This window comes from Cyprinodon tularosa, unplaced genomic scaffold, assembly GCF_016077235.1.
Source record: "Cyprinodon tularosa strain WSP-4 unplaced genomic scaffold, ASM1607723v1 ctg699, whole genome shotgun sequence".
Classification (NCBI taxonomy): Eukaryota; Metazoa; Chordata; class Actinopteri; order Cyprinodontiformes; family Cyprinodontidae; genus Cyprinodon; species Cyprinodon tularosa.
This window is the reverse complement of record NW_024039450.1, coordinates 209626-353186: the sequence shown is the minus strand read 5'-3', so window position 1 is coordinate 353186 and position 143561 is coordinate 209626. Positions and strand designations below refer to the sequence as shown.

The 143561-nt window shown below is 38.9% G+C and overlaps 8 protein-coding genes across 13 annotated transcripts; 1 reads left to right on the top strand and 7 right to left on the bottom strand.

Annotated features, from left to right (window-relative positions):
• Positions 1-23748: 23748 nt before the first annotated feature.
• On the bottom strand, positions 23749-29315 carry si:dkeyp-69e1.8 (uncharacterized protein LOC100001340 homolog). The gene is made up of 3 exons (XM_038268233.1): positions 29213-29315; positions 28671-28810; positions 23749-25721 (listed from the first exon to the last, which is right to left on the bottom strand). The coding sequence occupies exons 1-3, from the start codon at positions 29235-29237 to the stop codon at positions 24876-24878; spliced, it is 1011 nt and encodes a 336-aa protein (XP_038124161.1). The 5' UTR covers positions 29238-29315; the 3' UTR covers positions 23749-24875.
• Positions 29316-33028: 3713 nt separating this feature from the next.
• Positions 33029-57545, bottom strand: hmgxb4a (HMG box domain containing 4a). Its single transcript, XM_038268219.1, has 13 exons — positions 57439-57545; positions 56889-56977; positions 56379-56509; positions 56220-56295; positions 54314-54910; positions 54015-54218; positions 42230-42405; positions 42048-42132; positions 41901-41965; positions 41503-41599; positions 37271-37434; positions 37068-37190; positions 33029-33670 (listed from the first exon to the last, which is right to left on the bottom strand). Exons 2-13 carry the CDS (start codon positions 56908-56910, stop codon positions 33626-33628), a joined length of 1785 nt encoding a protein of 594 aa, XP_038124147.1. The 5' UTR covers positions 56911-56977; positions 57439-57545; the 3' UTR covers positions 33029-33625.
• A 150-nt stretch (positions 57546-57695) lies between these two features.
• Positions 57696-64206, bottom strand: ankrd54 (ankyrin repeat domain 54). Its single transcript, XM_038268223.1, has 8 exons — positions 63535-64206; positions 61978-62025; positions 61791-61889; positions 61612-61683; positions 61387-61434; positions 59561-59685; positions 59343-59450; positions 57696-59193 (listed from the first exon to the last, which is right to left on the bottom strand). Exons 1-8 carry the CDS (start codon positions 63932-63934, stop codon positions 59119-59121), a joined length of 975 nt encoding a protein of 324 aa, XP_038124151.1. The 5' UTR covers positions 63935-64206; the 3' UTR covers positions 57696-59118.
• Positions 64207-65854: 1648 nt separating this feature from the next.
• Positions 65855-83618, bottom strand: foxred2 (FAD-dependent oxidoreductase domain containing 2). The gene is made up of 10 exons (XM_038268222.1): positions 83461-83618; positions 80031-80248; positions 79643-79948; positions 71061-71312; positions 70666-70968; positions 70412-70578; positions 70132-70297; positions 67194-67420; positions 66932-67102; positions 65855-66469 (listed from the first exon to the last, which is right to left on the bottom strand). The coding sequence occupies exons 1-10, from the start codon at positions 83467-83469 to the stop codon at positions 66243-66245; spliced, it is 2046 nt and encodes a 681-aa protein (XP_038124150.1). The 5' UTR covers positions 83470-83618; the 3' UTR covers positions 65855-66242.
• A 5080-nt stretch (positions 83619-88698) lies between these two features.
• On the top strand, positions 88699-93938 carry hmox1a (heme oxygenase 1a). The gene is made up of 6 exons (XM_038268221.1): positions 88699-88830; positions 88905-88954; positions 89054-89165; positions 89263-89478; positions 93044-93316; positions 93478-93938. Exons 2-6 carry the CDS (start codon positions 88905-88907, stop codon positions 93637-93639), a joined length of 813 nt encoding a protein of 270 aa, XP_038124149.1. The 5' UTR covers positions 88699-88830; the 3' UTR covers positions 93640-93938.
• A 438-nt stretch (positions 93939-94376) lies between these two features.
• On the bottom strand, positions 94377-103697 carry mcm5 (minichromosome maintenance complex component 5). Its single transcript, XM_038268220.1, has 15 exons — positions 103396-103697; positions 102566-102692; positions 102347-102475; positions 101736-101908; positions 100840-100995; positions 100584-100756; positions 99414-99585; positions 99227-99338; positions 98938-99147; positions 98667-98843; positions 98263-98375; positions 98050-98178; positions 97831-97973; positions 97601-97728; positions 94377-94684 (listed from the first exon to the last, which is right to left on the bottom strand). Exons 1-15 carry the CDS (start codon positions 103566-103568, stop codon positions 94583-94585), a joined length of 2217 nt encoding a protein of 738 aa, XP_038124148.1. The 5' UTR covers positions 103569-103697; the 3' UTR covers positions 94377-94582.
• Positions 103698-105748: 2051 nt separating this feature from the next.
• Positions 105749-116449, bottom strand: gcat (glycine C-acetyltransferase). Its single transcript, XM_038268234.1, has 9 exons — positions 116171-116449; positions 111795-111925; positions 110111-110212; positions 109878-110024; positions 109624-109778; positions 107836-107918; positions 106417-106588; positions 106184-106305; positions 105749-106101 (listed from the first exon to the last, which is right to left on the bottom strand). Exons 1-9 carry the CDS (start codon positions 116388-116390, stop codon positions 105950-105952), a joined length of 1284 nt encoding a protein of 427 aa, XP_038124162.1. The 5' UTR covers positions 116391-116449; the 3' UTR covers positions 105749-105949.
• Positions 116450-118222: 1773 nt separating this feature from the next.
• On the bottom strand, positions 118223-137260 carry tom1 (target of myb1 membrane trafficking protein). Of its 6 annotated transcripts, none has more exons than XM_038268229.1 (16): positions 137076-137259; positions 132256-132340; positions 132101-132179; positions 131857-132006; positions 131631-131765; positions 131394-131528; positions 129137-129253; positions 128794-128924; positions 128682-128724; positions 128469-128598; positions 125665-125728; positions 124038-124101; positions 123678-123746; positions 123244-123306; positions 119685-119724; positions 118223-118744 (listed from the first exon to the last, which is right to left on the bottom strand). In XM_038268229.1, the coding sequence occupies exons 1-16, from the start codon at positions 137125-137127 to the stop codon at positions 118650-118652; spliced, it is 1452 nt and encodes a 483-aa protein (XP_038124157.1). In that variant the 5' UTR covers positions 137128-137259; the 3' UTR covers positions 118223-118649. The 6 variants fall into 6 exon arrangements, with proteins under 6 accessions (XP_038124157.1, XP_038124154.1, XP_038124156.1 ...); XM_038268226.1 differs by having other exon boundaries at positions 128794-128927; positions 137076-137257; XM_038268228.1 differs by having other exon boundaries at positions 123678-123743; positions 128794-128927; positions 137076-137257.
• Positions 137261-143561: the final 6301 nt, after the last annotated feature.

Genomic DNA, 143561 nt, shown 5'->3' with positions numbered 1-143561 from the left:
CAGCTCAGTGTTTCAGGATTTCAATCTGACACCATCTAACACACGACCTGGCTGGACTTCAGCCGTCTTAGCTTCCTAGTTAAATAAATATGACAACCTCCACGGATAATTACAGCACTGTGACCGAGCTGAGTCATAGCATCCGTTAATTATTAGGTGGGCCACGCTTATTCAAAGGCCGGCTGCCTGTGCGTGCCTTCAGTCGGCCGTATTGCAGTGAGTGATGGTGTATTCAGATGTTGGCTGTGACTGGGGTCTGGCGTTGTGCTAAAACATGAAGTAATCTTGGAATTTAGATTGAAAAAACATTGATGTTGCTCCATATCTGCCTGATCTGTTTTGCACAACACAACTGTTAGTTTTTGGGTTTTTTTTGCACCCCTTCTCAAAGCCAGGGATTTTTATGCAGGGATAAACTTCTCAAAGAGAATATAGATGTGCATTTGGGAGCACGATGAAAAGATTTAGAAAGGTATAAAGTACAAGAAAACAGGATTCTTGCAGCTTTGCCTAGACTTGAGATTCCAGACGGAATTTAGATTCTTGTCTGTTTCAAGTGATCTCTTAAAAATAGAGCTGTTCTCTTCAAATGTTTGGCAGCTACTTGTACAGTGAATGGACTGAATGCTGAAGACGCAAAAAAGAGAAAATAAAGTGGATGGACAAATGGGTGGAGATCCTGGGAAAAGGAATAAAAATAAAAAATAGAAATGTTTTGTTCTGTGCTGTTTTTATTAAAATACTTACATCAAAAATCCAAACTTACTTCCTAGACTGCTTAGAAAACTCCAGTGGCATCCTGGCACTGGACAGAAAATCTTATCTGAAGCTAAATTAATACAAATAGCTAAATAGTTGCAGGTTAGCACTACAGGTGCTGGTCATAAAATTAGAATATCATGAAAAAGTAGATTGATTTCAGTAATTCCATTTAAAAAGTGAAACTTGTATATTATATTCATACATTACATACAAACTCATATATTTCAGATGTTTATTTTGTTTAATTTTGATGATTACAAATGACAACAAATGAAAATCTCAAATTCATCATATCAGAAAATTAGAATATTACTGAAGACCAATAAAAACAAAGGATTTATAGAAATGTTGGCCAACTGAAAAGTATGAACATGAAAAGTATGAGCATGTACAGCACTCAGTATTTAGTTGGGCCTCCTTTGGCCTGTATTACTGCAGCAATGCGGCGTGGCATGGAGTCGATCAGTCTGTGGCACTGCTCAGGTGTTATGATAGCCCAGGTTGCTCTAATAGTGGCTTTTAGCTCTTCTGAATTGTTGGGTCTGGTGTATTGCATCTTCTTCTTCACAATACCCCATAGATTTTCTATGGGGTTAAGGTCAGGAGAGTTTGCTGGCCAATTAAGAACAGGGATACCATGGTCCTTCAACCAGGTACTGGTAGCTTTGGCACTGTGTGCAGGTGCCAAGTCCTGTTGGAAAATGAAATCTGCATCTCCAAAAAGTTGGTCAGCTGCAGGAAGCATGAAGTGCTCTAAAACTTCCTGGTATGTGGCTGCGTTGACCCTGGACCTCAGAAAACACAATGGACCAACACCAGCAGATGACATGGCACCCCAAACCATCACTGACTGTGGAAACTTTACACTGGACTTCAAGCAATGTGGATGAAGTGCCTCTCTTCTTTTCCTCCAGACTCTGGGACCTTGATTTCCAAAGGAAATGCAAAATTTACTTTCATCAGAGAACATGACTTTGGACCACTCACCAGCAGTCCAGTCCTGTTTCTCTTTAGCCCAGGCAAGACGCTTCTGACGCTGTCTGTGGTTCAAGAGTGGCTTGACACAAGGAATGCGACAGCAGAAACCCATGTCTTTCATACGTCTGTGTGTGGTGGTTCTTGAAGCACTCACTCCAGCTGCAGTCCACTCTTTGTGAATCTCCCCCACATTTTTGAATGGGTTTTGTTTCACAATCCTCTCCAGGGTGCGGTTATCTCTCTTGCTTGTACACTTTTTTCGACCACATCTTTTCCTACACCTTCGCCTCTCTATTAATGTGCTTGGACACTGAGCTCTGTGAACAGCCAGCCTCTTTAGCGATGACCTTTTGTGTCTTGCCCTCCTTGTGCAAGGTGTCGATGGTCGTCTTTTGGACAACTGTCAAGTCAGCAGTCTTCCCCATGATTGTGTAGCCTATAGAACTAGACTGAAAGACCATTTAAAGGCTTTTGCAGGTGGTTTGAGTTAATTAGCTGATTAGAGTGTGGCACCAGGGGCCATCAATTTTGAACCTTTTCACAATATTCTAATTTTCTGATATGATGAATTTGAGATTTTCATTTGTTGTCATTTGTAATCATCAAAATTAAACAAAATAAACATCTGAAATATATGAGTTTGTATGTAATGTATGAATATAATATACAAGTTTCACTTTTTAAATGGAATTACTGAAATCAATCTACTTTTTCATGATATTCTAATTTTATGACCAGCACCTGTAAGAAGGAATTCCCCTGTTCAGTTACTTGCCAATTATTGGCCCCCCTACCAGGTGGACATACTTCACAAGCAGTTCCACTCTAAAGCAAAGTGACAGATACACTAATTAATTTTACATTTTAATTGTCTGTATATTAACAACAACAAACACAGTAGTTAATTACTAACATAAACACAGTAATGTTAGTATTACTTTATTGATTATGTGTGAGTCTGTTGAACCCTGGCAAAACCTGCCTGTTGGGTGTCAGAGATAATGTTTTCCCAAGTAGTTCATCTCATTGGGACAGTTCCTCTGTCGGGATAAAAAGTCATCTTCATTATGCACATGGCAAAGATTTGTGATTGGAATGAGAGCAGTGTCCTTGATCTAAGAACAAAGTATAATAATTTGATAAGGCTGGAGCCGTGGATGTCTCCTCATTTACAAACATGTATGATGTAATGATGTGATGATGTGGCAGACTGGAGATGTATAAAATGTTTCTCTAACTGTGAATTCTGGCTACTTCACCATATGTGACCCCGGTTGGTAAGCGCTACCTTCTCTAACTCAAATCAACTTCTCTCATCTGAGTAAGATTGCAATTTCTGTAACAAATCTGTTGTCGTGTCTCATGGTAATTTAAAAATAGATATTATGAAGTGTTATTTTTGTTTGTCCCGACTGATCTCTTTTCAGGAAAGAACCGGAGAGAAGAAGCTTAAAGGTATAAACACAGAGCTTTCCTTTAACGCTAACATTAAAGATGATAAATTTAGAAATTATGCTCTTTTCAGAACTAGTTTTGGAATAGGAGTTTTTGTCTTTGTAATTGTAGATAAATAACAACTCCATTTAATGCATGTATAAGTATATGTATGTAGGTAGAGGTATTAGTAATGAATGTATTTTGTATTCTTCTGTCAGCTAGTAGTATATAGAGAATGTTTAGTTCTACATATTAATGTATAATATTTACATATATATTGTTATAATTACTGACTGTTATAATTGATAACTGTATATTGTATTATTCTGATATATTGAAGAGAATATTTATAAGTATGTAAAGGAATGTATGGTGTTGTTGTGGTTACCAAAGGAGTATGGTGTTTTTGTTGCAATACAGTGATTATTAACGTAATATAAAGCATTTCTTTATGTGATTGTAAAGACTTTGTATTTGTCTTTCTTTGTTTTGGGTTTAGGATATTGTGTACACATTTTGTATTAAAGTGCATGAGGTGCTAGGATTTGGATAAGCAGTACTTTTGCATCCCTTCCCTTCCTTGCAAGGAGTTTGAATGGGAGTTTTATCACCAGCATTTTTCATGCAAGTCTGTAACAAATATAAAAATGAAATTAAATGTATATATTGATATTATGTAGAACAATTGTTAATAAAGTATAGTGGATGATTTATCCATTAATGTGGTGAAGAAACGCCGACATTTTTTTTGCATAACTGCGAATGCACTAGACCATTTTACCTGCTTTTCCGCCATCAAATGAAAGAATCTCTCAGATACTGGTCTTTAATCCTCATAAACCTGTACGCTTCTTTCAACCCCCCCCCCATTTTTTAAGTATACAGTGTAGCTAAAACCCAACACAAGCCAACTGGATACATAAACAGTAGAAGTGCACATGCACAGCAAGAGCAGGCCAATAGATAAGATGTTCCCCACGGCACTCAAAGCCAAACGAGTGTTCATTAGTAGTGTATAGAATTTCCTGAAAGCGCGCGCCTGCGAGTTCACGACGCTACGGAAACTGCGGCAGACCAAACCAGATGAAAGTGCGCAGGTGCGCGTTTAGGAAATCCTATACACTACTGTTTATGCTCTAAATGACTTCGTTTCGAGTAAATTATGGACGCTACCCACTCAGGACACTTGGAATACATTGGACGAGCGGTATGGAGGAATATTGACACGTTTTTTGTGGACTTTTATGGACCTTTCTGTCTCGGGCGCCATAGACCTCCATTATTTGAATGTCAGCAGACAGCAAGAAGCCTCCCAGATCTCCAGATGCATTTGAGATATCAAAAAAGTACTCCAGAGTGTTGTTCAGCATGGGGGTGAGTAGAAAATGAAGGCTAATCATGTTTTGGGTGTACTATTCCTTTAAGCCACTGCCGAGGTTAGAAATGTTGGGTCAAAAACAATCTTTTGAGTTATTGGTGAGGAATGACATCAACCTAAATAAAGATATTTCCAACATGACAGGTGGTGATGCAGAAGGATGTGAGGCTGAATCAGAGAACATGGGTTAGGAATCTCTGAATTATGCCTATTTTCCCAACGCAGCTGTGCGTACTTTTGATGGAGGGAGTCATCATTACAGCGCTAAGTGACGGGCTGTCAGCACTCACCCGAAGACACCCGTCTTCTAATATCCAAGTCACACACAGAGCCAAAGTCCTCAAAAAAAAAAACGTGAGCGAAGACTTGGACATGTGGGGAACACATTGGTGTTGCAGTCCCTCCCCTGAGACGAGGAGAACACAGCGAGGTTTAGATGTGGTGTGGGCTGGTTTGTATCCCTTTAAAGGCGTGTCAGTTGTCTCCTCTGCTTCAGGGGTTATTTAAGAGAGGAAAAAAGGAGAGAAAAAAATCTTTCTGCTTCATCACTCCTCTTGATTGACGTACCGACTCTATGCAACACAAGCATGGTTGTATGCAAGCCCCTTTCCTGCAATGGCACGCTCCAACCCTTTCTCGCACACACTTTTACTGTGGTCGTTTGTGCAGAACTTCTGCCTTTTTTCCCCCTTTTTTTCTTGTATCTGTTTTGAGGATAGAGCTATGAGGGCAGTTCAAAACCACCGCAATCTGTCTGTTTCTCTCAGGATTTGTCTCTCACACACTCCCCTCACTCTGGCCCATGCTTGTGGACAAACTTAAACACAACAATGTGAGAGCAAGGTTTAGATTGGGCTTTGATCAGAGACTAAAAAAAATCCTTCCAAAGAGAAACACAACTGATTCATTTTCTTGCCATTGATGTCCTTACATACAGCTTCTACCAAAAATTACTCATACCTCCTTGAAGGTTTTGATATTTTGTCAAGTTACAACCACATACTTCAATGTTTTTCATTGGGAGGTTATTCGATAGAGCAACATCAAATGAAAGGAAAAAGCATGGTTTTCTACTCCTTTTCTAAATACAAATATGAATGTGAATGCATTCTGATACTGCAAAATAAAACCCTTCTGTTAAGGCCTCAAAGGTTTCTTAGTCATTTTTAGCGAACAGGATGTAGTTGACAAAAAACACACCAGGTTTTGGAATTCAATTCAACTTTGTTTATTTATATAGCACCAATTCACTCATAATTCAACCAGATACTGTGAAATTCATTCACAGTTTTCTATCTAAGGAAAACCAGTTGATTGCATCGAGTCATTGACTCAAATGCAATCCCTCACACTAAGCATGCTTGTAGCGACAGTGGAGAGGAGAAACTCCCTTTTAACAAGAAGAAACCTCCAGCAGAACCAGGCTCAGTGTGAGCGGCCATCTGCAGAGGCCCACTGGGGTTTAAGGAGACAGAAGCAGAGATACAAAAAGCAGCTGCAAAAGGCGGTTCGGTCCAGGAAACACTCAGCCAGACAGACGAGCTCCAAGCCAGCTCCCATGTAAGAGGATGAAGAGATCACATACAGCCAATGAGAGTGACGTTCTCTCTGAAAAAAATGAGTGACACACACAGCTCACGTTCACATTCAATTGATAATGACACTTTTCATTAGATAACATCAGGCAAACAGCATGACAGACCAGACTTTCTACTGTTAGTACTAGTCTGCGCAATTTAGACTCATCTACTGGTATGTCTGATGCCAGTTTTGCAGAGTGCCTGGCAGAGGTTTATGAACAAACAAAGGAAGAATTGGACAGAAAACAGATTTTTGTGTAAACTTGCCCATAACAGAGAAATCCATACATCAGCTATGTTAACTTCAAATTTAAAGCTACACATCAAGTTAAAGCATCCAAGCTATATTGAGAAATATCTGCTACCAAATGAGAAACGTAAGAAATAATTTTTGATACAGATCTTATCGGCAAAACCTAAATGTACCTGTATGTTTCTGAAGTTCTCTATAATTTGGCTAAATAAAGGCTTCACTGCACATCCAATATACCTTGACTGCATCAAGTATTTTCCATTTTTTATATATATGTTATATGACACAATTAAAGGGTGAAATATGAAGTTCTCTTGTTTAGGCTTGTGGCTTTATTTACCAAATTAACTAGTTGATTTATAGGTTTGTGAACTTTGTTCATTTTTTAAAACGTAAATTATGAACATCAATTAGTTCATTTTCAGCTGTGTGAACTTAACTTTCAGCTCAATCTTTTTAATTATGAATTGGCATAACATTGGTGGTGGTGACATCATGCTGAGAAACAATGTGCCACAGCAAGAGAGTTAATTCAGAAGTCTAGAGCTCACTGTTTTTTAAAATTTTTAGTTATAAACTATTTCAAAATCATATATCATCTCCCTTTGAAATATACACCACTTTGTGTCGCTTTATCTCTTAAAAACACTCCAGAGCACAGACCTCAAAGAAACTTAGATTTTTCCTTCATTCCAAACATTCCACATTGGCCATTTCAACTTTTTTTGTGCAAATAAAAGGTGTCACCAGGGTTACAGATTATTTCATGAAGTATTTCCCCTGGTGGGAATGCAGCTGATTCTTCGCAAACCAAGACACTCCAACGTCCATGCCTAACCGAAGCACAAACTTTATCTACTTTAACTGATTTTTCTCATGATAAAATATAGAAAATATACCTACATCTTTAGTCACATATAAGCAGAAGAAAACTGCTATTTTTGTGTAGGTCAGTAATCCGACAGTAGAATAAAATTCACGTAGTGTGTAATCATATAATTACAGTAGATGGTGGTTCTAAAATGTACTCCACACTTTTTAGTATATTATTTGTAAAAAAAAAAAAAAAAAAAAAGTTCACAATCCTTGCATCTGTCACATAAAATCCCAATAGAAACACATTAAGATGTATTTGTAATGAAACACAATGTCCAAACTAGCTAGGAATACAAAATACTATTTAGTTATTTGGGAAATGAACCCACTGCCCTCTCTGGGAAGAATCTATGCCACAGCACATTTTAGGCCTAATCTTGTTTGCCTTTATTCTACCAGTGCATGGTGGATGTTTTCCTCTACTTTTCTGCAGGTTGCATGAGTTTACTGAATAAATCAGAGGCCTTTCCTTGCAAAATGATGGCCTTTATTCCCATTTCAGATAGAGATTGAAGGGGATGTCTACCCCTGAGGCGTCAGTGAAAGCCTGGTAGCACCCAGCATTCCTGCGTTTCCAATGCGTGGGAGCTGGACCTTGAGGTGTACCAAAAACTGAACCCACTGCGAGTTCCTTCGCCTCATGATCGGCTCCCTGGTGGGCGCAGTCATTGGAAAGTATTGCCTGCACCCCCTGTTTGCTCAAGGTTTTGTGTGAGTGGAGAGAGTGTTTTGGGTTTGGCGTCGCTTGAAAAGATACTACAATAACAGGCCCTTGAGCAGGAGTTATTATGTGCTTGGGTGAGAGTGGGAGCTCGTGTTGCAGGAATGGTGGTTGGATGCTTCCCAGCGTTGTTTTGGGTTTGTTAGTCACCGCTTACTGTAAAGAGTTTCCTAAGTCGCTCCTATTTAGAAACTGCTTTGTGCACCACAACTTAGAAGTGGTGTCACGGGTCAGCTCCGCCAGCTCTCCTGGCAGAAGATGTGTCAACACAGTGGATCTGTGAAAACAAGCGAGCAGCACTAGATCAGTTCCAGGTTGACTGCTCACAAGCCCACTGTATCTGTGCAAGATGTGGCTCCAATCTTCCTGCATGTCTGTCTCCGCCTCTGGTCTGTACAGGCCTCTATTATAAGCTTCTTCAGCTTTCATATGACACACCGATCTCCATCAGAAGCTGGGTGACAGCATATGGACCTGAGTGACATCTGATGTATATGGCAGCAGCGAGTGGAACTCCTCTTTGTGTCTCTCATTCATGTGGTGAGGGAAGGATTAAGACTTGATCCAACCAAGCAGGAGCGGAGGAGCAGGACCCGGGTCAGATCTGCCTTGAATTAAGCCCGTGTTGCAGCAGGAATAATACAGTCACCTCCCCCAAAACCCCATGAAACTACCGAGGGTGGTGTGTCTGCATTTGTGTGTGTTTGTTTGTGTCGAGGCTGAAACCAAACCGCCGTCTGATGTCCTTTTCAGAGATACAGGGTCTCTGCTGATGGTTCAAACACAGCTCAGGGCCCCAGCTTCAAAAGGACCCCCAATCATCGCACCCACTTACAGCCAGCGGCGCATGTCACTTAATGTGGACTACGCTATTCATCAATTATGGTGAGCTCAGGGGCCATCCAGCAGCCGCACCGCAGCTCCACAAGGAGAGAGTTGTCTCCTGCTCTGACTGAAGCCCCCTCCCAGAGACCTCAAAGCCCATCTGTTGCAGGAGCTGCACCGTGAGGTTGCTAACTCCTCAGAGCTGTCATGCTGATAGAAATCCAGCTCTCCCTGCTTCTTTCATGCTGGGTTATCTCACCACAACTCAGAGAGGGCCTCCTTTTAAATATAGTCTCCTACAGAGAGCATTAAGCAGCATAATAATACATTTTATCCCTCCTAATGTGATTGTCCTCTCCTATACACATCATGCACATCCCTATATTTTTCCATGCCAAAGCCTTAAAAGATCCCTTGTTTGTAAATTATAATCTACCTCTTGAAGGGATTTTCTCAATTCACAAACTTCAATGTATTTAAATGAGAGTGAATGAGAAATATTTTTATTTCTATTTCTATAGTTTTGAAAAACATGGATGTGGCTGCGTAATGCTGTGGGGAATTTGGTCTGATTTAATGGATAGATATATTTGCATGATTAAAAAGATAATTGCCTAGATGTGCACTTTTCAAATGGGTTGTTTGTAATTTATTTTACTCTCTATAAAGCACTTTAGTAGATCTAGAGCTGGGGTCACTGACCTTTTTAAGGCTGTGGGCTACTTCAGGGGTACTGAGTCATATATATAAACTCTTCCTCACCCACCGCGGGCGGTCTCCCCTTTTTTCCTCCAAGCTCGGGTCCTCTACCAGAGGCCTGGGAGCTTGAGGGTTCTGCGCAGAATCTTTGCAGTTCCACAGATAGATAGATAGATAGATAGATAGATAGATAGATAGATAGATAGATAGATAGATAGATAGATAGATAGATGGATGGACGGACGGACGGACGGACGGACGGACGGACGGACGGACGGACGGACGGACGGACGGACGGACGGACGGACGGACGGACGGACGGACGGACGGACGGACGGACGGACGGACGGACGGACGGACGGACGGACGGACGGACGGACGGACGGACAGACAGACAGACAGACAGACAGACAGACAGACAGATAGAAAGATAGATAGATAGATAGATAGATAGATAGATAGATAGATAGATAGATAGATAGATAGATAGATAGATAGATAGATAGATAGATAGATAGATAGATAGATAAATAGATAGATAGATAGATAGAGTAGCAAAGTACAAAATGCAGTTTTTAGTTACTTAATTTTTTTTTTACAGGGAAAACTATCAAAAACCTAAAGCGAAAGTGCATCAGATGTCACTATATCACCAGGAAAGTAGAATCCGAGTGGTGCTGCTAGTAAGGAAGGCGGTAAGATGAGGAACCAGTATGCTTTCCATTAACAGTTCATTTAGCATAGAGAGGTCCTAATGTTTCGCTCTGACACTTAGGAGCTACATAATTTTCCACAATCCTTTGCATGAGAGGATGCATAGACACAGCCCACTTATTACTTCACATGTAATCTGTTTAACATATCAAAATTTATACAGCTCCATATGTTTCGAGTTTTGTAATGGAGAGCTTCAGCAGTTCGCTATATTTGTGTACCTTTCGTTTTTTTTGTCCCAGATTTGACTGGCAGTAACCATGGTGTAATGACTTCTTTAAGGCTGTAGGCTGTCCGGATTCAGCACAACAGTATAAAGTGCATTTCCTGCCCTCAATTGTGTTTTATACCGTTGACCTCAGGAAGGGTGAAGGAAAAGGAGTAGGAAAAAGGAACTAGTAAGAGGAGGTAGGAGCTACAGTTTAGATGATTTCGATTAGGGGCAAGTAAATTTCCAGCTGTATCTCCAACAGAACCTCACAAACACTGTTGAAGATGCCTTAGAGATAGAGAGAAGAGCTCAGTGTAGAGCCGCTTCCCCTTAACATCAAAAGGAGACAGCTGAGGTGGCTCAGGCATCTGTTCAGACACCTCCCTCAGGAGGTGTTTCAGGCAATATCCCACCCTGAGAAGGCCTTGGACACCCTGGTGGGACTATGTCTCTCGGCTGATGGTCACCTGAGAGCAGCGTAGCGATGGACATGTATCTATTGACACCAGTGGTCTCACATTGACCTGCCCTAAAGCTTTTTCCTCTTGTCGTGAACAGGAGAACAGAGTTGCTAGAATGCCATGTGTTCATGGGATTGAAAGTTGCAAGTCAGATTTTATTTTTTAAAGAGCAAGTAGAGGGAAAGAACATACCTCTTGATCGTCTAATGAACGTTTAGGTTACCGTCACTGGGACTTAAATTCATACTTTAAAAACAATGTTTCTAACAACAAAAGCAGGATTTTATTCAAAATGATTAAAAAACAAGATGAGAAATCAGTCTAAAAATGTTTGAGACCCCAGAGTACCACAATGGAAAAATTGGCAACAAATAGAGAAAACATTGTAAACCTTCCCTGCAGTGGCCGGCCTACCAAAATTAATTAATTAGAGTGCAATAATGACTAATAAGGACCACAGGAGAAACCAGACTAATATTTAAGCACTGCTAGTCTGATTTAATAATAAGAAATCCTGACCGAAAACGTACCACCATAAGCCGAATTTCAAGGCTCAACTGTACAGAGGGGCAATGATCTAACAGAAAGCCAACAAAGTAAACTAAATTCCAATTATGACTGGCCTATGCAAAGTATAAACCTAAATCTGATTAAAATCCTGTTGCATGACCTTAAACAGGTCGTTCATACTGAAAATCTAACCCCACCTCTAACTGGCTGAATGGAAACAGTTCCACCTCTTCACTGATGTAACAGAATCAGGTCAGTTATTGCTAAATGCTTGATGACAGATGTTTCATGTCATGATCTCAGCACTGATGTCTGGTCTGATTACTCATTTCACACACCTGTTCTCATTACCTGCTTATCTGATCCAACTGTACTAGTCTCTATTTAACCAGCCTTCTGACCAGTCATCAGTGCCAGATAATTTTTGAGCTGTTGGTTAGAATTATTCTAGCATACCTGTATTCTAATTACTTTATCCTGACCTTTTCTGCCTCTCGACCTCTGAGTTTGCCTGTCCCGGTCTGATCTGTTTGCTTGATCTGTCTTCTGACTAGAGGTGTAAATAATAATCGTTTTGTATCGATGCATCGATCCAAAAGCCGACGATCGGATGCATCGACACGTCCGCAAGATAATCGATTCATGTTTTTTTTTCCTCCGGTCTATTTTTATCCATTTGCTCCTGGGCGTAATTCTCCCTCCCGTGCTGCGGTGCCGCTAAACCTATTTTGCCATCCTACCGCGCTTCCTGGTTATACTCTTACAGCAGTTTGTTGCAGCAAGCTTCACACAGACATTTTTAAATTATGCTCAGTATTGAAGCGTGGTCTGGGCTACACGCTGTGGGTCTAGATACGGCCGAGGCGATGAGGAAGTGGGGGCGAGTTTAGTCCGACGACGGAGGGACAATGGGGCAAAAAGAGCGGAGATTCAGCTGGAAAAAGGGTCCCAGCGGTCTCGCGCACCTCGCTCTTCTAGCGGGTCAAACTTCACGAGTTTTTTTCCGCAATTTCGGTCATAAAAACAAAACAAGCCGGCCTCCTGTCTGGTGCACTGTTTTCGGTCAGCTACAATCTGGGAGAGGTGCAGCGGAGCGTCTCTCAAGGGGGCGGTGACGCAACACTCTGGAGCCTTCTTCTTCTTCTTTTTTTTAATGGCGGTTGGCAAACAACTTATAGGTGCATTACCGCCACCTTCCAGAATGGAGTATGGACCAGACAAACTATTATATTCTCCCTAAAATACCCGTTCTTCTTAGAAAATTAAAAATACTACCAAAAACTACATCCCCAGATGACCTTTGAAACAATTCCCTTATATCTAGTTTATTTTTATTCCTGTCTAACTCTCTACGCAACATCTCTCTTTCCTGAGTATATTTATTACATTCTAAAAAAATATGTTGGACAGTTTCTCTGGAGCCGAGGTATTGCATTGAACTCATTGCACTGATTATCTGCAGTATTTTTGCAGTATTTTTTGATGCAACTTTTCTACTTCTGTTATTTGCTGTTGTTTCTAAAGAAAATGCATAATGATATTACAGCTTTGATTGATTTATTTCAAACTTGAAACTTTGTTTAGCCTGGAAGGTGTAAAAAAAAAAAAAATAATAAAAAAAAAAAATTAACCGATTAATCGATTAATCGAATCGAATCGTGGTGTATTCTTGAGTATCGAAAATAATCGAATCGTTGGGTCAGGAAATCGATACTGAATCGAATCGCCATGATGGATGTGATTTACACCCCTACTTCTGACTGCTGCCAGATCTCTGCCTGTCTGTGTACCATACCTCGATCTGACTCTGCCTGGATTCTCCCTCGGCACCTCACTGGATCTCTGACCTCCTGGCTCTGACTACCGTGCACGCTGCCGTCATCGGCTTTGGCTTCCGCCTCTTGATTATCTTACCTACATCCGCCTGCGGTTCTTCAAAATATTTTCTTTTATTTCAACATCTTGTATTTACGGGTTTTATTCTGATTTTAAAGCATGTTCTGGATTTAAGTGCAGCAATAAAAAACAAAAGAATTTCTAAAACGAAAAATCAAAACACATTTTCACTGCACAGTATAACTAATAAACCTAATTCTCCTTTTTTAAAGTTGGAGTTCACTTAGTTATATTCAATTTTGAAATGTTGCCCTGATTTATTCTTAAAGCCCAAGACGCAAAGTGGCAGAATGCCTGCTATAGCTGTTCGGGGTAAGATGAATGACAAAAAATATGTTGGCCATATTAGATCTTTCCTTTCTTTTTGAACAGCAACATGTACAAACAACCAGGTAACACAGCATAATTTAACCATCTATAGTATGTGCACCATCACATCTGCAGGGGCCTCAGGCACAAGAGGGTGGTGGTCAGTGCTTCAGTCAGGCCTCTCCCACTTCTTCAGTTACTGTTACATAAGATGCATTGTTTATGAGTTCATGAAAGCTCTGAACACAGCAGCTGTGTGTGATATCAAATCCATATTGTCTCCTTCCTATTTATGTTTACACCTCACACAAGTCAATGGAGAGGAGCCCCTGCTCCCCATCTGAGTGATTAGGCGAAGATTAGGCATCTGTCAATACAAAGTCCCAGCCTGATGCTTTATTTTTATCATATCTATTTACAGACTGAGTCAGTAGCTTTGAAGCTCCAGTGTGCAATAACTCCAGGGAGTTGCTGACAGAAATATCAGATACATAAGTAGCAATGTTATTTATTATCATCTACAAACTCAAAATCTCATTCTTTTTGTTTGAATTGACTTAGAAATGGCTATTTGTAATTACATACAGGAGCAGGTCTCACTTTTATGGAGGAAGGCATCTTTGCACTATGGCAGAGCAGAGCGGACAAACTAGTGACTGTAGAGATCAGCATAATGCTCCAATGGGACTGCAGCAAGTATAGAGTAATAACAATAACTTTACTACACAGAAGAAGTAGCAGTGAGTATTAGAATGTGTGTTGCGATACGATACATGTCACAATACATGAAGTTTGATACATTATCTTAAAGCCTGATTTAAAACACTGGGTTGGGCCGTTGTTAATCTTACACCGTGTAGTGCCGGCATATTACCCCCCTCCCCCCACCCAATTTCCCCCGTTTTATTTCAAAAAGAAATACCACTTTTCCAGGCAGTCTTAGTAAAGTCGTAATTTTTCAGGAGATGCTACCGCTAATGTAGTAAGCTAATATGGCTGCCTTGTGTGCTTCAAAGAGGGGCTGTGAACAGTTCTGACCCCACTCTGATCAGCTACTGTATTGTTAGCTCGGAGGTAGCGAGAAGTAATATGCCGACACTACACGGTGTAAGATTAACAACGGCCCAAACCAGTGTTTTAAATCAGGCTTTAAGATAATGTTTCAAACTTCATGCGCAAAATAAAATATACTACAGAAATATGAAAGCATTAAACTCACCGTTGGGTTTCAGTTCGCCTCCATGGTTGCCAGCCTGGGTGATACTGGTACTTCTTCAATATGACGGTTGTGTCACGTGATTAGGTGGATGTTGGAATCGGACATCCATTGCTAATGTCTGTGACCTGAAGTAACCTTGGCCATTTTTACAGCGAATTTTTAGACGCTGAATTTGAGACAGTGAATTTGAGCAAGTTGAATTGGAGGACAACGAAAATATTGCATTTGAATTTTGAAAAGTTGAATTTTTATATGCTGAATTTTTTAACACTGAAAATTTAAACTGTGAAAAATATGTATATTGAAAATTTGATCACTTTGAAATAGGAATGTGAATTTTTTTAATAACTGAAAATTGCAACCATGTAAAAAAAATTACACTGAATTTTTTTTTAATGTAGAAATAATAACATTGAATTTTTTTTAGGTTAAAAATATATTCTGAATTTATTTTAATACTGAAAAAGTAAGCACTAATATACAACATTCAAATTTCAGAGGTATTTTTTATTCAAATTCTGATGGCACATATTTACTTCCATAATTATCGCTATATTGCAATGCCACTATATAAAATTGCGATATTTTACCCAGCTATCAAAATAAAATGTATAGATAAAATAGAAGCAAGTTCTGTATATGTACATCAGAACATATTGATAATTCAGTTATTTTGGTATCCATGTTGTTTGGGGTTTGACTCAGTGCACATCTTCTACTGTGACTCCCTCAACTGCAGAAATGGAGCTGCAGCACGCAGAAAAAAGGGCTCCACAGTGCTATGTACCAGAGTGGCGATGCAGAGGTAGCCCATTTTTCGTCTTTGTCTTTAGGTTAAAGTTAAATGAAAATTTTAAGTCGCTATTAAAAACTGAAAGATCGATATTATGTTGGGCAGCCGAAAATCAAATATACCCTAAAACTGATTTTTTTCCTCACACTACCAGTCAGAGCTGTCACTAAAACATGTTAAAAAAGGAGCTTTTCACTATCTCTAAGGATCATTTATCATTTAAGGATCAATCTTTTCGCCTCCTTCCTGGCCCTCTTTGTCTAATAACCCCCATGCCACAGTCAAAACTTAGTTACCACCATGGTGGAAACTAATCGGGATCCGATTAAATAAAACATGAATATGCTTCTAACCAATGCAAGCTCATCTCTTTCATGACTTTTGACATGAAAACCAGCTTAGAGCTCGTCTGGTTACTGTTTATTTCCCAGACAGAGCCACCTATGGAGCTAATTTATAGGTAGCCTCCTACATAGAAAGTATTTATTGATGGGTGGATTGATTTATTGATTTATTGATGATATTCATCTTATATGTCCTATTCTGTCTCCTTGTAACATTAGTCGGTCTTGGCAGAGGGCTTATGTGGGTTCTTCCTGTTAAAAGGCGTTTTTTTTTGTCTTTCCACTGTCGCTGCATGCATGCTCTGTGAGAGATATTCCTGTAGATTCGTCAAATCAATGCAAGCGAATATCTACCTTCACCTCCTGCTCATCCAGGAGAAATTAATTCTGCAAAGTCAATGACTGGATGCCATCAGCTGGTTTTCATTTGGTAGAACATTTTTAACCAATCTGACTTGAGATTAAATGTTTTGTAAGTTGGTGAGTTAAAACTAAATTGAATTGAAATAACTCTTATCTAAGTTTTCATTTGATTGAGGTAAACAGGTTTGTGTCCTAGGCTGCACAGTGGAGCAGTGGGTAGCACTGTTGCCTTGCAGCATACCTGGCCCGGGGTGTTTCTGCATGGTGTTTGCATGTTCTCCCTGTGCATATGTGGGTTCTCTCCAGGTACTTCAGCTTCCTCCCACAAAAACATGACTGTTAGATTAATTGGCTAGACTATATTCTCCTTAGGTGTGCATGAATGGTTGTTTGTCTCTGTGTTGCCCTACAATAGACTGGCAATCTGTCCAGGGTGTACCCTGCCTCTCCCCAATGACCGCTGGAGATAGGCACCAGCACCCCTCATGACCCCGGCGGGGATAAGCGTGATAGAAAATGGATGTAAGGATGGATGAAGGTTATTGTCCTTCAATATAGAGAGTGAACAGTATCTTTCCTAGTAAAGTATTTAATTAAAAAAAGACTATGAAAATAAGCACTATTAACTGGGAAATACAGTTAAACAAGTAAATAAGGACTGAATTACAAAATAACAACACTGCACAAATTGATGAAAATTATTCATTTGAGGAAGTCATAAAATAAGATGTATTATGGAAACCATTCACATCACGAGGTTCAGGCAGAAAATGTGAAATAAATATGGTTTCAGTTAGACCAAAATTTAGCACATAATATTTAGATCCACTTTGCACGCCTTTTTTGTGCTGTAAATGCTCACATGAAAGCAGAATCCAAAAAAACTCTCAGATGTTGGACTTTATTTTATGTCACATCCTGTGTAAATTTGCTGCAAAGCCTGAGCTGGATATACACAGGATGGGAAAGAGGGCTGCTTCATAAACAACGCCGTCCACCAACACACACAGGCTCTCATGCTGGGAGGCCGCTTAAAAACAGCACTACCGGTAATAGGAAAAAGATGAGAGGGATCGCAGGGAGCGGTCCAGAGGAGCAGACGGAGGAGAGCACTGCCGGCGCACACCAACAGCTCCTGGATCAGATAAAGAAAGACGTTTTCCTCAGGAAGGTCTGCCGTCATCATTGGGCTTCATTTGGGTTCTTTTATACCACAACATTTGTTGTTTTCTAAGTATTTACTCTCAGTGCACTGCAAGAGCAGTTATTGTCTTAATCTTATGTGGATTTTATGCAAAACATAAAAGGTATTTGTGAAGAACACATGGTTCTATAAACAATTTATAAATCATCTAAAAATCTGTGGCACACATTTGTATTCGTGCACAATGTGTAAATGACTTATTTAACCACATAGCTGCAAGTCCTCCAGGTTCTCTCTACATCTGTTGCACAAAAAGGGACTAAAATAGTCTGGGATTTTTGTTTGTGAACAGAACGTCTGTTCTTCAGGGTTGCCACATTTTTTTTTTTTTTTTTTTATTTGTTTGTTCTGAATAAGTTTGCTCTATTATTGCTCTGGCTGAAGGTGGACCTACCCATCCATTTATAGTATTTTTCCAGCTTGTCCCTGCTGAAACAATTAACCCCCACAGCATGATGCTGCCATCATTATGTTTAACCGTGGGGATGAGGTCATGTAGTGATGCACAATATGTTGGCATTGTAGTATTTTTCCCAGTTGTTTGAACACAAAAGCTGGAACTTAAAGGAATAGTGAAGGATGTTTTTTTTTTCAGGTTGGATCATCAAAATAAGTTGTCCTCCTAAATGTCAATCATTCTGGTGATATGTTTACGTAAGGCCTTCCAAGATGCTCATCCCCATTTTCACTTACCTGTGGTGAGTCTGACATAGTGGAAACATTGCAAATCTTCTTTTGGAAAGTTAGCTTGTAGTGATGCAAACAGCAACTTTTAAACAGAGCAGGAGGAGAAATGGGCTCATGCATGCTCTCACACGCGTTTAATGGACGTTCTGTCTCAGGAGCGGGTACAGGGTTGTGCATGTGCATATTATTTTTTTCAAAGTGGAGAGGGTGGGTCTTTTCAAAAATTCGCGAAAATCCTCCACTATATTTAACGCACAATGATGCAACATTTCATTACAAACACAATTCCTGCTCTCTTATCTAGATATAGCTCTAAAACTCTTTTTTTTTTTTTTTTTTTATTGTTTCAAAATACTGCACACAATTGTCATCCGTTTAGTACAATTTTTAAGTGGAAACACCATTCAAAATTCAAAAAGCTATTTGTAGGACTTTACTTGACTCACCACATGCACTATAAAAATGACATATTAAATTTGCTTCATTAAGTTATGGCATGTGGGTCCTCTTATCTTAGTTGATTAAATGCAAAGTTTATTATATATTTGCTTTTAACATAATTATTAAAGTAAAGACAAACTAATTCAGATCACTAAAACCAGTACTGTTGATTTAAGTTTGTACAACTTAATGCTGTGAAGTTAAATTTAACAGATGCTTATAAGGGCAATTATGCAAATTTTGTTTAATTTAACTAATATTAGGGAGATTTTATTTATTTTACTGGATTTCCTTGATGGAATTTTGTAGCGAAGCTGCAGTTTAACAATGGATTAATGGAACCTGCTGCAACATCTACATTTTTTTTTAGTTTCCTTTTATTAAATATATCAGAATTTACCAACTCATCCTGGAAAATATCAGGAAGTCAACGTTCTTGTGAATGGCTAAAAAAGTTACCCAATTTATTGGAAAGCTTATTGAAAAATAAAGCATTTGTGCATGGAGTCACGTCAGATGAGAACAATCCATACACGAATGCAGTAAGTTCAAAGACCACTGGTATATTATAAATCAAAATATAATTGTGTATGCATCACAAATACTTTTGTAAATCTTGTCATGTGAATGTATACATTTCATTTGTGCATGTTTGATTTATTATGTGCATGTGTGGATTTTCTCCTGTACTTATGTGGATCACAAATGTGAGTTTGTGGAAATATCTGAAGTACTGTGTAAGATTATAATAGAAATATGTTATCAACATACTAATGTAACAGGGTCTGGGTGTCAATTTTAAAAGCTCAAGTAAATATGAAGCATCTAATTTTAATTTTACTGGAATGTCTTTTGTGACACATTTCTAACCAGTTGTAGACAGAGGCTTTAAAAGAAAGATGACATAAAAACCAGGTTTATAATGTCTGAAATGTCTGCTAGGGGAGACGGGAGAGGAGAAATTCACAGCCGAGCCTTTTCAAAAGTCACAATGATGTTTTTGCTCCTTAAGACTCTGAAAATGACCAGATTTACAGCCCTGCTTTCTTGCATTTTCGATCCATCATTATATGTGACAAGATATTTGAGTTTCATATATGTCATCACTTTTGAGTTAAAAGAAAAGTTAATGTTTGTTTTTTATATGAAATAAATTAGAGTGATATTATAGCAACAGAGCAGCATGTTTTATGTAAATAAGTTTCGGTCATGTAGCTGCAATTGCTGCTGATGTGACCATCAAGAAAAATTTTATTTGAATATTTTTGTTAGTCTATCACAGATCATTTTTAAGATATTCAAACAAACATGCATACATGTATGTGTTGATCTTTCAGTGCATTTGTGATGCAGAAACATTTCTGTGGAAACCAGCTGTGAGAGAGAGAGCAAACTGCCTGGTCCGCCTCAGGAAAAAGTGTGTCATCTTGTTTATTTTCCTTTGGTTTGCTGTCTTTTTCCAGCCCATAGGGTGCGATAATAATAAAAAAAATACTGCGGCGTCCAACATCTCCCGCCGGACTAGCCCACATAAAATCCTGTAGGGACCACAAGGCCCTTAACAGCAACCTTTCTACTGTGAGGAGGAGGAAGAGGAGGAAGCTATATGGTGTGTGTTAATGCTCCCTCCCTCATGTGTTTGTGCAGATTTTGGCTCAGATTATGTACACAAACACAAATTAAGTCATACCCTCATCCCTGGTGGGTTCCTGTGTCCCAGAGGTGCCACTGGCAGTCGGTTCTGGCAACCCGCCTTCAATTCTGCTACTTTCCACCTCACATCCCTGCAAACTTTCCCCTTGTCTTTTTCTCCATGGTCCCCAATCTATCCTCTCTCTGTTTTTCTCCATCTTCTGCCTGATGTGCCTCTACTAAGACTGAATAATATTTGGACAGGTGTTCTCTCATATACATTCACTTCAAGGGGTTCTGGTGTGCTGTTTCTCTGGCGTTCCTTGCAGAGAAAACAAAGCAGCAGATCCTGGCGGCTGGACTACATGCACTGCAGTCCATGGTGGATTTGTAATCCCCAACAATAAAAAACTGTTTAGCACCAATTTTCCTTTACTTTTAAGACCTTCTCCCCCCCCCCCCCCCCCCCCCCCCCCCCCCACTGTTTGAGACAAGAGGAGGCCACATCTGGAAGACAGATGTATTCCCATTCACTCTCTCTCTCTCTCTCCTTTCCCTCCCTTCACTCTCTTTCTGGGGGAAACATGAGAGCTGAGCTAATTCTCTCCCTCCCGCCCGGGCTGGACCACCCACATTCGGAAACGCCTAGCTGTTCCTGAGGCAGAGGCCGCCCGGCAGCTCGCAGAGGCCCAGAGCGAACAACAGAGATGTAAGGATGGGTTGTGACGGACGGTTTTAGCAGAGTATCAATTACGTCAGTGTCAAGGCTGTAAGTCATCCCTATGGAAGCAGGGGGGAGGGGGGGGGGTCTGGGAGGCAGCAGGGATACATTTGTTCACTTTATTCTAAAGCATGAAAGAGTTTATGGGTTTTTAAAAAAAATGACCTTTATTCTGGGCTTAATGCTCAGAGTAAAAAAAGGACAGAGAAAACTGACAAGATGTTGATACAACTGCTGTTTTTATTTGCTTGGTAAGCAGGAAACAATTAACAGTGAACTCCTACAAAAAGATCAACATTGCCACCTTGTGGATCTTAAAGTATATCTTAAAGTGTCTTGAGGGAGTTTTCATTCACACGCCTATAACTATGATTTTCACACATCACAAACACAAATTGCAGCAAAGCTGTAGTGTGGAAGAGGAAGGGATGCATGCCTTCTGAACGTGTTGGACTAATAAAATCTGGAAAATGTTGCGTGTGTTTTGACCACATTTGGAAGAATGTCGTCCAGGTAATTTAGGGGAGAACTTGCAGGTGTGTAAGCAGATCATTGGTGCAAATGCGCTGTAGTCCAGCAGCTCTGCCCAAATCATGATACACCTCCCATAGAAACAGAAAAGCGATGCTCAGTTAAGGAGTAAATTTTGTTCCTTTGTTATTGGAAGCCAATAACACATTTTTTTTAACGGATAATGGATTTTTCGTTCATTCTATAAAGCCTCGAACAACGCTATTCCTGACATTTTGACTTGAAAAAGCTTCCTGGATGGGAAGCGAAACATCTTCAAACTTGGAAACAAAGTCTAGTGGATAGTTTGTTTGTTTTTTTACTTTTTTGGAGTGACTATGACCCAAATGGCTGAGAATCTTCACCAGCAATGGATATTGGGGGGACATTTTGCAAATTAATATTTGAAAAAAGAAATGCAATCCAAAAAATAAACCTAAAACATTTTAATAAATTGAAAAAAGGGGATTTTTTGAGAGAAACTTTGCTGTTCTCTCAGATTTGGTTATTTCAATTTTTTTTCAAATATATTTTTTCCAGATTTAATATTTAGATATACATCTTTTATTTATATATTTTATATATATATATATTTTTTTTTTAATATGTTTTATATTTTACCTTCCTGAGGTTCGCTAACTATTACCGTACATCAGAGGCGTCAAGTAACAAAGTACTTAAGTACACTTTTTAGGTATCTATACTTTACTCCATTACTTATTTTTCTTCCTACTTCTGACTTCTACTTATTACATTTTCACACAAGTATCTGTACTTTCTATTGCTGAAATTTTTAAAACAACCTTTACTCGTTACTCTTGGCTTCAGTTTAATGTTTATAAATATTTATTTCATGTCATGTGCGCCATCCAATGCTTTAACTTTATATTTTCCTTTTTATTATTTATTAATTTCCCAGATTCAGTTATATGAATTCTTCCTTTAAAACTGAGTTTCAGATCACATTCTCTTCACTTATAAACACAGTTGCTCTTAATGAGCGCTGTAAGTAAAGAAGGTTCAACAAGGCATCAACTCAGGGGAGCTAAAAAAAGAAACGCATCCAAATCCTTTTAAAATGTATGCATCATTTTCCTTCCAAAACCAAAACTATTAGATTTGTGTTTGTGATATCAAACAATATCAGGGTAAGAATACATTTTCCAATGTATTGAGTAAACAAAAAGTGATGTAAAAATGCAGTTTAAGGCACAGGGTTTTCCAGTGAAGGATTAATGACCAGCATCAGGAGACATTAGGCAAGTTCTAAACACAAAAAAAAACAACAGAAAATTATGGAAAAAATAATTAAAGTATAAGATCTTCTAAACCCAGCTTAGCTTGAGAAACCCATCAGTGGATCGGCATGCATTTATCATTTCCAAATGAACGGCAATATTTTGTCATCTAGCATCCGCTCCAAAGATTAAATTACATCATCGCAAAACCACAAATATCCAGAGCTGAGCAACTTCTTTGAACTGATGCATACTTAAAAACCTGTTTAAATAGCCGCAAAATGAATCAGACATCAATGAGAAGAATGCAAGAGGAAAGCACGTTTTCCCTTTAGTATGCACTTTTTTTTAATGTCACATGATGTGATAGTCATTAGAGAAGTAAAGCCAGTGTTTACATGTTGGAGTGTTTGGATCATATCAGGAAAACACAGAACTTGTTCTTTTAAAGAAAAAAAAAGCTTTTCTCCAGATTTATCGGAGATTGGATAACTACATTTATTAAAGAAGAAGGACACTGCACAGGAAAGCTTAAAAAAATGAAGGCATTTCAAACAAATCCCAGCCGAAAAGATTAAAGCTAATAATCCTATTTATATGGTTCAGCACTAAGCTGCAGAGGAAGAAAACAACAGATTAATTACGTTTTTGGTCATTTAGCAGTGATTGGAGAAATTGTAGTGCATGTTTGGATAAATAGACTTTTAAAAGTTGGATATTCCTTTGCAAATATGACCCAAAATGCTGAGATATTTAAGTTTAAATAAAAATAAAAATATACCAGTTATAATAAGACAAAATGATTATACTTGGTTCACTTATTGTTTAGGGACAATGAGCCAGTTTTACAGAGACTTTGAGATTTCAGACCCCTTCAGCTCACACACTTAAACCCAAAGAAGTGAATAATCACAAAGTTACCAAAGCAAATCCAAAGTAGGGCAGCAACTAGTTATTATTTTGCTAACAGAATAATCTGTCGATTATTTTTTTTATTAATCTATGAGTCATTGGAAGGCAAAAGGTGCCTTTAAAAAGATTTTTTACAGAATTTAAACCAATTCAAACTAAAATGACACTTAAGGAGTTCTAGACAAAAGGTTTTTGATCTTGAATGCAAACTATTTATATGGATTTTTGTATGCTCATCATTTTACTTATCCGCCCTAGAAGTAAAACTTCAAGGACATTTTTTCACAATTATTTCCATGAGGTTGCAGTTTATTTGTTTCAGGAGAATCAATCATGTGGTATCTTTTTGGTCACGTGACAGTAGGTTTTAAAAATGAAGTACAGAAGCAAAGTCAACAATTGGTCCTTTCCGACTAAAGTCTAAAAGGGAAATATGTAATACATGACATCAGTAGATACCAGTTATCAGCCATAAGAGGTCTTTGAAATCAGAATCCGCCCAGAGGTTCATATCAGTGTTTCCCTAGTTGGGGTTATGACTTTTCCCTTTGGTGGTACAGCAGTAGTGTTTGATTTGAGGAGGTTGTATTATCTCTTAAAGTCGTATTTGTGTTTGTGGGGTTCTGAGTGTGACCAGCAACAGATTTACTGCAAAATAAAAGCTTCCGAATTTAATTGCATTCTTTATCCTCATTTTAATTACACAAAACAACAAGTATGATGAATAAGGCTTTTTAAGAAGCTTATACAGTCCTATTGTTACAAATAATTTGAAATTTTTCAAATTAATATTATTCATTTATATATCAAATAGTAAAAAAACATATCCGGGATAATTCTTTTTATTTTTTTTTATCAGCGGCTTGATCAACTACTTGGAAAATTTGCTCTCCCACCAATTTGCTCTCCTTTTAGCATAAAAATTTTTCAAATGAATTGTTCCTAGATATTTTCCTACATTAATTAATATATAATCCCGAAAATGTTGCTTCATCAAATGATGGATCCTGTCCAAATCCTGACACTTCCTCCACTGTGCTTCCTCTATGATTACAGTGATCTACCTCTCCCAGGTATTATCTGATGAGAAAACACATTTTAGGTCATATTTATGCAGAAATACTATCAAGCATCACACTAAAACTGAATCTTTTAAAGTTTTTTTCCCAGTGACAAAGAGATATAAAGGTGCAAATATTTGTCATTTAGTTTTTTCTGTTTTCCTTCTGTTCACTTCTGTAGCCACAGACCCTACGGTGGCCCCAACCGTGCCCCCCATCGGCCCTCCTACAAATAGCCCCACAAGGGCCCCGAACAGAGCCTCGATTCTAACGAGGGAGGGCAGCCACCGGAACCAGCCCACCAGCTTCTCCCATAAGCCCCCCAGCCATGATGGAGAAGCCGAGGAAGGAGAGACCTGTTTACCGGAGGGGAAAATACCACCTAGATCCAAATCCAGATCCCCAACGCTCTTCTCTGCCTCCTCCCTAACTGCATCCATTTCTTCTTTAGTCACTTCTGGCTGGGAGTCAGAGGGCTCTTCCTCCCTCCTCTGCCTTATGATCTCCATCTGCCGCTGCCTCACCCTGCCCTCAGCCTCCTGGTAGAGAGGGCAGCTGAAGCACTTGCTTCCACTCTCCTTCACCGCCTGCTCCACCTTCTCCAGCAGCTCCTCCACAGCTTTCCCTTCTTCTCCGCCTGGCTTGCAGCTCTCCAGGGTATGGTAACGATCGCCACACCTCCCCACCAGCTCCTGGAGGTCTTTCCGCCATGTGATGATGTACTGCTCCAGTGTCTCATCCTCTCCCAGCTCCTCAGTGTGGGTGAAGAGAACAATGGTGTTTTTGCTGACTGCATCAGGGCCAAACAGCTTAGCGAGGGCATCGAGCGCCTTGGATTCATCGTGAGCACGCCCGTTCACCGGGACACAGAGCAGGAAGGCATGTGGTCCAGGGCTGGATAAAGCGATGAAGGATGAAATATGCATTGTCCGTTCCTCTGGGCTGCAGGCTGAGCCGTACCAGGCTGGACTGGAGACCACCTCGACCTGCAAGAGACCCAGTTACAGCCTAAATGATCAAAGCAAGCAGATCCCTGTATCCAGTTATATTCACGTTTCCACAGCCCTTTTCTCACGTATATGTGCAAATAAAGAGTGTAAATGTGTGTAGTGTCATTGTGACAGCTTTTGGTGTAACCAGTAGTTGTGCTGAAAGGCGCTGGAGCCTGGGGAAGGGAGCCCTGTTGCGAAGGAGTCTGATATGAAGGAGAACATTCAAACCGCCTTACTGTAGCTGCATGCTTATGATCATCTTCCTGCTTGTCTTTTGCAGAGTATAACATGTTTCTTCAAAGGTCTGGCTTGTGTTTAGTTTCATAAGTCGCCCCAGACCCACAGTATGATACAGCCACCTCCATGTTCACTAGCAATGTTCCAATACCATTTTTTCTCTCCCGATACCATTCCGATGCTTGTGTTGTGAGTATCAGGTGTCAGGTGAGCAGCTCTTCAACCATCTAAACCAGCAGGTGGCAGCCCAGCTCCACTTTTTTAAGAAAGGCGAAGAACTAACGTAACTAACCAGTAAATATATTCCTATCTTAATTCGTATATTAAATTACATAGTATCAGAAAGGTGCCTGAACTCCAATACTAGCTGATCCAGATGCAGATTCCAGCATTTTTGCCAGTATCAGAGACATCTCCGATACTGGCATTGAAACAACTATTATTCACCATTAGAACTACAGATTAAGGCTGGTGGCTGTGTTAGCTTTCTGTAATCCGTACTATGTTTAACACAGGTTAAAAATTTTTATTTTAATCTGACCAGAAATCCATAAATTACTGATTAATTCCTTATCACTAACCTGTCTGCTGTCTTTTCTGGTCTTCATAAGGCTGTTTGTTCTCTAATGTTATTCATTTATGATAGCATTTGCTGATTTTATTAAGGGGTATTAGATGTGGCCAAAAGGCCAAAACGATGGCCAGACAATCATTTATTGTTTTATCTAAGTCATTTTTTTCTTGAAAATAATATTTTCTTTTGATTTGAGCACGTACGAGAATTTGCCAATGGATTAAGAAGATTTAGGTTTTAAATAAGAAAAACAAACAACTCAATCACTACTTTTCGCTCCCCTTTGGTCAAGTGACTCTGGCTCCCGGCACGGTGCCGGCGCCATGCTTGTTCTTTCTCTCTCCAAAACACATCCCATTCTCGAATGTATCTGCTCATCTAGTAACCATGGTTACACACTACTTCTAAAGGTGCACTATATAGTGCTCTATATAGGGGTTAGGGAATTCTAGGCAAAATCCATTCCATACCCTTCAGTTTTTTTGAATTTTTTTATCAAATCAAAGTTAAAAAAAAATTTGCATTGAAGTCTTTGATTGTAATGTATAAAAAATGTGAAATAATAAAACATATTCTATAACAGGCATATAGTCGCTAGAAAACACTAAAACTAATAGGATACAACTACTAAAAGTAGATACATGGGCAGTCCTAGACAGGGGCCCGGGCCCCTGTACTCAAATCATTAACTGCAAAAATGTAAATATAAGTCAGGTTTTCCTGATATAGGTGCATTTACTCTTGTGAGGAGGTGAGTGAGAAAAGGTACCAATGAAAAAGGATGATTTAAGTGTAAAATAAGAAAAGAAATCTCTGATATCATATCTCAAGTGGAGAATAACAGGTTATCGTGTTTTGAGAGTAAAAATGCTTATTAATTTGACAGATCATCTCAATTAAGGTAAAATCGATATATTTTAAGATATTTTTTCTTCATTAGTTTTTGAAGTATAATACTATATGAATTTCTTAAGACGATATGCGTCAACAGAAGAGAGCATAACCGATTCGCCCCTTGGACCAATTTATAAATTCACCTTTAAAATTTACTTTAACAATTATTTAGAAATTAAAAAAAGACTTAAGCTTCACCCGTATGAACAAACGGTCATGGTTTTCATTTGTTAGATCAGGAATCTGCAACCTTCTGGATCACCTTACATACTAAATGTAATAAATACTCTGTTGTAATGTGTCCTCCACTGGAAAAACACTGGCTCCACCCTATGGAAGCAAATCCTTACCATATTTCAAATGAAAAAGCCTTCCCAGAAATGCTTTTTCATTTTAAGAATGTGGCTGCATTGTTTGACTCATAAATGAAATTAGTAATCAATCATCCTGTTTGCATTTTCATTTTCTTCTTTAACACTACTCATCCTTTTACTTAATTATAATGAAAAAGAAAGACATTTGAGATTTATTTTTCAAAATGTACCCCAGCAAATACATACCAAAAGTCAATTTGAAATGTAAAATGTGAAAATGAAAAAGCATTTCCAGAAATGCTTTTTCATTTTAAGAATGTGGCTGCATTATTTGGCTCATAAATGAAATTAGTAATGAATCATCCTATTTGCATTTGCACTTTTCTTCTTTAAGACGTCACATTTTATGCCATAATCAAAGAGAAAACACAGCGGAGTAAAAGGTTGAGCAGTGTTAAAGAAGAAAATGAAAATGCAAACAGGATTATTGACTACTAATTCCTTTTATGAGTCAAACAATGCAGCCACATTCTTAAAATGAAAAAGCATTTCTGGAAATGCTTTTTCATTTTCACATTTTACATTTCAAATTGACTTTTGGTATGTATTTGCTGGGGTACATTTTGAAAAATAAATCTCAAATGTCTTTCTTTTTCATTATAATTAAGTAAAAGGATGAGTAGTGTTAAAGAAGAAAATGAAAATGCAAACAGGATTATTGACTACTAATTCCTTTTATGAGTCAAACAATGCAGCCACATTCTTAAAATGAAAAAGCATTTCTGGAAATGGTAACGATTTGCTTCCATACCACCCTGGTAAGTTTAATCTAAAACCACCAGTGAGCAGATACATATAAATTATTAAGACATGTTGAAATGCACTTATGCTTTCAGTGAGGTGTAAGTCTCCATATAATCCTACCCGCCTGCCTGCAGCTGTCCCTCTATGTTTGCTGCAGTCCTGAACATCTGTGCCCTGTTGGTTGTCTTCCAGGCCCAGGGTGAAGCGGATTGCACCTCTCTCCTCTGCCTTATCCGGGCCCAGAACCACCAGGATAAGCTCTGCAAGGAAAAGGCGACACAGATGCGTCATCTTACAGTGTTGTTGTATCATAGTGCATGAACTCAGCAAAGTTTGTCCAACTGTCTTCCTCCGTGCAGACAGATAATAACAGCAGATAATCTGTTGTTTAGTTTGCGCTCGGTTGGTTCCTGCAGAGCCCATGTGTGCAGCCGTGTGTGTCAGCAGCTCCTTTGCTCAGAATCAGGGGGAACTTTTCCAAGAAGAGGCGGCGGCCCTTTGCAGCTGCTGCCGGGGCCGCAGCTTCCCTCAGACTGACAGCGGAAAGCTGCAGCATAACCCACCCACTCCTCCGCCATTATTATATTCCTTAATAAAAGTAATATTACTATAATACTTCACTGCTGCTGTACTGCGAGAAACAACAGGGCGCTGTGTCTTACCGGACTGTGAGCTGGATGCTGCCATCTCTGCCTCTGCTGTCAGATCAGACTTCCTGATTCCTACAGGCTGACTCAGGCCTGGCAGACTGGGAAACAGCGCCCTCTGCTGATGAAACCGGAGCTCTGCTGATCACTAACCATTGAGCATTAATAACTGGTGATGAGAAACTTCCAGAAACTTTTGATAAAGGCTGTTCATGGTCCATATTTTCCAAATAAATCCCTAAAGACAGAGCAGATTTTCACAAGGACTGTTTTTAATTAATAAAGCTATGCACATATTTATACATGGGTGCTGGTAAATTAATCTATGGTTCTACATTATATACACATTAAATGGGTTAAGTTGTTGTTCTTTAACTCTAATTACACTGAAGACTCCTAGATGGCTGCAAAGAAATGTTCTCTGGGCGGGTCTAGACAGGGGCCAACGGGGGGCAGTGCCCCTGTCAATCATGATCTGGCCCCTGTTATGGCCCCTGTACTGAACAGAGGCGTAGCCAGAACATTTTTATAAGGGTGGCCAGGCAATAACTAATGTACACTGAAGGGTGGCGAAAAGCGGATAAGCACCAGAACCTCAGGGTCAATCTACACTGTTCCAACAGGAAAATTAATGAGCAAAACATCCAGATTTTCTAAATAAAGACAAACTATACTTTCCTAAAGCCTTTGCTAACAAGTAGACGCCTCACTTTCTAAACAAAAGGTATAGTGGATACAATTATTTCAGTTTTGAGATCTGGGGCGTAAATCTATTCCATCATCATTACTTACCTACTTGTATCAATAAACATTCTGGATAAAATTGATATTTACAAGCACTAATATCTACATAGATTGATTATTTGATAATTTTTCATTAAAATTGTAATTTATCTTTGATTTCACTGAAGACTCCCAGATGACTTGCAGAGATACATTTTCTCTTTACCCCATATAAACACAAAATCTAGTTCTGAGAACAGCATGAAATCTGTATTTATCATCTTTGATGTTAGTATATAGATGTGTATAATTAACCACAAAAATTTTAAATGTTTTGGATATTCCACTTGAGAGTATCACTGCTGCCACCATCTGTATTAGATTTAAAAAATGGTAGGGGTGGCTAATGAATGGGTAAGGGTGGCCATTGATTCCCCTGGCCCCCCATCTAGCTCCGTCCCTGGTACTGAAGACATAATACTCAAAGAAATTCTAATGATATATGTTACTGATAGGTCCTTCGGATCTGTTTAATTTTTTTCTGTACAAATTCTGTTTTACTGATTATTTAGAAACAATAGGGTGATAGCTTCAGTGGTATTTAGATAGGATCCCAGAAAAAAAATAATAAAAAAAATAATTTTTACAGCTGAATTTATCAGTTGTTCTTGAGTTCTAATTCAGATTTTATAGAATATGTTAATTTTAACGTAAATTAAATCAAAAATATGTAAAATTCCTAAATTATGAATGTATATTGACCTAATTGGTACATTTGGTCTAGAACCACCACTGAGAGACAAACTCAAACTCCCTATAACACATCAAAATGTTTTCCTAAATCAGTAGGAATTCTGTCAATCTTCTTTATTTGCAGTAGAATGTTGTGAATAATCATTTGCTTTATATTTGAAAGTTAAACCTGTTTTATACCAGTTGCATCCTATTTTTTATATCTCTGATCTGCAATTTTTTTTTCTGCTGCATCCTCTGAAACCAGAACAGATAAAACATTTGTATATGTTAATACAATGAGACCTATGTTTAAAGGAAAAACAAAATATGAACTAGTTATTAAAAAAGCATGGATTCTGTATTTATAATTTTTAATGTTAGTATACTGATTTGCTTCATTTACTGTATTTTTGTTGTCAGTTTATTGAAATATACAAACAAGTAAAATGGAAAATGGGTTAGAACTTTCCACTTAAGAGTAAAATGTTGCATCTTCTGTTTTAGAGGGGAACTGCCTCTAAATTATGATCAGGTTGACCACAGGGATGGCCAATGATCGGCTAAGGGTCTAGCCTCTAGTACTTGTCCTGAAAGGAACTGACAGGGATCAGTCTTTAATTTTCTTTTTCACTATTTAAATCAATAGTATTTCACTAAAGATTGGTTATAAATTAAATCGTTATGCTGATGATACTGCAGTTTATTCCTCGCGACTCTTTGGATTCCACAACTAAATAACCTACATGTAAGTTTTCATCTATCTAAAAAAAACTTCATTTCAAATTTCTTCTGAGCTGCTTTAGGGAAAGCTCTTTATTTATGCACTGCATAAAAAAGTAAATGTAAAGAATGAACAAATCCAATTGCAAAAACAGTAACAGAGAGTCTAAGCACCTGGATTCATGATAAATGTATTACTGGGGATAGCATAGCAGATATGCCACACCCCCAATTTTTTATTTTTTTTTTTGTCATGTATATTTCTTTACAGAAAATAATTTTATTAAAGTTCAGATTAGCATTTTCTAGAATGCTGGTTATCATTTTACCCATTCACAATTATGAGTCACTTTATGCTTTTCAAAGATTCATACAAAGCTGAGAAGATCTGGAAAAACATGCAGTAACACTTTAAACAAATAATTTTTCAATACACATCATGGTGACTCTTTGTGTCTTTGTCCTAATTTTTGATTGTATTTGGTTCAACCTAAATGGGCTTTCAGTGGATTAAATAAAACATATTTAGCTGACTCTATAGAGTACGGCGTAAGAATGAGAGTGGAAAGTTTAGTGGAAGGAAAAAGCATGACGAGAAAACGCAAAATAACAAGGATAACAGCAGCCTTGAGATTAGAGTAAAGCAATCCCATTATAGTTACAGGATGATAGATGAGGAACTAACTGTGGCTGTCATCAAAATATTTTTGAAGCAAACACACAAAGACATATCCAGAGCTTTGGCCAAGACCGTTATGTTACTGATGTTAATCCATTTATTTCTGAACCAGGATTAGAGACATCTTTCCTAGTCTAGTAAACTAGCCCCACCCGCCTGCGGTCAAAATAAATTTTGGCTGGGAGTGGTCCAGCCTTGATCAATGCCCCAGGCCCTAGAACCGGCTGGCCAATCACAACGCAGAGATGTGTTTTGAGGGCGTGACGACAAAGCTGAGCGACGCTGGAGAAAGCACAAGGAAGATGGCAACAACTATTGAACAGTTCTCGTTAGACTCAGCTTTAGAATGTTTAGGAAGGATTAGACTTTGGGTTTTCCTCTACGCTCATTTATTTTTAAGGATGTATTCGCCATTTTACTGACAAGCTGTTAGTTTACCCTCCCCCACCAGCTTTCTGTCGCGCTTACTAGTCAGTTGCACCCATTGGTAAGAGCGTTGGCCAATAAAAACAGAAATGGTTCGATAAACAACGGGTTGTTCTCATCAACAATCTTCTGATGTCTCATTCATCGGGGCCAGACTAAATTACACATTTAATCTCACATTTAGTCTGGTTTATCAGGCTACATCTCTCCTGGACTAATATAAAAAATCCCAAAGCTGTTACTAAGTGATTCAAAGATATTTTTTTTTCCACATGAAAGTCAAAGTCCAAGAGTCTGGAGGAAGACTAGGGGAACAGAAGCAATGCAGTTATTCTTTATATAAGAAAAAACATTTAAGAATAAAGTCTGGGATTTAAATTTGCTGTAGGCCATAATCATCTTAATTTACTTAAATTAACACATAATAAACATCCCATTTAAATATAATAAACATAATAAATGTATTCCATTCACTTTCTGAGCAAATCATTAAAATTAAATAACCTTTATGTTTTGGATATGTCAATAACTGGAAACTGCAACAACTGTCTTTGCAAACAGTTTAATGTTGCCTTCTTGATCAGTTTTTAACTGAAATTCCTTGAAGCGTTCTTCATTTCCATGAGTTTACACCAACAGTTGGGTTTTGTCCAACATTTCCTAAAAGTCTAAACACATTAAAAATGTAAAACGCTGCACACACTTTAAAAGGAAAGCCGTATAAAACAAGTACTTTAAACATGGTAAATAATTACATGAGAAATATTTCCTGGATTGACAAGCGCATGATACAACTGTTTAAATTTTCACACGTTTAAGTAAAAAAAACCTAATTAAGACAACAAACATACAATTCAAGTTGCTCGTTGTTTGTAAACAAAGCACATTCCAGCATTCAACCACTCACCAAACAGACAGCTGTACAGCAACATGTACAATAAAATGACTTATTTTAAAAATGGGAACTACAAAAATGGGAGACATTATTTAAAAAATACACTTTAAAAACATGTTGAAACTAGAAAACGTTGAGATCTTCAAATGACAAGCAGAGGCTCTAGTTCGGCTACAAGGATCCACCCAGGATCGGACCCTTCCTGTCAGTTCTGCTGCTTATGAAGCCTCAGTTCCCCATTTCAGGATCCTCATAGTCCGGGCATGATGTAGGCGATGTTGTCCAACGTGTTTGACTGACAAAAAAAAAAAAAAAGATATAAATAAACACTTTAAAGGAAACAGCAAGTGTAGAGAATGCAATGCTTTTAAATTGGGTGCATTTAGCAACTATTTATCCTACCAGACCTTTCTAACATTATAATAACAAACATCTCTGCTTTATTGGAATTCTATGTTTAAAGTAGATCAGAAATGTCCAGAAGAAGTAAAATGAATTAATTTTAAACATTTTTGGCTAATAGAAGATTGAATAATGTGGTAAACTGAGCCACATTTAATCTAGAATTCTTAAATAAAACTTACAACTAGTAACCTTAAAAAATACTCTTACTTTTAAATAAAGTTACCCTTTGTCTGATTTAAGTTCACCTGTGGAGGAACCATAAATCTGCCAAAACATGTCCTATAAAGCCTCTTTCCCATTGAAATTAGAGGGTTAACATGTGTTTTTCAAACATGGGTCGACTTGCTAACAATCGACATTTGGCTCCCTTCCCATTAGCAAAAAAAAATTCTGGGTCGGACTCCCTGCTGCCAAGCTGTTTGGTGTCTGTCCCCCCACGGCTGCGTGTCTGGTGACACCTTCACGCCACGTTATTGTTGATGATGTCATCAGTGCAACAGAAATCAGAAAAGTAAACAATGGAGAATATATGTAAGGAGCCCATGGTGTATTTAGTGTGCTTTACCGTTTCATTCGGTTGTTCCTCAGAATCTCTTTTAGCATTGCTGCTCCGTGTTTATTGAATGTAAGCAAAGCTGGTTTGGCTTGTTAGAGACTCAATGTTTTTGCCGTTCATACTTGGTAACCCAAGTCTGATGCTCCCACTGTATGTCGATCGGAGCAGTTGTTTGAAACGGGTCAATATGGGACAGTGAGCCATTCCCAATGCCATAAAAGCTGATTGCGCCTGGGTTTTAACTGGTTTTTCGGGCAGTTGGAAAGGGGTATTAGACTGACCAGCCAACGAATGAAGCCTCAGTCAAAATGCTTTGTGTCTCCAGAGGAGCTGCAGAGTTTCACAGCTCAGGCGTGAAATTCTGTCGACAGTAAGACTCAGTTGTTTTGGCAGCTTCTGTAAATGTGCCGCAGCACAGCTGTGTCTACACTGCAAAAAATATAAATCTCAATAAGTTATTTTTTCTTAAAATAAGTGTGTTTTTTCTTGATTTGAGGAGGTAAGTAAGACACTTTGCCAATGGAACAAGACAATTTCCTTTTAAAATAAGAAAAAACTATTTTATCGTCTTATTTCAAGTAAATATTATCTAACTATCTTATTTTAAGAGTGAAAATACTCATTCCATTGGCAAATCATCTTATTTACCTGCTCAAATTAAGGCTAAATATACTTAATTTAAGCCATTTTTTACTTATTTCTGGATTGTTTTTGCAGTGTACAATGTATCTGGTCTCCATCTCTTTGTGGATGACTGAATGTACTGTACAAGAAATACAAGAAATTGTGTTCTGGTAAAAAGAGACAAAAAATAAATGTATATGTCTACCGACAACAACCTGTGAGTGGAAAACCAAAACATCCTCACAGGAAAACATGGCGGTGGCGCCATCCAGAGGTGGATAATCCAGGCCCAGAAGGTAAAAACCCTGCCTTGTTTTCCTTCCTCCTGTTCTCTTAAGCAGGTCATTAGTCTCCATTGTTGAGCCAGAAATGCAAATGACTGGAACTGATCCCTGTACAAGCCGTTTACTTTCTGGAGCTGGATAATCCACCTCTGACACCTTAACCCTCTCCAGGTAGATGTTGCAGATTTACAACAGCTAAATGCCACTTAGCTAATTAATCCACATCCATATTGTAAGAGCTTTTGTTACTCGGAAGTACAACAGAAGGACTTAGTTGTGCATTTGCAACAAACAGTTTCTCTCCAGCTCACCAGATAGCACTGCTGAATCACTTTCAATATGGCTGAGTCCTTGGTGTCACTGAAACAGATTTTCTAAGCACCAATTTCATGTAAGCATCACTACCAATTTCTGTTATTTTGAAATCAATACTACATAAGATGAATCATGAATGTGTATAGATATGACACATGCCAATTAGTAGATTTGATCTCCTCTGGGTTTTTCACCAGAGGCATCTCGAGTTCAATGTTGTGGATTTGCAACGTGTGCCCAAACAGGTACCAATGGATGCTACATGCTTTATCTACTAGTTTGCCTTTATTTTGAGCAACAGTTTAACAGAAACGGCCTTCTCAAGAGGTTTTGAGATGTCGGTGGAGAAAAAGTTTGAGAAAAAGTTGTCTCTAGTTTTGTGATAGAATTTTATTTTTTTAGAATTTTGCTTTGTTGATTTTTTGTTTGTGACATTCAAATGAAGTCAAAATTCATATCAGATTCAGTCTTCAGTGTTAATTTACCACTCGGGGCCACAGTTGCAAATCTGCAACATCCCAGAATTCATTGCATGTGAAACTCTCTCTCTCAAAAAAAAAGTCTGAAATGAATATTACTACCCCATATGATCATTTTCTCCAAATATTAGATTTTTCCTGCAACTACAACTTAATTTGAGCCTGAGAGGGTTAACTTGTTAAGGTTGCTACTATTGGGTTTTATCTTTAACGTGATTAGACCGGAAAAAAGGTCGGGAGAGAGAGTGAAAACACGGGGTTCTCACCAGCATATTTAAGCGTAGCGGGCTGCTACACAGAAATTCAGGCCCCTACGCTCAGATTTTTCCTTACTACATTCAAAAACTGCTTATAAAATGTCCTGATGAGAATCCTGAGGATGCTGCAGTTGTCTCTCCAGGTTGGGACTTCGACCTACGAATGCTGTTTGAGAGACAGGTATGCAATACGCGTTTCACCCCAACAAACAGATCAGAATGAACTGATGGAAAGATGGATGGAGCTAAATACAGAGCAATCATGAAAGTGAGAGGCTAAAAAAACACTTGAGTCTAAGGCAAACTTTCACCTTCCATTTGGACAAAAATCTAAATATACAGTTAAAGAAACAACTCTAATATTACTCAAATCATATTAATGCATTAGATTGCCCATGTCAAAGTCCAGATGGAAATTTGTAAAAGTGTGAACATACTCAGACATCCGTTTAGAGAAGTTCTCCATCTAATCCTACAGTTTGTTATTTTGTTAAGAACAAGAAGTAAAACTTAAACCTTTGCACAAAGCTGGTGAAGGAATCCTGAGTAAAAATAGCAGCAAAGGTGGGTCTTTAAAACGCCGACAGAAAGAATGGTAGGGACTTTTATTGATGAAGAATTTTATCATGATTTATCGCATAAAATTTACAAAATAATTTGGTAAAAAGTTGAGGGAAAATTGATTGTGACATTTTCAAACCACTGCAATTCTTTTCAGTTAGCAGGAACCTCGACCTTATCAAGTAGAAAAGATAGAGAACTTATATATTACCAAGACATTTCGAGGACATCCGTTTAACTGCGGTATCTGAGCTGTGAGGCACGTCAACGGGCCGAGGGCACACAGGATGGAGTCCAGGAGAACTGACAAACTGCCAGACACTGCCACCATCCCCTAAATCATCAACAGGTACATATTGTAATGCATACTAAGTTGTTTTTATTAATTTGGCTAACAGTGGTGCAGAAGCTCACCTCTGTTTCCTGTAGCCGATGGCCAATCAGAGACAGGGACTCTCCTAACAGCTGCAGATGAGCTGCTGCGTCGATGGGGTCAACATCTGGCACCCGAGCCGGGGACAGAGACATGGCGCCAGGAGTTCTGGTTGGAGACACCAGCCCTGCTGCTGTTCCTGCAACTGATGGGAAAAGACACGGTTCAGACTGACTCCCAATAAATCCAACAATGACAAGATCATTTCCTTGTTACTTCTTGTGCTAGAAGAAAACATAGAATAAATGAGGCGCACAACATCAAATATGTTCTTTAAAACAGCCAAAAAGGCAGTAAAGAAAGAAAAGGTATGTTTATAGATATTTTACGTCTGGCATTGAGGAGAGGCGGATCTTCTTGACTCAGAAATTAAGATTTAAAAAGTGTTCATTGTTATAAAGGAGTAGGAAGATTTTTTTTTTCTTAATTTTCTATAGATGAAATGTGAGAAATAAGTGATGGTACCGTACAGATAATGGTGGCTAATCGTTACAAGAATAAAGTGGAGATCTGTATTTATTAGAGACTGACATTTTTTTGGGAATCCCACGGGTCACGGCATTCCCGTGGAATTCCCGTGGGATGGGAGTTAGTATTAGCAATGATCACGTGATTGGGACAGTACAGGATTAAAGGAATAGTACACCCAAAACATGATTAGCCTTCATTTTCTACTCACCCCCATGCTGAACAACACTCTGGAGTACTTTTTTGATATCTCAAATGCATCTGGAGATCTGGGAGGCTTCTTGCTGTCTGCTGACATTCAAATAATGGAGGTCTATGGTGCCCGAGACAGAAAGGTCCATAAAAGTCCACAAAAAACGTGTCAATATTCCTCCATACTGCTCGTCCAATGTATTCCAAGTTTCCTGAGTGGGTAGCATCCAGAATTTACTCGAAACGAAGTCATTTAGAATGTTTTTAGAGCATAAACAGTAGTGTATAGGATTTCCTGAAAGCGCGCACATGCGCGATCCCGATGCTACGGAAGCCGGCAGACCAAACCAGCGCATTCAGCTCGGCAAAGAACTCCTGCTCTTCCTCAACACTGAAGTCCTCAGACGTTTTTCTTTCGTTGTTTCTTTCTTTGCACAGGTAAACGGCACATTTCTTCTTCTACGCTTGCATTATTGGAAGAGCAGACGCTGAATGCGCACTTTCATCTGGTTTGGTCTGCCGGCTTCCGAAGCATCGTGATCGTGCATGTGCGCGCTTTCAGGAAATCCTATACACTACTGTTTATGCTCTAAAAACCTTCTAAATGACTTTGTTTCGAGTAAATTCTGGATGCTACCCACTCAGGACACTTGGAATACATTGGACGAGCAGTATGGAGGAATATTGACACGTTTTTTGTGGACTTTTATGGACCTTTCTGTCTCGGGCACCATAGACCTCCATTATTTGAATGTCAGCAGACAGCAAGAAGCCTCCCAGATCTCCAGATGCATTTGAGATATCAAAAAAGTACTCCAGGGTGTTGTTCAGCATGGGGGTGAGTAGAAAATGAAGGCTAATCATGTTTTGGGTGTACTATTCCTTTAAACATTAACGGGAGCAGACGGGAGCGGGAGCAAACCAATAGTAACTCAAAAAAACTAGGATCGATGCCAAAAAATAAAATAAAATAGAAAGAAAAAAAATCCAGTACTGGTGCCGCCATTTTTTTGTTTTTTTCCTTGAAGCCTACACTATAATGCAAGGCTGAGTTTTTCACCCGCGCTCAAAAACAACAATGGAGGGACCAACAGTTACTACAGTTAGAAACGGGAACTTAACTGACCCTTAATAGAAATTCAGATTCAATGTTTTGGCAAAAATCTTATTGAAGACAACAGGAATGGGAGTGGTGCAGGAGTGGGAGTCATTCTGAATGAGAGCAGGATGGGAGTAATTTCACCAGGAGTGGGACGGGACAGGATTTAGATTTCTACTCTGGCCCGGGATCGGGATGGGACACAATTTTTTTCTGACGGGACAGGAGTGAAAATCCACTCCCGTGTCAGTCTCTAGTATGTATGTAATTTTGTATGTATATATATTTATATGTACATAATTTTAATGTTTTATTCTATTTTATGAACCTCTGTAGTCCAGCAAACACTTATTCTATATCTTAAATCAGTTTTGAGGAGTTCTAGCTGTTTTTATTTCTTTTTATATTTGTATTTTTCATTGTAGCATGCTTACTGTTGTTTTTTTTTTTAGGTAGACAATTTCAAGATCTGTCCAGGGACAACAGATGAAAAATAGCCTTTTGGCTAATTCTGGTGCATTTGCAGGAATGCTTTTTAATGTACACTGTCCCTGTCAAATAAATAAATAAATTAAATTAAATCGCTCCCTTCCTCCGATGCAGTCTCTATCCATCCTTCATACAAGCTACAAAGTAAAATTTGCGGCTGTGATATTTAAAGCTTGTTAATGTAGATGCAAAACACACTGAGGCACGGTGCTAAATCCAATCAGCAAAGGTTTCACTGACTGATAAAAAAAGAGGTTGTTACACACCACAGTCTGTGACCACCTTTAATATACATTAAATTATATTTTTCCTTTTATGAAAATCTTATTGTTTGCAGACAAGCAGCCGAAGAGTAGATTTGCAACCTCTGCGCTGTTTCACTCCAGTTGCAATGAAAGCCACCAGTGGCTGTTTTTTTATTTTTTTATTTAAGCCCTTAAAGGATTTTTACACAGTAGGTTGAAATATATATATATTTTTGTTTCGTTGTTTAATTCTACTTTAAACTATAAGTTAATTCACTAAAGACATGGTTGACATCCATAATTTAAACAGGTAGACAAACAAAGATTACTTTTCCACTTATTTTTGTTCTAAGAGTGAAGTTTATGCGGTTTACATTTTAAAACCTTTTCCTGAGATCCCACAATATTTCTTTCCTGAGAACTGAAAATTAACATTTTTCTTTTAAACCTGACCACAACTTCTTCGTATAACCTGATCACTTTTCGTGAGACCTCACACCTTTTTTCTCAGACTTTGTTTCCTGAGACTTGACAAGTCCCTCCATGACCTAACAACTTTTTTTGAGACCTGAACACTTTCTTGAGACCTGACGTTTTTTTTTCCAAGATGTGAAGATGTCCTAAAACCAGGGTTCCTACAGCATAAGGCAAGTTAAATTTAAGACTTTAAGACTTTTTAATGCCACTTGAAATAAAAATTTAAGACCAAAGTTACAAGAAACACAAGAAAAACCTGCTTGCGACAACTAAACCCAAAGGTTTATTTTAACATAAACCATTGGACTAATGTTTCAAAATTTGAAAAGCTTCCCATACAGGAAGAAAGCTAAAAACACACAAATGACAGATATATTTTAACAGTTATTTAACTAAATTCACAAACTTTGTTTTAGCAGGGAACAAAACAAATCAGTTTTAAAGCCACAACATAACCAGTGCTAAGTCTTTTTTGCAGCCATTTTTCTTTGTATCGTTTTCTTAGTTTGTTTGATTTGGTGATAAGTGGAGGCGTTGCAGAGACAAGGGTGGAACTAAACTGAAAAATACTGAATGTTTCTCAGGAACTTGATTTTGACGCTTTGTGTTTCGTGCTTCGCATGTGCGACTCCACTGCCTTAATTCCCATCGTTCCGAGCTTGAATCGCTTCTTGCACAAAATCCACTGTGCCTCATGTATGTTCCCTGGTTTTAGCCATGGAGAAAACTAAACTCTTTGCTGGAGCCAAATTTCATTACATTTACACTTGCTCATGTTTTCCAGACAAAAAGTAAATGGTGCATCTCCCAAATGTCCCGGCCGCAACAACGTTTTATTGGTTCCGCTATCGGGACGGAACCAATAATGGCGAGTCATTATTAAAAAAAATAAATAAATAAAAAATTGTCAATTTTAACGTTTTATTTAGATTACAAAAATAAATCGTAATAAAAATAATCCTATTTATGATTTTTTTTTTAAATTAAGACATACGAAAGACTGATTTAAGACATTTTAATACCAATTAGGGCCTTAGCTTTATTTTGAAGAATTCAATGCCTTTTAAGACTTTTTAAGGACCCGCGGGAACCCTGTAAAACGTACACGGTACAGGTTATAGTCCAGTTGTATTTTGACACTTTTCAAGAGTACATGCTGTATCCAGAGAGCGAAAATAGAGTTAAAGGATCCCTACAGCAGAAATACTTTGTATTATTCCCATAAAGAAAACCTCCCACATACCTTTAGTTTTGCCATCAGTCGAGGACTTTTGCTTCACAGTAGTGGCCTCAGCTTTGTTCTGTTTGTGCTGCAGATACTGGGCCTTCTGCCTCCAAACCTGAAAGGAAGGCAAAGCTGTTTAACAGTTGCTAACTTAGCAAGCGTCAGACTCCCTACATTCATGTGCTGAATCATGTTAAATATTTTCCATATTACAAGTTTTTAATCCTTAGTCAATTTAAGCATAAACACCAAGGTTCCAAATTTCTTGATTTTATTTTTAGCGGGAAGACTTGGAACCAGCATCAAAGATAAATACAGGGATAAGGAATGAGGAATGTAAATATAAATATCTTTCCTTTTTCCAATAACAGAAAAAAATACTTTCATTAATCACACTGAAACACATGAAAACTTACTAGTTTATCTTTCTCAGGCATCGATTTCCACACCTCTGCCAGCCTCTTGCTTAGCTCCCCAAAATCTGCACATCACACACAGGAAGCATTGTTATAAGAGCTTTGAGATAAATCTAAAGGAACAGACTGCAAGAAGACTTTACTCACCTAAACCAGGCTGCTCTGCATTTATGTTGACCCGGTACTCTTTACAAAACACCTGGTATGCTGTCGTTGTCGTCTTCTTCTTGGTCTAAATCCGTAAAAACGACAATGGAACTCAATAATACCCACAGAGCTTTGCAATGATTTTCAGTTCGGAAAAAAAAAAAAACTTGAAAAATGTTAACCTTTTCTTTATCTTTGTCGTGCTTTTCTCTGTCTTTATCCTCTTTCTTCTTCTTCTTCTCTGTTGTCCCGTCATGGCCTTGGTGGTGAGGAGTGACTGGTTTGTTCATGGCATACATAGGACCAACAGCACTATGGCTGACAGTAGGATGAGAGTGGCTGTGGCTTTTTGAAGATTCTGTGGAAAATGACACAAGGATGATGATATTATGGGCTATAAAAAGTTTGTATTTCTCTCTTTGTCACCCTTTAAGTATAACCGCTCATCATGTATTTTTACAGTAAACGGTAACCAGGACAGTGACAGTCGAAAAAGAAACGTTCAGGTCTGCTGCACTCATTTACATTTTAACCAAGCAGATCTGGATGCACACTTATTGACATTTAAATCTAAAAATTCATGCAAAGCAGTGCAGAGATAACCCAGAAGAAGTTTCAGTGTAATAAGCTTCTGCATGCTCATCATTCTATTCCTACCTTTCAGTATCAGATCATGTAAATGTTTAACTATAGTGTTGTCAGGAGTGGTGAACATTAAGTTAGAACTCAGGGTAATGATAGCAGTTGTTATGAAAGTAAAGCATTGGAAACAACAGAAATTCATGACAATGGTGGACCTGATAACTGAGAGCGGATGCTGAGGTTCACGGTACCAAGAGGTAAACTTTCAGCCAAATCAGTCAGTACAGACCTCATTATCTGGCCTCCAGATTAAAGAAATGTATGCAATTGTATCTACGGTCAATCTGCTTCCAATCCATACATGCCCAGGTGGAAAGCAAGCAGTGCTGTAAATCAGGCCTCTACTGCAGTCTAAAGGAGTGGAGGTGCATTCTCTGTAGTGACAAATTGTGCCTCTCTATTTCAAAATCTGATGGAGCAGTCTGGGTTTGGTGGTTGTCAGTAGGGGTGTAAATCACATCCATCATGGCGATTCGATTCAGTATCGATTTCCTGACCCAACGATTCGATTATTTTCAATACTCAAGAATACACCACGATACGATTCGATTAATTGGTTCCTTTTTTTTTTTTTTTACCTTACATGCTAGACAATGTTTCAAATTTGAAATCAATCAATGAAAGCTCTAATATCGTTATGCATTTTTTTGAGAAACTACAGAAAATAACAGAAGTAGAAAAGTTTTACTCCACCTATTCCTGTTAAAACCTCATTCACTGAAAAATAATAATGCCCCTGCGTTATAGATTCTGAAAGGCCTTGCATCAAAAAATACTGCACAAAATCAGTGCAATGATTGCAATGCAATACCTCGGCTCCAGACGTCCCCGCCCCCTCCACAGACGCTCCGCTGCTCCTCTCCCAAATTGTAGCTGACTGCAGACAGACGGCTTGTTTTGTTTTTATGACCGAAATTGCAGAAAACAACTCGTGAAGTTTGACCCGTTAGAAGAGCGAGGTGCGCGAGAACGATGGGACCCTTTTTCCACCTGGATCTCCGCTCTTTTTGGCCCACATGTCCCCACTTCCTGACCGCCTCGGCCGTATCGAGACCCATAGCGTGTAGCACAGACCATGCTTCCATATTGAACATAAATAAAAAATGTCTGTGTCAAGCTGTGACACACTGCTGCAGGAGTATGTGTATGTGTGTGTGTGTGTGTGTGTGTGTGTGTGTGTGTGTGTGGGGGGGGGGGGGTTATGTTGTTGGTCGTTATTTTGTACAATTTTGTGCTTCCAAGGTTGTGGAATTAATTTGGTGGACTGTTCCTCTTCTGACATGACTGTGCACCAGTGCACAAAGAAAGACCCATAAAGAAATGGATGAGAGAGTTTGGACAACTTGCACAACTTGACAGCATGAATAACACCAGGCTCACATCTACTACTTCTACTAAATACATAGACAAAAAGCAACATAACTGAAAATGTCATTGAGTCAAATATTAACACAGTGAGGAAAATAAATATTAGAACACGGTGCAATTTTTCAAGTTCTTCCACTTAAAATCATGGAGGGGTTTGACATTTTTATCTTGGATGCATTTACACTATGAGATAAATAATCCAATAAAAAAAAATCTGGAAATCACAATGTATGCATTTTTTTTTTTTTTTTTTTGAACTTTATTTTTTTTAATTTTTAATAACACATGAACACAGTTACAATCTTTTGTCTCCACCGACCTAAGCCACTATATTACACGAGACATCGAAAGGTGAGTCAGTGGGTGTTCTAACACATGTAATAATGCATACATGACAACAGATTGAAATCAACAGGCAGATAACAGTAAAATAAAATAAAATGGTACACAGCACTTGAATGAATCCCCTCCTGAGACAAGACAATCCACACATTCATAGTATTTTCCATCGACCAAAGATATACGCTAATGCAAAAGGGCTATCCTGTAGCTGTGTCACTGAGTTAGTAACGGTATGACAGAGCTCCATCTTGTATTGAAAACTGTTTTTTGAAACCTTAGGGAATATGTTATTCCTTCCATCATGTAAATGTCCCAAACTTTTTGTATCCATATGTTATATGTAGGAGGCTCTGGCTTCAGCCATCTGACAGTTATGCATTTCAATGCTGCTGTAAGCAAGATTCTTAACAGGTATCTATCCCCCTTCCTGTCTATTCCATCGGGTATTTCTCCCAGAATTGCCACCAAGGGAGTTTTTGGGACATTTCTCCTGAAAATTACTTTAAGTGCTTCAAAGATGTCCTCCCAAAATACACTTAGTTTAGGGCAGGACCAAAAGATGTGCGTATGATTTGCAATCTGTGTCCCGCAGTTTCTCCAACATGAACTTGGTTGAGTTGGGTCCATTTTACTGGTTATTGTTGGCGTTCTGAAAAATCGGACTATTACTTTCCATTTGAATTCTCTCCACGTGTTAGAATTTGTTGTTAATTGTGCGTCGGTACACATTTCTTCCCATGTGTCCTCTGTTATTGACTCCTGCAGTTCAGTTTCCCATTTAAGCTTTATGTTTGTGGAATCATGCCCGTTCATAGACAGAAACAGGTTATATATTTTACTAATTACATTGTTATTACCTTTTCCCCTTTGTATGTCCATTAGGAAATTTTCTATGGGTGCAGATTCACGGAGTTTAGTCCAATTATTGTGTGTTGTTACAAAGGTTCTAAGTTGTAGGTATCTATAGAAGTCTGTCTTAGGGAGACCAAATTCACTTTTCATCTGCTCGAAGGTTTTGAAGTTTCCCTCTTTAATTAATTGATGGATATGAGATAGTCCATAATTAGACCAGTTTTTGAACCCGGAATCTAAATTGTTTGGTGTAAATGTCTTTATAAATCCTATATTTGATAAAAGTGAAATCTGCTTTGATAACTTAAAAGCCGATTGTATTGATTTCCAGACTTTAAGGGTATTTTTTGTCCAGGTTGTCATTTCCTTTGCAGGGGTATCTAAGAAAGGTAATGTTTGCAGTGGTACTGAGCATCTGCTTTCCTCTATTTCCAACCAGCGAGTATCTGCACTATTCTGTAGCCATGCTAGTAGGGGTTTAAGTTGTGCAGCCCAGTAGTAATATTTTAAGTTTGGGAGTTTAAAGCCTCCCTTGGATTTAGGTAACTGTAGAGTTTTCAGTCTGATTCTAGGACGCTTTTTTTGCCAAATGAATCCAGTTATCATTTTATCTATTGTGTCAAAGGTAGATTTGGGAATTTCCACAGGTAGCATCTGGAATAAATAGAGTAGTCTTGGTAACACATTCATGCGGATACTTTCAACACGTCCTATCAGAGAGATGGGGAGGGTATCCCAACGCTCCAGGTCATTTTTAATGATTCGTAGAAGTTTATTATAGTTTGTCTCATAGAGGTCACATAGAGACGGAGGTATTTGAATACCCAGATATTTGATACCGTTCTTGGGCCATTTGAATCCACTCTGTACTTTTATGAGGTCTGAAATTGTGCTATTTACATCCATAGCTTCCGTTTTTTCTATGTTGATTTTATAACCTGAATAGAATCCATATTGAGAGATGAGCTCTTTTAGGTGGGGGATTGTTGATTTAGGTTCTGTCAAGTACAACAATACATCATCAGCATATAATGAAATTTTGTGTACGTCTTTATTGATTTCTATCCCTTTAATATTAGGATCCTCTCTAATGAGTTGAGCTATTGGTTCAATACTAATGGCAAACAGGAGGGGTGAGAGTGGGCATCCCTGTCTGCACCCCCGTTCTAATGAGAATCTAGTAGACCTATAGCCGTTAACTTTAACTGCTGCCTGTGGAGAGGAGTAGAGTGTTTTCACCCAATCAACAAAATATGGACCAAATCCAAAGCGTTTAAGGGTATGAATTAAATATTTCCAGGAGACTCTATCAAACGCCTTTTGGGCATCTAAAGAGATGATTGCTGATTCAATCTTTCTCTCTCTTTGAACGCTTGTTAGGTTTAGTAAGCGTCTTAGATTATCACCATAGTACCTACCAACAATAAATCCTGTCTGATCGGGGTGTATGATTTGGGTGATAAATTTGTTAAGTCGTCTTGCTAGGATTGCTGTAAGTATGCGTGAGTCTGTATTCAATAGTGATATGGGTCTATAAGACTGGCAATCTGTAGGATCCTTGCCCTCTTTGTGGATTACTACTATTGTGGCTTCTGTCCAGGATGGTGCCATAGTTTTGGATTTTAACGCATGATGATATGCTTTTAATAGCAAGGGGGCCAGAAGATCTACAAAAGTTTTATAGAAGTCGTTGGTAAATCCATCTGGGCCTGGACTTTTGTTGTTCTTGAGTGATTTGATTATCTGCTTAATCTCCCATTCCTCAATTGGTTGATCTAATTCCAGCGCCATCTCATCCGTTAATTGGTTCAATTTTATGTTATTTAAATATTCTGTAAGCTCTTGGTCATTATTACAGGTATCAGTATTTGTATATAGTAATTTATAAAATTTTGCAAAGGCCTCAGCTATTTTGTTAGGACTTGTCTCAACAGTCTCTTGGGATTTTATTTTATGAACCATATTGGAGGATTGTTGTTTCCTCAATCTAAATGCTAATAACCTACTGGCTTTCTGACCGTGTTCATAATATTTTTGATTAGTAAACCTCAAGTTACCTTCTACTTTATCTAACAATAGACTGTTTAGTTGTCTGCGGGTTGGATTTAATTCCTTCAGGATTTTACCTGAAGCGTATCTCTTATGTTTAAACTCCAAATCTTTGATTCTATCCTCCAAATCTTTTTGTTTAGCCTCCTTTTGTTTTTTCCTTGCAGATGTGAAGGAAATTATGCGGCCTCGAAGGAATGCTTTGGCACAGTCCCATAATATCAGAGGTGTTGTTTCTGTAGATGTATTAGTTTCTAGGTACATCTTGAGCTCCGCTGTAATGAATGTGATGAATACGTTGTCATTGAGTAGGGACGTGTTAAGTCTCCATTGTTTAGATGTTAACCTATGTCCTATATCCCATTTTAATAAGACAGGTGCATGGTCAGAAATAGTAATAGGTAATATTTCAATATCCACTATTCTATGCAGTTCTGACTTTGGGGTAAAAAAATAGTCGATCCTAGAGTAGGATGCATGACTACTTGAGTAGAAAGTAAAGTCTTTAATTCTGGGAAACCTGCTCCTCCATACATCTACAATACCTGTCTCTATGATCTGATATTTGAGCATCCTACTCATTCTAGAGAGTGGAGTTCTTGGTGTGGGTGATCTGTCCAATATTTGTGACAAAATACAATTGAAGTCCCCACCCATCAACAACAGCCCAGTGCTGTGCTGTAATATTACCTTAAACAGTGACTTTATGAAATCTGGTGATGTATGCATTTTTTAATCATTTATTTTCATTTTACTGCAGCAATAAATATTTGAACAACTGGCCCTCAAAGACCTGTTAGTCCGCCTCTAAAATGTCCACCTCCACTCCACTTATTTCTAAATTAGATGCACCTGTTTGAGGTCGTTAACTGCATAGAGACACCTGTCCATCCAATACAATCACTGAGACTCCCAACTACTAAAATTGCCAAGACCTAATAGCTGACCAAAGACACTAGATACAAAAATGTAGACTGATACAAGGCTGGGAGGGGCAGTTGCCAAGTAGCTTGGTGAAAAAAGAAAAACTGTCTGAGCGATTATTAGAAAATGTAAGAAGCTAAACATGACTGTCAATCTCCCTCAGGCTGGGGCTCCATGCAAGATCTCAGCTCTTGTAGTCTCAATGATCCTCCTGTTTCCAGAGTTATGCAGCCTCCATTGTGAAGCATGGGGTTGGTAGCATCATGCTTTCAGGGTGTGTTTTTTTTGCACATGGGACAGGGCGACTGCACTGTATTAAGTAGAGGACGACCTGGGCCATGTATTGAGAGATTTTGGGAAACAACCTCCTTCCCTCAGAGGAATAAAGATGAATCGAGGCTGGGTCTTCCAACATGACAATGACCTGAAGCACACAGCTAGCATAACCAAGGAGTGGATCTGATAGAAGCATATCAAGGTTCTGTCGTGGCTTAGCCAGTTTCCAGACCTAAACCCAATACAGAATCTTTGAAGGGAGCTCAAACTCCGTGTTTCTCAGCGACAGACCAGAAACCTGACTGAATAAGAGAAGATCTGTGCGGAGGAGTGGGCCAAAATCCCTCCTGCAGTGTGTGCAAACCTTTTGAAAAACTACAACAACCTCTGCAAACAAAGGTTACCTACCAAATATTAACTTTCATTTGCAAGGTGTTCAAATACTTATTTGTAGCAGTAACATGCAATAAATTATTTTAAAAGATCATACATTGAGATTCTTGTATTATTTTATTTGATTATGTCTCTCACATTGGACATGCACCCAAGATGAAAATGTCAGAACCTTCCATGCTGTGTAAGTGGGAGAACCTGCAAACTTGCAGGGTGTTCAAATATATATTTTCCTCACTATGCTAATACTGCTGCATTGCTAATTCAACAGGTGAACTAATGCAGCCTATTAGATCACAGGTAACTTAGTTATAGGGCCCTGGGTGTTAGTACCGTATTTTCACGACCATAAGGCGCACCGGACTAAAAGGCGCACTCTCAGTTATGTGTGCCATTTCTGTATTTAACACACACATAAGGCGCACCGGACTATAGGGCGCGTTTTTTATATACAGGTGCATGTCCTCTACTACCTTTAAATACCTCTACTGCGTATTTAAAAATACAGCGGGGGCAAAACTGAGTATGACTGTGCTTTATTCATGTATTTATTACAAAGTATTAATCAAACCTGGCAGCTGGCCGTGAGACAGACACATCGCAGATGACACAGCGCTGTGATCACTCCTAAATTAACTTAAAATCCTGAAACCTGCCGACAGAATATGTTCGCTTTTATTACCAGTATCCTGGTGCCTGCAGCTAAAATTATTTAGATGAAAAACACCTGCCAGCAGCCGCGTGAACGAAAGGATTTCTACTGTCGGTGTACCGCTGGTATGTGGGGGTCTGAGCGCCTCCGACAGAAATAGATAATCTGGATGAACTGACTGCAATTATTAAGTTTTCAGGTGGACTTTCTCACTTAAAAACATATTAAAACTACTTTATTCCCACTGATTACAGCAAATATAGCTGCAAGATTTAGATTATTTAGATGAAAAAACACCTGCCAGCCACCGCGCTGAAGAGGAGGAGACGCGCCCACAGGCTGCTGTTGAATTAAGTTTTCAGGTAGAAAAATAGAGCGGGAGCGAAACTGAGTATGATTGTGCTTTATTCATGTATTTATTACAAAGTATTAATCAAACCCCTCAAAGTCATCATCCTCTGTTATCCTCAGCATTCCTCTGAATTAAACAGCTGCGCTAAATCAGACATGCCAGTTTCCCCTTCTGCGCTGTCAGTCACTTTCCGTGCAGCGCAGCTCCTCAGAAATAATGCCGGCTTTTGCAAAAGCTTGAACAACAGAGCCAGCAGACACAGTCCATCTACAATCCATGCGCAAACGGTGGCGTAACTTGCACGGCGCTGCCTTCCATTTATCATGAAACTGTGGTCTCAGTCTGTCATCCATCGCTCCCACGCCGCTCGCAGCCTTACTGTGAACGGCCGCTCCACACCGATGTCAAGCGGTTGAAGTTCCTTTGTCAGACCCCCGAGATAACGGCGAGCACAGCGTTCATTTGATTAATCTTTTTTTCACATCGGCTGTGAGATGGGCACGCAGCGATGGTGATGCGTGGAAAAAAGCACCTGGTCTCCTCACATACACCTGCCTTTCATCATCTCCTTATTCATCCAGCCTTTTTCATTTGCGTTAATATCATGTCATCAGAGCGCTGTGTCTGTCTCCCAGCCAGCTCCCAGATCAGCTTCTCTGATTGGTTGATGCGGCGCGTCCAGCAGCAAAACTTCAATTTTTCCATCTGAGCAGCAGCAGCGCGTTGGCGGTGCGTCAGATGCTTAAACGCTCCCAACGTGCTGCACCAAAACGTGCTGCAGGACCTTTTGCTGCACCTATATGCGCGTCAACCATTGACTTTGCATGTAAACTCGCTGCTTCTGCTGCACCTGCTGGGTCCAGTTCACACTGATGTCGAGCGGTTGAACAGCGAGCACAGCGTTAATTTGTTTCCCCATGTTTTTCACATCAGCTGTGAGATGGGCACGCATGGAGTTACATATTAACAGCGATGGTGAGGGGTGGAAAAAAAACACCTGGTCTCCTTACATTCAGCCACTCTTTCATCATCTCCTCAATGAGGTGGTCTCAAAAGTCGCAGTTACAACACACATAGGGCGCACCGCACCATAGGGCGCACCGCACCATAGGGCGCACCGCACATTTTGAGGAAAAAAAAAGACGTTTAAGTGCGCCTTATAGTCGTGAAAATACGGTAATGATGTGCAAGTCTGTTAATCCCTAATAATACCAGCCTGTTGCATGTCAGAACTAATGTTTTCCCCAAGTAAATGATCTAATAAGGACAGTTCCTTTGTCTCGATATACAGTTATCTTCTTCATTATGTACATAACATAGATTTGAGAATGAAATGGAGGCACGGACAGAGTGGATCATTCTTAAAAGCGAGATTTCTGTGCTTGTATCTGGGAAACTGTAATATTTCGACAAGGCTGCAGCCATGGATGTCTCCTCATTAACATATGATGTAATGATGTGGCAGACTGGACATGTATACAGTGCTTCTTTAACTGTGAATCGTGGCCCCTTCACAAGATGGGAGCCTGGTTGGTAAGCTCTGCTTCTGTAACTCTAAGCAACCTCTGATCTGAGTAGATTTCAGTTTATGTCAAAATCTGTTGTCATGTCTCATGGTTATTTAATATATATACATTATGAAGTGTTATTTAAAGATATCTTCTCGGGAAAAGAACCAGAGACAGAGCTTCAAGGAGTAAACACAGCTTTCCATAACAAACTAATCCTGATCAATGAGGATATTTGCTTGATATATACTAATTCTTTGTCTTGGTTTTACCTTTAGTGTAAATATAATAAATATTTACATTTATAATATAAATATAATAAGTAAAATATGGTAATATACTGCAGTATTACTCCTCTGAGGGCTGCAACTCAGGAGCCCTCTGACTGAAACATTCAGTTTCCTGTTTTATTTATATTTAACATGATTCACGGTGTATAATCTAATGTGGGCAACAATGGAAACTTAGAAACATTCCTACCATTCAGGTCTTAAAACTCCAATCCAATTTGTTTGTGTGCCGTGATGGTTCCCATTACTTTTTTTATTTGATGCCTATATCTAACTTCAGTGTGAACGGTTTGCAGCTCTAAATCGATTATATCTGTATCGTTGCAGGCAGCACAACAGTAAGCACAGAGAAATAGGTTTAATGGTTCAAGTCCACAACAGAAGCCGTTTATTGCGTCAGCAAGTGATGTGTGGAAGATCTGACCGTTTATGGAGATCCGACTGCCGTTTCAACACAACTAACTATTTTGATCCAGTGACACAGTTAAAAATGACTCTGGCTATAACATGCCTGAAATGGCAGGGATTTTGGGTATGCTCTGGGTAGAGCATATTGGCAGAAAAAAAAAGATTGTTATCTTAATGCAAAATGCTCTAAGTGGGTTGCTCTGTCAGCTAAAGGCATGTTTTAGAATCTCTATACTCCAGTTAACGATTAATCGATTATTAAATTAGTTTATGATTATTTCAATAATTGATTAATCATGATTAAACTATGTCCTACATGCAAACGGTTCCTATGAGCCTTTCAATTATGGCTGAATTAAGTTTTATCTGTTTGTTAACGATAGGGGTGTAAATAATAATCGTTTTGTATCGATGCATCGATCCAAAAGCCGACGATCCGATGCATCGACACGTCCGCAAGATAATCGATTAATGTTTTTTTTTTGCTCCGGTCTATTATTATCCATTTGCTCCTGGGCGTAATTCTCCCTCCCGTGCTGCGGTGCCGCTAAACCTATTTTGCCCTCCTACCGCGCTTCCTGGTTATACTCTTACAGCAGTTTGTTGCAGCAAGCTTCACACAGACATTTTTAAATTATGCTCAGTATTGAAGCATGGTCTGAGCTACACGCTGTGGGTCTAGATACGGCCGAGGCGATGAGGAAGTAGGGGCGAGTTTAGTCCGACGACGGAGGGAAAAAAGAGCGGAGATTCAGCTGGAAAAAGGCTCCCAGCGTTCTCGCGCACCTCGCTCTTCTAGCGGGTCAAACTTCACGAGTTGTTTTCCGCAATTTCGGTCATAAAAACAAAACAAGCCGCCCTCCTGTCTGGTGCACTGTTTGCGGTCAGCTACAATCTGGGAGAGGAGCAGCGGAGCGTCTCTCAAGGGGGCGGTGACGCAACACTCTGGAGCCTTCTTCTTTTTTTTAATGGCGGTTGGCAAACAACTTATAGGTGCATTATCGCCACCTTCCAGAATGGAGTATGGACCAGACAAACTATTATATTCTCCCTAAAATCCTCGTTCTTCTTAGAAAATTAAAAATACTACCAAAAACTACATCCCCAGATGACCTTTGAAACAATTCCCTTATATCTAGTTTATTTTTATTCCTGTCTAACTCTCTACGCAACATCTCTCTTTCCTGAATATATTTATTACATTCTAAAAAAATATGTTGGACAGTTTCTCTGGAGCCGAGGTATTGCATTGAACTCATTATACTGATATTGTGCAGTATTTTTGCAGTATTTTTTGATGCAACTTTTCTACTTCTGTTATTTGCTGTTGTTTCTAAAGAAAATGCATAATGATATTACAGCTTTCATTGATTTATTTCAAACTTGAAACTTTGTTTAGCCTGTAAGGTGTAAAAAAAAAAAATAATAAATAATAATAAAAAAAAAAATTAACCGATTAATCGAATCGAATCGAATCGTGGTGTATTCTTAAGTATCGAAAATAATCGAATCGTTGGGTCAGGAAATCGATACTGAATCGAATCGCCATGATGGATGTGATTTACACCCCTAGTTAACGAGCTCTAATGTCTCTGTCTCTTCACTGTTCAATGCTATCCCAGCTCCTGTCTGTTTCCCAACCGCTCCAGCTTCCTGCTGAATGGAAAGTGGCCTCAAAGTCATATCTAATCTGCCTCGGCCACTGGTTCTGGAATCATATTCCAATAAATAAAATACGAGTTGGATAAGGGAGGGCCACCAGCGGGCTGCCGTAGAGACATCCACCACCGGGTTTTGGCTGTTTTCCGGGGGGAAACCCTTCATCAATCATCTGCTATACTACTTAAACCTAAACACGCAAACTTGGGCTCAATACGGAACAAAGTTTTTTTTTACCTTTAGTGAACTCACCTCCTAAACTTTTGCTGTGTTTCTTGTCCTTGCTGCTCTTTTCCTTGTCTCTGTCCTTCTCTTTGTCTTTTTTCTTCTTGCTTTTTTTGCTCTTCTTTTTCTTTTTCGACAGGTGTGTGTATGAATCGTCTATTATCAGTTCCCCGGCCTCCAGTTCTCCTCCGGATGAAGAACTGTCATCTCCCATACCGACTCCATAGTGACCTGCACAGCAAAGAAATTAGCATTCAAAGGAAAATCAGAGCATAAAAATAGAAATCATTTAGAGTTCATCTTGAAACATTTGGTTTACTTTTTACCTTCTACCTCCACCTCCTTCCCCACTACAGGCAGCGGGTCTCTGCTCGGAGGCGGCTTCTTCTTGGGCGACTTTGATGGCTGCATCCTCTCTCTGTCTTTCTCTTTCTTCACACTAACTTTGGACGAGTGTGGCGTTATGGGGAAGCTCTCTGGCTCCTCTTTCTCTGGCGACATAATAAGCTTCATTTTAAGCCCGTCGGCCTCTCTTAAGGTCAGGGGCTCCTCTTTGGGAGCGCCACCGTGAAAAAGAGACGATTTAGAGGAAGAGGAGGAAGAGTGCTTCTTAAACGATGACGAAGATGACAAAGAGACGGGACGAGAGTGTGATAAAGAGTGACTTCCTTTGCTTCCACTTCCACCGCCGCTGCTCTCCCGTTTGCGATCCTTGGAGGAATGCGAGGAGAAAGTTGGATAGGAGGGCTTCTTGTGTAAGTGGGGGCTGGGGTCGGAGCCGGTGGCCATGGGAGAAGTGATGGCCTGCAGAAGGCCCATTGCCGTGTCTGCCGGGTGCGACGAAGAGGGTGAAGAAAGAGGCGGAGAGCGTTCCACAGACTTATGCTTTTTCTTATGAGGAGGTGGGCCTAAACCATCATGATCTGACAAAGAGGGAAGAAATATATTGAGAGGATTGCACACTGCACAGAAAATGTTATTTCAACTCAAGTTCATTTGTTAAGCCCTTTAAAAAAAAACACAGCTGCCACAAAGTGCCGTACATATTGGGTGAAATTAAAATTGTATAAAAACAACACAGAACAGATTTTTTTCCCTCTCATTGTGCAATCACAAATTAAACTACTGGGTAGCCTGTGTAATTTTTTACTTAGTTATAAGGTCAGTACATTTCTGCAGACAAGTGCAATCATCCAAGTGAACTACTGTGAAGTCTGTTTAAGTTTAAATTATTTATATGGTCAGGACATTTCTGCACAGCAAGTGCAAAAACCCAATTTAAGACTTTGTAGTCCTCCCTTAGCTCTCTACTGTGCATATATTTTTATATCTAAAGGAAACATATTCCAGGACATTACAACTTTTTTATTTAATGCTTTTTTGTATTATATAAACTCTTTTTATATTGTCTGTCATATTTTTAACTTTAATCTTTGTACTCTATATAAGCTACTGGAACCAGAATTTCCCTAAAGGAGTAATCCCAAGGGATAAATAAAGTTAAGTCAAAGTCTAGAACAAGTTTAAAGGAATAAAACAATATAATAAAATAAATGAATTAAAACAAATAAAACAGGGATCCTGCATGTTGTAGGGACACATTCAGGAAAGTGTCCCTACAACATGCTACTGCCACAGCCATGATATCCTCAGCGTAAAGGATCTAGGATATACATTCACACTTCTTTGGTATTCATAGCCATACATTTTAAAAGCTTGCAAGATTTTTCTAATTTTACAAATTAGGCACTCTTCCCTGAATTAGGGATGGGAAAGATTGTTTAGGAGCATTGGAAGAAAAAGAGGATTGGAATTAAAAGAGGAGCCCTGATGGAGGCTTTCAACAACCCAAAACATTTTAGATAGTAATGATCACATTTTGGAATGGGCAAGAGAAAGTCAGTATCTAAATTTTGTCAAACTTTTTGGTAAATGACATTAAGAGGGATGCAAAAAGATGCTTTCTACAATGTTTGACAGAGTTTAGACTATTTCAGAGGCAAAATGGAGGAGAAAAAAAGTAAAATCTAAACTCCTAATGTGCAAATCTGGTAGAAAGATAAAAATCTGCAACATAATGGATCATTTTCCTTCCACTTTACAAAATGCATGTCCTTCCACTTTACAAAATGCATGTCTTTGTTTTGGTCAAAAAAATTTAAATACCTTGAGTTTTTAGTTGTGACCTGGTGTATATATGTGTAATAAAACCTTTGCAGGCATAACTCTCACCCCGGTAATAGTGATCATCGCTATGTTTCTTCTTCTTCTTGTGCAAGTCCCCTCCCAGCATGAAAAGCTCAGAATCCTTATTTGAACAGAGACAATACATGTTATACCCATGTAACACAGGCCATAAAACAAACAAGAGTATAAAGACAAAACACTAACCTTTGGACGTTTCTTAGATGACTTCCGAACCTCTGCAGCAATCTCTTCTTCCTCTCGTAACAGATCCTTGTAGGACCTCCTCTTCTCCCTCTGACTACGACCAGCGACGAGGCCTCCATCTGCCCCCATCTCTAAAATAGGTCACTCAAAGTGTGATTCATCTGTCTTAAAAGTAATAGCCTACATTTGATTTCCCACAGCTGAATACCTCATCTCTATGACATGATGCTTAATTTTCATGAAACTGTTTATTCAAAAATGTTTTCTGACAGATCTCTAATATTCTCATAATCAGCTGTTTGTATATTGAGATTAAAATATAAAACATGTTAGTGAATTTAATTTAATCTGAATTACTTTTTAGATTCTTTTATAAATAAACAAAACAAAGAATACAATTATGTGATAGTAGATGTTGGTATATTAATATAGAAAGATTAAACAAATTACATACATCCACAAGGAGTAATTAAATACAATAGTGGGTGAACTAGAGAAAGCCTTCCTTACCCTTTAACTCCTCATATGCCATGCCTTTTTCTTAGTGAACTCCTTTTTGTGTTTTGGTATATGAAAAGTCCTAAAATTACAGCAACAACCTGTCAAGCAAACACAAAAACAGGAAACTATAGAGTAAAACTTTCCTTCATTGTCTCCAAACAGGTCAGAAGGTTCAAGATGCAGACTCAAAGGGAGACTAAATATATTAGAGTTGGAAAGATAAAAGATAATAAAAGTCTGTCATTTTCAAACTAGCTAAACTAATTCCCGCCTCCTTTCATATACATACACAAACACACCCCCTTCCATTTCACTGTCACACTCAAACTCCAGGCTCTTTTGGACTTCCGCCCCTTAGCGGGGGATTTACAGTTACAGACCGGCGAAGGCGTCTCAGGAAACACCGAGGCTTTGCCTCTAAGCTAGGCCGAGCGAGTGTCCCAAACAACGCGACGGACATGCATTTGCCTTTCATAATGTTAAAATCTAATGCTTAGTAACATATTTATATAACGAGCATTTTAATGTGAGAAAATTGCATTTATTAAGATGTAGGTACCTCAATGGAGATCTCCAATTTACGCGGGTCCGTTCGCCATCTTTATTATCGGCAGACAACAATCCGCCTTTCATGAGAGGCGTGGCTTTGGTGACGCAGCCAATCAGCGACGGAGAAATTTTGTACCTATTAAATATACATTCGCTTATGTAGTGTTATAAAAATGAGCCATTGCAAGGGTTTAATTAATTCATAGATAAATGATTCACTTATAAATTTAACACAAAAAAATTCACTCAAAAAAACGAAACCCAGAATAATAGGCAACATACTGATTTATTGGTTCATGTTAAATTCCAACAGTAAGCACATTCTTTACGACACGTTTCACAGAGATTTATTGTGCACATATTTGAAAAAAAAAAAGTAAGGCAGTACAACAAAGCCACTTGGAGAAGAAAACTAAAAAAATACTTCGGTCAAACTGCAAAACTGTGTCCTGTAATTATCACAGTATATCCAGTGAATAGAAGGCAAAAAGAGAATGTGAAAACATTTCAATTAAACAGTCTTACACAGAGAAAAAAACAAAACAAAAAAAAAGTGGTTCCAACTGTCTGTATTGCACCAAATTCTTCTTCCCATAAGTTTTTATCTGTCCAATTGAAGCTGGACTACTTTGTCTTAGAGGAAGTTGACTACCTGTAGACTAAAAATCTAATCTTTTTTTCCGATTTGCAACCGATAATTATGGTAACGCTAACAATGCTCTTGGATATAGGAAGGTGTTTTTATTTCTGAGATGATGACTCAGATACTATTATGAAGAGAAAGTCTTGTTGTGGAAAACGCTGGATTTGGAAATGTGAGAGGTCTTCTGAAAATCTTACTAAAGTTTAGGATATAGCACACATGGCGATTCAGGTTAGCAATGCTAAATACGCTCATTACTAGTGTGGGATGATGAAAAGAGATTAGAGATTAGATTTTTCATTATGTTGTTAAATAATAATGGCTTCCGGTTTATCTGCAGAGCTAAGTAACACTTACTGCTGTACCTTTCTCTCTCACATACACCTCATGTCTCGGGCTCTAATACAAACATGATGAACGATCAAAGAAGGGGTCGTAACCATAGTACCAGAAAATGCATAAATGATTTAACAATTAACAACCCATCTGGTATTATATCAAAAATTCTTTCAGTAAATATTACCTCTGGAAATGTATATAGTGATTGCAGCTCATGGAAGAGAGAAAAAGTGCTGCATTCTTATATTTTGAGCTTTGCTGTCGTTTGCTGTTCTTTGTACACATACACAGTCCAGTAATGACCAAAATAATTTAAGCGTTAGATTTGTGGTGATACAGAAACAGCTGTGTTTTTTTATTTACAATAAAACTTATTATTTTGTTAGGATAGTTACATTTTACAATGTATCCAAGTATTAGGATAAATATTGTACTTTGAGAGAAACAGAAATGTGTATATCAAACCAAATTAAATAGCTGTTTCAGCTCTTTTTTTATATTCAAAGCTGATATCAGCACCAGAGGTTTTGCTCTGACAGTTTTCTTGCTGCAATAAAAAAAAAAGGCATAGAGCTGTTTTCAACTGCAGTCTCTTCAATAAATACTGACAGCCATTCCCAGTCTGACAGTTGGACCTGTGCTCTCTGGCTGTACCCAGTAAATCAAAAGCTTGGCATATTTAAAACGGAGCAGATGTCAGTTAATCTTCTACCTAGAATCCAGGTCCTGTTTCTGTAGACTAAGCGATGTAAAACTGGCCAGTAAATCTGTCACCTCATCCACCTGAGCGAGGAAGCAAAGAAAAAAAAGATAAGTATCGAAGCAAAAAAAAAGAAAGATAAAAAGAAAATGTTTATAATCAACAGAGTGAAATGAAAGTCAAACGCACACAACAGAACCCCTCAATCATCTGGGGTCTGTCTAATTGTCACCTGCTCTCTGGTGCGTGTGTGCTGTAGTCGTGTAGAGATGTGATCCAGTCTCTCTTTAGCTTCACTTTCCCCCATTAGGTTCAGGTACTCTCTGAGCATTTGAATTATCTGGAGGTGGAAATGACACAGAATCGCATTAAATGATAAAGTCAACTCTATTGGAAAAGCAGAAGAAGCCCCCCAAACTAATATACAAACCCAGCTATGGCATCAAGTACCTGGGTGACTTCTCCTCTGAGGGTCTCCAAGCTACGGGATTCTCCTTCCTGCAAAATGTTCAGCTTGGAGCGTGCCAAATGCAGCGGGGTCCGCCCTGCACGGTCAAGAGCATCCACACGAGCTCCTTAAGAGAGACAAAAAAAAAAAACTCTACTTTAGACACGAGAATCTGATTGATTTACTTAAAAGATTTTAACACTTTAGATGCCATTTGATGTTTTCATTGAGAAAACAAACTGTTATTAAATGGGAAACGAGCAAAATTTCACCACCAGATGGGCAGTTGAGCACCAAAAAAAGATGTGTGGCAAACTGTGTCTCTCTCTTTAGCTCTACCTGCACCCCCGTCCATTTTATCCAGCCCCAGTTTGGAATGAATTATGTTCAGTTTTAGTTGCAAAGAACACACTTTTGAATGGAGATTAAAATTTTCTTTTTTTTTATTTCTGTTTTTCAGATTGAGACAAACAAATGTTATTCTTTTCCCAATAGCATTTTACAGATCACATTCTTTTTACTTCTTGGGGTGCACTTTTGTTCTGGTGTAAAAAAGAATAGAAACATTCCATGTCTGCATGGAGCGTCAAAAATGATACTTTCTATTATAATTGAAGTGAAGAGAATGTGATCAGTGAAACACAACTTGAAAAAAATTCTATCACTAAACTCAAATTCCAAAACAGAAAAAAAAATTTAAATAAGAAAAAAAATTTCAAAGAAAAAGAACAGAACATTTTTGAAAAAAATTAAACGTATAAAAGAAAAAAGGAATCTGAGAAAACAGTAACGTTCCTCTAAAAACCTTTTTCAAATTAAATTTCAAAGTTTTTCAGAGTTGCTTGTTTTTAAACTTTCCTTTACAAAATGTGTTTTTATCCAGCTAGGAAAATAAAAATATAAATAAATAAATTAAAAATAAATTGTACTTTTGAAAAATCCATCATAATAAAAACATGTTTAAAATAAATATATGTAAAACATATTAAAAGCAATGCAAAAATATTAGCTCAAGAACAATAGGGCCCTCCCTCAATCATTTTTAAAACTAAATGTTCTTTTTATTTTTGTTCAGTTCTAAGAAATAATCCAATCATTTCCAGATTTTTCAACACTTTTCTACACTGGCCCTGAGCTGTGCAGCAAGAATGACCCTGATGGCGATTTTTAGCCGACTGTAGGAATGTTCTAACCTGACTCCGCCAGATGGATTTGCTCCGCATATCCATCTGGAAACCTTCCATTGAAGTAATTTTGGGAAGGGGCGAAAATACTGGTTAGCTGATTGGCCTATGTTGGTGATAGACGGGCCAAATAAACCAATCAGATCAACGAAGCATATGACGTAACAGAGCGATGACGAAAACACAACCACAAGCCAGGCTACTCTTGCCGAAACCAGTCGGGAGAAGAAATACTCTGTAATTCAGATAAAACTTGCTCGATAGCCACGCCAACACTAGTTTCATCGGCTGAAGCCGCCATGTTCTTTAGACTGAACTGTCGCGCTTCTCGTTGCGTCACACCTCAACCCGCCTCAAAGCCAACGCTGACTGGACGTTCGTTTGGTGACAGCTCCAAATTTTGTTTAACGGAGAGTCTCCAGACTGATCTGCGAGTGAAACCTTGAAAGCTCGCGAGATCAGGATGGTCTCACGAGGCTAGGAATGTTCTCCATCTGAAACCTTAATGGTCTTAACAGGTTTAACTGTAATCATGCCAAGGAAATTGTCCAGCACAATCGTAGCAATTTCCTGAAAATTATCCAGATTTTCAGTTTTCTACAAAGTAAAACTGAAGCATTTAACTCCTTTCCAAAAAGTCTTACCTCCTCTGAGCAAGGTGGTGATTACAGGGACATGGTTGGTACAAGCCGCTGCAGGAACACAAAAGGAAATCAGATAAAGTCTGAACCCTCAGAAACAAAAGAACACTTCCAAATACATAAGGTTTAGAACAACAGCACTGCTTTGTCATTTCATGTAAAAGTTGACCTTTAAGAAAGCGACCACAGTAACTACAGCTTTTACAGGTCAGGAGGAGAGCCGCTTACCCAGGTGCAGAGGGGTATTTCCCAGGCTGTCTCTCTGGTTGGGGTCGGCACCATAACTCAACAACAGCTGCACTAAAACAACAGAAATATGAGAATGAATTTACATCTTTATTTGCTCTCCATCATGTAATCAGCAAACAAAAGTATTTAAGTGGCAAATAAAGAAGTTGTCAAACTACCAATGCTGTCGTTGCCATTGCAAGATGAGAAGTGTAGGGCCGTCCTTCCTTTGTCATCTGCAGCACACGGGTCTGTGTCATCCTGCAGGAGCTTCCGAACTAGAATACAAAAGTAAAACACACACTTAAAAAAACCTTAAACATTATTTTACACCGCTTCCAAAGCATTCAAATGTATCCCTCCTACCTGTGTCGATGTCGTTGCTGTTGGCAGCTTCCCTCAATCTTTTAGCAGCTGTGGAAAAAATAGAAGTAAATAAATGCTCAATTAAACAATATGACTGGATAATAATTACACATATATAAACGTTACTGTATGTATTAATAACCGATAATTAAAAAAACGCAACTTTTTCATTCAATAAACGAAATAAGGGTTTTTGTATTATTTTGTAGAAAGAGTTTCAGCTTAGGTTATTATTGGAAGTGACTCCTGATGGTGGATGAAGCTGTTTGATTCATCTGAGCGCTACATCAAAGGGCTATTTCAATGTTTAAGTGCATCTGAATGCATTTCAGATTTAAGGGGCTCCGGCATTGTGGTGGCTGGGGGACTTCATCGGGGCTGTCTCTCCTCCTCCTTTGGTGCAGGTTGCATTTCCTGGGCTGGCCCCTCCTTGGTGCCTTCGCTCTTGGGGTCCCTTTGGGCGTCTGGGGCTTTGGGTCTCCTGTGCTTAGTTCCAGGTACTCAGAGATTCACTTCCATACAGAAAGCCCATATTCTTATCTTCAGGTAACGCAGAGTACATGTCCAATTAAATAATACTACTTCAGCGATAGTATCTAGGTGTTACTTTATTGTATTTCTCGTACCATGTCTGTTGGTTGTGCTGTTCTTTTTCCATCTCTTTGCAGGTGATGAAGCAGACTGAACATGTTTTATCATTATCTCCCTTTTATCTCCTCTTTCTTTCATCTTTTCTCCTTTTTTCTGTTTTTCCTCTTCTGTTCTACTTACATTGCAGTGTCCATATAATCTGTAAAACTCCCTGCATAATTATAATAAAGCAATTTATTTGAAACATGCGGAACACTATGACGATAGCCCTACTGCTCCACTTGTGAAAGTAAAATCTGTTGGGCTCTTATCGACATCAAGACAATTATTCTTATTTCCACATTGCCAGACTGGACACTGTTAAAAAAAAACACATAAATAAACTAGGGTATTTTTTAATTAGTGCAACTTAAAGTGGGATCACTACTTGCCATAAACATGTAAGTAGGACATTTTAAATTGAAAAGCAGGACAAAACAGCAGGTAAACTGATTTGCCATTGGATTGCTGTAAATGAGGGTGATTTTAGCCTTTTTTCTTACTTAGTTCCTCAAGGATCATAGTTTTTTTGAAGAAAATTATCAATATTCATTAATCTTGTGTGGATATCAGTAAAGCAGTTGTTATCAGAGCACAGTCTGTCCCACAGCACAGTAAATTGCAATGCTTGTTACAATTTAACCTAGATATGCAAGCATGTAAATATTTTCTAATATCTGTAACTGTTTCCTGATTTCAGTTATATAATTAAAAAGAAACAAGAGTTTAATAATAATATCCATGAATAGCAAAGTTTCTCTTTGATCGTTTCGGATATTTTTCAAAGACAGATTGGTTTTATTTTGTGGATCCAACGCGTTTTTAGTTCCGTGTTTAAGGTAAGGCGTTTTTTAGGTTGTTTTGGTTCTAGTGGGACTCTATTAAACCAGGACTAAAGGTAATTTGCTCAGAGGATTGCCCACCTACCGTAAATGTCTTTCCCAATGGGAGCGAGGTTCCGCACGGCTCGTTGGTTTCTCCTGCTCCTGCTCACCGCTATCTTTCCCAACTTGCTCGATTCAGCACCCGGATCAAACTCGCCTCGCCCCGGCGCCCATAAAATGTGCAAGTACCTGAGCTCTTTGTCGTCTCTCGGTCCGACTCGACCCAACACCATTTTTCCTTCCCCTATCCCACTGATTCCGAACCCCACCGATGCTGCTGCTGCTGCTTCTGAGCCCCCGTCCTCCATCCCATCTGCGGCGCTACGCGGCTGTGCGTCCACCTCTTCCCGGATTTCACCTCCAGGTCTCTGCCCTAGCATGTACTCCCCCTCAGAAGAGGATCGGTCATTTTCTGAAACAACGACAGGGCTCCATCCGTCCATGTTTCACAGTCACATAGGTAGCTCCGTTTATGACAGACTATGGTAAGTTCTGCCAGCGCTTGGAGGAAACACGGCTCTCAGGAGAATATAGTCGGGGCCATCAATGTATCATAACCGTTGTGTTGGGAGCCATTGCACGAAGCTCTCATGGTAAAGCGGTTCCTCGTAGATAACTAGAAACTACAGTAATAACACGAATTCTTCGCCTCCTCGATACCAAGATGTCAGCTATTTTACAATTTACATCCAGTTAGAGCCAAGTAGTAAAAGAAGCTATGATTGCACAGCGGTCATCTTCAGAACAATAACAGCCAATCAGACTCCGTGATGTTTATATGTGGGACTCCAATCGCAACGACTCAACAAAGCAGCCAATCAGAAGGCTCCAGCGGTTAACCAATGAGCTGTGTGTACGGAGAGCGTATGAGTTGACCGTACGTCAACGTGTTCGCAACACTGAAACGACAATTTTACACATACATTTAAGGTTTTATTAAATTAATATATTGTACGTTTGTTGAAAAATTTGGAAGAAAAAAAGTTTTAAAGGTATTTAAAGAGTGTTGTGTCAATATGTTTTTCTTATTTTGATTAGTAAATAGTATAAATTTTTTAAATCACTTTGAGAATAATGCATTGATCCCACAAAAAGAAAAAAAAAACACTAGCACTATAAAGAGCATGGATAAAACATGTTGGGTACACAGGTGGGGTGTAACCAGTTAAGGCAAGGCAAGTTTATTTTTATGACACAATTAGGTACAGGGATCATTCAAAGTGCTACACATGAATTAGACAGTGAAATAGAAGAAAACTGAAAGCAGAATAAAAGGAAATACAGATTCAAACAAGATAAAAGCAAATAATTAAAAAAAGACACACAGTTGGACCTAAAACTAGTTATAACTCAGTTAACAGTTTACTTTCAAAAGTTAAAGGCAAGTCTAAAAAATGTTTTTTTTTTTAAACCTTGACATAAAAGAATCTAGGCTATTAGAATTTTACAGACTTCTGGGACTTTGTTCCTGATAAATGGAGCATAGGAACTAAATGTTGCTTCTCCGTGTTTGGTTCTAGTTCTGGGTGTACAGATTAGGCTGGAATTATAAGACCTGATGGTCCAGGAGGTTGACACACTGACATATCTGTTATGTATTGAGGTGCTGATCCATTCAGTGATTTAATCAGATTCAGACATACTTTAATTACCCCAGAGGGAAATTACAGACTAACAGAAGGATTTAAAGTCTATTTTCTGAGCTACAGGGAACCAGTGTAAGATGGGCTCTACTTTCTTAGTTCTAGTGAGGACACTGGGAGAATCGTTCTGGATTAGCTGCAACTGTCTGATTTTATTGGCAAACCCATGAAGACACTGTTGCAGTCATCAATTCTACTAAATGCATGAATGAGTTTTTCAAGATCCTGGTTAGACATTAGTCCTTTAATCCTGGAGATGTTCTTCAGGGGATAAAAGACTGACTTATTAAGTGCCTTTATGCTCCTCTAAAGATTCAGGTCTGATTCCATCGTCAAATGGAGAAAATGATGGAGCATTCACATATTGATCTGTTCTAAGCAGGTAACCAACGCTCCGAGGGGTTCATAGTCACCTGGTGACATTGTGCTGTAAAGCTGTGTCATCTACATAGTTATGGTATCCCATCTTGTTTATTATAATTTAGCTAAGTCACATTTACTTACATTTACTTAAGAAACTTTACATTTACTGCTCCATACTTTTCCCCTTTATATAAGTAATATCTGTATAAAATATCACCAAATAAAGCACACCTTTGTAGTTTAGTAAGATGAATCTGATCTTCCTGAATTTATACATTCTCTCCATTTTTTTTATTGAAAACAGCAATGTGAGACCTGTTTTTTTACTATCTTGATTATATTCAGATGAAAGGCACGTTTTGCATGTTATCAACTTTTATTCATGTTATATTTTAAGTAAAATATGATTAAAGTATATTTTGTGAACAGCTGTGTAGCTTTTTATCAGCAAATCTTAGACACTCCAATGTAGAGACAGAAATCTATTTTAAAAAAACGACAACAAAGGAGCTCTTAAGTAACATGTTGGTTCCAGTGTTAATTATAATTTGCAACATTCAGGTTAAGAAAGAAAAATATCAGTTTGAAAACTACTTTTGTCTTTAACACTAAACCCTCTCACAATTAAGAAAAATATATCTTTATTTCAAATAGTCTGAGAGATTTACAAGAATGATAGCAGGTAAAATAAGTTCTCTGGTATAAGGATAGAACTGAACAGCTTTGCATATGATGGGTAAAACAATCAGAGGTCAAGTTTCAGTCCAGAAGACACAGATGCTCCAGCTGGTGCCAGGTAGTTTGGAAGTGAAGGGTTTGCTCCCAATGATGTTCCTGCAGTGACCTTCTCAGCTGGCACCTGTCCGGCTTCATTAACACACCGCCGCCGCTGACCGTAGTGCTGATTTAAATACCCCTGCTGACAAAACAGTGGGGCCTTACGGTGTGTGAGGGCTGAGCGGAAACATGTTTCTGTAATGCAGGGGAAAAACACAAACAGGGGATAAAACACTGACAAAGGGAATCTTAAAAGAAAAATAAAAAGACAGAGAGGATTTTGCTTGTGGAGGGTGTGGCTCATAAATGCCAACTGAATGTTTGCACAAAAGCAAAAAAAAAAAAATGGATCAGCAAACCTTTGAACAGGATGATATTTAGCTTGGAGCTACTTAACTATCTTTAACATTTATTTGTACTGCTTTTTCCCTTTTTCAGATCCATATTTTATTGTACTTTGTATGTATTTATCTTAAAAACTAAAGAAAATATCTACTTTTCCACTGGAGTCTTTATACTACAGAATGTGTTTTAGCTAAATGGATCTAATGGTAATATAAGGATGTAATAAAAAAAAAAAAAAAACTGAATAATTAGTAGGACTTTAAAGATACATGTTTCTGATTAGGGAACAGATCAGTTGCTGCGGTGCTTTACCTGCACTAAATGCCCTCAGGTCAGTCTGGACACAATGCTCCAGGAAGCGCCGCAGCGGCTGGATGTGAGACAATGGAGCGTCCCACTCGGTGAGGAAGTCCTCAACCATATGATGGATCGCCTTCGGCCTCGGTAAAGGCCAGCCATGGGGACGCATCCTCATGTCTTGCTCTATATAAGAATTCAAACAAACCCACATTTCTCAGAAATCCCCAGAAGCTGTCAGAATGAAAATGCTTTCTGAAGATGGCACCATCCATACCTGTAGGGAGGGAGTCATAGTAGTATAAAACCGGATGGAGAAAGTTGGATTTCCAAGCTCTTTTCCAGTCTGTTTCTGCCCTGCCATGCCCAAGAAAGTCAATCTTCTTCTTCCCATACTGCATGACCACCACTATGAGTCCATGATTAGACACCTGGTGGCCAGACAGAGAGGAGAACTGGGGCAAAGCTTGGAGCAGGAACTCCTCGACGTACTCGCAGTGAGAGCTAAAAGGGGAAGGAGACAAGGGTCAGCACAGTGAGCAAGACAAACGAAACCGTCACCTTAAATCTGAAACTCGAAAACAATTTATTTGGAATTTTTTTCTTTGTGGAAGATCATCAAAAAGAGGAGCATAGATGTAAACAGAAAATCTGAAATTATAGATGGGTATAGATGGGGAATTGCTAAAACTTAAAGAGTTGAGTAGAGAGTGATCTGCATCATCTGTGCATGCAGGTCTGTCTTCCTCCTACAACAGGTGTCTGCAACCTTTTCTATCCAAAGAGGCATTTTTGCCACCACTGCTACAAAATAAAATTTATTAAGAGCCATAACAGGTTTTATAAATTTTTAAAGCCCGAGGAATAAAACCAAGATTTTCTATTATTCTAGTTTGGGTAATAAAAGATCATTTAATATTTAAACTGAAAAAAAAAAAATCATTAATTTTGTAGATTGAGGCAAGCTAATTGCATCCCACCTACGCATATAAAGAACGTCGTTCAAGCTAACAAAAAAATTGCATTACATTAAAAGGCCCCTGCTGTTGCTGACACTCTGTATAGAAAACATACAGGAGAACCCTTTGTTATTGACCAAATAATTACATTTTAGGACATCCTTATGTCTCAGGAAATAAGTTGTCACGTCTTATGGAGCCTTTTGAACGTCAAACACCTTAACTTGGACTCTTGTGCATTTAAAAAATCAGACAGTCTGGGTGTTCGGGGCTCTGCCCATTGAGCTGCTCTGTTCTTTCCCTTGCCATTGAGAGAGCAACTCGACTTTATCTGCTTTGATGGGTTGGAAAAAAGTAGTTTTATTGGTTTTTAAGCAAGAAAGTGAACACTTCTTCTATGCAGGCAGTTTATCAGGATTATTAATGTTCTGGTTCAGAGCAACAGATAAACCGAAAAATGGCGGGCGGCAGTGCTGGGAGTCCCCCGTGACATTTTTACTGCTGTTTGTAGGGGATGGAAGGGAATTTCAACAATTTTTTTAAGGGTTTTGGTAAAAACTGCAAGTAGCAGAATATAAGATGGAATATTTTTGGCCGACAGAGTTTGAATATATTAGTCCGTGTAGGAATTATAAACTATTTCCTCACAGTTCAGTGAGAAAAACATTCCCTTGGCTTTTTTATGTGAAATCAGTGAAGTTTGAACTCTATTTATATTTATTACCTCCTCCAAGGAGGTTATGTTTTCAGCCATGTTTGTTAGCTTGTAAGTTAGCAGGATTACTTGTAAGTTATGGATGGATTTTAATTAATTTTAACCAGAGGTGCGCCTCATGCCAAAGATCAATACATTCAAATATGGTAATCATCCAGATCATGTGTGAGTTTTAGCTATAGGTGTAAGTGACAATATGGGGCAAAATCTGCTACTTGGCGGATGTCAGCGTTCTCCCAGTGCTTTTGTTTGGTACAGTTTATTGCTAAAGCTCTTTGGAGGCACTATATTTTGATGATGATTAGGGCTAGGCAATTAACTGCAAATGCAATATAATCGCAATTTAGCAAAGCGCAATTTTCACATCGCAGAGACACTCAAATTTTGTCAATTTAAAAAGAGAGACACTACATTTATCCCTCCAGCCATTTAGGTGGAGGTTATATTTTCAAAGTTGGTTTATCTTCACACAGATGAGACGAGACAGTTGCAGCTTCCATGCAGGTCCATGCAGAATATTAGAAATAATATCCCGCAACAGTTTCACTAAGGTCCTGGAACAATGGACTCTGGACAAGCTAGCTTTCAAGCACATGAAAAACAGAAAACCCTTGGGCGAAACATCTACATGCTTGTGCAAAGCAGAATTCCAATAAAATAGAAATCACAATATTGGATGAAAATAATCACAATTTAGATTTTGGGCAAAATCGTTCAGCTCTAGTGACGATCCATATCAGAATCACAATACAATAATCTTTTTAACAATCCTCTAATATTTTGACATACAGATATTTGGCAGAACAAGCTATTCCCCCCTAAACCAGATGGTGGTAGCAGTGACTACTGAGAGCTTCAGTTCCATTGCTGGGATGATTGAGTGTGCAACACAAGCTGCTCCTGCTGCAAGAAATGCTCATGCAGCTGGACCCCTCAAGGATCCTCAATGTCTCCCATAATGCTTGCATGGAAACCAGACATCCTGACACTTAAAACGTGTTTGATGTGAACGCAAAAGATATCAGATTTCAGCAAACGACGGAGCTTCAGTTAAATATTGACCAACCGGGCAGATATCTAAGCTTAAAAGTTCTACATCCTCGATTAAATATTTTCAACAATCTGCCATTTCCCATGATTCATTGCAGGTCAAACAAATTTGTCAGGGTTGGACAGTAAGAACAGTAAAGTAAGACAAATACAAAAACTGTGATTAAAAAAATAAATATATTAGTTTTTATGACCCAAAATAAATTTCTAAGATGTCAAGAATGTAGCTTAAGTTATTAGTTTCTCTGAGACATGAGGAAGTCGTAAATGTACACCATATATAGGTAATAAATAAAGTGGACCAAATGGTTGGATGAACAACAATTGTTATGGCAACACCTGAGTGCTGGATCTTTGTTTTACGAGGCCTTGCAGGTCACTCATACCCTCTACTCATGCACTTATATTTAATATCTAAATATTCTCGACAATTTTTTCCATTTTTATCTACATAACTGTCTGCTCAGGATGCCAGGAAAGCATCTGCTCACCCATGAAGAAGAATAACGTCTCCCAGCATCTCGAACATCTGGTACGGTCCAGAGGCCTCTCCCACCCGCTTCAGGATCCAGGACATCAGCTGCGTTGTCATGAGCCTCGTCGATGGCCATGTGTTGCCATGGTAACGGTACTCAAGCACACGGTGGACGGCTCGGGCTGAAGCAGGGGTTGTTCAAATTACATAAATTGCCATGATGGTTGCCATTGTAAAAAAGCCTGGCTACTGAAGAATAAATACTCCAAATGTCAGAGAAGATAGATTCTGTTCACCTGTGTAACGGAATCCGTGGACGAAGCCGCCAGCGGAGGCCCGGTAGTCTCTAGAGTGAGAGGCAGTCCCCAGAAGGAACAGGCCAGGGGTGTTCTTACCCTCGTACCACGCCGTCACACCTGGAAGTCGCCCTTTTGCATTTTCGCTATGTGGTGGGCACGCAGAGCTGAGGGGATTTACATAAACAATGCTCTAATACAAAAAATAACAAAAGATGTTGGATTCCAGGAGCCATGGGTATTTCTATCTGTACCTGTGGAAAATGCTGAAGTTGAACCTGAATCCAAGGCATCGGATCACTCGGTCATAGGGTTTCCGCAGGGGAAAGTTGTCGATGTAATGCGCAGGAAGCTCCTCTCGTGATACGGTGGAACCACTCCGCTCATCGCTGCTCTGCATGTACTTTTGCAAACCCAGATAGAGCTTGGCCCTCCTCTTTGATCTCCTCCTGCTGCTCTCCTCCTGTTTAGCGATAACGATGTCCTCCAGGTGGGCCTCCACCAGCCCGTCAAGGGATTTCAGCTGGTATGTGTCTAACAGCTCGTTATTAACGGCTCTGGGTAAGGTACATAGAACAGAAGTGTCTTTTTGACCCATCTTCTTATCTATTTCTTTATTAACCTTCCTTGTTTTAGCATCTTGCTTTACCTGAGATCTCCGACGTAATGCGTCTGCCAGGCCAGCCGCACGGGGCTGGAGCTGAGCATGTGCAGACGGCTCGCTCTCCCTAAGATGCTCTGGGCGGTTTCAAAAGCAGAGTTTCCTTTCCCCAGGATCAGCACAGCCTGATCTTTGTAGTCGTCCGGGTTAGTGGAGATGGACTCGTAGCCCTCAACCAGGTCTGACCCTTCAAACTCCACCTCCTGAGGAACCCACAGACCCGTGGCAACTAGAAGGATACTGAAGCAAAAAAATAAATAAAAGGATCACGATTAATGAGCCCATCTCCAAGTTCCCGGGGCGGAGATCTATTTTTTTCCTTTCTAGATTCATTATTGTGATTTCCCTTAGTTAAACATGACATACAGTAGCAGCCATTCAAAATCGCCCTTCCCAGTAAGACGTCAGCCGGAATGCAGCCTACTCCCCTGCGACTCCCAGCCAAATCCCTCCAACTTCCACCCACTGGCCTTCTCCTGGGCTTTTAATTTTTTTACTCTGACTCCACCCTTTCACTGAATTACAGGGTCTGGCCAGGAGATGACACTTCTCATTTAGTCCAAAGACTGATGTTTAAAAAGGAACTGTAGGGGACCAGGCAAGGGACTATCAAGGAAAGTGGGGAAAGTTTGAATTGCTACTACTGTATTAGGGATGGGACGATTTATGAAAACCGTCAGAATCGTTCGGTTCGACTGTCTCGGTTCGGTTCGCGTGTGTTTCGTTCGGTTCATGCGCTGCTCCTTTTTCTCATAGAGGAAGCGATTACACCCCAGAGCAGAAGGTGGCGGTACTGCGACCAAAGCCAACCGCCAGTAGTAAACAAGAAGAAAAAGAAGCGAAGCAGCTTAGCCGGGTGTAGCAGGGAAAAAAATTGTTGTGGAGAATTGTGTCGGAATGGCGAGTGGGAAAGAACAGGAGTTGGAAGACGCGCCAGCAGCACTTTATAGGTCTGCTGTATGGGAGCGCTTTGCATTTAGAGTGACCTACGATGACGGCGGAAAGAAAGTTGTGGATAAAAGTGCAACAGTGTGCAAGCATTGTGCAACACGTTTTGTTTATGCTAACAGCAACATGTCATGCTAACCCCGAAATCCCTCATACTCCGTCAGCAACCCCTGCTCCGCCCCGCTGCGCTCCAGACCGGCTGCTCAAAGCAAAGCCTACAGCCCCCACTGTGGCTTCGTCTGCTCCCCTCTGAGTTCCTTGGAGATGGTAGAGAGCATGTAACCTGACAACAGCCAGATGCATGTCTCGCTCCGCCTACATGAGCGAGACATGCATCTGGCTGTTGTCAGGTTAGAGAGCACGCGCCAGATGATTAAATTCAAAGCAGCAAAACATACGGAAATGATCCAGGGTTTCCGCGGGTCATTTAAAATAATTACAATCCATTATTTTTGGGGGGATTTTTTCATTAATTTCATAATTTTTTATGGAATTTCGGTGTAACAATCAACATGTATCGAATCGAACCGAAAACCGTGACCAGAAACCGTGAATCGAACCGAACCGTGGATTTTGTGAACCGTTCCACCCCTATACTGTATGTATTACCCACAGAACTGTATGAATCTTACCTAAAAGCTCATATAAGCCACTTCTACAGACACCAAATGCAGTCAAACCTATAGGCAGCTTAATCAGAAGGTAAACAAAGCACACAAAAAAACCCACTGTAGCCCCAAAAGAAAAGCTCATCAGTTCCTTCTGAAACAAACAACCATAAGAGCTGCAAGATTTCAGACATATACACTCACCGGCCACTTTATTAGGTACACCTGTCCAACTGCTCGCTAACACTTAATTTCTAAGCAGCCAATCACATGGCGGCAACTCAGTGCATTTAGGCATGTAGACATGGTCAAGACAATCTCCTGCAGTTCAAACCGAGCATCAGTATGGGGAAGAAAGGTGATTTGAGTGACTTTGAACGTGGCATGATTGTTGGTGCCAGAAGGGCTGGTCTGAGTATTTCAGAAACTGCTGATCTACTGGGATTTTCACGCACAACCATCTCTAGGGTTTACAGAGAATGGTCCGAAAAAGAAAAAAACATCCAGTGAGCGGCAGTTCTGTGGGCGGAAATGCCTTGTTGATGCCAGAGGTCAGAGGAGAATGGCCTGACTGGTTCGAGCTGATAGAAGGGCAACAGTGACTCAAATAACCACCCGTTACAACCAAGGTGGGCAGAAGAGCATCTCTGAACGCACAGTACGTCGAACTTTGAGGCAGATGGGCTACAGCAGCAGAAGACCACACCGGGTGCCACTCCTTTCAGCTAAGAACAGGAAACTGAGGCTACAATTTGCACAAGCTCATCGAAATTGGACAATAGAAGATTGGAAAAACGTTGCCTGATCTGATGAGTCTCAATTTCTGCTGCGACATTCGGATGGTAGGGTCAGAATTTGGCGTCTACAACATGAGAGCATGGATCCATCCTGCCTTGTATCAACGGTTCAGGCTGGTGGTGGTTAGGGATGGGAATCGAAAACCGGTTCCTGTTAAGAACGGGTTCCGTATTTTTCGATTCCATGGCATCGTTTGGCAGCTCGCTGAACGATTCTTTTTTCGATTCCCGCAGCAACAGAGCCTAGAGCGCCGGCTCTGGGGAGCACGACTTACGTCACGTTTTTTACGTAAGTTACGCAACTTACGCAAGTTACGCAAGTTGGAAGAACTATTCGAGGAGGAAGACAACGAGCTGCGGTCACTTTGTGAATCAAAGCCCCGTCTTTCCTTAGCCCAGAGGGTAGATCAGGAAATCCAGCTCTGTAAAAGCTTGCCCTCCATCCCCTGCAGGGATAGCGCCACACTGTGGTGGTGGAACAAGCAAGATACGCTGCCCTTGCTATCTGGACTGGCTGAAAACTACCTCTGTGTGCAGGCTTCCTCCACCCCATCTGAGAGGGTGTTCTCCACGGCTGGAGACACCTTAAGCCCTGAAAGATCCTGTATCCTTCCAGAAAAAGCAGATATGCTCATCTTTCTGCAAAAGAACTGTTAATTTTCCCTACTACTGTTTTATAATTAGTATTTTTTGTTATTTAAAATAGGTTATTATCCCATCATTTGTTATTAGACATTGTTGGTTATTAAGTTTGTTCTTGTATTCATTTTTCATTTAAACACAGATGTTACTCCAGTTTCACATTTCCTGTGGACATCTTGATCTTGTTGAGTTTGTAAGATTGTGCAATAGTTAAGTAAACAAAGTTGATTCTGATAATCAAACTGTTTGTTCTCCTTTTTCCCCCAAATTGGAATCGAAAAAAGAATCGATAAAGAATCGAATCGTTTCATAGAATCGAAAAGGGAATCGGAATCGTGAAAATCTTTTCAATTCCCAACCCTAGTGGTGGTGGTGTCATAGTGTGGGGAATATTTTCTTGGCACTCTTTGGGCCCCTTGATACCAATTGAGCATCGTTGCAACGCCACAGCCTACCTGAGAATTGTTGCTGACCATGTCCATCCCTTTATGACCACAATGTACCCAACTTCTGATGGCTACTTTCAGCAGGATAATGCGCCATGTCATAAAGCTGGAATCATCTCAGACTGGTTTCTTGAACATGATAATGAGTTAGCTGTACTCAAATGGCCTCCACAGTCACCAGATCTCAATCCAATAGAGCATCTTTGGGATGTGGTGGAATGGGAGATTCGCATCATGGATGTGCAGCCGACAAATCTGCGGCAACTGTGTGATGCCATCATGTCAATATGGACCAAACTCCCTGAGGAATGCTTCCAGCACCTTGTTGAATCTATGCCACGAAGAATTGAGGCAGTTCTGAAGGCAAAAGGGGGTCCAACCCGTTACTAGCATGGGGTACCTAATAAAGTGGCAGGTGAGTGTATGTTTTATCACAATCTATCCAGTACTTATTCATCAAGAAGCAAAACATAAAAATTTAACAACCTTAATTGTTATATTTTTCCCCATGTCCTAAATCCACCAGGGCTCAGCTATGTTAGCTGAACCTCCAAGTCTTCCTAATTGGGTTTATCTGCCATTATTTAATGATTTCTATCCCAGCTGATTGGATAAAAGTAAAGGTCCTTCAGCCTGGCTTCATCATACCGTATTCACTGAGTGGTTGGAGTTATGTAAATTTCATAGATATAACTCCATTCTAATGGCCTTGTGGATTAAAAGAAAGCTCATTTGTGAAATCATCTAATTCCAAGTCAAGTTATAGCCAGTAGGCATGGCATATATTCAGTTACGTATTCAGTTTAAGTGTCTTGTATTTCCATAGAAATTAGGTAAAAAATAGAAACAGAAGAATAGAAATTGCTACCTCTATATCCTGTTTAATACGACACAGCATAACCTAAATTGAAAGGCATCCTTAGACTGGTGTCAGAGTGTCTTTGAAATGAGCGAAAGTCCAATTGTCTTCCAAAGTGGTTTTCACACCTAAGCCATCCCAACATAAGGCCAGAGATGAATGTCGTCTATACAGGTGCTGGTCATAAAATTAGAATATCATGAAAAAGTAGATTGATTTCAGTAATTCCATTTAAAAAGTGAAACTTGTATATTATATTCATACATTACATACAAACTCATATATTTCAGATGTTTATTTTGTTTAATTTTGATGATTACAAATGACAACAAATGAAAATCTCAAATTCATCATATCAGAAAATTAGAATATTGTGAAAAGGTTCAAAATTGATGGCCCCTGGTGCCACACTCTAATCAGCTAATTAACTCAAACCACCTGCAAAAGCCTTTAAATGGTCTTTCAGTCTAGTTCTATAGGCTACACAATCATGGGGAAGACTGCTGACTTGACAGTTGTCCAAAAGACGACCATCGACACCTTGCACAAGGAGGGCAAGACACAAAAGGTCATCGCTAAAGAGGCTGGCTGTTCACAGAGCTCAGTGTCCAAGCACATTAATAGAGAGGCGAAGGGAAGGAAAAGATGTGGTCGAAAAAAGTGTACAAGCAAGAGAGATAACCGCACCCTGGAGAGGATTGTGAAACAAAACCCCTTCAAAAATGTGGGGGAGATTCACAAAGAGTGGACTGCAGCTGGAGTGAGTGCTTCAAGAACCACCACACACAGACGTATGAAAGACATGGGTTTCTGCTGTCGCATTCCTTGTGTCAAGCCACTCTTGAACCACAGACAGCGTCAGAAGCGTCTTGCCTGGGCTAAAGAGAAACAGGACTGGACTGCTGGTGAGTGGTCCAAAGTCATGTTCTCTGATGAAAGTAAATTTTGCATTTCCTTTGGAAATCAAGGTCCCAGAGTCTGGAGGAAAAGAAGAGAGGCACTTCATCCACGTTGCTTGAAGTCCAGTGTAAAGTTTCCACAGTCAGTGATGGTTTGGGGTGCCATGTCATCTGCTGGTGTTGGTCCATTGTGTTTTCTGAGGTCCAGGGTCAACGCAGCCACATACCAGGAAGTTTTAGAGCACTTCATGCTTCCTGCAGCTGACCAACTTTTTGGAGATGCAGATTTCATTTTCCAACAGGACTTGGCACCTGCACACAGTGCCAAAGCTACCAGTACCTGGTTGAAGGACCATGGTATCCCTGTTCTTAATTGGCCAGCAAACTCTCCTGACCTTAACCCCATAGAAAATCTATGGGGTATTGTGAAGAAGAAGATGCAATACACCAGACCCAACAATTCAGAAGAGCTAAAAGCCACTATTAGAGCAACCTGGGCTATCATAACACCTGAGCAGTGCCACTGACTGATCGACTCCATGCCACGCCGCATTGCTGCAGTAATACAGGCCAAAGGAGGCCCAACTAAATACTGAGTGCTGTACATGCTCATACTTTTCATGTTCATACTTTTCAGTTGGCCAACATTTCTATAAATCCTTTGTTTTTATTGGTCTTCAGTAATATTCTAATTTTCTGATATGATGAATTTGAGATTTTCATTTGTTGTCATTTGTAATCATCAAAATTAAACAAAATAAACATCTGAAATATATGAGTTTGTATGTAATGTATGAATATAATATACAAGTTTCACTTTTTAAATGGAATTACTGAAATCAATCTACTTTTTCATGATATTCTAATTTTATGACCAGCACCTGTAAGCTCTTCTCATTGGCTGCTGTTTCCGGTGGATTACTTTTGAAAATGTCGCTTTGTCAGAATTTGGGGAGAAGAGAAATGGTTATGATGCAGAAGCTGTTTGTTTTCCTCAAAGCCACCTACAGGGAGACTCCTTTCATTGAGAAACTGTGGGAATGCTGTGAAACCAAACACGCCAATCGTAGCGACTGAAAACTGTGGATTAGTATGTTGTTTGGCAAGAAAAAGGTTTTTAAGTTTTATATCTGACTTTCTGATGGAAGAAAATCAAGTCATTAAAGATTAGGCTTGTCCCGATCCGCTCCACGTATCGGATCGGCACGCCGATATTGGCAAAGCAGGTAAAATGCCGATCCAGTTTTTAAAAAAAAATCCGGTCCGTATTTTCCAGTTTCGCCGATTGAAACGATCCATTCCACTTTTTTGCGCCAGTGTTTCCCTGTTTTGCATTTTTATTAAAACTTACAGTAATACTTGCACCTTTAACTGTTTACGGTTTTACTGTTCACTGTGCAATTTCAGATTGCTATTCATAATTTTGTCCAGTTTGTGTTTATCTCTTAATAAACAGGTAAGCTTGTTGTTACCAATCATTGTGTTTTATTCAATCTCACCTAATTTAGCTGGCTAGATGTTATCAAGAATACTAAAACCCTTTTCAACATGAGTCTTACAACTAAGGCTAAATACTTTAACTTAAACTTAAATACATGCTCGGATAGGCTGGTATCGGCCAGTATCGGATCGGAAGTCCAAAAACAATATCGGTATCGGATCGGAAGTGCAAAAACCTGGATCGGGACATCTCTATTAAAGATTACACCCCCATTCAGAGCTACTTTACACGATTGGATATTCTTTTTCTGTAGATTATTACACGCAAAAGGAACCGACACCTGCCTGGAACTGACAACTTTGGGACATTTAAAGAAAACATTGGCAGAAAAGGAGAATTTTTCCATTTAGCAGTATCATAATAACATACTTATTGAATCTTTATGATAGTAGGTTGCATAATTCTACTGATATAATTGATTCCTTAAGAAAGAAAAAACACAATGCCTACGAAGCTGGTACTGACTGATAAATACTTTATTTACTGCCATATACTGCAGGTGTTTCTATCTGCTTATATTGGACATTTTAGATACAGGTATTAGATATATTTGTTTTTTAGTTGATATTGGACTGAGTTTTGATAACAACATCAGATTAAGACATCCCTAGCTGAATGGTCTAGTCAAAGACCAGATATACACTCACCGGCCACTTTATTAGGTACACCTGTCCAACTGCTCGTTAACACTTGATTTCTAAGCAGCCAATCACATGGCGGCAACTCAGTGCATTTAGGCATGTAGACATGGTCAAGACAATCTCCTGCAGTTCAAACCGAGCATCAGTATGGGGAAGAAAGGTGATTTGAGTGACTTTGAACGTGGCATGATTGTTGGTGCCAGAAAGGCTGGTCCAAGTATTTCAGACACTGCTGATCTACTGGGATTTTCACGCACAACCATCTCTAGGGTTTACAGAGAATGGTCCGAAAAAGAAAAAACATCCAGTGAGCGGCAGTTCTGTGGGCGGAAATGCCTTGTTGATGCAGAGGTCAGAGGAGAATGGCCAGACTGGTTCGAGCTGATAGAAGGGCAACAGTGACTCAAATAACCACCCGTTACAACCAAGGTGGGCAGAAGAGCATCTCTTGGATGCTTGGATTGGAAAAACGTTGCCTGGTCTGATGAGTCTCGATTTCTGCTGCGACATTCGGATGGTAGGGTCAGAATTTGGCGTGTACAACATGAAAGCATGGATCCATCCTGCCTTGTATCAACGGTTCAGGCTGGTGGTGGTGGTGTCATGGTGTGGGGAATATTTCTTGGCACTCTTTGGGCCCCTTGGTACCAATTGAGCATCGTTGCAACGCCACAGCCTACCTGAGTATTGTTGCTGACCATGTCCATCCCTTTATGACCACAATGTACCCAACTTCTGATGGCTACTTTCAGCAGGATAATGCGCCATGTCATAAAGCTGGAATCATCTCAGACTGGTTTCTTGAACATGACAATGAGTTCACTGTACTCAAATGGCCTCCATAGTCACCAGATCTCAATCCAATAGAGCATCTTTGGGATGTGGTGGAACGGGAGATTCGCATCATGGATGTGCAGCCGACAAATCTGCGGCAACTGTGTGATGCCATCATGTCAATATGGACCAAACTCCCTGAGGAATGCTTCCAGCACCTTGTTGAATCTATGCCACGAAGAATTGAGGCAGTTCTGAAGGCAAAAGGGGGTCCAACCCGTTACTAGCATGGCGTACCTAATAAAGTGGCCGGTGAGTGTATATCTAATTCAGAATATGTGACAAGGCTTGCGATGACATATAAACTCAGCAGGGTTAAATAAAACTAGATTAGATAGATAAAATTAGATTCTTATTTATAAAAAAACAAAATAGCTTTTTTTCCTTTCAGTTACCTGCATGAGTAATCTGCTGCATGTTGGTCAGTGAGGATGTAGCTCCTTCCTGCGGCCGACGGCATGGACCTGATCCGTCCGATGTCCACGCCGTACTTTACCTTCAACCCGAGCTCCTTCACAAACATGGACAGGTACCGAGGGAAGGCGTCGGCGGGGGGGTAGAACTCCTCGCTCACCCTCCTGAACAGCAGGTCAGGTCTATCGCTCAGCAGAGAGTTCCAATCATGTCGAAGGTTAAACTCCCGATTAGACCTTCCTGTGTGGATTTTGTTAATGCTAATCAGCTTCCTGTGTCTGGGATATCTGTAAACGAAATAAATGGTACAATGTGACACATTTGAACCACTTTCTACTTTAAAACCAGAGCTGTAGTAAAGCTTCTCACTTGTTGAAAAAGCTCCCGGGACCAGAGTTCCTCTCCAAGATAATGTAGTCCCTCTTTGCTTTGGAGAGAAAGAACCCCATCTGCAGACCAGCAGGTCCAGCTCCGAGCACACAGTAACTGTAGTGGCTGGTCCCATTATGGAGGTGCTCATTGAAGGAGGTTAGGACAAAGCCAAAAAGGGTAAAAACGATGAAACACTGAAGGTTTGGCTCCATAACCTGATGGGACAGGAAGCGAAGCAGCATTAAAAAACAATTAAAAATTAAATGTTTGATGAGTAGTATCTAATGGATAAGACTAGAATAACAGGTTTCTATAAAAAACACTAGAATCCTGAGCTTAACAAAGACAAATAATTAAACCTGAAAAAAAAAAAACATTCAATGACTTTGAAGGATGGGTCCCTTTGAAGGATGGGACTTTGAAGGAAAGTCCAAGGAGTAAAAAACTAAACAGTGTTTCCTGCAGAGGTAATTCCAGCTGTTCATTACGGTAGATTCTTTCAAACAGAGCTTAGAGAAGCTAACATGACCATGCTTTAGCAGCCTCTTAGAATCATTGGTTTCCTGTAAAGGTCTACTTATGATGCTTTCTCTCTAAAGTGGGAATTTTCAACCTCCAACTGGTATATTTCAACTAACCTGATAATCCAGACCGCTCCGATCTGAATTACAAAGGAGAGAGTCGAGGAAACACAACTAAACCCAACTTCCACATTCAAGATGGCTGCTACTTGCCTCAAAGGTAGTAAATGTAAGAGCCATATAATCAAAATAAGCAATTACTAATGTGACAGCAGCACATGGCTTTAACAGCTGGATGGTGGGTGTGTCTAAGGTGGGCGCTGAATTTTATATGAATGAGAAAGCGGGTGCACCGGTGGTGGTGGTAATTTCTGTTGACCGTGCTATATTGTTTTATTTTTGGCATCATATTAAGGTTTAGCCTGGTCAGTATGTGTCAGTCAATGTAAAGTCTGGATTATGACGGCCAAATGGAATAAATTGATGATTGCAATTACAAGAAGCGGCTTGGAGTGTTTTGAAGCGCGCGTCTGAAAGATGATGAAATCACCGATTAATCCAGTGCGGCCCTCTACAACACCGCTGGTTAGCTGCGCATGTAGTAAAACTTTATACATCTTGCTGTTTATAGTCCAGATTGAACCATAAGAGTTTTGTAATGTTTTTACATGTTTAACAGATATGTGCTGCCAATTTTCAGGAGGGACAAATTTTGAAGCCAATGTTGCTTTTTCTTTCCTCCATGTACATCATGACAAAGACACAATTTACACAAATCTTTAAAAAAACAAAACAAAAACAAACAAAAAAAAAAAACAGGACCAGTGGCCAGGATCAGCTCTTAGGGGTCACCGGACCCTGTCGGCCCCCATCTAGAACCGCCCATGCGTTGATGCATGAGGGCTGGGGGGTCCCTGAGTAGCTGGTTGATGTGAATATGCCTTGGAGCGGTGTTACATCATATTCTGTGACCCGTGATTTACTATGACCCGAGGCGCTACATCTATTTCACCATTGTTTATTTATGGTTCAGACATTAGTCTTGTGAATTAGTGTTTAGTTATCAATTTAGTGAATTAATTAGTTGTAACCTTACGGTTAGTAAATAGAGAATCCGCATCAGCACGCGCTGGAATCACAATATTTGCTGGGTCACATATTTTGGCATAACACCGGTTCTGCATATATTTGGACCATTTAAAGCTACAGTGTGTAATTTTCAGCGACATCTAGCGGTCAGACTGCAGACTGCAGCAACATGAACGTCTCCCCCCCACCGCTTCTCCCCCCCAACAGTACGGCGAGCGTTACGGGACAAAATGTCTTCCACGACGTCCGCATCACCTACCTTCTCAAGTGATGAGGTTTGTTTACATAGATAATTTTACAGATAGTATTTCATTAGTCTGTGTAGGGTATAGATTTCATGTAGACTTAAGATAATAAATATACCCGTTATTTTTTCTACGTCGTTGTGACGTTTTGGTGAGCTGCTTTGCATGGTGATATAAACAGACGAAGTAATTGTAGTCATTAGTTTAACAGCGAGATTGTGTTCGCTGGAAGAATATATATTCCCCGTTTACAGAGTCCAAGTCTTGTTTGTGGCACGGGGGTTACAAGGCAAGGAAGAGGGAAAGGAAGAGGGCAGAGAGGCCGGGGTGAGCGTGCAGCTGGGGCCAGGCGAGAGAGGGGAGCCAGCGGGGTGAGAGCAGAGGAGGAAAGGCTTGAAGATCTCCAAAGGAGCCGGAGAGAAGTAACCGAGGTATATATCCAGAAAATTATTTTACAGAAAATTACTGAATCATTACCTGTGAAACGTCAGGGACGTTGCTGAATAAGTATACTGGAGAGTAACAGCACCATCACGCAGCATGTTATTGTTTTAGACAGGTCTGAGCATCCTGTACTCCAAAAACTGCAGTGATATTAGACAATTGTGTGTATAGGATTAATTACCTGTCCAAGAGAAAACTGGCAACTTGAGCGTCACTTTGAAAACCTTTTTCCTCCATCAGTGACTTCCATCGTGTAAATGCCGTGCCAATGTTGATCCGTGTTTTTTGTCGTTTCTTGTCACGCTTGCGTTTATTCTCGTTGTGTTTCCGCTTCTTAGATGACGGGGGTTCAGTGTCCGCCGCTTTTCGTTGTGATACAGAGTAGGCATGATCCTCCATTCGTCTGATGTTTGGCCACACAGTGCCAAACAGTTTGCAAAGTCACTCACGCCTGCCGCCTTGTTTACCTTTCTTGTTACCGAGGCGCAGTATACCTGCTTCTTCTTCTTCTTTGGTTTCAGGCAGACTAAACGCTTCTCAGGCATAATACTGCCATCTACTCTTCAGTACCGTCTCAGTTCATCTCTCTCAACTTGCCGTAGTTATTTTCGAGCGTCATGGGAGATCTCGCAATCGCTAGTTTGTTGCCTCTGCGCTTGCCGTAGCGCAAAGATGTGAGCCTCCATGGCTGCGAGACCCGCTCCTATGTAATTATAAATAACGAATTCTAAGGCAACGCAAATGTTATGGTTAAAAGGCTGAGCTCATAGGTGATGATAAATAACATAGTTATGTATAATATATTAAATTTCTGAATTTATATGCCTGTAATTATTACACACTGTAGCTTTAAAGCAGCGTCAAAAAGTAGCTACATCTTTGTATGTCTGGACCGCATTCAGTACCAAACTAAACCTTAAGACTGATAGAAATGAAATCGCTGCTGTTCAGTAAGAGATAATTTATAAAACCGCGGAAGCTTTCTGAGGACAAGTATCCCCCGGTTCTCCATGAACTCCCTAGCCGACGTTATGTCACCCTGCCGGGGATGCGGAGGGTGCCTCCGGCCCGGGAGCCAGATGTAGCATTCATAATAATCAAAGATGGAGGATAGAAATAAAGCATTACCTTCTTCATGAGTTAGTGCCTCTCCCGCTACATTCTGAGTTTCAGATGTCTTGAAACGGCAGCATGTTTGCTCTCATGGAGCGTTTTAAATCATGGGAACTGTGCATTCCTCAGTAAATGTCTCCCCCCCGGTTATGAAAAGCAATGGCTGCTTCCATAAGGGGGCGTGGTCAGAGGGAAACCACAGGGAGGAGAGGAGCCAGAGTCACATTTCACATCCACTTGAAGAAACCCTTAATTAATAGCAACCAATGGCGGCTCCAGAGATTTTTCCCTGCAGGTGCTAAAGGGGGGCTGAGGGTGCTATGAAGCATCCTTTGTTCCCACATTTCTTAATGCACACAGATTTAAACTGAGACAGTGCTGCACAAACTAGTCTTAAATCTGCAAGAGTCTATAAAAGGTGAATAATGAATATTTGGTGTTCTGCTATTCAATTAAAAATATTAAAAACACATATATAGAGCATCATGTAGGATATAAACCGTTACAATCAATTCACTGTTTTTGGTTTCAAAGAAATAAAAAAACTAAAAATAAATAGAGTGAATTAATAATGGATGAACCAGCTATAACTGATGAAGTTGGTGTAAGATTATTAATAAGTGCATTAGTAATTAATGTAGAATTACCTATAATAACTTATAACAAATAGTGAGCAATATTTTTAAATACCCCAACCCAAAAAGGAACAAACATATTGCCTGGTCATATGGTAGTTAAGGCATATAAACATATGTAGATTTAAGGCTAGGTCTGACAGTAATTTATATTGATCTGATAATATTTATGCAGATGACCGATAGCGTATATAAAGAGAGTTTCTTCTATTTTTCTACATCAATAAATGTGAGAATTTTTTTGCTTATTATGCATATATTAAAAGAAAATGCAATAAATATAAATTCATATATATTGTATTATTTATTATATTTATTGTAGATGTATTTGCTATATTTAATATAGAGAAATTTGCTTGAAATTGAAAAAGAAGCCAATTCTTTAGATATGTTAAGATTTTGGTTGAATGATCACAATAAAATATTCTTGATTTTTACTAATCAAAATCTGTTGTACTTTCTCATTGTTACCACAAGAGGGAGACTATAAGCTGTTCTTGGTCAAATTGTTTTATTTAAAATTAGTTAATTAACACTTTTATAGTATAAAATTATGTCTTTTTAACTTTATATTGCTGCAAAAATATTAAATTTCATATCATAAATTCAGTTTTTAATTACATCTGTCAGTATTTTCAGAGGTCTTTAACAAATTCAGGTTCAAATAAGTTGATCTAGCCAAGTTTCGGTTTCACAATGGCTGCTATCAATTAGTTCAGTCAATTTTAACTAGGTCCAATCAGAGTTAAACACGTATGAAAGTATGAAAAGTTATTATCAGTGGCAACAATCATTATTAGCAGAGCACCAATTCAACGAGTCACCATGACAACAGGCAATAAGAAGTGCCTATTTCACCCCACTGAAACTAGAGATTATAATGCAGAAATGCAAAGGCGACGGAGAAGATTGTTGCTCTAGTGAATGAGTAAGTTTATATGAAGTGTCTATGGCAGGCCGCTTCTACATTTACTAAAAGCACTCCTATCTCTTGTTCTATTCGTAGACCATAAGAATATTCATGATCAAAATCACACTCTTAGTCCTAATTGTGATAATATATATATATATATATATATATATATATATATATATATATATATATATATATATATATATATATATATATATTTATTTATTTATTTATTTATTTTTTGCAGAAACGGGAAACAAAAATAAAATGATACTATTAATAATTACGTTTTATATATCTAAAAATGTTTACACATTTTAAGTGGCCATTCTGACATTTATCAGCTTGACTGAAAACTAAATGCTGACCAGACCTGAAATTAATTTCTAGACATTCAGAATGTTTATTCTAGATGTGGAGAGTTTAATTTTGTTTTAAATGGTCATTTACACAAATAAAAATGTTGTTTTTTTTTCAGATATCAGGAATACATATTCAGTAAAACTAGAACATATCAAAACGGCCTGTTGTTACAGTGAAAATATTACAGGAATATTCTTGAATGGTAGTACATCAATGTATTTATTTAGGTGAAATCTTCTGGCAGCAGGTGAGGCTGAAGAATAAAAACGTTGTTCTGATATCTAGAACCTGTGAATCATCTCATGCGTCCCTCCTCATGTTGATTGAGTCTCCTTTTATACAGTAAAGTGTCTGTTTGCAGACAAAGGACATTATAAGTGGCCATCAGTCCCTTGAATTCCTTCAGGTTGTGCCAGTAGGCTCATTAGGTTGTTATTTTCAAGGGAATCCTAACCCTAAAGTGATTCCCTTTACCCCGTGAAATTAATGAATCTTTTTAGGTGTAATCTGAAAATAATTTCAGTAGTTCTTAATGTACTGTAAATATAACTAAATAAAAATAAAATGATTAGCATCTTGCTCCTATTAAACATAGCAAAAACAAGTAATCTCATTCTCATGCCCTGTCAACTGACTTGTAGAATCATCTCACTATAAATATTTAATTCTCTGTGAAAAAGTTCCCATCAGACATGCAATGTTTATTTTAAAAATCTAATGTGTCTAGTGAATAATGGGGAAAAAAATAATAATTAAGAAACCAATTCTTTAGATATGTTAGCCTTAATTCTTACTAATCACAAACTGTTGTAGTTCCCAATTATGACCACAAGACGGAGGCTGTAAACCGTTCTTAGTCACATTGTTTTATTTCAAATTAGTTAATGTATTAACCTGACAACAGCCAGATGCATGTCTCGCTCAGGCGGAGCGAGACATGCATCTGGCTGTTGTCAGGTTATTAATGTATGCCCTTAAAGTATAAAATAATGTTGTTGTTTTTTTATTTATGTTGCTGTAGCATATTTACTTTTAATTTCACAGATTGTGATTTTTTATTACATGTGTCATGTGTCAACCATTGGACCACAAGAGGGCGACAAGACACTGTTCTCGACGCAATTAATTTATTCACGAGTAAGTTGAAGCACATTTAGTACAAAATTAGTTTTTATATGGCCATGTAACTAAACAAAATTTGAAAAGTCCACATTACCAAGTTTTTTTACAATTCTTCACATCAACAAATGGGAAAATATTTGTGCTTATTACACTTAAATTGAAAGAAAATGTCCATAAAAATACATTTTTTATATATTTATAGAAGCTATATTTTCTATATTTTTGGGGGGGGGAAATTAGGAAACAAATTCTTTAGATACGTGGTTGATACGTTAGCCGTGATTCTTACTAAAAACAAAATGTTGTAGTTCCTGGTTGTCACCACAAGAGGGAGGCTGTGAAGTGTTTTTGGTAGAAGTTAGTACATTGAAGCATTAGTCTTGATATATTCATATAGAGAACAAATACTTAAGAAGTCCATATCACTGAGTTTTTATTTTATTTTTTTATAGTCTTCTGTATAAAACAATTGGAAACTTTTTCACCTCATTATCACCACAAGAGGGTGGCTATAAACTGTTCTTGGTCAAATAGTTATATTTAAAATTAGTTAATTAAAGCCTTTATAGTATTGAATTATGTTTCTTTTTAACTGATGTTGCTGTAAAATATTTACTTTTATATCACAAATTGTGATTTTAATTTCATGTGTCAGTAATTTCAGGAATCCTCTTTGTTTATCAAACTTTTAATATCCCTTGAAAACAGTTGTAGTTGCAACCGTTGCACCACATGAGGGCGAAAAGAAACTGTTCCTGTCATTATTTATTTATTTAAAAAGAATAAATTGAAGCCCATATAGTGCCTTTTATTTGATAAATTCTGTTTTTAATTACATCCGTCCACATAACAAAAACGTTTTGCTGATTATACTTATACTGAGGGTGGGGGGGAAATGTCCCTAAATATTTATTTTTGTATTTGTATTTATTTTAGATATATTTTCTATATTTATGATAGATATATTTGGAAAAAGTAACAAATTCTTTAGATTGTTAGCCTTGATTTCTTACTAATCACAAACTGTTGTAGTTGCTCATTGTCACCACAAGAGGGAGACTGTAAACTGTTTTTGGTCAAATTGTTTTATTTATAATTCGTAAATTAAAGCCTTTATAATATGCAGTTGTTTTTGCTTTTTTCATTTTATATTGCTGTACAATATTTACTTTTATATCACAAATTGTGTGTGTATTTACAATGGTGTATTTTCACGAATCCTCTTTATTTACCAAACTTTTAGTATTCCTCGTAAACAGTTGTAGTTGCAACCTTTGCGCCACAAGAGGGCGACAAAAAACTGTTCCTGTTGGAATTAATTTATTTAAAACGAGTAAATTGAAGCACTTGTAGGACAAAAATGGTTTTTATGTGGTTATATAACAAAACAAATATTTGAAAGTGCACATTACCAAGTTTTTAAAAAAAAGTTTTACATCAATAAATGAGAAAATAGTTGTTCTTATTATTCCTATATGAAAATAAAATGTCCCGAAATATTTGTTTTTGGTTTTTATATTTATTTTAGATATATCTGCTATATTTATAATATAAATATATGTATTTATATTATAAATATAAAAATTTATATATGTATATGTATATGTATATATATATATATATATATATATATATATATATATATATATATATATATATATATATATATATATATATATATATATATATATGAAAAAATTGTTAATTAAAGCCTTCATAGAATACAGTTTTTAGGCTTTTTAAAATTTTAATATTACTGTATAATATTTATTTTTATATCACAAATTGTGATTTTAATTACATACGTCAGTATTTTTAGGAATATTCTTTATTTTTAAAAACATTTAGTATTCCTGGTAAACAGTTGCACCACAAGAGGGTGACATGACATTTGTCTTGCAAGAAATCATTTGTATAAAATGAGTAAATTGAAGCCCTTTTAGTACAAAATGGGTTTTTATATGGTTATATAGGATATATCCCTATTCTACAAATAGACAATATTTGTGCTCATTACACATAAAAAAGAAAATGTCCCTAAATATTTATTTGTTTTTATATTTATTTTAGACACAGTTTCTATATTTATTAAAATAATAATTTAAAATTGTAAATTGACTCCACACCTCTTTTGAGTTTTTGCCTCATCATGTTTAACCATTTTTGCTTATGTTCTGCTTTGTCATTTGAAGCTGCTGCCTGTTCAAAACATGACACAGAGGTATCACTTCCCCCTTGACTCGGCTGCTGCTACAAGAGGATGGTATAAAAAGAGGACTGACCATTGCAGTCTTCACACAGAGGAGATTACTTCTGCTTACGGACAGGACTGAGGACTGCAGATAACCTATTGTAAGTATATTTTACTTAATTGATTGTAATTGCTTTAAATGAGCTATATAAACAGCTTAATGTTATCTGCTTAGATGGAGACCTTGAAGAGTGCAAGGAAAGAGGACTCTGGTGAAACTGGCAGGTATTGTGTAAATTGATTCTTAAAAGGTTTTTTGTAAGGATTTAGTAAAATAGAAGATAAATAATTGTAATTTTTGTTTTTCTTTTGTCCGGTCTTCAGTGACTTATCTGAACAGATCAAAGCCGCCACTAAAGAAAACCATGTCAGAGCTGAAAACACACAGCTGATGCTTAGTTACCAGAAGGGACAGATTACTCTGCCACAATACAAGGTAAGGTGATCATACTGAAAGATTAGAATCTTTCTCTTGGTTTATCTTCCTTCATGTCTGCCTAAAAATGAATATATTTCCCTAATGTCCCCACCAGGTCCTGCTGTGTTCCCTCTATGAGATCTACAAAGCTCTGGAAGAAGAGCTGGACAGGAATTCGTCTCATCCTGCCGTGGCGCCCATTTACTTCCCTCAGGAACTCGCACGGTTGGAATCCATTGAAAGGGATCTGGAGTATTTTTTTGGCCCGAACTGGAGGAACCAAGTGATAGTCCCTGCAGCTACACACAGATATGAACAGAGACTGAGAAAGGTGGGTAAAAACTGTAGGATAGTTGAAAAAAGGTAACATCCAGGGGCGTCTCTAGGTTTAAGAGACAAGGGTGGCTCAGCCCCTAGAAGGGTGGCTCAGCCCCCCCGAATTTTTTCAGTGCACCTGCTAAGGCGTTGTCTAAGACAAGGGTGTAACTTTGTGTTGAAAGTTGGTGGGGACGGCTCATAAGGAAAGGGAGGTCCCTGCGCGACGCCTTTTTCTTTTTGTTGGAAAGGATAAAGCCAAAAAAATGCGAATAACATTTATCAATTTAATGCTTACAGTTGAAAACATAACTGTTACAATATTCACTTATATATTTTGTGCAAAAAATATCACATAAATCTAAACAGACAGTTCAAATCAAAGAAATCAAATAAATATATCAATTTTGTAGAACATTTATTGACAGTCAATTTTGGGTCACTTTTTAAAATTAATTTACTTTTAAACCAGGACTCGGACAAGATCTTATGGGACCTTAAGCAGAATATGATTAAGCAACTCCGTCTTTCTGTCAAGAACATCCACCAGCGGGGTATCCAGGGGGGGATTTACCATTAGGCAATACTAGGCAGTTGCCCAGGGCCCCAAGTTCTGGGGGCCCCATAAAACTCTGTTTCCATGTATGGTTAATACAACTAATCCTTATTTGTGCACATTAATAATGTTTTTGATAAAAATCCTTTGGCTAAAATGCCATCAGAACGCTGATAAAAAGAGAGGAAAAAGGGACAAGGAGAGAGGGACAAAACCTAGAACAAATAATGGATGTCTATTCTATTAACATTTCTCTATCTGTAGAATGGGGCTGTTTTATGGGTTTTCTTCTCAGGGGGCCCCCTGCCTGTCTTTGCCTAGGGCCCCAAATTTCCTAAATCCGCCCCTGAGGGTATCAATACTGATTTGATCGAATCTGGGAGAGCGGACTATGTTCAACCATCCATTTTCTTTACCCTTATCCCTCAGTGGGATCAGGAGGTGCTGGTGCATATCTCCAGCCAGGTTCTGGGTGAGAGGTGGGATCACCCTGGACAGGTCACCAGTCTGTCGGCAGTATGTTCAACCAGCTTAAAAGTAATCGGTAATCAGATTTATTGTTTGCACTTTTACTAAGTGAACTTTCTAACTCCCTTAAATCTGAAATTCCAATGCCAAAATTGTTTAAATCTTTTATCTTTGGACCCCCTGCAGAGTGACGTCACACCTGCAAGATCCTATCCTTACCTTCCTGCTAGATTGCAAAAAGCAGCTTGCTCATGAGTTGTCAACATAACACGCTAAATCTTAAATGAACGTGTAAGGGGCGCAGTGCTTGCTACTGAATGGCAACACTATCAAAGTCAGGAAAAAGTTTTAAGTAAAGCCGGGATTAAAACAGTAGCTACAAGAAGCTTCAAATAAAAGGTGTTCTTTATGTTCAACCTAAACACCAACTCCGATAGACCATCAGTAGAGCAGCTGTTTAAATTAATCAATCACTGCTGCGAAAGCTTATAGCAGTGAAAGCTAATATACCACAGCCATCACTTAATAAACGCAAAATAAACAACCCTCTAAAAACGGAAAACTGTAATGGACTGAAAGTCCTGTTTTTTATGTGGGAAATTATTTGCGTGTGTTTTAGTATAATTCTGATATATTGGCGCTGTTGTCTGTTTCTATGGCAACGATACTGAATGTAGTGTAGCTTAGAGACCTGCATGGGTCGAGTTTTACCAACCCGCACCCGCCCGAACCCGTTAGGATGACTACCGAACCCGACCCGTCACCCGCGGATATCTTCAATTCAAATGTTATGGGGAGAGGTTGGAGGGGGGTGATGGGGAGAAAGCGAGAGGCAACAGATTCTTTTTTCTGAGTTTTTTTTGTCGGGGTTTGTGGACGGTGAGCAGCGGGGAGAACTTTTTTTATTTTCTTTCTGAGGAGCGGCATGAATGGGGTTTTAATCAGATATACACAGCACCGAAAGCAAAATACGTGTACAAAATATTGGTGGGGACTGTCCCCCTACCGGTCAAGATTGGTGGGGACTGTCCACACCAGTCCTTAAGGAAGTTACGCCTATGATTGTTCAGATTAACTTGTCTTCTTTATGGCTTTTATTCGGTGCTTTACTGCATTTGTTTTGGGAAAATATGAGGAAAAAATAAATACAGAAAAAAATATATATTTTTTAAAATCGCAAAATAATTATAGGGTGGCTAATGCCAAAGAAAGGGTGGCTGAAGCCACCCTTAAATAGGTCTAACGACGCTAACAGCACCATTAGGGAGGTGTTTTCTGGCAGTTTTAAAAGTTGCATGACAGCATGTGGCATGGGATCGATTTATATTAATACAGTTTTCAGGTCGAATGGTAAAAGGTTTTTCGTTATTAATCAGAGTCCAGGAAAAATCAAAACCAATTACTAGCTAAGCAAATGAAAAACTTCACCATTATAAGCGATGCGTTGTTTTTTCTTTTGTTTTTATTTTCTACATTTTAGTAGTCAAAATAAAAAACGTATGTAGAATAGTGAAAGGTTTTACTACTCTGAATACAGCTTAGTGCCTCCCCTTAGGCTGTGCTACCCTGGGCAGAGAGCCACATTGCAGGGATCAACAGGTTTCCACTAAAAAAACTGAAAAAACAATGCATTATGCTTTATGAATTCTAACTATACAGTTTTACAAATAATCACATGATGCCCTCTGTTGAGAAAACGACTTAAAAAAGAAACCAAAATGTTAAAATGTAATCAAAACACCCTTCAGAAAGGTAAACTTATTATTAGTTGCAGTTGCTCATTCAACCATCATTACCTGTTCACTGCAATGTTTGATAGGAAGCTGTTTTTCTTTTGTTTTGTTTTTTTACATTATTTTTAAGACTCTAATGTCCTTCATTTTATTATTTTAGAAATTACGCAGGTAGGAAAGGTCAGCAGGGCCGCCACTTAAACCTGTGACAACCAGTATATGGGTCATGCGCTCCACCTCTATGCCAAAACAGCACCTAAAAAGTTTGGGTTTTTTTAGGACTACAAGCTGTCCAATAAAACTGTTAGAAATACATCAGATACTATTTCACACCCAAATGCTCCATTTAGAAACTCCATTCCTCAATTCTACCCCAGATAGTTACAGTGAATGCTTAACTTTTGCACCAAATTAACACACACCTATATATACATAATTTACTATTCAAAGCAACAGTAGGATATTGAAAAAATATTTTTTTTTTATGCTGCTAAGATAACAACAGCATTTATGTCTTCATAGAGTACCTATAGCACTTAGGACTGAAATTTTCCTAAAAGTCTTTTTTTCTTAAAATGTTTTCCTGTACAGAAACTATAAGCTTCTTATGTGATTTCACAACAGTGACTATTTTATAAACACTATTCCCCTTTATACTGGAGAATACCCCTCTAGCCCTTAGTTTAGCCTTGTATTTGTATTTTAATTTATTGTATACTTATCCTCCTTTTACTTTTAATCTGTGCTGTTATTTTTGTGATTGAAATATTTTTTATATTTGGACATAACAATGAATGTAGCTGGGGTTTTGGTCCTATTTTTAGATTGGGAAAGAGAAGCCTGAGCTGCTGGTTTCCCATGCCTACACCCGCTACCTTGGCGACCTGTCAGGCGGACAAGTGTTGGGGAAAATCACCCAGAAATCTTTGGGCCTGAGCAGCAAAGAAGGGCTGTCGTTCTTCTCCTTCCCTGGTGTTAGCAGCCCCAACCGCTTCAAGCAGCTGTACAGGAGCCGCATGAACAGCGTGGAGCTGACTGAGGAGGCCAGGGCGGCGGTGCTGGAGGAGGCCGTGGCGGCCTTCGAATTAAACATCCAGGTGAGGAGACAGATTTCCAGGTGGGGTCAATAGTTTAATGACGGCGGACAGATTAAGCAATCACATCAGATTAGGCAAACAGGAAGTGAAACTCTCTGCCTGCAGAGCAAGCAGTGTCCAACTTGCTGAGTTCAACTAACATACATTTTATTTCCTTCTAGGTTTTTGATGACTTGCAGAAAATGCTAAGCATCACATCTGAAACGGACCAATCAAACGGCCACTCGGCCGACACCAGGTTCTCAGGGTACCCCATCCTGCAGTTCACAGTGGGACTGTGCGTTGCCCTGGCAACTGTTGGAGCTGGGATGTATGCAATGTAGAAATGGGGCTTTAATCCTCCAAAAGCACATGGAGCACTTTACAAACTGAGGGAATCAAGATTAAGGTCTTAACTTTAGCTGTACAGCAGGACTGGAACTTAGAGCTTGTTTTGCAAAATGATAAGCAGGGGAGTTTTTTTTCTTTTATATGAACAAGTCAAATGTATTTTTTGGGGGGAATTTTATGAGATTTATTGACTAAAAGCAACATATGTAAGAAACTCTGAAACTAAAAAAATGATGCATGACTTTTTAAATTTGTTCAAAAATAAACATTTGTAAAAAGATGTGCAATTCCATCACTGCATTCATCTGTGCCTTATGCAAATCACAACCAGTCCTACACATCAAGTCTATTTTTCCCTCCCCAGTCTCAGTAATTCTGACTTTTTAATTAACCAGAATCCTTTTGCAGCTTATGCAGTTAAATAATTGTTGTTCTGTTAGGTCTTCAACAGGTTTTCCTCCCCTTTAACTTAGACAACCCTTTGTTACAGAACACTAGAATAGCCACAGCATGATGCAGCCACTGCCATACTTTCCCCTCACAAAGTGTTTCTGCCTCTACATCACTCCTCGCAAATAAACAGGACTTCTTTTCGCATTTCATTGCAAGTTCTGGTTTATTGTGCAAATTTAAACTTAATTTAAGGGGTTTAAATATTCTCACAGCACACTTTATGGACACTTATAATTAGGGATAACTGCTTAAAAAATTAAATAAAGCACTTTCTGAATTCAGTGGTGTTTACAATTTATTTTTATTTGTTTAAACAGCATCTCCACCAAAACAGTTACATTTTTATTCCATCATTTCAGAACCAAAGTGTGTTACATTTTTTTATTATTTTTTTTTATCCATCTTCAAATATCAAACACAGACCAAAAATAACTATTTACATGAACAAATACAAGCCAATATGTGTCTGAGAGCCAGTTTGCTCTACTTGACCCTGTAGAGGACCTTCCTCTGCATGCGGTGCTGCAGCTCCCCCCTCCTCAGCATCAGGTGGAGGACTTTGTAGATGGCGTGCTCTGGGTACTTCTGTATAAGAGAGAGAAAATCAAATGAGTGATGAGTTGTTTTCGATTAACTCCACAGTTTCTATGTCAGAATTTTGCCAAAAGGGAAAGAAAAAAATAAAATACATGAGCACTTTCTCTACTTGAGCATTTTGAGCATTTGAAGCAGGCAGATTCTGGACCACCAGATGATAATATGTATGCATTTTCCACAAATGAGCTCAAACATATTTATTGAATGCTTTCCTATTGTTGAGAAAACAAAAGAACCAAAATACACTGATATATTTATGGTTAGTTAGACATTAATGTATTAAAAAAGAAGAATATATAATATAGAATCCCTCCCTAGCATGCACACAATTTCAGTTTCATTCATCCATCAATTCATCCAAAAAAATGCAGATTGATTGTTTTCCCTTTCAGCTACATTAGTGAATATCCTCCTTTAAAAGCAGCAAAATCAAATGTAGAAATTTTCCCATATGTTGCCAAATTCTGTTCATTGAAATTCTTGGTGGGGACGTCCACACCAGTCCTTCAGAAAGTTACACCTGTGACATGCATAAATGCAGACATGTCCAAAGTCTGTCCTCGAGGGCCGCTGTCCTGCAGATGTTTCTCTGATCCAGCACAGCTGATTTCCACTGATAGCTGATTTACAGGCTTTTGCTGAAATGCAATCATCAGAATCAGCTGTGCTAAACAGGAAAACCTTTAACAGCCGCGGGACAGCGGCCATCTATGACCGACTTTAAGCATACCTCAATAAGTGCATGCTCCTCTGCACCTGTTGCCAACTTTTCAGGCATCTGTATCACCTCTCCTTTGTACGTCGATCTATTTCGGTCAACTTTTCTCACCTTGAGGATAATAACCTCTGTAGAAAAGTAAACCACCTGTGATTGCCTACATTTTTCAGCATGGGCGTAGGTTTGCATAGGGACCATAGGGACATATCCCTACCAAAATTTTGGACGGACCCATTTGTCCCTACCAATAACTGGATGTGAACAACATGTTTATAATTTACTATACAGCAGCCGCTTCTTTTCTTCTCGCAGCTTCTCTGCCTGGTAGCTGCAGCTGCTGCTCTTTCCTGTCCCTTTCACATAGCAGCGCATCAACTGTGCTGCGCGGTTTAACTCTGATTATTCTGCCTTAAGTTCCGCCTTCTCTCTTTCTGATTGCATGTTTTCTAGTCTGTATGTGCGCGCACGCGGTTGCTTGAAGCACAAAAAAAAAAAAAGACGCTAAAATAAATTAGTATTGGGCTACGAAACAAGTCCAAATTAAAAAACTTATTATCTACGCTAAAACAGGCGAAAGCTTCTGATTGGAGTTCTGTAAAGAAGCAGGAGAGAGTTTTTTGATTTGTGGAACTTGAGAAATGTAAGTTAACAACGTTAGGATTTATTTTATTTTATCTTTTAATCAGATAGCCAAAGGCTCCTTAAAGAAGATCTTTTATGAAATGAAACCAGGTGAAACAGAAACGTTTAAACGTTTCCTTTGGAGGAGTTCTGGTTGTAGAATATTGACAGACAAAAACTTTTTTTTTTTTTTACTTCTTAAATGCTAAATGTTTACATATTTTTTTTACAATCTTGGTATAATTGCTCTAAGTGGGTCGCTCTGTCGGCTAAAGGCACATTTTAGTGGCCCTATATTCCAGTTAACGATTAATCAATTACTAAATTAGTTCACGATTATTTAAATAATCTGTTAATATGATTGTTTCAGCCATAGATAAAATACATGAAATTAGCTATACAGAGTAACTACAGCCCAGATGTACAACTTCTAATATTAATATTTTAAATGCTCAGTGTCAGTTCCTCTTATAGTTCCAGTGCACATGTAAATACAATACATTTATTTTCCGTCCCTTGAATGTATTTTTTTGCATGATCCAGAAAGAGCATATTAGAAAAAAAAATAAGAGTGGGTTTTACCTCTGCACAATTCTCTATCTTCAGAAGAAAACACAGAATAAATCCACATATTATAAACTATATTTGGTTAAACAGACACTGTCTTAGTCGCAGGTAAAGTTAAATGCCATCCTTTTCAAAGTGGAAAAAGTCCTAATTCCACATTCATCAGAGCAAGTTATGCTTTAAATATTGATAAACAGCATCTAGTGCATGTAGTTCTTATAAGATTTGTATTAATGTAGCAGGAAATGCTGCTGTTCTCTTTAAACAAAATGAGCCCTGAAGCTGAAGAATAGTGTCCCTACCAAAGTTGAAATCAAACCTATGCCCTTGTTTTTCAGGAAATCCCGCCTCTTGAGACTGTTGCATTAGCAATGCATCTTTAATGTGCGCGTCCATAGCGCTATAACATCGACGAGGCTGTCTGAATTCAGAACAGCAGTCAGGAGCCCCCTTTTCTACCCTGATAAGTGTTCTTACAGAAAAAAGGTAACGGGATAGGAGCTACAATACAAGGTATTAAGGATGTGCTCAAGTAAACAGAAAAAGAGGCTATGGGCGCATGGAAAGCAAGACATAAAGAAAAGGAGCATGCACTTGTGGTCTGCTGGTGCAGAGTCTGCACATGTAAAATGTTTAAAATGTGCATGGAGGGTAGTTTATGGTTCTGTCTAATAGATAAAGCTGCATGCATCAGAACTGATTTTACAGCTGCACATCTGGCTAACACATCTAACTTCATAATATTCATCCTAGTATCTGTGAGCAGTCAATGAAGGACATTGAAGGGTAAAAGAATCAGTTCCTTTTTTCAGGGCACTGTCAGGGTTTCTATGGGATTTAGTCCTATGGACTGAGCGGACATGGAAGAAGGTTTAGCATATGGTTGTTTGGTACTTCTAGAGTAGAAGTCTGACTTTCTTAGATCCTTCCAGTGTGAAATGCACTGCTCCGATGGTCTGATTCCGAAGCTTGAATAAATGGGATGGAAGCATGCTGACCTGCTTGGTGAAGTCCTGGACGATGCTGTGCTCGGAAACCTGGGAGCCGATGGCGAAACGTCTCTTCAGCTGCTTCTCGATGCGGGAGAGCATTTCCTGGTCCTCCTGTGTGGTGAATCCTTCCACTCCTGGTTAGCAGCAAAAAAAAAAAATAAAAAAAAATCATTCAAACGTACAGCTTGCAACAACAGACACCAAGCAGGTGTTCTGAAAGCATCTCTAACCCTCACCAGAGAGGCTGCCGGACAGAGCGGCGTCCAGAGTGGACACCTGGAAGAGCCTCAGGGCTTCGTCCACCTCTTCTTCTCCAGCTACAGGCTGCAGCTTCATCTTAGCCAGAGACTCTGCGACGCGGATGATCGCCTCCAGCTGCCTGTTTTCATTAACCATCCAAGGTGTGAACGCAGGAAATCAAAGAGGAAAAAACATAAGCTTAACAAGAGACGTACCTGACGGTGATGGGGATGGAGGGCCGCTTGTCCGTCTCTCTCTCGTGCTCTCTGGCGCCACTCCTCATCACCACGTAACGATTCTTCAGCTTCTCGGCGGCCGCCGGCGAAAGCCGAGGGCCACATTTACTGCGAGCAAAAAAACCCAACAGACTTAACATCCAGAGTCCATGATTAGGGCCGTTACTCAGACACGGCGTACGCTGCACTCACGTTCTGGCGTAGGCGATGTACTTCTTGAAGGTGGCCAGAGGAATCTCGCCCTCCACGCCTTCCGTCTGCGTCTGAGCGCTCAGGTGGACGTTCATGACGTGGCGAGCCAGCGTCTGTAATCAGAGGGCGGTTCTGGTGTCAGAATAAGATCCATTCACGCTTCATGAGACAGACGACATTCATTCAGGTTAGATTAGATACATATCCAGACCGAACGGAACCAAAAGATACCATTTATTGGCAAAACCCGAGTGATCGGGGTGCATTTCTCCACGATGTGTGTTAACTGAACCTGAACCCTATTTTCAAAGTCATTAAAGTTGTTAAATCACGAGAAACAGTAAAAAAAAAAAAAAAAAAAAAAAAGGGGGGAATAAAATCCTAAAATAATTTGCCGTGCTCACCATGTCCCTCTGGTGGTCATGCTGGTCCTTGATGATGAAGATCATGTCAAAACGGGACAGGATGGTGGGCATGAAGTCGATGTTGTCCTCTCCTTTGGTGTCGTCCCAGCGGCCAAACACAGAGTTGGCGGCGGCGAGCACCGAGCAGCGTGAGTTCAGAGTGGTGGTGATGCCCGCCTTTTGGAGGAGCACAGATGCTTAGGTTACTATGGTAACCCCATTGTGTTTTGTTTTATTTATAACCCACCCATCCCCTCTATCTGCTAACTACCTTCGCGATGGAGATGGTCTGCTGCTCCATGGCCTCATGGATCGCCACTCTGTCGTCTTCTCTCATCTTGTCAAACTCGTCGATGCATACCACCCCGCCGTCGGCCAGCACCATGGCTCCGCCCTCCATGATGAACCCGCGGGTGACCGGGTCCCTCAACACCGAGGCGGTCAACCCGGCAGCACTGCTGCCTTTGCCTGAGGTGTAAATCTGCAGCGGAAACATGAGTCAGCCTTACATCCCTTAGCGTGAGTCATTCTGCTGCAGCTTCTGCAGACGGTATAAATACCCCGATCGGAGCGCATCTCTCCACAAACTTCAGCAGCTGAGACTTTGCTGTTCCCGGATCTCCCAGCATCAGCAGGTTGATGTCGCCTCTACGGGTCAGACCGTCAGGCAGCCTGAAGAACACAGAACCAAACGGTTACTAAACAGACGACCTTAATGGTTCAACCAAAGGACATTTGGATCCTCACCTCTTCCTGGAGCCGCCAAACAACAGGCAGGTGATGGCCTTCTTCAGGTCATCGCTGCCGTAGATGGAGGGAGCCAGGGAGCTCGCCAGAGAGTTGTAGATGTTAGGAGAGGCAGCGAGCGCTCTGAGCTCCTCCTCCTCCTGTGGAGACACGGATCCGGTGGCTCCACGACCTGCAGAACACAGAATGTGGAATTTAAACCAAAGACGAGGAAGAAGCTGAACGCCTCGATCTAAGGAGATTCATCTATAGACCAAATAATGTCAGAACACTGAAAAAACTCCAACTGTTTGGTTAATAGATAATATTTTTTCATTGGGATTTTAATGTGAGAAACCAAATGATAGTGGAAACAATTTATAAAACACCAAAGCTAATTTATTTCTATGAAGCCTAAACAGGAAATCAGACAGGCCAGATTTAGAGCCATCAGGAGGAGCAGGGAACGTATGGAGTCAATTCTGTTCCATTATTGTTGCAAGCAAAAAAAACCAAACAGGTTTTATAAATAAAAAAAGCAATCTAGAAATGAAAATTTCTTATTAAAAAGTTTTAAATAACTTCTGTTTCTCAGAAAATTGAAAATTTCAAAATGTTTTTATCTATTTTGTATACACTAAAATCTTATAAATTTTTTTTCTTACAATTTTTTTTTTTTACAGATTAGGTTTTCGGAACTGCATTCATTTAAAATTTTAATTTTAGATCACATTCTCTTCACTACAAGTTGATGTTTGCTCTGGACCAATAAAAATGTGGCTGCTAATGTTCATGCAGACTAATAAAAATGAGTCTTCTGTCCCCGTCACAAAGCAAAGAGAATGATCTAGAAAATGAAATTTAAAATGACTCCTTTTTATTTAAGTGTTTGCAAAGTTCAATTCTGGTTTGCCTTTTTTTAACTAAATTATGCGCTTGCAATAATCCAATAATGGTAGTGACACGTGGTGGGGGCAGCAGCATGCTGTGGGAGTGATCTCCTCATGGATGGGAAGATTTAGAAACCACCTAAAAAGTGGTTTCCACTAACATCTTTTAGGGGGAAAAAAGATGCCTAGTCTTTATAAAACCATCTACTCTTTCCCGGCCATGAGGACAACCCTGTCCTACGTCTTTCACATCCATATCCTCATAAATCAAACATGACATTTATGAAGGTGATGCACATGCCTGCTCCATCCGTGTCCACCTGAATGCCGACCACTCGCAGATAGGATGAGCGAATCCCGACGCCGACACCCTTCTCCTTGCCTGCTCTACCCTTCGTTGCAGCAACTTTTTTGATGGAGTAGATCCCCATGATGGTGACCCTGTTACCAGGCACCACGCGGTCGCACAGATACCTGGGAGACGAAGGGAAAACGGGTTGAATCTCTGCTAGAAGAACACAGCGCCATAGATCTTAATGGCTTCAGAGTTTTCTTACCTGTCGCAGTAGAGCTGGAGGTGGCGGGGCATCTCTCCATGGGGCACAGCGTCGGGGGCCTCCTGCAGACGGAGCGTCTGGAAGTCAACACAAGCGCAGCGGTCCGGGACGATGAAGTAAGGATCCACGGGACACTTGAGCCTGCCGACATTCTCACTGAGTGGGGAACAAAAAAAGGTTAGAAATGGTATGGAGCAAACCTTTTTTTTTATTAAATTATTGTTGCAAGGAAATATACCACAAAAAAAAATAATTTTGTTCCACTATTTTTGTCAAAGAACACATTTTGTAAACAGAAATTCAAAGAAAGGATAACATAAATCCAGAAATTAACCTTTAAAAAGCTTCTTAATAAAAAAAGGGCTTAAGAGTAACTCATGACTGTTTATTCAAATTTTATATTTTTAATAACAACTGTTCTAAAATTGCCTTTAAAGAAATTACATTACAATTTTTTATTCCAATTTCTTTTTTCAGATGGTTTATTCCATCTAATTCTGTTTTAAATTACATTCTCCTCACCTCAAACCCAATAGAAATGCCTATTCCTGACCAATAAAAATGTTGACAGCGTCCTTTAAGACCAATATGCTCCTCACCCCGTAGAAAAGCCCGACCAAAGAATGTGATGCTTAAAATGAGAAAGCAATCAATAAAAACGCAACCCGAAAAAGTGAAATTTGAAAACAGTAAAACTTGAAAATACAAAATCTGTTTAAGAAAAAAAATCCAATAAAATCAGCAAAATTACTCTTCAAACCTCTTTTTTTTTTTTTTTTTTTTTTAGAACATTTTTATGTTATTTATGTTACTACAACATTTTTCAAAGTTTAATTTCCGGATCGCACTTCTTTGCATTTAATATCTTTGCTTGCATCGCCTCCCCACACACTCACCTGTTACACTTGCGCGGCAGAGCGTAGCCCTGCAGCCCCGGAGGGAGCGGGATGTTGTTGAGGACGTTGCGGCAGCCGCGGCACTGCAGACACACCTTGGTGGCTTTCGCTTTGACCGCTGTGGCCGAGATGATGATGCCGTGAACCTTCACCAGACGAGACACCTGCTCCGACTGACACAGGAGGAGTTGATGGTTAAAGGCCTGATCCATTACTTAAATCACAGTTAGTAGTGATGCAGCCATCTAACATTTATTCGCCTCTTTGGCAAAATATCTGCTTCGTTTGTCTATCCAGGAAGATTTTATGACAATAAGGCTGTTTAACAAATCCATTTGTGAAAGACGTTTCACTTCCCATCCAGGAAGCTTTTTCAATTCAAATGTCTAGCGTTGACTATAAAGCAACTCAAGGCTATTTCTGCCACTTGAATAGAAGAAGCTTCCTGGATGGGAAGCACAACGTCTTCAAACTTGGAAACAAAGTCCAGTGTTTTTTTTTTTTTTTTGGAATGACTATGACCTCGATGACTGAGAATCTTCACTAGCATATTTGTGAAAGGTTTTCTTTAAACAAGTTTGGGATAATTTTCTCAGACGGAAGTGATGTACCTTGAGGCTGCGAATGGATGCATGATGCGCGTCACTCTTTAACATGACCTGGATGTCCTGGACAGTCTCCTCGCCAACAGGCCGGGGACGGGTTACCTCGTCCGCTACTTCCTTAGCAGCTTCCTCCAACTGTGATTCGAAACAGTTTGTGTCAGCGGAAAGAAATTATATCGGTGTGGAAAAGAAAAAGAGGAGGAAGAAGAGAACTAGTGAACTCACCAAGGGCAGGTTCTCATTGGGCTGCTTGTAAAGGCAGTCAGACAAATCTTCATCGAAGCTGGCGAGGTCCTCTACCTCCACCTCCACCCAGTACTCCCCCAAGGTGTAATGCCGCTTCAGCTCATCTCTGATTGAAATCAGGACAAATTAAACCGTGAACATTTTTTTATATCCTCCGTCACACTCTATTGTATTCATCTTCCCATAACTTTAACAACTTTCCCTGTTTCGGCTAATGGGACGATCCCACAGCATTATGCTGTCACCACCAAGTGGTAACTGCAGAGATATTGTAGAAATGCCCATATCACCATCATTACATTTCACTGTAGGCATGGAGAGCTCAGATCGATCTACAAATTTAGTTCCCAACAAAGTTCGGGTTTTGAATGACGTAAAGTTGTAGTTTGGCCTCATATGGCCTGGTCTCTCATCTGGCTGTTAGCCTAGAACACTTTGCACAGGACTTTATGAAAGTGTAGTGAGAAAACAATTTTTTGCAATATCATTTTTTATAAAGTCTAAATTTGAAGAGATTGCAGAGCAATTGTGCTGAAATTGGCCTCATGCACGTGAGAAAGCAGCGACTGCTGCAGCTGGAAACGAAGTGATCAGACCTCAAGGCCCTGATGCAGAAGTCTGAACACCCCCAATAACTTTATAATTCATGTTTTGTAACCAAGAACACTTCGGATATCCCTAACTTTACAAAATAAAAAATATATATATACAAAGAAACAGACATTTACGAACAGTTGATCTGAAAATGTATTTATTATTTATGTTCCACGACCCTACAGCTTGTTTTCCTCTATATAGTCCATATTTACCTGTATTTATATGTAAAACCGGTGCGGTCGGTTCCCACTCGGAACTGGCGCAGAAACTCGCGGAATCTCTTCTTAATCTGGATCCGTTTCTGTCCTCCTTCATCTCCGCCGGGAGCCTCTCCTCCTCCGAAACTGTCGCTGTAATAAACTCCGGGGTCGTCAAAGCCAGACATTCTGCAGGTGGATCTTTGAATGCCGAGGAAGAAGAAGGGTTTTTCTTTTCCGAAGCGGACAACAACCGACGGTCACCAAGCAGCACGGATGAAGAGTTTCGCGGGGAAAATAAAGTATCTTCCTGTCTGATTTCCCGCGAACGTCTTTCAGGAGCGCGCTTCTGCTAACTGCTGATTGGTGGAAACAAACAGCAGTTCTTTCTATTGGTCAGGGAAAAATGAAAGCATATAACCGTCACACATAGGAGGCGGGACTTAACGGGAGTATGGCGCGAAAAGGACAACGGAGGGTATGGCTATAAGCCAACATATGCTGGGGAAGAAAAAAATGGAGCTCCGAGCAAACTAGTTTTCATTTATATAGTTTGGAAGTTATTCTTGTCTTAAAAAATTTGAAGTATTTACAATATAACATTCTCTGTGTACATTAAACATTTGTAATCATTGTTATGGAATAAGTTAAAACTACACATCAAAATTTTGAGACTTTTAGAAATGTGGTTTATTTTTTCTTTAAGATAACTGTTTCCGTTTGGGTAGATGCTTAAGTAAAAGTTATTTTAATAAACTGCTTTTTTATGTGGCTAATATGGCTCACAGCCCAGGGCAGCATGCAGCATGGGAAGGAAACCCAAATCACTTATGCAGCTCAAATGATTCTTTTATATTAAATGTATTAAATATAATTTTATCAATATTTTGCATTTGTCTGGACATGCACCCCACTGTATAAACCCTAGCTGTCTCAGGAAACATAACAGTGGAATCTGATTTAAAGCTTTGCATCGGTGTTAAAGGGCAATTTCCTGATTTTTAGAGAAGTTGGAGCAATTTTCACAAAATGATCAGATTACGTCTTTCAAATCTGAATTATTTTGAGATCATAAACTAATGATGAATAAACTTTCAACAAAGTATATAAAAGAAAAGTGGGAATCAGAGCTTTTAGATGAAGATTGGTTAGATTGGTCAGACATACACCAGTTCACGGATATGGAGGGAGTTCACATGGAAAAATCTAGTACGATTTTTAATCACGCCTTAAGTCAAGAATAACTATGGAATTGTGGATCAGTGAACACAGACCACTCTTACATATTTTGGAACTAAAATTGTTCAATTTTGGAAAAGTTTACTTATCTTAGCCATAAAGGGTTATAAAGCACAAACATTTCGAGTTTTAAAGAACTTACTGGCTAGAAGCAGCACGGCAGAGAAATTAAAGTATTTAATGTTTTCACTTTCTTGCGCATCAAGATAATAGTGTAGATATCTTGACGGAAACAAATGGTGCACAGTGCCTTAGTTTTCTTAACATTACTTTAAAATTTGGGGCTTCATTAAAGAAAACTTTATACTACTCCAGGTTCTCAACCAAAGTTTTCAAAGGTATAGTGGAGGATGTTCTTTTTCCAATGATACTGGTGACATGTTTACATAAGGCCGTCCTACGTGCTCGTCCCCATTTTTACTTACCGGTGGTGAGTCTGACATAGTGGAAACATTGCAAATCTTCCTGTGGAAAGTAAGCTTGTATGAGCGATGCAAACAGCAACTTTTTAATATGAGGAGAAATGGACACGAGGAGAAATGGGCTTGTGAATGCTCTCTCATGCATTTAATAAGCGTTCCCTCTCGGGAGCGGGTACAGGGTTGTGAATGTACATTTCTTTTTAAAAGTGGAGAGGGTGGATCTTTTCACCCTTTAACAGGTCAGTTTATCCTTGACTTTCGTTTTAAGAGAAGTTTGAAACCTCCATTGAAATTTTCATGCATAATAAACAAAAAACAACCTCCAACCCCCCAAAAAAACAAACCTGTTTAAAGCCTTTCATAAGTAAAATCTGTAATGGTGGCAACTTGATCCTTTGATATATTTTTCTATAGGGACCTAGACTCAATATGTTTAAAAATACAAATTAAAGCAGTAAAGTTTCTACAAACAGGATGTATGACGGATGTCAAAAAGTTTGTGATGTCTGTACGATGTGGTCCTTCATGCAGACGTATTTGATGAGACGCCATCAAATTTTTCTCTACCAAAAAAAAACACCACAATTCTTTAAGTCCAAAAGCTATGTTTATTGTTTTGGCATAAAAGGATTGAAGAAATCATTATCATAGTAGTTGAGGAAACAATAAACTGGTCAAATATCGCGGCAATCATTCAAAATTACATCCTTGTTAGTGCAGCGGCAGTTTATTTCTTAGCCCTTTTGGTCTTCAAATGCAAACATCTACAATCCAGCATCTAAGAAAAAATAATTTCTTTTTTATTTGACCTACAAGCGTAAATGTTACTTCCATCTTCATCAGTAACAGGCGGTGTGGCCTTTACAGCCGAGCAGTTAGCTGAAGCTCCCCAGCTCCTCTTCCTCCTCTCAGGATATGACCCTGTGCTTCCGGCCAGTCTGGATGAAAGCATCCACGCAGCGGTCGATGTCGTCATCGGTGTGGGCTGCTGAAATCTGAACCCGGATTCTGGCTTTACCCTTCGGCACCACCGGGTAAGAGAAGCCAATCACGTAGATACCTGTGGGAAGGAAGAAGTTTAATCGGATGAGGTCCTGTGAAACGCAGACTCCTGTGGCGTCCTCTGAGTCGTGGCATCTCACCGTGCTTCAGCATGTCATCAGCCATCAGGGAAGCCAGACGCGCGTCACCGAGCATCACGGGACAGATGGGATGGGAGGAGCCTGCAATGGTGAAGCCAGCCTGCGTCATCTTGTTCCGGAACCTGACAGGGAAAAGATGGGGGGGGATTTAGAGCAACAATCACACGTTAGAATCCTAAGCTTTGATAGGATTGAACGTTTGAACATTTGGTTTATCCAAAGAGCAAACGAACCTCATGGTTTTTGCTGTCATACTTTGTGCGATCTCGCTGGAGGCGAGCAGCAGCTCCACAGCCCGGGTGGCACAGCCCACCACAGGAGGCGGGAGGGCGTTGGAGAACAGGTAAGGCCGCGAACGCTGCCTGAGGAGGTCAATGAGAGGCTTTGGACCAACGGTGTACCCACCTGAGAGAGGGAGTGACAGAGAAGTTTAACAAAGAATGACAGACAAGGAAAAAGTGAAGCAGGCAATACTTGGCGCCCTGAAAAGCACCAAAACGTTTCCTTAGAACTGAATTTAGACGCTGGCCAAGCACTCCTACCCATATGGTAGACAGGATGAAGAGCATTGTTTATTTTAGTCATACACCTTGAATAATAAAGCAAAGGATCATATGGTCATGGGTGTTATGATACAAAGGAAAAAGTAGCCAGATTTCCACCACCCTCTTAAAACCGATCCGTGCCGAGCTCGGTTCCTTACGACTATTTACACACCATGCTAGCACGGTTCCTCGCCTCAGTGACAATCTACGGTACTACTGCTCTCTAGAGGACATTCAGGACGTTTTCGGAGAGTCAGGCGAAGAAGGCAGCCTTTAGTGAATTTACTTACCAGAGTCGGCTTATAGGAAGTGGATACGACAAATAATAGTCTAAGCAGAGCTAACAGACGCAGGAAACGACAGATGTTGAGGTTCATCACACTGCTAAACAGAATCATCACTAAAAATCCTATGGCACGGTAGGGAGGCTAGCATTTTTATCAATGTCTGAAATTCATCATTACGGAGGCTGACAGTAAGGAGATGACATGGTCTGCTCATGCGCTCTTGTTATCTGAGAACCAAGCCAGAACTGAACCACGCCGAGCTCCACTGATGAACTATGGCTCATACGTGTGCCATAAGTTACAGGTAAGTTAATCGATTGTTGACATATGTTAGGTGTAAGTTATTCTAGCTCAGGAGTAACAAATTAAAAATCAGCGCGGTCCGAAGAAAGAAAATCAACAGGAGAGCTGAGAAGTAATGGAGGATGTTGAATGTGGGGGTTAAACTTTCACACCACCTTCTGTGTTCCTCCTAGCAAACGGCGACGATGTTCCCTTTGACTGAAACCAGGGCCTCTTTCAGGAGTTCGTACATAAAAGCCAGGTTAGTGAAGTTATTTTTAGATTCACGTAAACAGATTCAACACAATGAGCTGTGAATCTCTGCAGCTCCTCCACAGTTACCAGTTACTCCGATTAATGCCTGCCTGGCTCTCAGCCTGTCAGGTGGACGGCCAAATCTTGACAGATTTGCAGTAGCATCAAACTCTTTTCAAGTTTGGGTGCTGTTCTGAACGTCAACCAAAACATATTTCCATTGTTGTATGAAACCGTCACTAAAATGTACAGAGGGAGGGTTCTGGTGCTGGACTGGACGTACCTGCTGCTCCTCCCAAGGCTTTTCCCAAAGTGGAGTTCACGATCTGAACTCTGTCCATCACTCCAAGAAGCTCATCTGTTCCTCTGCACATTGGGAGACAGATTTAGTCACATTTCAGGTAGAAACAAAAAAACACCTAAACCTACTTCCTTTAACTCCTCCCTGCCTGCTTTAGTTCTGTACTGTGCCAGTTGTGTGCTTCCCTTGTCATCTGTGTTGCAGATAATTCTAGTTTCCACCATCCCTGAATGTAACAGCAGCGAATAAATTGTTCAGCCAGTGTGCTGAGATGTTGGTCAAGATTCAAGACTCCAGCAATCCGAGGCCCCGCCCACCACGCCAAAACAGGGCCAGAAGTTTAAAGCTGAAAAAAAAAAAAAATCTGCAACTGCAAAAAAGACAAAACAAAAACTTGGATATGAAAAGTAGTTTAACAAAGCAGTTTAAAACTTTTTTGTCCGGTTTCAAAAAGTTTTTTTTTCTCCTAGTTGCAATTTATTTATTTTTTTGGTAATTTCTAATTTTGCAGAATCAGAATCAGATTTATGGCCAAGTAAGTTTGCACGTACAAGGAATTTGACTTGGTGTTGATGTTGCAGACAAATTCGATATATATACAGAATCTGTAACTATATCCAATACAAAACATACAATATACTATATACAATATATAGGCATATACTTTATACACAGTAGACGATGCGTTAATGTAACGCAGGAGGTCTGTAGATGCTATTTTGTTGTAGCTTCTAGGTCCTGAACGGGGCAGGGAGAGAGGCGGTGTCAAGTGTCACGGGGTCTCTGGGCCTTGTTTATAAGGCTGGCAGCAGATGGGAAGAAACTGTTCTTGTGGCTGAGGTTTTGGTCCTGATGGATCGCAGAGGGAAGTGTCTAAAATAGTTTACGGCGGGGGTGCGAGCGATCAGCCACAATCGTCCCTGTATGCCCTCAGAGTCCTGGAGAGATTGCAGCCAATCACCTTTTCTGCAGACTGGATGACATACTGCTGTTTGCCCTTGTCCTTAGCGGTGGCACCAGCGTACCAGGTGGTGATGGAGGAGGTGAGGATGGACTCAACGGTGGAGGAGTAGAAGTGCACCATCATTGTTATTGGCAGGTTGATTTTTTTCTGCTGCTACAGGAAGTAAATCCTCTGCTGGGCTTTCTTGGTGAGGGAGTTGATGTTCAGCTCCCACTTTAGGTCCTGTGACATGATAGTTCCCAGGAAGCGGAAAGACTCCACAGTGTCAATAGTTGAGTCACAGAGGTTGATGGGGAAAGCTGAGGCTGAGTTCTTCCTGAAGTCCACAACCATCTTCAATGTTTTTAGAGCGTTGAGCTCCAGGTTGTTCTCCCTGCCCCAGGTCGCCAGATGGTCAACCTCCCACCTGTAGGCGGACTCGTCACCATCAGAGATAAGTCCGATAAGTGTGGTGTCATCCGCAAAACTTTTGAATAGGGCCCAAAATAATTTCTCAGTTAAAATTTTTTTTGTTCTTCCCATCAAACCCTATGGCCTCAATTTAACTCTATTTTTTTCCCAGTAAAATAACTTTTATTTCTGCTTTTTCTATTCGTTCTGTGGGGGTCATTGTTTTTTTAATATTCATTTTGATAAAAAAAAAGATGCAGCTATGACCTTTCAATCAGTCCTTCATATTCTAGATTTCTAATTTTCTCTGCTTCTAAAAAGAGATCAGTGATACTTTAATGTTCAGATATAAAAATGTCTTTAGGTCAAAGGTAACACCCTCTCCCCCGTTGCGATAAGAGCAAAATCTTCCTCACCGTCCGCGAGGCCCGAGGAACCCAGTGGCGTGACATTCATCGATGAACACCATGGCTCCGTACTTTTCGGCGAGGTCACATATTCCTTGGAGGGGAGCCACATCTCCATCCATGGAGAAGACTCCATCTGTCACTACGAGGCGCATTCTAGAAGACTGAGGAGGACAAACCCATGAAAGGAACTCACAACCAATCAAACATGATTTTTAAAGGGCTAGTGCTTAAAAAAAATTTTTCTCAATTTTTTTACACACCTGAGCTTCTTTAAGCTTATCCTCCAGGTCATTGAGGTCCATGTGTTTGTAGCGCAGCCTCTTGGCCCTGCAGAGGCGGATCCCGTCGATGATGGAGGCGTGGTTGAGCTCATCTGACAGCACGGCGTCATCTGGGCCCAACAGCACCTGTGAAAGGTTATTTTCTGCTTTACCGATGAAAGACAAATTTTTTTCATTTGTTCAGAGTTAAAGGAGAGTAAATGTCGACGTACTTCAAACAACCCGGCGTTTGCGTCGAAACAGCTGGCGTAGAGGATGCAGTCCTCCCTTTCATGAAACTCTGCCAGCTTCTGCTCCAGGTTTTTGTGCAGATCCTTAGATAGAAAAACAAAAAGATGCTCTGCAAATATAACCTTTTTCTCCCAAAACAACCACCTAATTCTAAGGCATCTTATAAGTGTTTTAGTTGATAGAACAAAAGAGTTTAGACTTGTTTGCCAACTGATTCCCAAAGTGAGGGTCGTGACCCGTGGGATTCTATTTTACAATCATCTTTAATTGATTTTCTTGAGGTTTATTTAAATACTTTGTCATGAGTTGAACCTGGTGACATTAGGTCTGTCAGGAGCTGAAACGTTTGAGGAGTTGTTAACACATCGAACCTAGAGAGTAGGGGTGTAAATCATATCCATCATGGCGATTCAATTCAGTACCGATTTCCTGACCCAACGATTCGATTATTTTCGATACTCAAGAATACACCACGATTCGATTCATCGGTTGATTTTTTTTTATTTTTATTTATTTATTTTTTTTTTTTACACACCTTACAGTCTAAACAATGTTTTAAGTTTGAAATAAATCAATGAAAGCTGTAATATCATTATGCATTTTTTTTTTTTAGTAACAACAGCAAATAACAGAAGAAGAAAAGTTGCATCAAAAAATACTGCGAAAATACTGCACATAATCAGTGCAATTCAATACCTCGGCCCCAGACGTCCCCGCCCCCTTGAAAGACGCTCCGCTGCACCTCTCCCAAATTGTAGCTGACCGCACACAGGAGGCCGGCTTGTTTTGTTTTTATGACCGAAATTGTGGAAAACAACTCGTGAAGTTTGACCCACTAGAAGAGCGAGGTGCGCGAGAATGCTGGGAGCCTTTTTCCACCTGGATCTCCGCTCTTTTTGGTCCTCTTGTCCCTCCATCGTCGGACTAAACTCGCCCCCACTTCCTCACCGCCTCGGCTGTATCTAGACCCACAGTGTGTAGCACAGACCACGCTTCAATATTGAGCATAAATAAAAAATGTCTTTGTCAAGCTTACTGCAACAAACTGCTTTAAGAGAGGAAGCGAGGTAGGAGGGCAAAATAGGTTTACCGCCACCGCAGCACAGGAGGGAGAATTACGTCCAGGAGGAAATGGATAAAAATAGACCGGAGAAAAAAAAAACATGAATCGATACTCTTGCGGACGTATCGATGCATCGTCGGCTGTTGGATCGATGCATCGATACAAAACGATTATTATTTACACCCCTACTAGAGAGAATCATACGTTTTCCAAATTGTTTACTCTGATGTGCTGAAATAAATGGCTGCAGATCATCTAATTATGCACCATTCTTTTGGTGAAACATATTTGTGACATTATAATGCTGTGGACATTTATATATAGATAGATATACTTTACCGTGGGACCAGGAAGGGGAGCTGTGTTTTTTAGTAAGATAAAATGAGTGAAAGGAATGCAAACATTAATGCACTTTTCAGATTTTTGTGGGCAAGATATTTTATAATGTTCTGTCCACTTCCTCGCCATGCATATTTCTGTGTTTGTCATGTTCATAAACTCCAGGGAAATACACTGAAGTTCAGGAGTGAGGAACACTTTTTTTAGGGCACTACATGGATTTAGCAGTTTTGGGGCTCTGAGGGCATTAACAATCACCTTACCTGCGTCCCACAGATGAATCTGACAGAGCTCAGTCCAGCTCCGTGCGTCTTCAGAGCATCTATTCCCGCCTGCATCACCTCTGGATGACTGGACAGGCCGAGGTAGTTGTTGGCACAGAAGTTCAGGATACCTAAGATGGAGATTTTCCAATCAAGAGAGAAAATACAATATAAATGAATGATTGAGTCATAGACAATAAAAATTTGGTAAGATTTATCATGGACAGTATTTCACAAGACAGCTGATGAACTAAAGCAAAGTGGGGGCTGTCATAATCCAGCAGAGTCAACGGCTGAAAAGGCTTCATGCTGAAATGTCAACAACTTGACAGAGGATCTGCTTTGGTTGCAGGACAGTAACAAGGCAGAGATTAGAGCTGCAGTCATGCATGGCGTTGGTTTAGAGAATATTTCATTTTAAAGGTTAAAACACAAACAGCAGGAAATAAAGAAAAAAACCTAAAGCGACAGAAATTATATCTTTAGTAGTAACTCAAAGATTAACATCATGAGGATTATTTAAGGCTGCTCTTTCCCGTAGAATCAACTAAACTCACATTATAGGGCTGGACAATATCTCCAAAACTTATACCACGAAATATTTCCCAATTTCAGTTGATAACATTTCAGTTTACCTCAATGAATAGAAAAGAAAAGCCTCAGAAAAACAACTAAATTAGTCGATGATTATTTCAGTAATCAATTGATTGTTACAGCCCTACATTATATTCCCCCCCTATTTTTGTTATGCTCATGTTTGGATTATCCATTAGAATGCCCCCCCCCCCCCCCCCCCCCCAAAAAACAAAAACAAAAAACATACTTCAATTGTTATGAAATTCAAGTACAATGTGATCTAAATTGCAAATGTACCAAACGGCTGAATAATTGACTTTCCTGTCTCTTCTGCACAATCTAATCTGTACAAAGCACAGAATATTCCTTTAGACTTTTTTTTTAAAATCAGTTGTATTTTAGGTAGTGGTGAGCATAGATAATTTTTTTTTTAATCAATATTAATCTCACTGTAATCTTGGAATTAATCTAGTTAAAAATGGCTCATTTGAATCCTGCCAAAGGGCTTCATGAATCAGAATTACTTATTAATCCCTCGTGGAATTTTTTTTTCTTGCAGTGAAACCGTTTATAGAAGAGTGAAAAATAGGATTGTAAGAACAAATAAGATATAAGAATAAAATAAGATAACGATGATACGTGTGTGCTGCCTAAATAATAACTAAAAGTAAGTCTTTGAACAGGTTTTTCAAGCCAGGTGGAGCATTAGACGAGGGGCTCATCTCCTGTTCCCACAATTCATCACAAACTACTACTACTACTAAGATAACTGGTGATGAACATAAATAATATTAAATAAGAAGCATTTGTGTTTATTAAGTGTTGATACAGATAAACATAAATTCTGAACTGTAGGCCATGATTTACTAATTACAGTAAGTAGCTTCGTGTCAGTCTGAGCTCTATTTCTCCTTTTTCCACCAGTTGCTCAGGCAGGCCAAATAAAATCTGTTTAGAATGTCTCTTATGATGTGAAGATCATGTATTACATAAAACTCTAGCTCTAGAAATGAAACAGACTAAACAAATAATATAGAAAGTTTTTTTTTTTTTTTAAGTGTCCCATTTTACCCATATTCAACCAAGCAATCATCAAAAAGCAAACAATGTGTTAATCATTCATGGTATCGTGCTAAAATGAAATTTAAAACTACATAACATCGCCTACCTAAAGTGAAGGAGAGCAGTTCCCAGCTGGTATCGATGCACAGTGACACAGAGGTAGTTATCATTATTGACAGATGTCCAGTGATCACCTAAACATGTCGTCTCGGTTCTAATATTTATTTCATTAGTTCATGTTTGTTGTCGAAAAACAACAATTTGACAGTGTCTTTCAGTGATATTAACTTCACTACAGAAAACAAAAAAAACTAAATAAATAATCTATTGCTCAAATTTAAGGGGAGTGTTGGCCTAGTGGGTAGAGCAGTGCGCTTTTGCTCTGAGAAGATTGCAAGTAACACTGCACCATGGGTCCCTGAGCAAGGCCCCTTACCTGCACTGCTCCCCGGGCGCCGCACAATGGCAGCCCAATGCTCTCCAAGGGATTGGTTAAATGCAGAGGTCAATTTCTCCAGTGTGAAATCAATAAAGTTCAGTTATGGGTGGCCTAGTGGTTAGGGCATAGAGCTTGAAATCCTGAGGATCTGAGTTTGAGCCCCACTCCCACAGACTGCCACACTGGGTCTCTGACCTTTAACCCCACACTGCTCCCCAAAGGGACGGGTTAAATACAGAGAGTTCATTTCGTTGCTCCGTACTCGTGACAGTGTATATGACAATAAAAGCTGGAAAAAAATATATAAAATTTGACATTTACAGTGAATAAGTTATTGAAGTTGCTATAACAGCTTTGTGCGGTGTTTTTGTCTATGTGGCAATAAAAAAAAACATCACCTGTACAGTTAGTTGTTAAATTGTAAAGCTTCTTAATTGGAAATGTTAAAAGTGACACTAAAACTGCTTTTTCTTAGAACAGAGCTAAAGCTGTTGCGCAAACATGAGTGCTTTGCAGATAAACGCATAAAAATACAGGTGCTGGTCATAAAATTAGAATATCATGAAAAAGTAGATTGATTTCAGTAATTCCATTTAAAAAGTGAAACTTGTATATTATATTCATACATTACATACAAACTCATATATTTCAGATGTTTATTTTGTTTAATTTTGATGATTACAAATGACAACAAATGAAAATCTCAAATTCATCATATCAGAAAATTAGAATATTGTGAAAAGGTTCAAAATTGATGGCCCCTGGTGCCACACTCTAATCAGCTAATTAACTCAAACCACCTGCAAAAGCCTTTAAATGGTCTTTCAGTCTAGTTCTATAGGCTACACAATCATGGGGAAGACTGCTGACTTGACAGTTGTCCAAAAGACGACCATCGACACCTTGCACAAGGAGGGCAAGACACAAAAGGTCATCGCTAAAGAGGCTGGCTGTTCACAGAGCTCAGTGTCCAAGCACATTAATAGAGAGGCGAAGGGAAGGAAAAGATGTGGTCGAAAAAAGTGTACAAGCAAGAGAGATAACCGCACCCTGGAGAGGATTGTGAAACAAAACCCATTCAAAAATGTGGGGGAGATTCACAAAGAGTGGACTGCAGCTGGAGTGAGTGCTTCAAGAACCACCACACACAGACGTATGAAAGACATGGGTTTCTGCTGTCGCATTCCTTGTGTCAAGCCACTCTTGAACCACAGACAGCATCAGAAGCGTCTTGCCTGGGCTAAAGAGAAACAGGACTGGACTGCTGGTGAGTGGTCCAAAGTCATGTTCTCTGATGAAAGTAAATTTTGCATTTCCTTTGGAAATCAAGGTCCCAGAGTCTGGAGGAAAAGAAGAGAGGCACTTCATCCACGTTGCTTGAAGTCCAGTGTAAAGTTTCCACAGTCAGTGATGGTTTGGGGTGCCATGTCATCTGCTGGTGTTGGTCCATTGTGTTTTCTGAGGTCCAGGGTCAACGCAGCCACATACCAGGAAGTTTTAGAGCACTTCATGCTTCCTGCAGCTGACCAACTTTTTGGAGATGCAGATTTCAACAGGACTTGGCACCTGCACACAGTGCCAAAGCTACCAGTACCTGGTTGAAGGACCATGGTATCCCTGTTCTTAATTGGCCAGCAAACTCTCCTGACCTTAACCCCATAGAAAATCTATGGGGTATTGTGAAGAAGAAGATGCAATACACCAGACCCAACAATTCAGAAGAGCTAAAAGCCACTATTAGAGCAACCTGGGCTATCATAACACCTGAGCAGTGCCACAGACTGATCGACTCCATGCCACGCCGCATTGCTGCAGTAATACAGGCCAAAGGAGGCCCAACTAAATACTGAGTGCTGTACATGCTCATACTTTTCATGTTCATACTTTTCAGTTGGCCAACATTTCTATAAATCCTTTGTTTTTATTAGTCTTCAGTAATATTCTAATTTTCTGATATGATGAATTTGAGATTTTCATTTGTTGTCATTTGTAATCATCAAAATTAAACAAAATAAACATCTGAAATATATGAGTTTGTATGTAATGTATGAATATAATATACAAGTTTCACTTTTTAAATGGAATTACTGAAATCAATCTACTTTTTCATGATATTCTAATTTTATGACCAGCACCTGTATCTACTTTGCATGAAAGCTCATTTGAATGAATGCATTTTTATGATGTGATTCAGTTTATTTTAAGTAAAAGAAGGAAACATCAGCCTCCACCGCTGATCCTACTTTTCTTTTATAGGTTTCTACTTAATATAACTGCGGATAGTGTAACCAACACTCACTGCCACGGCTGCCTTCCACATCGATCTGTGCGCCCTGCTTGGAGGTGATGATCCTCTCCGCTTTCCACGTCCCCGCGGCTCGGATCGTGTCCAGCTCGTGCTCCAACACAGCTTTGGCCTCAGCGACAGCCGCGTAGCTCCGTTTCAGGGCCGGTTCCGAGGACACCAGAAGCCCCCGGACCGGTTTGACCAAACTCCGGACGGTTTTACCGAGAGACATGTTGCAGTGATGGCTTTTTGGTGTCACGCTGCATGCAAGTGCAACGGTTACGAGAAGCTAGGCAAGCGTGATTGCGTCACCACATGCTGATGGGTGTATCTGATTGGGGCCAATCACGTATCGGAGAAGTGTAGCAGGTGGGTCTTTTCGTCCAATCAAATTCTTACTTTTTTATAGTTGTTTGTTAGGTAAACCATAAAGTTATTATTGTATTTTCGTTTCAATAATTGATTTTACAAAAAAAGAAAACAAAAAACAAAACCTAAAAAAGATAGCAAAGAAATATAGACATTCTTGGTGAGGTAAAGAAATGTTAGTATTTTTCCTTATCTATTACACAGACATGACCTGAGTGTTGATCCACTGAGGTCATCAAATGTTTTCTCTCCTCTTGTATTCCAGTGGTTTTTATAATTTAAGGTAGAAGCCAAAAACTCAGCAAGCTTCAAGGTTCCAAAACACAGTTTCACATTGAAATCTCCCGTTATGCAGTTTAAAATTATTATTCTTCAGAGCAGAGCAGAGCATCCCTGTGTTTTTTTACAACTCACTGCCATCCAGGTAGCTTAAACAAGAAGGCTGAAAATGCAGTTTTGCTTTGCTTGGCAGATTTTCTAAAAGTTTGATTAAATCTAATGTAAAATAAAAATTTACAAAAAGATTTTATATCTAAATGAGTTCTATTGATTGTTTTTATTGCAAATGAAAGCTTTAGGCCGGTAAATGTTATTTTTTTGGAATACTTGTATAAATAACAGTGAAACCTATCAGTAATATGTGGAAACCCAAAGACACATGATGTTTTGTTGTTTGTCTGCAAGTATTTAAAGGGTGTTTTAGAAAGGCGACTGCAGGAATTGTGAACTGTCACAACTGCAGTTTATCTAGTTTGCTATCTTGATAGGATGTCCACAGAGTCATAAAGCTATAGGCAAAATAATTTAAAATATAGTTGCTTTTAACTTATGCTTGATGATAAAGTTTGTTTTTACTCTTTGTGGTAAATAACTAAAATCAATCATCTCCCTATTTTTCTCATAAACTGAACAATAAACACTGGCCAATATCTGCTTAATATCCCACTAAATCGATAAAAAGTAGTGATACCAGTTACCTAACCACAGCTTTCCACATATTTCTAAATTGTTTCTAGATGTATTAGGGCGGGGCTCTTTCCTAGATCAGGTATTATGACATGGGAAGCGAAAGATCCTTTCTGTTTTGCAAAGCGAACTGATGCGTATTCCTCCAGTGTGCAACTCTAAAATGTTTCATATTTACACGATGGACAGTCTGTATTTCCATGTAGAACAGAGCACAAGCAGAGGATTTAGAGTCTGTCCATCAGTGTATGCCGAGCAGCGTGGGAGAAGTTCATGATGATTAAAATAATTCTGTTAAGGAACTGCACTGTGTTTGTGTAACGATTTACAATGAAATTTCCATTTTGAAAAGAACTTTAAAACATTGGTTTGTTTACATTCTTCTATTCAAATGACCTTTATATTTCCTATAAGATAACACGATGTGTTATATTTTTATTTTTAAAAGGCTGATCAAGTAGTTTAATTGATTTCTGTTCTTTCAGAAAAGGCCGTTTCAATTATTGGACTGTTTAAAAAAAACATTATTGACCACGTTTTTACCTCTTGGCTCAGGATGAAAACATTACCACCACTGATCATAGCATAAAAAAAAAAAGAAGGAAAAAGAAAACAACTTTGACGTCCAGTCAATAGCTTTAGTTTAATATCTAGTAGCTCTCTTTCATGACTTGTGTAAATTCAAAATAAAACCTCACTATGCGTAAAAGCTGGAAGTATAAAATAACACTATGTTACATCAGAGCTTTAATAGTTTACATGGTTTTTTATAGTAGCTTTTTACCCTTCATGTTACCAATATACATATTTATAATATATTTATTTACATTTTACAGCAGTATTACACGTAACATATCCTGCAAATATTTCTTTGTAGCAACATCTTTTGTCCTAAACACTAGGAATGTAACCGTATAAAATGTGCAAAAGTTTGCTCGCATACAAACCCCTCATAATGTCAAGTTAAAATCTCTCTTCTTCCTTTAACAGCAGGTTTTTCATCCAGTCACAAGCAAGCTTTGTCTCCAGCGCAGAGTAACCAAACATGTCCAGCGTTCCTTCAGCATAACAGCCTCTACTTAATCATTCATCAGGATGACTTCTCCACATTTTAGCTGATGGCGCCGGAGCTCGGACGGCATTGTTAGTGCCTGGGTTAAGACTCGGAGTAGTTGACGTCCTGTGAGGAGCTTCGAAGGGATGGCAGGCGCTCAGCAGCTTTTGCTCTTTCTGCCAAAAACCTGTCGAACTCTGTAGAAAGCCACAATTATTCAAGGTTTGAGTCATTCTGAGATAAATATGATGACACAACGTTATTATTAAGGAACATCAGGGGAAATGAATAACTCTAGAAGAAGTCATATTCAAGCTTTTCCTCCATATTCACAGCAAATCCAAAACCTAAGGGAGAATTTTGGAAAACTACACTTTGAAGTAGGGGTTCCCTAAAGTGGGACTCAGATCCCCACATTGTACGTAAATAAGTAAATATTTATTTGTTATAGCACATTTCAGTAGCAAGGGAATTCAAAGTACTTTAAATCATAGAAACAGCAGAACAAATGTGCAGTAAAATCATAAAAATGTGCTTCACGTATACAGCAAATTATCAAAAACATAAAAAAAATCTTCAACCAGGAACAGAGGACTATCATAGGGAGATTTTTTTATGTGGATTTGTTTATGGCCTACAAATTAAAGGCAGCTCTAAACAGCTGGGTAGAAATGTAAAATCTAAAAGAAAATGTCACATTGAATAATTTAAAAATACTTTTGAAAGAAATAATTTCTTTTTTATGCAAATGTAAATGAATGTAATTACTTCACAACATTAGTGTACCGTATAAATATACAGGAGTAAAATAATTGTATGTAATCTTAGGGGAACGCCAGTCTGTGGCGCTGTTAGTTTTGTACAACCACGGGTGTCTCAAGCGCCAACTACTGGTGAAATTAATAACAGCAGGTGGGACTGAACTAAAATTACCAAGCATCAAACAGATTGGGCTATACTCACTTCTCCAAAACAACAATTCAAAACAAACAAGAAAAAAATAGTAAATTATAATAAATAATAAAATAACATTTTATAAATAACAGCTCTACAAGCTTCTAAACACAAAAAAGCAAACAAAATGGCAGCTAGCATCAGTCAGTCATCTAAGTGGAAACAAAAGGTTTTAATCCTCACCTTCACTGGTTACGCCGTCCGACTCTTCAAAGTCATCGTACTGCAAAAGCACATGTAATAAATGTTTTGATTAACCTTCATTTCTGCTATATTATTGTTACATTGTTGTATCAAAGTGAACAGTGCTGGCAACAGGGACTGGTACCTGGCAAAGATGTGTACAAAGCCTTCAAATAAATTCATCACTGACTGCTAATAACAAAACCCAAATTTTTATTTTTAGTTGAAGTAAAAAAAAAAAAATCAAATGATATGGCTAAATATTTTGGATCTTTGTGTTGCCTTCAGTAGAATTACTTCTCTCTTTATAAGTAGTGTCAAGCTGATTTTTATTTTAAACATACTGGTATTTAAGAGTTTATGATGGCATGCGCTGTAATAAGATCCTTTGGAAGAAAACCAGGCCCAAAGCATCACAGCTCTTCTAAGATGCCAAAGTTTTTCTGCATATTCATTCCTCTGACTGTGACTGGCTACATGTGCTCATTTCATCCTCTGACATGGGAGCTGGCTCGGAGCTCGTCTGCCTTGCTGTGTGTTTCCTGGACGCGGCCGCCTTTGGAGCTGCTTTACAGTTGCCTTTTGTTTATCTGCTTCTTTCTGTATCTCTGCTCCTGTCTCCTTGAACCCCAGCCGGCCTCAGCAGATGGCCGCTCACACTGAGCCTGGTTCTGCTGGAGGTTTCTTCCTGTTAAAAGGGAGTTTTTCCTCTCCACTGTTGCTACAAGCATGCTTAGTGTGAGGGATTGCCTCCGAGTCAATGAGTCAATGCAATCAGCTGGTTTTCCTTAGATAGAAAACTTTGAATCAATTTGACTGTATCATCTGGTTGAGTTGTAAAGGGCCTTGAAGTGACGCGTTGTGAATTGCTGCTGTATAAATAAACTAAATTGAATTTGTCACACTAACATCGAGAGTTTTTTGGTGAACTAAGGCTCAGTTAAAATCCTTTGGGAGTTTAACAAATTCCACATTTAGTGAAAGGCAGAGAAATCAGTTTTTAATAGCATCACAGCTTGAAGATGATGTCTAATTGTTGTTATGGAGAGGTCGCGACCCTAAAATGTCAGCCTTTGCTGCAGAAATCTTCATCTTCCTTTATAACGGGTAGAATAAGAAAAATATTTTGTAATCTGGGTTAGTGGTTCAACAAAAAAAAGATGATGTTGATTGGTTTAATAAAACATCAATAAAATAAGTGTTTCAGTAACCTTTAATGTTCCTAAAGCACTTGACTGTTTATGGTTGATGTGTCACTAAATAATGTGATGCCACTTGCCAGTCAGTCCTATAGGCTTGTTAGCAACAGACCAATCAGGAATTTAGATTAGTCCAGAAGTAAAACAAAACTCTGAAAATACTACCCAGGATTTAGCATAAGCTAGGCATAGCTGATATGGACGTTTTGTTAAAAAAATGTTTCATAAAAGACGGGAAATGCAATTCAGAGACAAATGTAGAGGAAGGAACAGAGTTAAATCTTTTTAAAAAACCAAAAAGTGGTCTTGTCCATGATCATTTCTGCTCTTTTTTTAATGTTTGCCTTGAAATGACTTAAATATTAACTCAGTACTAACATTATGTGAGACAAATGTAGGGCTGAACAATTAATCGCATTTTCAATATAATCGCGATTGAAAAAAATGCAATTTCCAAATCGCGGACGTCTGCAATTTTTGGCTATGTAACAATTAGTGAATCAGACGCGTTCTTTAGGTGTCAGTAAAATGTTTAAAGTGGATTTGCCTCCACATGGAAGGGAAGACAGTTGCAGCAGTAAGATAATCTAATTTTATTACTTGTTTTAGAGTTTATATATTCATACATAGCACTAAGTACCAGTTAATCAGTTTAATACATAGACTGGTTTGTTGGTTGCACTTTGGACTTCATGTTCAACAAGGACTGATGTCCAAATCAGTTAAAAGCTGTTCTCTTGAATAATATTCTGATTAATAAAAACATTAAAAGTTCTTGATTTAAATAGTTCTTGTTTACAATTGTCTTTATTTAGAGGCCCTTTTTGTAGCTTGTGGTTATGTAGAGAAAAGTCAAAATTAAATAGCAATTTTGGTTGAAATATATCGTAGGCAGAACATGATCATTAATTAGGACACAGCGTGTCTTTTAGCACTTAATCTGCACAGCGATGAAACAGATTGATTTGTTGTTTGTATATGTTTAAAAAAAGACATGATCAATTAAACTGGGGGAAAAAAATTGCATTAAATCGCAATATAAAGAAAAAAAATTGCAATTAGATTATTTTCCAAAATCGTTCAGCCCTAGACAAATGTATCCATTGTTTTTGCCTTAATGTTTGCTGATCATGCAAAATGCCTTAATTATTTAAAGTATCCTGAGTTTGTCTGGGCTTTGTTTTCACTTGCTTGCTTTTCTGCAATAATTAAGTTGAAGATAAGCTACGTATATCTTTAGATGGGAATTTTTCCCCTACTGAAATGATGTACCTCAATTAAGTGCGAGATCATAATTAAGAAATACTAAATTCATTTTAAGGCTTTATTAAAATCTGTACCAGGGATAGCAAGTAAGACGATAATCGGCTCAATAAAGAGTTGATGAGAAGATTTTCTAAACACACATTTTGTTCAAACTTGAGCAAAATAATTTTTTTTTCTTTTACCATGCAAGCATCTAGAAAAAGAAAGTTACAATAAATTGAATCAGGAACTCCTTTCCTAATGCTAACGAGACAGCTTTCCATCCGTTGGAAAGTATTACCAGGCGATGCAAAGCGTGATGTCATCCCTTCCCTGTAGTAAACAGGAAGTAAGGTAGAAAGCTAGCGTGAACCACTAATTAGTAATGGACCAGAATTGTAATAAATGTGTTGCAATCGGGGATGCTACACATCCTTTATCATGTCGGCTAGCATTAGCAATGGTACTCACATCCGGAGATGTAGATGGAGAAGAGCGATTCTAGTGCTAGCATTCAGGGGAAACAACTCAGTCATGAGAGACGATGGGTCAGAACTCATTCAACAATTTTGTATCCATCTCCAATTTAGTGCATATATATATATATATATATATATATATATATATATATATATATATATATATAGTTTTTTTTTTTTTAGAAAAGATCAAAAACTACCTCAAGCGACGGCAGAAACCTTTTCACGAAATCTAGTCGAAATTTGCTGTTTCCATTGAATCTCTCTAATGTAATACTTCAAAATGCACACAAAAAGATAGATGGTAAAACATTTCACTAGGTGTGTTTAGTAAGTTAGAAAGTTAACTCTTAACTTAAACAGTTTAAAAAGAAGAATTTAAAGTTGTTTGGTTTTTATCGGCACATCAGCTTTGCATATTGGAGCAGTCTATGATGCTACCACCACCATGCTTGTCAGCCCAGTTCACAGGAATAAAGGCCCTGACTTGACCTTTCAAAATAAAACAGCTCAGTCTTTAATGGAAAACGTATTTTTAAAAGAAGCTTAACCCAATAGTGGTTTAGAGAACACTGTGTGTTTTAAATATTAAAATTTTATTGGAAAAGGCATGGAACATAAAGTCCTTTTACTAACCTCATCTTCTAATGAGAGCCATTTCTCTATATCATCCATGACGTTGGACTGGTTGATGGGAATCTGAAAAAGAAAGTAAAGCTCACGCTTTCGCAGGAGGGCTGGAAGTGAAACAATGATATTAACGTGCCACCAAACCACCGTAAACAAGCCCAAAAGTAAACAAACGGGAAAATAAAACTGCTAAACAAAGCAATGAATGGAGAAATCTCAAGAAGTGAGAAAAATAAAAAATAATAACTTTGGCTCAACGCTTTCAAAGAACACAGTCATGCCCTCAGAATTCAACACCAACATGCAGAGAAAACTATGGTTGATCTCAAATCCTGATTAACCCAGACAGAAAGGAACCCAAAACACAACATTTGTGAAACCGCAGAACTGCAGGGACAAAAAAGCAAGCATTTACACACTGGCTGTGCAGTCAGACCCACCATTCCCCTTTTAATCATCCAATCTAACTTTGGTGAAGAGCTGTGGGTCGAGGCGGGACTCTCATCCTTCTTGCACGCACACACAAAGTTCAATGAAAAGGAAACAGAGAGAAATAGCTATTCCTCCTCATAGGTGCCACCTCATGTGCTCACATGTTTTTTACGTCCTTATACAAATACTGTGTATCTCTGTAACATTAAAACCTCACTTCAAGTCAAATATTTTTATGTTTTTATAATCTTAAGGAGTTTCCATTTTGACGCCCACGTGTTCAAAGGTTCCATGAAAGACAATAAGTTCAATCATGTGACTAAACTTCTTAATTTGTATAAATGACAGATGCCAGTGTCTCTTCTTACCAATCCAGTGTTTTGTAAAGTGCTATCCTGGGCTTGAGCCAGACCGTCCACTTCGTTCATATCACTGGAAACACAAGTTTTGCAAATTAATCACCTGCCATGGAAATTAAGTCAAAAGAGCAAAGTTGAACCTAAGATAAACCTTTTGTTGGTTACACAGTTATGAATGAAGGAAAAGGTTTCTGTCTTGAAAAGAGTGATTTATTTTTTCTTTTCTCCAGCTTGATAACTCAACAAACATTTAATCCGAAGCTACTGATGGATGACTCTTTTCTTAGGTGAACAGTTTTAACTAGAGATGCATCGGAATTGGGTGATTTTCTTAATGATTTTGACTAAAATGCTTTGGCAACACTGGCTTTATGATATTAAATCTCCACCTTAAGAACTTTAAAAATGTGGGGAGTAGCCATGTGTGTTTTAATGAAAATTGCTTGTATCAGTATTTATGGAGCTAAATCGGTCTCAATTTTCACAGATGCACATATGTGATTCATACATGCACAGGACCAGCTCTGCACACACGCACACAGCATGATTCACGCAAGCACAAAACAATCCACACGCACACAGTACAAGCTCCACACACACACACACACACACACACACACACACACACACACACACACACACACACACACACACACACACATAGCACGATTCCTGCAAGCATACAAGATTCACACATGCACAGTACATGATTCACCAAAGTATTTCTGGTCCACAACAATTAGAAATTAAAATACAAAGTAGCAGTGGTCTTTAAACTTCACTGCATTTGTGGATTTTTGAGACTCTCCTGACATGCCTCAATACAAAAACGCAGTTTTTTATATAGGGGATGGTTTGCAACCAATCATAGAGCTCCCTTGTTTAAGCCAATCACAAGAAACTACTCCATGATGCGGTATGTCAGCTCAGCATATCGCATCAGGCCAGCATACCCTTAGTTATACGCATTCCATAGATTTTCCTCTGTCTCCGCACTCCTTACATCCAAGCACACTGTGTGTGTATGGATTTTTTTGTGCTTGCGTGAATCGTGCTGTGTGTTTGTGGAGTTTGTCCTGTGCATGTATGAATCACATATGTGTATTTGTGAAAATTGAGCCAAATTTAGCTCCATAGTATTTATTACATGTCTGACCTTCAGGCAGACTTCATATATTTTCAGAAATCCAATCTTTTTTCATCTGTAAAGGCATTATTATTTATTCACACCTTAAGAAAAACCTGTAATTCTGGAAGCTGTTGCAGAGAGAACACAACTTAATCAAAGTAACAGTAAAGTGTCAGTGCAAAAAAGTCAGAAAAAACCCCCTGAGAAAACACAGATTAGAAAATTTAGAAAAAAACTCTAACAATGCTCTGTTGGTGTTTCTAGCCACATCACTAAGACCCAATAAAAGATGCTAAAAGCAATTAAAATTGTTTATGCTTTGACCATTTCGTTTTTTTGTGAAAAAAATGTCTTCTCCTGTTATTATATAATCTTATAATAAAATTTGAATGAGCTAAAATCATAGAGTCATGTCGAAAATAATAATCAGAGATTGGAAACAAAATTATGTTTTTTTGTATAATTTAATGCTCATAAATCTACTGCTGATTTTTTATTTTTTTTTACCTCAGTCTTTGTTGGCTTGAGATGTTTATTTTCTGCGATAAAACGTCATCTGATTCACTTGTACCTGTGAGTGAAAAAAGGAACAGAACAAAAAAAAAGCGTTAAGGGCTGAAAAAGTTACTATTAACATGGATTAATAGTGAATCCAACAAACTATTTCACTGAACAACAAAAAAATGTCAAACAAATTGCCTTTTATAATATATTTTCTATTCACTGCTGGAAACAATGTGTAAGAAAACTACAAAAACAAATGTTGCCTTTATTTTACTATTATATTATCTCACTAGGGCTGAAACATTAATCAGAATAATCGTGATTAATCGATTATTGAAATAATCGTCAACTAATTTTGTAATCGATTAATCGTTAACTGGAGTATAGAGACTGTAAAATATGCCTTCAGCTGATGGAGCAACCCACTTAGAGCAGTAATTATATCAAAATTCTAAAAACATGTATAAAAATGCTCTATACCAGAGGTAACCATTTCAAAATCAGTGGAAAATCATCAACCAGTAAAGGTCCGGAGACGTTTTTAATTATAATCTGTTCCTTTATACAGAATTTAACACTGAAATAAAATTAGGTGTTTATGCATTCATGTTATACATTGAATTTTTAAATAAAAAAATATTATAAAAAAAAAACAAATAGAACATTATTTAAAATCTAAAGTGTTTTTTGAAGTAGAGAACAACAGTCGTTCAGTTTGGTATATAGACAATTTCCTGATTCACATATTCTATAAAACAACTGAAGTCACTGTTTTCTTTCTTTTTTCTGGCTTAATGAGAGCAGTGGGCTTTATGCTGCCCTGCAAGGCTTTAAACCTGGGTTTGAATGGAGACAAACTGTCCTCAAGCACATATCAAGGTGCTCATTTTTAGCCTGGATTCATATTTATTTTTGATTCTGTTCATGGTGGAGAATCCTGCTTCACAGCAGCAGGTTGAGCCAAACATACTCTAAATGTGCAGGGTCATCTCCGGCAACACCATTTCACCAAAGTTCTTCCAGCAGTCCACACTTTCTCTGCTCTCTTTTTCTCTTCGTCTTCTCCTTCTTTCTCATCGCCCGGCTTGCCACAGGTTTACCTGCTGTGTCTAAAAGTGCCAGCAGCAGCAACCCAGACTGACAGCAGCTCATTGGCTCATTTGTATCATGTGATGCTGGACGCTCCAGAGGGCTTTACCATAATAACAGGAGAAGCAACGCCAATTGAAGTTAGACACTGTGGTCGGACAACATGCTGTTATTCACAAATGTTTTAAATCAGGTTGGGTCCAGATTAGCCAGCAGGTGGGTCCGGATCCGGACCATGGTCCGCTAATCCATTAACTCTGCTCTATACAGAACTCCTCGAGTTTAAAAGTTTTACTTTTACCTGGTTTAATATTGTAAAAAAAAAAAAATTCTTTAAGGAGCCATTGGTTATCTGATTATTCATCGAAAAAAATCGACAGATTAATCGATTTTCAAAACAATCGTTAGTGCAGCCCTAGATCTCACAATGGAAACATTTTTGGATTTTGAGTATTTAATCTTTGTAAAAATCTGGATTTCTTTCACCAAATTAGTTTTTTAGTCCACAACTCAGACTGACTTCCATTAATCACTTTTTGTTCTTAGATGTCTACTCATAACTGATAAACTAGCCCACCGTGGGATATTACCAGCCACAAATACTTAGTTAAAGGCATACTATGCAACATTTTTCAGTTAATTGATGTGTTTTGAATAACGTTTTGGATGATTAAATGAGTCATTTCAGGTCGAACAAAGGTTTTCTCGGCCGCCCTGGTGGTCTGCAGGGGAAATACCGTACTTGCAATTGCAGGAGCCCTCGGCCCGCACCCACAGGCTCAGAAGTCTCGTGCATTGCGAGAGTCGGTATTGCTTTACGGCGAGAACTGCTACACGCCCCCAGTGAAAGGCATGCTCGTTGCTAGCGCAGTGGCGATATTTGTGCATTTATCATGGCAGAACCAGTGAGAAAACAGCGAAAGCCCATGTCGGAGCAGGCAAGCAAGAGGAAAAGGGCTCTGGACAGAGCTCAAAACAACCACGCCTGGCTTGACGGAGAAACCAGGAGAACAGCTGAGCATATTTACGACAGTGCACTTTTACTTTCGCCCTGTGGGGGGAGCCTCGCTGGAAAATCAACACCGGTTGCATAGTATACCTTTAAATTTTCATTTTTTGTTGTGAAACATGATTATTTTACAGCTTAAATTTAGTCGCCATTTAATTAAAGGTCACCTTCCGGAGGGGGTGATTGAAAACAAAGCGATATGGGTCATTTTTATTATGAAACTTACATTTTATAAGAAACTTAAGTGAGGAAAAAGCCCATTAATTGAAATTAAGTAGCTAACTAAGAAATGCATAGGTACTTTCAGTAATGCAGACGCAAGGGAATTGCTAGCAGGCTTTGCACACCATGTTCACTTCAATGTAATTTAATAGATGCAGAGTTTAAACAACACGCATTTCGGATGTCAATCGGGTGTGGGTTTGTATCATTCTTCCACAGGACAATGATTTAGATGAGTTTAACTACTGGAATAAAAAGGTTTTTTACACATTTGACTTATTATTTTATGAAAAAATCCCCAAAAAGATGAACTGAAACCAGCAGATTTTTTTTTTTACATTAAACAACAGGCAACATTTGTAGGTGTTGGTGGCAAACAAAAACAAAACGATTTATAAATTTCACTACTTTATGAATAATCTGGGTACCATGTTTACGTAGTAAGGAGTGTCACACGGTGAGCTACATTGAGGAAAGGGGCACTCACTCAGTTTAGCCAACTGACTGGACAAACTGTCCGGCTTAGACAGACTGAGGGAGCTGTCGCTTTTAACTGAAGTTAATCCTGATTGGCTGATAGGTGAATCAAAATCCGACAGGTTCACATAAGAGGGGCTCTGAAACAGATCAGAGGAAAAGTTTAAAATCAAACCTTATGACAGTAAATTTACACTAATTTGAATGCGTGGCTGCTCTTTACCTTCTGCTCTGAGCTTTGCCCATTTGTTAATCTCCTTTCAAACCTGTAAACAGAAAAAATAATCACCCACCTGCGATTCACTGACGTTTGGTGTTACTAATGATGTGGTTACCTGTGGTAGCGAGTGAAGGCGGTGTTCATTTCGTCGTTGGTGGCCAGTAACTCCTCGATCAGATTCTCCTCACTGAGTCTGGGGATGATCTTCACGATCCTGTCTTGCATTTCCTTACATACAGTGTACAACTGCTAATGACACAATAAGACAAAGCATGTGTGGGTGGGGAGGGGATTGAAGGGCCAGATGCAACACAAAAACGCATAAAGTGCTAGATCAGTTAAGGGCAACACAGAGTCAAGCAACAAGAGAGGAAGGAAATCCCTTTCCTGGAGCACTAAGAACAAAGACTGTCGATGCCATGAGGCTCACATTTACTGCGTGACAGAGGAAGTTTTACCTCCAGCAGCTCCATGTCTGCTTGTTTGACTGTGACTGGATCCAGCTGGCTCATCATCTCTGACATGGTGGAGAGGTTGCAACGCACCACTCCCAGCTCCGTCTTTAGCATCTTTATCTGCAACATTGGAAATATTCAGTAAACAAACCGACCTCTAAGTAGAGATGTTGCAAGAAATCAAAATCATATTAATAGCTCCATCAATTGTGGACACACAGTTTAGATAAATCTTAGTTTTTTATCCAACCAGTGAATGTAGCATATCTAGACCCCCACTATGTTGTGTTGTAACATTCAAAGTAAGTTATTTTCAGTATCAGTAAAATGTTTGAAAGGGATGTCAGAGGAAACACAAAAGCTGTACCAAGTGTCTAAAAGGAAAACTGCAGGTTCCCTGCAGCTTTAAGTTCTGAACGAATAATACTACAAGAAATGTTTGCTGCTCTATTAGGCTGCCACTTTAAACATAGAGATTATACAAGATAACAGGGAGCTGGAGATTTTACAGTAAAAGCTGTTGTGTTTTGCCCTTTTCAACTGAACATTTCTTCATCTCTTTCTGGATTAGGAAGTATTGTCAGTCCTGGAAATCTCTAAAGTTAGGTTCCATGCGCATGAAAATGATCTATTGAAAATTGGATTATTATTCTATTGCTGCATCTGCATGACAGTATATTTACCAACTTTGTGTACAATAGAAATGGTGTAACTTCCATGGCAGGCCACTAGTGGGCGGTATATTTTTTTGAAACTCAACAACCACCTACCGACTAAAAAGTTGCCACCAATGTGTGCCAGAAATGTTCTATTAAGAATAATTATGTTTTTTCTTTGTATGATAAATAAGTAAATTCATACTTACTTATTACCTAATTTATTTTACATTTTCCAGTCTGCATTTAGATTGGATCATAGCAAAGAAACTGCACTGATTAGAGTTGTTAAGATCTGAATACTCGTTTTCAGACGTACTTCTCGTTGACCTTAGTACATCTTTAAACGATACCGATATCGCACCTTTGAGAACTGACTGATACTGATACCAACCAGATATGATATTAGCATAAAACTAAAAGCACAATAATGAACAAGGTATCAAAGCAACTGGCCGATTTATTATTAGCCAACAGTTTGGATAAACTTTAGCGAGAGATGTGTTTTAATCAGTATGCTGATATCGGAGATATTAGGTGCAGGGTAATAATCCGATCTTAGTTATTTTGTTTGATCTTAGATAAAATATAGACTATGGTGTTAGACAAAGATCCATTCCTGGTTCTCTTTTATTCAGTTGTATAAATGAATCATCTATTTGATAATAGGACACCAAGGTGTTACCTATTGTTCATATGCAGTTGATAGACTTCTATATATATCTGTTAATCTAACCCTTTTCTTGTTATATAGACTACTGTATTGGTCTTTCTGGAGCTTCAAAGCAATCTCTCAATAAACTGAAGCTGTTCCAAAATGCCACTGCTTAGCTGTTAGCAGGAACCAGGAGGGTTTTTCAACCATTTTCTTTATATCACACTGAGTGCGTATAGAGGCTCTGACTAGGCAGGGTGAGCAGATCTGTGCAGATTATTTTGTTCACTTCTGTCTTTGTGCTACACACAAATTCAAACAATTTCCCACATTTGACTTGGACAGTTTATGAAGAGATATTTAAGTTAATAAATTAAAAAACAACCTGTGCAGCTATAAAGCAAAGCCCCACTTAACAAGTCTGTGCAGCATCTCAAACCAGAACAGAAAGAGATGGGAACTACGTCTAAAGACAAAAGCACGAAAGGCGGGAAGTTTCTTGCCAAAAGACACCTGAGATGGTTAAAGCGGGGGCTGGAACCAGCAACTCACCCGTTTAAGGGCAAACTGCTGCCCCCTGAGCCTCAAAACTGTTCTAGTTATTCTTGCAGAATATCTTCTTCCTCACCCAAATACTATTTTCTGTATTCGTACACCCTGTCAATTCGGTGCTCTTGTTAAAGAAGTGAAAAGAACCACCCTTTTTTTTTTTACATATACTTATTACTTATGTGAAAAATATGAAGTGGAGGATCTGGGTTCTAGAAGAGCAGTGATCAAAAATCAACAAAAACTAATTTTCATCTCTAATCTTTAAAGAAAAATTAAATAGTTAAAAGTTAAAGGACAACGTGGGAAATAGAAATGATAAGCAGTTGTTAATCAGCACAGAGAAAGGGAACTTGTAAGAGTGGAAAAAAGGTTGGAGATCATCTTCTATCTGCATCACCTGGCTAGGAGTGAAGGCACCGGTTCCCTCCAGGGCCAATTTGAGCTCAGAGGTGTGAGCTGGGATGAGAGGAGGTTTAGAAGACAGGCGCATAGCAGGTAAAGTAGTAACAGTAGGCCCATTCCTGGGTAAATGCTGCCTCACAGACAGGCAGTGGGAAGACAAGAGAAAGGAATGAGCAAAGACAAGAGGAAGCACTAAGGTGTGAAACCAAAGTGCACACAACACTGCCTGCACCTTTTTTGGAGCTTCAGTCGACGAGTAGCCATCGAGCTGAGCCACGGGGAACTCCAGTCCCTTCCTTCGCAGGTCTTCATACACGGACACCACGCCTGTCAGGTCGGGTGAGCTGCGGAATGCGTCTGCCCACGCCTTAATGAGTGAAAACCACAAATTACTGACAGACAATGCGGAGAAAAAGGCTGGGCCCTTTTGTTTTGCTCTGCTGCAGCTTCAGCCCCACCTGTATGATGGCGAGGACTCTGTCATGCACAACCTGCGGAGGGTTGTTCCTCGGAATGATGGAGCGTAACAGAACCCCCTCCACGAAGTCACGCGTCGTCACCAGGATGTGAAATCTGTAGCCGCAGTTCTTCACGCAGGTCTCAAGGACCTGCAGTCAGAGAGACGATGAGGAAAACAAAGAATAAAATGCCAGAAGATTTCAATTCTTAGATTTCCCAGTGATAAACAGGACCAATACTCACAGTAAGAGCATACATGATTTCTTTGAAGTTCTTGTTTTCGAGAATCCTCTTTTTTATGGCTCTGACTGCATCTCTGGGCCTGTTAATCACAGTTTGCAACAAACATGTGAGCTGCAGGGAGGGACATGTTTGAAAAGATGACAGATAACACACACCCTTCCTCCGAGCTGTTGATAATGTCACAGATTTCCATGTTTAGCTCCCAGTCTTCAGATGGTAAACTGGAGTTAGTGGCACGCTCTGTAAAATGAAAAAGAAATTTAGGCAATTTAGTCTTTCATGATAGATTGATTACATTTTTTCCTTTAAATAATTAATAGGTGGTCAGATGTTTTAACTGAGCTTAAAACTGTAACACTTTACAATGAGGTACACAAAATTCAATTAACTACTAGATCCAGGGAACTAATCAGGAACTAATGGGTTGTTTCACTGTACTTCAGGGTAGGCCTAAACATAAACATTAGCTAATAATTAGGTACTAATTAGGTAATAACTAGTTCCCTAGCAACTGCTTGACTCCATAAAAATAGTAGCTTAACAATAATATTTATAATTTTTCCTGCTGTAAACACCAGAATATCCCTCATTGTTGGACATTAAAGGGATTTTCTATTCTATTCTAAAAGAGAAAACCAAATAAAAAAGTTATCAACAGGAAACAGTTTTTTGCAAGTCGTGCTTTCACAGGTCTTTATTTAGAACCAACATTAAAGAATATCTCCTCTGTTTTTGCAGGAATTAACCAGTGGTTAATGAGCCATCCTGATTTAACGACCCATTACTTCCTGATTAGTTCCCTTGTGTTCCCTCTGCAACTATCCTTTAGTTACTTATTATTTACTCATCGTTTTTTTGATAACTACCCTTTCGATCCTTTTTAGTTACTTTTTATTTCTTTGGAAACCGCATCCTAGCGCCTGATTAGTAACTCTTTGTTTCCTTGGTAACTATACTTTTGTTTCTTATAAGTTACTCTGTGTTACCCAGGTAACTGAGCATTGGGCCTGTAATGCGGCTTGGCTGGGTGTTGCCCAGTAATTACGTGTTAACTACTAAAGTCGTAGGGAAATGGCTGTACCAACCGTTGCATTTCCGAATTATCACGAGTGGTGCCCGACTTTACAGGAGTGAATAAAGTGAATGTGATTGGTCGTTTATCAAAAGGGGCTGGATTGTTGTGATAGAAGGTTCACAAGCACGCATGATTGTGGCCGGTTTCTTGGAAGCATCTTGCTAAACAGTTAGCAACTTAGTAGTAGTAGGTTCCCAATGGGAAATTACATTGGGACCAAGTAGCACTAAATTGGTGACTTAGCAACGCCACTGTCAAGAAACACTATGGAAAGCGGCAACATGCAAGAGGAGGAGAGTCTTGTGTCAGAGGCAGTGGATGAGTCTCCTCCGTCATCCATTTTTTATTTAGAGAAGTAAAGTGGGGACGAAGATGTTGTGGAAGAGGACGCCAGGGTGGCAGAAGCTTGGTTTGGTGTAGAAGGCTTACAGCCGTATATGTTAGAGTCCTTGCCTCGCAACGCTGCCAGTTCTGTTAGCTCTACGCCTGCTGAAGACACGGTAACCATCCCCGTGAACACTGGGACGGAACTCAATGGGAAAGGAAATTATTCTTATTTCTTATTTCAACCGTTGCATATATTAGCTGCAACATATGAGTCAAGATGCTATGACCGAAAAAATATGATTGACAGATGAGCGTTGATATATGATTGGCCGAATTTAGGTGTACAAGCTGACGTATAAGTAACTGGCCTGCATAAGATAATGAAAACAAAATATACATTTTCTTACTTTTGGGACATTATGGTCTGATAAAGAGTACATTTATATACATGTTTAAGCCAGAATGATTTGACATTTTAATATGACTTCCCTACGACTTTATTAACTACCTATTGGTTCCCCATTAGTTCCCTCGACGTCCTCTAGTAGTTAATCACATTTCTTTTATAAAGCATTAACCTTATAACATTTAATGACTTTTCTTTATTCATGGTAATAATTAAAACTGATAAATTAATTAACTAATTCTGATAAAAATAATGTTATTTACCAGAACAAGAGAAAGGGAAGAATACAGCTTTGTTGTGTTAAGTTTCCTGTGTTTATGTTGCTAAACCTTTCTGTATTTTCTGAAATGCTGACCCAAACTAAACTGTAGATGCAGAGAGCTCAGGTTGATGCCAAAAAGCATCCTATTTGAAGTTTGGAGAAGGCAAACTAGCTAAATAAAAACTTTTTTTCCCCCAAACAATAAACATGCTATAGCTAAGTACTATCTGGTTGGGTTAACCACAACACGTTTAGTGAGTAACTGAGGGAGACTCAAAGTCAGCTATTGTTAGTCTCATTTAGTTGTTTAATAAGATGTCAAATATCTAAAAGGAAATGGTGTGTCGACTGCATGGTGTCACAGTGGGGACAGAAGGTTTTAGCTTCAAACCCCACCCACTATTTTTGTACTTCAAAAACATAACTTTTAAGGTAAATCTACAAAAAGGAGCCATCTGCCATGCCATATTAAATTCACAGAGTCGTCTAAGGAACAAAGCGACCAAGAGTCGATTTGAGTAGATAACAGGAAGGCTGGAAAGTTGCTCAGCATTAACCTTGAGATCTTTTAACCTTCAATCCGGATAGATTCATGTTCAATTTAAAAATGTTGGTAATCTTTCAGAAATTTCTGAGTCAAAAGAAGGGTCTGAGTTCTCTGTTAACATGGCTGGATTTAACTGCCTCAATTATGCAAATAGCTACAATCAGATGCTAACGACAATCTCTAACGTCTTTGCTTCAAAGGAGTTTTAAAGCAATCGCTCACTGACACACGTGGAAATAATAACTTAATCTCGATGTTAGACATCATTGGGATGAACTTTGAATGTCTCTAAGTTTTTTTTATTGTTTGATTTTCAAACAATTATATAATTTTGGGCAAAAATTGGTTATTTCTAAAACGATTCATCCTGGGAATGGTTTTAACCCACTTTGATGACAAATTACTTTAAGAAATTAATTGTAATCAACTCACTGGTCAATGTAAATAAATTGTGTGAGGTGTATGTTGCCCCGTATTTAGTTAATATTTCATTTATCTTTAGTGACAGTGGCATTTGATGCAGGAGTTTGCTTCACCCGCATTGCCTACTGATGGTGGTCAGTGAGCCGCAACACAGCTGTGGCTATAAGTTTGTTTTCCAAGGTGTGTGATCGGTGAATCAGTGAATGACTGAATGTAGTGTAAAGTTTTTTTATCAAGTCTCCTGGCTTGAAAATGTGCTTTATAAGTACAGGCCATTTATCTGCATGGAAATAAACTAGAATACAAGAGTTTAACATATCTGGTGAATGAGTTATGGGTACTATATGGGAGACAAAATGACAAATCATGTGTATAAATGTGAGCAATGAGATTTTAAATTGACTCAGAGTGGTTGCTTTTTCCTTACATTTCTTATGTGTTTAAAGGAGAGGTTGTGTTTGGTTTTGCTTAAACTGTTTGATAAGTTGTAGCTTTTTAAAATACATTTTTATGCAGTCCTGTTGGGTGCTCATTGTAATGCTCCTTGGCCTCCTTTTCATAGCTTTTAATGTACAAGTAAATAAAGCTAAAGAAGCACTCTTTAAAGGGTATAAATGCAGTTGTTTTAATAGGTAAAAATGAATACAATATACTGGAACTGTTGTGGTTTGCAGGGATAAAGGAGCAACAGGCAGGTGACCACACAATAAGGAAACAGAAAACAGTGACTTAAATTCAACAGGGATAAACTGAAATATATGCAAAACAGGTGGGTGAAATGTAAGGAAAAAGAAACAGAACAAGTGCAGACCATTAGAAAAAAAAAAGAAAGAAAACCCTTCAAAATACCACAGAATATGTGTTTTGGTTTGCAATAGGAAAGGCAGTTTGCTTTATTATTCTGAACCCAGATCCATATCGTCATTCTGTGGGGGTATTTTCAGTCGGCAGCTTAAATGAAGGATAAATTATTTCCTGTCTGATTCCTAAACCCTGGATGAATCGTCTCGCTCCTCAGAGACAAACTAGATCAGATTATTCTGGGAAACACTAATCAGGGCAAAATCACAAATGTGCCCACTTGTGCATGAACAACTCCCAGTTTGGTCTTTAAAAAGCAGATCTATGATATCTAACAACAAAAAAGCAGAAAACTCTTACTATAAAAGAGACAATTTGTGACTGTATCTAAACAAAAAAAGCAGAAACAGTCACAAATTGTCTCTTATAGTGAGAGTTTTCTTGTAAATTGAAAACAAAGCTTGAGTCTAGGTTGATAACTCTCTGATTAAGGGGAATAAACTACATTTTTCTCAGAATATAACACAGTAGAACAGAATATGATTACATTTTCTCTCCTAAGGATAATCCTAGTGTATTACTTTAAAAATCTAATATTAGCAGGATTTAAATAAAGGTACAAAAAGCCCACTAATTGCAACATGAGGACATAATAATAGTTTCTGGATCTCACATTTATTAAATGAAAATAATCTCAGTGCAGTGGAGCTGTCAATGTGCTTATAGTAATAAATGATTTTAAAAAAAGAAAGAAAAAAGAACAACAGTGTGATTTAAATGAGCTGCAGCCTCCTATAATGTGGGTCAGACGTGGTTGGGGGGGTTTGCAGGTTAAAAACCGACCCAACAGAGACCGATCGCTTTACCAACACCGCCCCCCCACCCAACCAGCCTGATCATTGTCTGCCAAGGCCGTCAGTCACGCCTGTAAGCCAATTTCCCTCATCCATGTTCGTGCATTTTAACTGATATTTTTTCCCCCCTTCATCATAATGTAACAGAGCCTTAAACGCATCATATGTTAAAATAAGACCAGGCTCTGGAACAGAATGAAAGGAGGCTTTGCAGGTTGCGGGCGGAAGGTTTTCTGAGCCCCTTATGGATCTCAGCCGCTTTGAATTGAAACAGGCTTACCGATCCGCTGCCCCACCGGCGAGCTGAACGGGTTCCCCAGCAGAAACTCCATGATGGTGGACGGTGTGAGGGTCCAGCGAAGCGCCGACGTCCCCTCCGGCCCCACAGCTGCTGCTGCTGCTGCTGCTTTCTCCAAAGTGGGACACCAAGTGCGTCAGCCGTTAAAGGGGAAGCAGCCTGCTCCCTATCAGATGCTCCCTGTTACACTGTTAATACGAAGTAACTGCGCCCCCTGGCGGCTGTTTGGATTTCTGTTTCACGTTAAGGGTTTAAACATCCTTACATTTGCGTGCAGCGCTGTTATTCTAATCGGTGATTTGCCTGGTTTAAATCTTTTTCTTTTTAGATAATTAAGACAGAGGGCAAAATAGCTACATTTTAGAGTGTAGAAAAGGATGGCCTCAAGTAAAAGCACAAAAGAGATTCTAACAAAGCAGTGGTGTGTCACTATTTTGAAAAAATGTGATATAGTCGTTGTCACCCCCCCCCCCCCCCCCCTGCTATTTATTCATTAATTTATTTATTTGAACACAATACAGCATAACACAGATTAGGAAAAAAGTAGGCCTCTTGGGCCCCATTATCCTGGTGTCCCTAAACATGGTTTAATGGGTCAGTGCCCCTATAGAACTGGTTCTGGCTACTATAATGGCCTCTGTACTGAAGACATAACACTAAATGAATTACTTATGATGATATGTGCTGGCAAAGACTCTATAAATAATTTAATATCTTACCTTTGCAGTTTTAGTTAAGTTTCAACCGTACTGATTATAGTCTGTTTGATCAGATGCATGCAACATGCAGCTTATCTGTGAAACAACAAACTATTGTGCATTAATTTAGATTTTATTTTCTTTTGTTGTTCTTTGCTTTCATGAAAAAGAGACTGGCCCCATCCTGACCCTTGGTAAATTTGGTCTAGAACAAACAGTGCAAAAAGAGTAGTTAGTCTGTATGTGGTTTGTTCTTAACATAAATTCAGGTATTTTGTTTATGATCTCAGCAGTTTGTTAGCAATGATTAGTAAACAAACAGTATCATGAAGACCAGGGGGGCCCTGGGCAACTATGGAGACTTAATGAAGACAGAGGAACACAGGAGAGAAGTCAGAGAAAAAGTTGTGGAGCTGGTTCAAGCAGGTTTTGAAGTAAAGAAAATATGGTTCAGATGAAAATCTGCCTAAAGCAGCCCAGGAGGGGAATTTTATTTATTTTTTTAATAAAAAAGATTTTTCGTAATGTTTTTTTTTTTTTTTTTTTTTTTTTTTTTTTTTAAGAAAGTCAAACAAAACTCCTTTTGCTTCATATTTTGTGAAATCTATGTAGCTTACTGCTAACACATGGAGGAAGACTCTAAAATGACATCAAAACTGAATAAGAAAACAATGTAAAACACCCTGAACCTGCCGTCCCCATAATATGTGAGGAAGTCATGCTGTGTGGATGGCTTTTTCTTTACCAGCGACATGGAAGCTACTCTGAGCTGATTGGAAGATGGAAGGGTTCTGAATACAGGTAACTCCTAGAAGTAAATGTATTGGAAGCATCAGAATATTTGGCCTTTAACTTCCAGCTAAACAAAAACCTTAATAAACAATCAGAACAAAGGTGGACCAGTTCTTGGTTTCAATTGGGAAATGACATGAAAGGAAGAGGATGGTAGAAGTGCTAAAATGGTAGATATCTGAGTGCAATTCAACTAAAAATCTTTCACTCAAATTATAACATTAATGTGATCTTATAACATAAAAAATGCCCTTTTACTTTGTTTAGATAATTTAAAAAAACACCTGTTAAATAAACCTTACATTATTCACATTCATTAGTTTAATATAGGTTATTTATTTCAAATAAATAATCATATATGGAGTATTGTAACAGTATTTACTCAAAATTAATGCAAATGAATGTGTTTATTTCAAATACATGCAGTTTATTGTTTAAACTGCTTAAAGTAACCCTGAATATCATGCAATTTAAGAGATAAACTTTATGCTTGTGGAACAAATACAATGATTAGTATTAATTTGGAGTAAATGTATTTTATTAAAGATACAATATTATGATATATTTGAAAAAAATATATATATATTAACAATGAGGCCCCAGAGTATGTTTTTGTCATTTGTGCAGGAAAATTACTCTTAGATTACTGTATGTATCAAAAACCTCATTCAAACCTCTTCTGGAGGAGCTGATTTGACTTTCCCAAAGACCATGCTCCCAAAACCTGCAGCCATGACAACCAGTCACAGTTCATAAAGATAGCCTAGGAGGGTTGGAATAATACATTAGATGAAGGCTGGAACTTGACCAATGGGCTGCTACAGATAGCTCTTGACAGCTTATTTCCCCTTATGACATCATAAGGGGAATGCTTTTTAAACAATGCATTTTGAGCATACATTAGCTAAGAGGTGGGGAAATGCAATAACAGACATCAAAGGTTTATTTTCATTGGGTGAACCTCAAACAAATGTTTCAGGACACATATGACTGTTAAGAAATGTTTATAATGTGAATTTTGTATGCGGCAGACTGGCGACCTGTCCAGGATGCCCCGCCTTTCGACCATAGACCGCTGGAGATAGGCACTGACCTCAAGGAATAAGAGAGAGAAGATGGATGATGCATAGAATGACATAAATCTTAAAATATGTGGGGAAATATGTTTTTGAGTGAAAGGCGGTTCCTAAAAATCTGGATTCAATGGGTATACATCTAGATGGATGAAACACTTCTCAGTTTTCCCTATATTGCAAGACAAAGCATGAATTCAATATCATTATCCTTCTGCTTTTTCACTTCTTTTTCCATCACATAAAATCCCAATAAATTAACTTTATGTCTGAACTCAAAACATGACATAATCCAAAAAGGTATTTTCCCATGAGAAGGTGCTGAGTAATTTTCCATCCTAGTTGTGTTGCCTGCTGCTCTCTGCCGACTGACGTTCCAAAGGGGAAAGTGAAATCTTCCCTCAGGGATCCAACTGATCTCATCTGCCTGCAGAGAAAACTTCCTGTCACACTGCCAGTGGGAAAAACAAGAGATCCGTGGACAGAATATTCAAGACAGAGCATTATAAAAGCAACACAGGGACAGCCCTGCTTCCTTACAGAGAGGGAGTCAAAGAGCTGTTGGGTTTGATCGTTTTGTAAGAGTATGACTCAGACACAGTGACTCACAGCAAAACATGCGTCACTATTAAAGCTGACATACGTCGCTTCACTATTCACACCAGCAGGTGACATAGTTGTCCACATTTAAGAAGATCTGTTGAGCTGCTCTCACTTCTTAACTTCAGATAAGTTTTAATTTCACTTGTAATATTTCTTTTTGTTAAACTAAACCATCATTATAAAGATAGATATGATGAAGAACAATCAAACAAGACAGCAAGTATCTAGGATCTTTAATCACTGTTTTCTAAAATTTACTAAGTAGGGTTAAAAAAATGTGTACCTGATTAACCATCAGTGTTATTTTTCACATCATCTAGTGAAAGATCCAGTCAATATCTATGGTACATTTAAATTTTTCTCTACAAATGTTCAACTGAAAGATGGTGAAGATTATCTATGCAAATCTTTTTCTGCTCTCCACTCCACCAAAGCAGCCAATAAGATCAAAAAGACTCTCCTTTTTTAAGTCACTTCATCCATGTCGGGAATCTGCTCCCTGCTTCACCAATTGGGTATTATCCCCTAAACTCTATTTATACACTGGATTGCCGATTGCCCCTAAAAAGTGAAGCCACCGTCCACCATGCTGGTTATCCCCACTCCCAGGGAGACACGCAGTAAAAATGGCCACAGTTTTCCAGCTGTAGGAAGACGTTCCCCAGGTAATTTCACAGTCAGTGGATGTACTAACCAATAAAATCAATATATACGCCAATATATATATATATATATATATATATATATATATATATATATATATATATATATATATATATATACCATGCATGTTATAGGTTATATTTACAGGTTATATTGGTGGGAAAAAAAAATAACATCTGACCCCTATATATATATATATATATATATATATATATATATATATATATATATATATATATATATATATATATATATATATATATATATATATATATATATATAGATAGATAGATATAGATATATATCACATGCATCATCAATGTAGCACATTTGGTGCATCTGTATTGTTATGCTCCATTAACAGATACATTTTATTGTGATAGATTTGTATAATTTCTTATATTACATGATTTATAGACTTTATTTACTTCATAATGACTATGTGATGGGCCTATTTTTTTAAATTATAAGTTAAAGTAATCTACTTATGATATGAAACAGCAAGTGTGTATCAAAGTGATGAATTTATCTTTATTTTAAAAGTCTTAAGAAAAAGTTAAAAAAAAGTTCAAAGTTTAAAAGTCCCCCTGAAAATGAGAGCATCATCGTTGTTCGATGCTGTAGTGCATATTTTGTTTACCAATATGGCTGCCGGTGCCCGTACTGGGGGAGTTGCGGCCTAGTGGTTAGAGCATAGGGCTTTGAATCCTGAGGTTGTGAGTTTGATCCCCCACTCCCACAGACTGCCATTCTGGGTCCCTGAGCAAGACCCTTAACTCCACACTGCTCCCCGGGCGCAACACAATGGCAGCCCACTGCTCACCAAGGGGATGGGTTAAATGCAGAGACAGTGAATGACAATAAAGTTGAATTCTATTCTATTGTACTACCAATGGGCAATCAGCAATCCAGTGAATAAATAGAGATAAGTGGTACTATCCCGCCTCACTCTGCCTGCTGCTACACCCCCCTCACACTCCTACTTGCACTCTGACCTATTATGAAGCTCACCTGCTCATTACTCCTACTCACTGCCACCTGTATCTTGTTAGCAGCTGCTGAGTGTGCATGTATAAGGCACAGGTCTCCAGTCATTCAGTGTCAGTTCATCTGTGATTCAGAGTGTACCTGTTCGTTGGCCTTCTGCAAACTGTACTCCTACCTGTTTGACCCGACCTGCTCATCCTGTTAACGGCAACTTTTACTGCCCTGGATTCCTGCCTCTGTCTGTGCCTGTCAATTCCAGCCGGTGCCGGTATCTGCTGCTGTTTGCTCCACTCAGTCTCTCATAGACCTTACTCCAGTCATTGGATTCTCTGCCTCCACTCAGACTCTCACTCTCCACTTCCCCTTTAATCAACAATTATTACCTTCTGGTGTCTATAAACACATTTGGCTCTCTTGTCTCATACCTGACAGCCCAAACCCCTATCTGCCTTTCAACTGAGCAGCAAACAATCTACCTTTGAATTAATCCAGTTCCCTTTCTTCATCTTCCATCTCCTAAATCTATGCATTATCATCATCAGCAATGCTCAGCTCCTCTGCTGGGGTCTGGTTACAAAAATGGGGTTTGAACCTTTCCAGCCTGATTTACATCAGTGAATATGTCCATTTTTCTTGCATTTGTTTACATCTGGACATTACAGTGCCTATTTGGGCCCCTTGAATATTCAACCTTTTGCCAAATTTCTGGCAGATAAAGATATAAAGATATAAAATTATATTTCTTTTTGAAGAATCAACAAAGTTGGACACAACCATGAAGTGAAATTAAATTTATTGGACATTTTAACCTTTTTTAACAAGTCAAAAACTGAAAAAAATGGGTGTGCAAAATTATTCAGCCCTCCAGGTGGACCAATAGAACTGAATCTTTTCTCCTCACATCGTAGGAAAGCCAGCCTCCTAAAGTGGGTTGTTAATAAGGTGGTGAAACTCTCAATAGGAATCTTTTGTGTCTTTGCGCTGCAATGAGCTCTGTGATTTATTCTCCTTAAAGGTTAGCTTCAACTTTTTTATCAAACTGATGAATTTAAAGAAATAATACATCAACCTAATGAACCTAGAGTGGTGAAGAATAAAAGTATTAATTTTACTGAAGGAAAGAATAATTTTAAAATAATAATTGTATAATTGTTGTTGGGTCCAAAATATATAAATATTTACCACTGGTTAAAATGTCAACGTCGACAATAAAGGATTTTAGACCAAAAGGAATAGTACAGTAAGTCATGTGAGACAGAGCTCAGGCGTTTCTTGATCTCTATGAAGCTCAGTGATAAAAATAACAAATGGCTTTTTCTTGGCATTACTTTCAACAAATTCAAGTCAAAAAACAAAACAAAAAAGAAGCAAAACAAGGATAAACATCAGTCAAGCTTTTTAGTGTCGATGCCAGCCCATATCACGTATACACCAGCGACTCAACTTGTTGCAATAAATGCTTTTATGACAAACTATTTGTTTTTTTTGTCTTCTATACTTTGTTTTTGCTAATTTTTCTTAGTAAATATAACCTTTCTGTGTATATTTACCACAACAACCTCATGGATTACTTTACTGCATACAATTGGTAAACAAGTCAAAGCAATGGAGGCGAGGGAGTGTTAAACTCCCAGCATATAGTTGCGGGGGAA

What these genes read in the sequence shown, in the direction of transcription:
- hmgxb4a (XM_038268219.1), bottom strand. Translation starts at nt 56,910, where the DNA reads ATGGCATATGAGGAGTTAAAGG. An exon ending in ACGACAAAGATAAAGAAAAG is followed by an intron (nt 42,133 to 42,229) that starts GTTAACATTTTT and finishes TTACGGATTTAG; the next exon opens with ACCAAGAAGAAGACGACAAC. An exon ending in GATGTCCTCGAAATGTCTTG is followed by an intron (nt 33,671 to 37,067) that starts GTAATATATAAG and finishes TTTTTTTGTCAG; the next exon opens with TCAAACACGTTGGACAACAT.
- hmox1a (XM_038268221.1), top strand. Translation starts at nt 88,905, where the DNA reads ATGGAGACCTTGAAGAGTGCAAGGAAAGAGGACTCTGGTGAAACTGGC. An exon ending in TTACTCTGCCACAATACAAG is followed by an intron (nt 89,166 to 89,262) that starts GTAAGGTGATCA and finishes TGTCCCCACCAG; the next exon opens with GTCCTGCTGTGTTCCCTCTA. An exon ending in CCTTCGAATTAAACATCCAG is followed by an intron (nt 93,317 to 93,477) that starts GTGAGGAGACAG and finishes ATTTCCTTCTAG; the next exon opens with GTTTTTGATGACTTGCAGAA.
- gcat (XM_038268234.1), bottom strand. Translation starts at nt 116,390, where the DNA reads ATGTCTCTCGGTAAAACCGTCCGGAGTTTGGTCAAACCGGTCCGGGGG. An exon ending in GATTCATCTGTGGGACGCAG is followed by an intron (nt 110,213 to 111,794) that starts GTAAGGTGATTG and finishes TTTCTATCTAAG; the next exon opens with GATCTGCACAAAAACCTGGA. An exon ending in AGCCTTGGGAGGAGCAGCAG is followed by an intron (nt 106,589 to 107,835) that starts GTACGTCCAGTC and finishes TCCCTCTCTCAG; the next exon opens with GTGGGTACACCGTTGGTCCA.
- foxred2 (XM_038268222.1), bottom strand. An exon ending in CTATGACTCCCTCCCTACAG is followed by an intron (nt 67,103 to 67,193) that starts GTATGGATGGTG and finishes ATTCTTATATAG; the next exon opens with AGCAAGACATGAGGATGCGT. An exon ending in CCTGAGGGCATTTAGTGCAG is followed by an intron (nt 66,470 to 66,931) that starts GTAAAGCACCGC and finishes CCTGCATTACAG; the next exon opens with AAACATGTTTCCGCTCAGCC.
- ankrd54 (XM_038268223.1), bottom strand. Translation starts at nt 63,934, where the DNA reads ATGGACGGATGGAGCCCTGTCGTTGTTTCAGAAAATGACCGATCCTCT. An exon ending in AAATACCCCTCTGCACCTGG is followed by an intron (nt 61,435 to 61,611) that starts GTAAGCGGCTCT and finishes GTGTTCCTGCAG; the next exon opens with CGGCTTGTACCAACCATGTC. An exon ending in ACACACGCACCAGAGAGCAG is followed by an intron (nt 59,194 to 59,342) that starts GTGACAATTAGA and finishes TTCCTCGCTCAG; the next exon opens with GTGGATGAGGTGACAGATTT.
- mcm5 (XM_038268220.1), bottom strand. Translation starts at nt 103,568, where the DNA reads ATGTCTGGCTTTGACGACCCCGGAGTTTATTACAGCGACAGTTTCGGA. An exon ending in ATGACCACCAGAGGGACATG is followed by an intron (nt 98,376 to 98,666) that starts GTGAGCACGGCA and finishes CTCTGATTACAG; the next exon opens with ACGCTGGCTCGCCACGTCAT. An exon ending in TACATCGCCTACGCCAGAAC is followed by an intron (nt 98,179 to 98,262) that starts GTGAGTGCAGCG and finishes TTTTGCTCGCAG; the next exon opens with TAAATGTGGCCCTCGGCTTT.
- tom1 (XM_038268226.1), bottom strand. Translation starts at nt 137,127, where the DNA reads ATGGAGTTTCTGCTGGGGAACCCGTTCAGCTCGCCGGTGGGGCAGCGG. An exon ending in ATCAACAGCTCGGAGGAAGG is followed by an intron (nt 132,180 to 132,255) that starts GTGTGTGTTATC and finishes TGTGATTAACAG; the next exon opens with GCCCAGAGATGCAGTCAGAG. An exon ending in CAGTCAGTTGGCTAAACTGA is followed by an intron (nt 125,729 to 128,468) that starts GTGAGTGCCCCT and finishes TTTCACTCACAG; the next exon opens with GTACAAGTGAATCAGATGAC.
- si:dkeyp-69e1.8 (XM_038268233.1), bottom strand. Translation starts at nt 29,237, where the DNA reads ATGGCAGCATCCAGCTCACAGTCCG. An exon ending in AGCATCCAGCTCACAGTCCG is followed by an intron (nt 28,811 to 29,212) that starts GTAAGACACAGC and finishes TTTTCCTTGCAG; the next exon opens with AGCTTATCCTGGTGGTTCTG. An exon ending in GGACAGCTGCAGGCAGGCGG is followed by an intron (nt 25,722 to 28,670) that starts GTAGGATTATAT and finishes GGTCTCTTGCAG; the next exon opens with GTCGAGGTGGTCTCCAGTCC.